The sequence below is a fragment of the Misgurnus anguillicaudatus genome, chromosome 18, assembly GCF_027580225.2.
Source record: "Misgurnus anguillicaudatus chromosome 18, ASM2758022v2, whole genome shotgun sequence".
NCBI lineage: Eukaryota > Metazoa > Chordata > Actinopteri > Cypriniformes > Cobitidae > Misgurnus > Misgurnus anguillicaudatus.
Genome location: NC_073354.2, coordinates 25390127 through 25534305, shown reverse-complemented (window position 1 = coordinate 25534305; position 144179 = coordinate 25390127). Strand labels below are relative to the sequence as shown.

The 144179-nt window shown below is 37.7% G+C and overlaps 9 protein-coding genes across 20 annotated transcripts in view; 5 read left to right on the top strand and 4 right to left on the bottom strand.

The window, feature by feature from the left end:
* Positions 1-7783, top strand: part of hmcn1 (hemicentin 1) — a 107825-nt gene extending 100042 nt beyond the window's left edge. Inside the window, exons 94-107 of one of the 2 annotated variants that reach the window (XM_055185786.2) lie at positions 1-112; positions 354-491; positions 579-700; positions 862-1099; positions 1245-1307; positions 1417-1536; positions 1947-2081; positions 2289-2402; positions 2483-2608; positions 2870-2998; positions 3734-4096; positions 5921-6040; positions 6472-6598; positions 6685-7783. The exon at positions 1-112 is cut by the window's left edge and continues 35 nt beyond it. In XM_055185786.2, coding sequence (XP_055041761.2) covers positions 1-112; positions 354-491; positions 579-700; positions 862-1099; positions 1245-1307; positions 1417-1536; positions 1947-2081; positions 2289-2402; positions 2483-2608; positions 2870-2998; positions 3734-4096; positions 5921-6040; positions 6472-6598; positions 6685-7051 — 2274 coding nt within the window. In that variant the 3' untranslated portion in view covers positions 7052-7783. The remainder of the gene's footprint in view (positions 113-353; positions 492-578; positions 701-861; positions 1100-1244; positions 1308-1416; positions 1537-1946; positions 2082-2288; positions 2403-2482; positions 2609-2869; positions 2999-3733; positions 4097-5920; positions 6041-6471; positions 6599-6684) is intronic. The other variant, XM_055185788.2, reaches the window with a different exon arrangement.
* Positions 7784-9844: 2061 nt separating this feature from the next.
* Positions 9845-12707, bottom strand: arpc5b (actin related protein 2/3 complex, subunit 5B). Its single transcript, XM_073856180.1, has 4 exons — positions 12394-12707; positions 11357-11441; positions 11075-11251; positions 9845-10955 (listed from the first exon to the last, which is right to left on the bottom strand). The coding sequence occupies exons 1-4, from the start codon at positions 12531-12533 to the stop codon at positions 10893-10895; spliced, it is 465 nt and encodes a 154-aa protein (XP_073712281.1). The 5' UTR covers positions 12534-12707; the 3' UTR covers positions 9845-10892.
* Positions 12708-15544: 2837 nt separating this feature from the next.
* On the bottom strand, positions 15545-41732 carry pla2g4ab (phospholipase A2, group IVAb (cytosolic, calcium-dependent)). Of its 3 annotated transcripts, XM_055187185.2 has the most exons (19): positions 41594-41732; positions 39654-39717; positions 37022-37138; positions 35531-35612; positions 35218-35366; positions 33779-33892; positions 33656-33693; positions 31250-31394; positions 28851-28987; positions 28547-28769; positions 28014-28128; positions 23716-23853; positions 20152-20241; positions 19399-19464; positions 19061-19258; positions 18794-18978; positions 18528-18717; positions 18167-18324; positions 15545-17280 (listed from the first exon to the last, which is right to left on the bottom strand). In XM_055187185.2, the coding sequence occupies exons 3-19, from the start codon at positions 37049-37051 to the stop codon at positions 17176-17178; spliced, it is 2163 nt and encodes a 720-aa protein (XP_055043160.2). In that variant the 5' UTR covers positions 37052-37138; positions 39654-39717; positions 41594-41732; the 3' UTR covers positions 15545-17175. The 3 variants fall into 3 exon arrangements, with proteins under 3 accessions (XP_055043160.2, XP_055043162.2, XP_055043163.2); XM_055187187.2 differs by lacking the exon at positions 39654-39717 and having other exon boundaries at positions 41594-41729; XM_055187188.2 differs by lacking the exons at positions 39654-39717; positions 41594-41732 and adding an exon at positions 38675-39143.
* On the top strand, positions 39586-44037 carry ptgs2b (prostaglandin-endoperoxide synthase 2b). Its single transcript, XM_055187194.2, has 10 exons — positions 39586-39806; positions 39983-40099; positions 40186-40329; positions 40456-40599; positions 41043-41224; positions 41331-41414; positions 41620-41866; positions 41972-42258; positions 42389-42536; positions 43163-44037. Exons 1-10 carry the CDS (start codon positions 39746-39748, stop codon positions 43570-43572), a joined length of 1824 nt encoding a protein of 607 aa, XP_055043169.2. The 5' UTR covers positions 39586-39745; the 3' UTR covers positions 43573-44037.
* A 19844-nt stretch (positions 44038-63881) lies between these two features.
* pdcb (phosducin b) lies at positions 63882-69792 on the top strand. Of its 3 annotated transcripts, XM_055187196.2 has the most exons (5): positions 63882-64018; positions 66868-66924; positions 67300-67366; positions 68590-68738; positions 68940-69792. In XM_055187196.2, exons 3-5 carry the CDS (start codon positions 67318-67320, stop codon positions 69444-69446), a joined length of 705 nt encoding a protein of 234 aa, XP_055043171.2. In that variant the 5' UTR covers positions 63882-64018; positions 66868-66924; positions 67300-67317; the 3' UTR covers positions 69447-69792. The 3 variants fall into 3 exon arrangements, with proteins under 3 accessions (XP_055043171.2, XP_055043172.2, XP_055043170.2); XM_055187197.2 differs by lacking the exon at positions 66868-66924 and having other exon boundaries at positions 68590-68717; XM_055187195.2 differs by lacking the exon at positions 66868-66924.
* A 7141-nt stretch (positions 69793-76933) lies between these two features.
* tprb (translocated promoter region b, nuclear basket protein) lies at positions 76934-96514 on the top strand. Of its 6 annotated transcripts, none has more exons than XM_055187184.2 (50): positions 76934-77124; positions 77360-77464; positions 77547-77620; positions 77743-77839; positions 77963-78066; positions 78232-78396; positions 79413-79505; positions 79594-79674; positions 79787-79874; positions 80012-80152; positions 80320-80417; positions 80500-80697; positions 80811-80918; positions 81020-81249; positions 81328-81491; positions 81576-81718; positions 82016-82164; positions 82251-82413; positions 82491-82625; positions 84067-84207; positions 84298-84454; positions 84598-84764; positions 85406-85558; positions 85663-85983; positions 86305-86492; positions 86573-86720; positions 86835-86972; positions 88388-88519; positions 88620-88750; positions 88850-89060; positions 89144-89290; positions 89376-89574; positions 89730-89926; positions 90006-90079; positions 90194-90390; positions 90466-90768; positions 90872-91014; positions 91176-91256; positions 92161-92358; positions 92444-92587; positions 92925-93018; positions 93130-93290; positions 93380-93448; positions 93534-93622; positions 93706-93809; positions 93909-94004; positions 94363-94522; positions 95087-95199; positions 96055-96141; positions 96355-96514. In XM_055187184.2, the coding sequence occupies exons 1-50, from the start codon at positions 76974-76976 to the stop codon at positions 96396-96398; spliced, it is 7074 nt and encodes a 2357-aa protein (XP_055043159.2). In that variant the 5' UTR covers positions 76934-76973; the 3' UTR covers positions 96399-96514. The 6 variants fall into 6 exon arrangements, with proteins under 6 accessions (XP_055043159.2, XP_055043155.2, XP_055043156.2 ...); XM_055187180.2 differs by having other exon boundaries at positions 95084-95199; XM_055187181.2 differs by having other exon boundaries at positions 93531-93622.
* A 22-nt stretch (positions 96515-96536) lies between these two features.
* prg4b (proteoglycan 4b) lies at positions 96537-106181 on the bottom strand. 2 transcript variants are annotated; one of them, XM_055187189.2, is made up of 12 exons: positions 106047-106181; positions 105744-105860; positions 105447-105569; positions 104951-104992; positions 103725-103772; positions 102585-103625; positions 100716-100799; positions 100326-100462; positions 100080-100233; positions 99892-99993; positions 97030-97155; positions 96537-96800 (listed from the first exon to the last, which is right to left on the bottom strand). In XM_055187189.2, the coding sequence occupies exons 1-12, from the start codon at positions 106108-106110 to the stop codon at positions 96682-96684; spliced, it is 2157 nt and encodes a 718-aa protein (XP_055043164.2). In that variant the 5' UTR covers positions 106111-106181; the 3' UTR covers positions 96537-96681. The 2 variants fall into 2 exon arrangements, with proteins under 2 accessions (XP_055043164.2, XP_073712280.1); XM_073856179.1 differs by having other exon boundaries at positions 103725-103774; positions 104959-104992.
* A 2088-nt stretch (positions 106182-108269) lies between these two features.
* Positions 108270-117125, top strand: scyl3 (SCY1-like, kinase-like 3). Its single transcript, XM_055186122.2, has 14 exons — positions 108270-108734; positions 109200-109390; positions 109664-109849; positions 109941-110054; positions 110343-110399; positions 110485-110587; positions 111066-111177; positions 112469-112546; positions 112796-112935; positions 113973-114160; positions 114916-115087; positions 115489-115650; positions 115731-116512; positions 116608-117125. The coding sequence occupies exons 2-14, from the start codon at positions 109226-109228 to the stop codon at positions 116665-116667; spliced, it is 2319 nt and encodes a 772-aa protein (XP_055042097.1). The 5' UTR covers positions 108270-108734; positions 109200-109225; the 3' UTR covers positions 116668-117125.
* A 1865-nt stretch (positions 117126-118990) lies between these two features.
* Positions 118991-143883, bottom strand: firrm (fignl1 interacting regulator of recombination and mitosis). Its single transcript, XM_073855379.1, is given in 25 exon segments — positions 118991-119197; positions 119298-119429; positions 119516-119596; positions 119727-119831; positions 119936-120049; positions 120832-120927; positions 125656-125775; positions 126331-126516; positions 126750-126839; positions 127039-127090; positions 127911-127993; positions 129651-129837; positions 130714-130840; positions 132612-132760; positions 133345-133409; positions 133495-133584; positions 136574-136708; positions 137591-137679; positions 138304-138466; positions 138640-138780; positions 138884-138988; positions 139106-139194; positions 143060-143099; positions 143237-143350; positions 143672-143883. Coding segments are annotated over 24 exon segments (2736 nt in total). The 5' UTR covers positions 143327-143350; positions 143672-143883.
* Positions 143884-144179: the final 296 nt, after the last annotated feature.

Below are 144179 nucleotides of genomic sequence, written 5' to 3'. Positions count from 1 at the left end.
AATATTAATGACATGGAGTTCGGCATCGCCATCCTCAACGCCACCATCTCTAGCAGTTCCACTGGAGGGAGAACTATACAAGCCACCATCACTAATATTCCTAGGAGTCTGGGTAAGTTTCTGCTCACTGCTATATTTAATAAGACAAAATGAATGTACAGCATTTATTAACATATCCATTGTTTAGTTGCCTAAAAGCTCCACCAACTAGACTTGCACAAACCAGCATGGAAATTTAAGCATTTTGTTTAGTAATATAGTATACCACAGTAAAAAATAAAGCTATAGAGTTTTTCTCCCTTAGGGCCTAATTCTAGTTTGTGCGTATGTATGTTCTGCTCTTCAACATCAAGGTCCTGCTATGAGGAAGTTGATCTCCATCCTTAACCCCATCTACTGGACTACAGCGCAGGAGCTGGGTGAGGCTGTCAATGGCTTCACTCTCACAGATGGTGTCTTCAGACGAGAGACTCAGGTGGAGTTTGCCACAGGTAAGAGGAATCACCCGACCCAAGTGTAGAAACCTTTTAAAACTAAATATGTTCCTCAGTGTCTTTGTTAAATTGTCTTGACTACAGGTGAGATTCTCAGAATGACCCATGTGGCGCGAGGACTGGACACGGATGGAGCTCTTCTGCTGGACATTGTAGTAAACGGACACATCCTGCAGCTGCCCCCCAATGCAGACATCAGCCTCAAGGTAGATGCTCAACAAGTAGTTTGCATACATATGTTATGAAAATATACTTGGAAATTTGATATAAAGTGCTTCTAGTGAACCTACATGGAATTGCGTATGTATATTAATTATTGTATTACACACTTTCAATCACAACAGTATATTTAATTATTTTACTCCAGGACTATACAGAAGACTACATCCAGACTGGTGCTGGACAGCTGTATGCTCTGTCCACACGTATGTTCAGTATAGACAGGGTGAGTGTGCCTTACTCCTGGAACCACACCATCACCTATAGCCCCTCCAGAGGTAAAATGCCCTACCTGGTGGAGACTCTTCACGCCTCAGCCATTAGCGCTCTGTACCACCCCCTAGAGGAGAGACTGGAGTTTTCCATCCATGCCACCATTACTAAAGGTACGATACACAAACAATAATTTTTCTATTTTAGCAATGCATGATTTATCAGTGAATATATTTTTGGCCAATTTTAAGTAAACTATATTATATAATCATCTAAATGCATGATTTTTTTCTAATTAAAACTAATTTTCTTCTTCAGGAGAGCGCAGTAATCAGTGTCCCAGTGGTTTTCAACTGGACCCAGCAGGTCCATACTGTGCAGGTACAGTCAGACATTATTGATTGCTTATTACAGATCTTTTTGTTTTAATGTACAGAGTTTATTAACCAATGAAATTCTGTGCTTCTGTTTTTTTATTTTACTGATGCAGATGAAAATGAGTGTGAGGAGGGAAATCCCTGCTCACACACCTGCCACAATGCTATAGGCACATACTACTGTTCCTGTCCCAGAGGACTCACCATATCGGCCGACGGCAAGACGTGCCAGGGTCCGACACACCGCAACACATGCAAGAATGATTTTAATATTATTAAAGGGACAGTTCACCCAAAAAAATTATTTTGTCATCATTTACTCACTCTCATGTTGTTACAAACCTGTATACATTTTTTTGATTTGATGAACATGGAAGGAAGATATTTCGAGGAATGTTTGTAAACAAACCAATCAGAGGCCCCATTGACTTCCATAGTAGGATAAAAGAATACTATGGAAGTCAATGGGGCTTCTGATCATTCCTCCAAATATCTTCCATTGTGGTCATCAGAACAAAGAAATCCATACAGGTTTGTAACAACATTAGAGTAAATAAATGATGACAGAATTTTCATTTTTGGGTGAACTATCCCTTTAACGTAAATTAAATTTCTGATCAACTCTTGCTATCTTTTATCATAGATATCGATGAGTGTTCACTGGGTGGGCACATGTGTCATGAAGGACAAGATTGTGAGAACACCATTGGCTCATATCGCTGTGTAATGCGTTGTGGGCGGGGCTTCAGGAGGACAGCAGATGGGCTAAGCTGCACAGGTTTACAATATTGTTGATATACTGTACTGTATGTATATATGCTTAACCAACCATTAAAGACGGGGTGCATTATTTTTTTAAAACACTTTGGAAAAGGGAGTCGGGCCGCATACCAAAACACACTTGTAGCCAGGTCCAGATTCTATTGGGGTAGGGGCCAGCACTGACATTTAAAGCATTTGTTGGTTGTTGTGATGTCTTTCACAGATGTAAATGAGTGTCAAGAATCCAACCCTTGCCATCAACACTGTCTAAACACCATTGGTAGCTTCCGCTGTGCTTGTGAGCCCGGCTACCAGCTCAGGAATCGACGCTGCTTTGGTACGTCACATAGCCGTCTCATAGCATTATGTTGTAGCAGTTACAGCTGGGTCGGTAACTCACCTTTTCTCTATTTATAGACATAAATGAATGCAGACAGAGAGTGTGTCGCTCAGATCAGCAGTGTAAAAACACACGTGGTGGATACACTTGCATTGACCTCTGCCCTGCTGGCATGACCAAAGGAGGCAATGGCACATGCATAGGTTTGTGTGTAGAGTTCTTCTATTTATTAGAAAATATTGCTTATGCTTTGATTGTCCTGCATCAAAAATAAAGGTAATTCATGTGGTATATATTAATGCAGCACATACAAAACACACATCAGGATAAAACATGCATTTGAAAAGTTTCATGGGTTTATTTTTATAGGCACTGGCTGCAAATGTTGAATAAATTTACATTTCTAGAAACTAGAAATCTAGAAATATATGGTTGAAATATTAATGATGCAAACTCCTTTTTAGACATTGATGAGTGTCAAGATGGCACACACCTGTGCAGATATAATCAAATCTGTGAGAACACCAGAGGAAGTTACCATTGCACCTGCCCCAGAGGATATCGTTCTCAGGGCGTGGGTCGCCCCTGCCTTGGTACGTAGCCCAATTCCCTACACCTGTAACTAATCCTCTCTTAGCAACTCTGCTGCCAAACGCAAACCTGCATCGCTCCCTTCATATTAACCTCTTTCATTCTTTCACTGCAGTTCATTTCTGTTATTCACCACTGCAAGCACCAATCAGCATTCAGAATCTATGATGTCACTTCCTTCCGCACAGCTTGCTTATGTTGCCACAGCTTTTAAACTAACCAAGCGATATTTTTAAGACGACAATGCCACTGATAACAAACCAGGCAGCTATTTGGAGATACATCAGATGTCACTGTCACTAAGATTAAGCACAGAGTTGGGCAAGTTGGTGATATGAGTATATGATGTACAGTGTTGCTACGGTAAGTAGTTCAACTCTCAAAGCAAAGCCAGCACGAATGTTATGACTCTTGTCTTTTCTTCCTCTGTATCTGTCGCCTTTGACCTGTAACCTTTAAACTCCTGCTTGAAATCCACCCTTGAAGTGCTATGCTTTGCAGAGGCATGTCCTGAATGTCCTCAAATGGCAATTTTGGTACCCACCCTAATAATGCCCCTCACTAAGCAATCACTAAATCCATCTAGTATTTGTTTTATCTCTTGTTGTTAAGGGATAGATACTCATCCCCAATATTTTTTTTCTCAACCCTTGATCTTCATCCCAACTCTCTTTTCTTCATTCCTATCCTCTTTCCCCCGTTTCTCTTTCTGTGTGTTGGGCTTGCTTTGAGAGCAGACATAAACGAGTGTGAGCTGGTACCAGTGCCCTGTGCCTTTCGGTGCGTGAACAACCCCGGCAGCTACAAGTGTCTTTGCCCTCCGGGGCTCCAACTGCTGGGTGATGGAAAGTCCTGTGCCGGACTGGAGCGCTTGCCTGGCTATGAGAGTTTCTCATTTGGGTACAGAACCTCCCAGTCGTCCCGTGATCGGAGCTCCTACCAGCAACGCTACCATAGCCTGGCCTCCCAGAGCTACAATTCTTATGTCCCTATCGGGGAGCATTACTCAGCCAGCAGACCACATAGTAACCTCTCACGTGGTCGTAGGGATGCTAATATCTGCCCCTATGGATTCCGGGCAATAAACGGCCGGTGTTTAGGTAACTACAAAAGCATAAACTGCACTGCAAAAAAATGACTTTCTTACTTGGTGTTGTCATCTTGTTTTAAGTACAAATATCGAACAATTCCTAAATCTAGATGCATTTTCTTGATAAGCGAAATGACCTACGAAAATAGGTTTAGTGTTTAGACAAAACATCATTTGTGCATAAGGAAAGAAAAAATTCTGCTTTTGGGATAAGAATTTTTTATTTATTTAAGGAAAACACCACCGTTTTCAATATTTTACTATTTTCTTACCTCAACTTAGACGAATTAATACACACCTATCTTTTTTCAATGCATGTACTTAATCTTTGTATAGCGCAACCAACGTGAATGTGTTAGCATTTAGCCTAGCCCCATTCATTCCTTAGGATCCAAACAGGGATGATTTTAGAAGCCACCAAACACTTCCATGTTTTCCCTATTTAAAGACTGTTACATGAGTAGTTGCACGAGTAAGTATGGGGGCACAAAATAAAACATTGAGATTTTTAAACGGATAAAAAATGAGAACTATATTGTATGGTGGAAAAGCCACTTGGTGGCTTCTAAATTCATCCCTGTTTGGATCCTAAGGAATGAATGGGGCTAGGCTAAATGCTAACACATTCACAACGTGCTGTACAAAGATTATGTGCACGCATTGAATAAAGATAAGTATTTATTAATTCATCTTTGTTGAGGTAAGAACATAGTATAATATTGAAAAACTGGTGTTTTCCTTTAATTCAAGAAAAATTCAAGAAAATTTAGTTTAACCCATTGGCAGATTTTTTGCTTGATTTATGCACAAATTCACTTAAATATGATATTTTTGTCTAAAAACTAATTTTGCTAAGAATTTTTAGATATTTTTACTAAAAACAAGACAAAAAAAGTAAAAAGTAATTTTTTGCAGTGTGGTCAATGTTAGGGCAGTCATACCCATTATGATATAGGCCTATAATTGTTGCATACATTGTATGGTATAGGCTTTGTCTGTTTTATCATTTACATTGTAAAAAATGCTTGGTTTTATCTTAATTGCTGTCCAATATTGACCTAGCCCTGGGTTTAAAACAACCCAGCACTTATAGAGGTCCGGACGTCACGTGACCCATTCTGTTTACACCACCATACTGGCAGGCAATATGAAATAAATAACACCCGCAGGAGTATATATATATATATCTCAAGGACTTTGCTGCTGTAACATGGCTGCAGGAGGCACAATATTATTACGCAGCAGCAGAAAATAGTCCCCTTAGTAACTTTCAATGGCAGGGGACTATTTTTGGCTGCTGCGTAATATCATTACTTCTCTTGCAGCCATGTTACGACAGCAAAGTCCTTGATTATTACGCCAGAATGAGAGTATAGTTCCTAGCCATATCTGCCTAGAAAATCGCAATTTTAATTTTTTTTTTGTTGGTTTTAGTACACGATGTAACTACAGAAGAGTGAAGTTTTACATAGGAAAAATATTAAAACTCTTTGGTTATTTTTTGGCACGATGGTCTAATCAGATTTAATGGATTATGCTAAGCTATGCTAAAAGTGGTACCGCCAGACTCGGAGATCAGCTGAATGGATTCCAAAAAGGTAAAAATCAAATGTTTAATTCTAGGGGAACTAGAAAAAGAACATATTTTCAAAAAAAGTTGAGTGTCCCTTATTTAAGCGGTTGCCTGCCAAAAGGGCTGAGTTTAGGCTGCGTGACGTCAACTGCAGACGCTCCATAGGGAATTTGTGCTATGATGCAAACAAAAACTATAACACCAAATATAAGTTATGTTATATAATATTATTTAGATAAATTTCTGATTTTGTGTGTGTAGATATAAACGAGTGTGAGCAAAGGGATACGTGTCAACATGAGTGTATGAACACACCAGGCAGCCATAGGTGCTTGTGTCCCAGTGGTTATCGCCTTATGGCCAATGGAAAAACCTGCCAAGGTAAGAAAAAGCCATCATACATTCACAATAAGATGGGTTCAGTTTTCTAAAAAGGGAATGGGTATAAAATTGTGTGTTTTTGGGGCATGTTAGCAGGTTTGGACCACAATACACAAATCATGTGCTAGTGCAATCCTAATTGTAAGATTATTTTAAACAAATACTGTATACGCATTTAAAATGCATTGCAATGATACGTCAAAGTTTATTATACTATTATATATATATTTATATATCCCTTAGCAAGACTTAAAACACAAGGAATAAAATAGCTTTCCTTAACACAAAAGTTTTGGCTCTTCAGTGGGTTTCCTCCATGTTTTAAATCAAATGAAAGATTTTAGTTTATGAGTACGACTCACAGTTGAATCCTTAAAGTTTTGTCAGGAAATTTGTATCACTTACTGTTGATATGCTCTTCATATGTACAGATGTAGATGAATGCTTGGAGCAGAATATTCAGTGTGGTGCCAACCGAATGTGTTTCAACATGAGAGGAAGTTACCAGTGCATCGACACACCTTGCCCTCCCAACTTCCAGAGAGATCCAACCACAGGGTGAGCCTTTCTGTCTTTCTATTGGCTGTTTTCTTAGCTTAGTATTGCTTTTATAAACTGTATGTAACCTCTACTCTTTACTCCAGGTTCTGCTTGAAGAATTGTCCTCCCAATGATCTGGAGTGTACCCTGAGTCCCTATGCACTGGAGTACAAGCTGCTGTCCCTGCCCTTTGGCATCGCCGCAAATCAGGACCTCATCCGGCTGGTCGCCTACACCCAGGATGGAGTCGTCCACCCCCGCACCTCCTTCTTAGTGGTCGACGAGGACACATCCCTGCCCTTCGCCCTGCGGGACGAGAACCTCAAAGGCGTTCTGTTCACCACCCGGCCGCTGCGTGAACCTCACACGTACCGCGTGAAGGTGCGAGCGCTTTCCTACAGCGCCGACGGAGGAATCGAGTACCAGACCACCTTCATCGTCTACATCGCCGTCTCAGCCTATCCCTACTGAGAGCACTTTATTACATCTAGCTCATGTTTGAGAACTTTGCAGGTTTTGTACATGCATGACTGAGGAGCGTGTGTCTTTGTGTGTGTGTATATGCAGGAGTGTGTAGCATCAGATCCGCCACTTGAAGAGATACTCACAGCTCACGTTGACGTGTAAGGTCATAGGATGGGTTGCAGGGTCCTGTAGAAAGACAGTGCCGCTCTTTGGGGTTCACTGGAGAGCTAAATAAATACAGGCTTCACGGATTTTTCTTTGGCTGCAGGAATCCTGTTTCAGATTGTACGGTAAGCTTTACAGAACTGTGGGTGGTGTAGGAATATGCAAATACAGGAATTTGCATATACTTCTGCCTATTAACTTATTGGAAATTTCTTGAATATACGAAAAGATCAATTTCATCTGATTGGTTGCTGATTTGATTCATGTGTTAACAAAAGTTTGGGGTTGAGCCACAAAAACATTCAGTAAAAATACAAGAAAAGTCCACCTCAGGTAAGCACTACCTTTAGACGAGAGTATTGTCAATCATTCAAAATGAACAAAACATAATAGCGATGCTCTCATTATCATTACAGGTTCATACATGTTTGGAGTATTTTTTTGTAACTTTATTTCATAATCAAGGTGTATTCTATTTTCATGATATGTATATAAGTATTTTGGGTTTTTTATTTGCAATACTTTGTAATATTCCCTTTTTTTTAAAAAATCAATAAAAATGTACAATCCATTCATTACAGCACATTCATTTTAGAGAAAATTGGTTGAATACAATAAGTTACTTCAATGCATTTAGGGGTGTGGTCCTGGTCAAGACAATCTCCTGAACTCCAAACTGAAGGTCAGAATGGGAAAGAAAGGTGATTTAAGCAATTTTGAGCGTGGCAGGGTTGTTGGTGCCAGAAGGGCCGATCTGATAATTTCACAATCTGCTCAGTTACTGGGATTTTCACACACAACCATTTCTAGGATTTACAAAGAATGGTGTGAAAAGGGAAAAACACCCATTATGTGGCAGTCCTGTGGGTGAAAATGCCTTGTTGATGCTAGAGGTCAGAGGAGAATGGGCCGACTGATTCAAGCTCATAGAAGAGCAACTTTGACTGAAATAAGCACTCGTTACAACCGAGGTATGCAGCAAAGCATTTGTGAAGCCACAACACGCACAACCTTGAGGCGGATGGGCTACAACAGCAGAAGACCCCACCGGGTACCACTCATCTCCACTACAAATAGGAAAAAGAGGCTACAATTTGCACAAGCTCACCAAAATTGGACAGTTGAAGACTGGAAATATGTTATCTGGTCTGATGAGTCTCGATTTCTGTTGAGACATTCAGATGGTACAGTCAGAATTTGGCGTAAACAGAATGAGAACATGGATCCATCATGCCTTGTTACCATTGTGCAGACTGGTGGTGGTGGTGTAATTGTGTGGGGGATGTTTTCTTGGCACACTTTAGGCCCCTTAGTGCCAATTGGGCATCGTTTAAATGCCACAACCTACCTGAGCATTGTTTCTGACCATGTCCATCCCTTTATGACCACCATGTACCCATCCTCTGATGGCTACTTCCAGCAGGATAATGCACCATGTCACAAAGCTCGAATCATTTCAAATTGGTTTCTTGAACATGATAATGAGTTCACTGAACTAAAATGGCCCCCCAGTCACCAGATCTCAACCCAATAGAGCATCTTTGGGATGTGGTGGAACGGGAGCTTCGTGCCCTGGATGTGCATCCCACAAATCACCATCAACTGCAAGATGCTATCTTATCAATATTGTCCAACATTTCTAAAGGCGGCGTTCAGTACCTTGTTGAATCAATGCCACATAGAATTAAGGCAGTTCTGAAGGCGAAAGGGGTCACAGTGATAGTATGGTGTTCCTAATAATCCTTTAGGTGAGTGTCTATATAATGAAGTAGTATCCTGTCTCTATTAAGGAATGTGTCTGTTTAGAGATTGAAAAGAGATGAAAGAGAATCTTGGAATGATTCATGCACAGGCACAGCATAATCTTGGCATAATCTCATCAATCTTATATCTATTTATTTGTACCCTTTGCTGCTAAGATTTTCCATTTAACAAAACAATTATTCTGCTTTTATATACTAACTACATCCATTACAAGTAAATGAACAATAAAAATAAATAAAAGCTTAAGCCTACCTAGTTGCTAAACTTTAATATGTTGTGCTTTCTTTGAAAATTTAGGGTTAGGGTTTCAGTGACTGAAAATAGTACACTTTTTTGCATAAATCTGTTAATCACTCTCAGTACTGATCAAAACTACCAAATGTTTACAAAAATTCCATGATTTTAACTCTTTAATTGGCAAGTTCATAAGTGATGTCACCGATTTGGGGAAAAAATACACAAATGACCGATTTTCAATAGTGATTGTGGACTGGACTTTTTTAACCATTTTTACAGATTAGTAAAAACATTGGCTTTGATGCATTTTAGTGATTAACAGATTTATGCAAAAAAAAAGAATTTAATTAAATTTTTACAGCCATTTTATTTAGTGGCCTTTTTGTACACAAACAACACAAAAGGGTAGTACATTTTCCCACGGTATATTGTTGAGGGTTTTTTTTTTATTTCAAAGCATTTTCGCAAAATATGTCTCAATAAAAGATTTGTCACAAAAAATATTCCATTTGCTGAAACACAGAGAAAGTTGTGGCCAAATTAAGACAACAAAATTAAAACAAAAATGCACAATTTTAATGCACTTTTTTCACCTGGTTGCTGTATTGAATGTTAATGAAAATACAATGGAGATATACAGGTATTTTTTATTAAATCACAAAAGCATAAACTTCAGAAAGGAATATTCTGTAAGGCAGTCATTATATTAGTTTGGTTTATTGAGCGTTTGCACTTTGCCATTGTTACTGCATTAGATACAAGGTCCCTGTGATCAAGTGTAATGTCTCAAATCAGACTGGAGCACAAGCGATCAGCTTTGTTGCATTCAACATGATTGGCTTAAAAACCTCCTGACACACGACAGGATACATACAAATCCTCTAACTCAGACGTACAATAACAATAGTCCATGGCCAACAAGTGCTTTGCAATGTTGCCATTTGAAATGCAGACACAGATACATTAAGACCATAGAGTTAATAAAATTAGTGAATTTTAAAGAAATGTCTTAATTTGCCAAGTAAATGTCAGATGGGAGAAACCGCTGTTTCAAGGATGAGACTCGCAGAATGTGTGTGAGGTTTAATCAGACTTCAGTATAATGTGTGATGGTCAGTTAATACTGTGGGATAAAGTCCAGTGAAATGTGGAGATCCATTATGAAAAGTTGTAATGCATCAGAAATGATTCATCTATATCCAACACAGACAATGTGAAGAAAACACACAGGTCCATCCCATCTTCAATCATTTCAGGCCATTACAACACATGCAGAGTAGTACAATAAGTATATTAACATTAATACTTAAAACATACATTAAAACAGATGTATAATACAAGTAAGCAACTTTTGATAAACTTTAAAAGTCACAAGAGTATATAAAAGTATTCCTGAGAGAAGCTACCGGTAGTCTAATAGATCTGCTATGTGGTTTTGTAAAGGAAGTAAGAGTATAAAGAGTGATATAAAGCTATGTGCAGTCATGTGGACTAAATGCTAAAGTAAATGAAGGGCGATACCGTATGAAAGACAAGAAAAGCAGCCGGTGATTAATATAGAAATCAGTTAAGTCCTCTATAGCACCCTGTAGAAGGTCATCGCTTTGTTTTGAGGGTCTCAGCAAGATATCCTGCCACTGGGTTTTTATTTCTTTGTTCACTGTGGTAATTGCCTTGCAGTTTACACAGTTTTTCTGGCTGTTAGGACCCTCACGATGGAGCCCACTCCACCTGCAGAGAGAGCCTGAGGAAGCATTTACATTCATGCATTTATCCAATACAACAGTTAAGGTATATATAGAAGTATTGCTTTTATATTATCATGAAACCAAACTCAAATCAATATTTAGAAAAGAGTGTCACCTTTTCATGCCACTGCAGCAGGACTGCACTGCTGTTCTCAGATGGTTTCTCGAACCCTTTATAAATGTATTTCATCAGCAAGTCCACTCCATTCTTATCCAGAGACTGAACTCCTTTCTCTATATCACTGCTTTTGAAGGAACTGAGCACCTTTAGTACCAGACCTTCAGCACGATCCTACAATACATGACCAGGAAAAACATTTCTGCATAAAGTAAGTAGTACAAATAAGAAGTACGATTCAAATAAAAGTCAAATCTGTATGATTGTGCCATGACTTACCTTGACATTTTGATTCTTTGTGTTGATTGGTGGGTTTTTTAACACTGCCTGCAGTGCACCCATGAGGTTCCCTTTGCAGAGTGAAGTTAAGGAAATGCACAGGAATAACACTATTTATAAAGTGCAAACATCTAACTATACAGTATTAAGAGTGCTTTAAAGTATTCACAGTGGGCTATGGACATGCTTTATAAGCAAACGTGATTGAAAAAGAGATCAGAGATAAAAAATATCATTAGTTAGAAACAGGAAACGGGCTGTAAGTGCTCCAGAATTGACATATAAGGACATGAAATCAACTTCCTTATACTAAATAAAGTTATAGTATATAACCAGAGTGGCAACCATGTTTGCAAAAAAAATATTAACAAACATCTGAACAACCTAAACCAACATGTTTTATACTAAAGCAACATCTTTTCGCAGAAAAAATGTCTGGAATGTTAAGACATGTCTAAACATTTGCAGGCATCTGAACATGAATGTAGATATTGCGATTGTTTATTTGTACTGTAAATACAACATTAGACAACCTTGGTTAACACAATAAGGCAGGATTATTATATAACTGTGATCATATATTATTTAAATCATATTACATGTATTATATTTAATTAATTAGTTGACAATTGCATGCAATTGAATGTGTTTGTCATTAGATGTACGGAATCAAGAAGTTAAAACAATTAGTAAAAAAAGTCGCGTTTTCCATTGTCTGGCTTGCGCTGAAGTCCGTTTGTGTAGCCTATCAGGCAACTGCTATGACTGATAAATCAGTGCATGTGATATCGATTCAATATTAGCTGTGAACAAAATAAAAGAATTTTCTCTATACTGTCTAAAAGCAATTATTTATAATGCATTTCTGCAATGAATCATTTCTTTCGTTAAAACAAAAAAATACACGTTTATATTCACTCAGCTTTCAAGAAAATATAAATCACACGTGGCTTCCTTACGTTTGTAAATCATGGCTCTGGAAATGAAAGATTATTTGAGGTTATGCACAACATACGGGTGAATAAATTAGAGGATATTGTCTGATGAGAGAATCCACTTCTGCCTCATCTGGACCCAGCTGATTTTCTCCTCCCTCTTCTTCGTCTACAAACTTGTTCTCGTCGTATTCGTCCACGTCCACTTTCCGGAAACGATCGGAAATGGTGTTTTTCGACATGACGAAGCTGATCTATAACGCTTACGATGCTTAATATGATATGTTGTTGATAAGATAATAGTCCTCTGTGATAAAGCAGTCTGACGGCTCCTGCAGAATCCAGTGGGCGCTTCTTCAATCACTTCCGCGTAGCGCGCCCTCTAGCTCTACAACAATGAACTGCAACTTCTGTCGGCTGCTCTGACGGTAGTGTTTAATGAATAAAATACCGACACATACTATCTGAATAAATGACTCAATCCAAGGAACAGAAAAAAACAACAATATACAAAAACAGTACAGAAAACCACATAGTCAATATTTCCTATTTATACGTTGTATATGTAAATGAGTTTATTAGAGTATAGATTTTTATTTACTATACCTTCAAGCTATAATTTTTTTTAGAAGTATGTGTGTTACCTGTGCTATATTAATTAATTAATTAATTACTTATATTCTTCATTCTCTTTCTTTTGATCATATTATTTTACAATTTTATTATTGTGCGACGATTCTCTCAATATTAATCCTCTTTATCTTACGTTATTTATGTATGTATTTTATTGCATACACTCATATGCTAGTGCATGTTAGCGCCACTAGGGGGCGGTCTAAGATTGTGTTTGTGGAATGTTGTTGTTACTTTTTTGTGTGGTCACAAGAAGCTGCGTGTAGTTCAGTATTAAACAAAAGGATCCGTGCATGAACAGAAACACTACAATTTATGTTTTTATATTTGATACAGTTTTATTGTATTCTGTGCAGAGAGTCCTACCAAAAATTCCACTACATGCAGTACTGTGTGTGGTTGTGGATGTGAATAATGTAACCTAAAAAGTAATACAGATAATATTAATTATTTTTTCAATAAGTGTTGTCTGTCTGTTCAGTGCATGAAGCTGTGATTGATGTATTAAACAATCAAAAATGTAATGTCAAATACTTTAAATGCTACTGAAATACAGTTTAGGACGTTATTGTCTATTAGTGTACAGTACATCCAACCGTTACAAATTGGGTGAAATGTGGCCTTAATTCTAAGTAAATTTTTGTAAGGGAAAAATAAGAAGACCTTTAACTAACTACCATTATAAAAATTGACATTTTATTTTAATGTTAAATGGCCGTTAGTTGACGGTAGAGGGCGACAGAAGACTTTCTGACCGACCGTTGTTAATGACATCAGAACACCGCGTGAGCGATTGATACTTTGCAGCGCCGAATGAAGTGGACAACGCATATTGTTATAAAAGTTTTACTGTTTAAGAAACAATGTAATTATATTTTCTTTTAATAACTGGTCATTTGAGCAAGGTATATCGAACAGATTAACAGATTTATTGGCTTTAACAAGTTTAATTACTTTTTATTTCACAACCAGGGGGTAAAACACACTGAAGAGTGTATAGAGTGTTAATTCCTCTCTATCTAGTCCATACGAAAATAATATAAAAGAAATGTAATTAAGCGTATTGTTGTCTGTTATTAACAATCTGTTATATATTTAGAGCAGGCGTCACAAAGATGATGACAATGGTGTGGGCAGCAAAACATACACAGTATAGTGATGACGTTTGTTACCTTTCACCTTCTTTTGTCACATGCACATGCAGAGAGTTTCTTCGACAGAAAACATGCTGAAAACATTCTATAAGTTTTTTTTAAAAAGAGTAACCTTAAAACTCCATAATTATAGATACACAGCATCTTCAGTGTTGTCCATATCACATAAGTAGGCTATATTATGTCTGTAATGCATTTTCTCTTGCAGTGACCTCAGAATGATTTATGCTTTTTGTCCATTGACTCATATAGTGCAAATCAAAATGAGAGTGCAGATTTTATTTCTCCAATTGTAAAATTTGTTAAATTTCGGTAGTTGACTGGATCAGTGGATCTTACGCATGGGGCATTGTCATCTGTGTAAAAATTCTCTCTATGAGATCCAGAATTTTTTTTGGCCAACTTATGATGTTATCACTTGTAACAATATGTCAAGGTTTTGGGTGTAATGCCCATTTGTCCAATGAGTAGGCTATGCTGTAAGGACCTTAATGGACCCCATTTATGACCTGAGATGACATTCCTGATTATTCAACTAATGTTTTCACAATACTAAAAAGTTGAGAGTTGAGCAATTATAATGAGTTATGCACGTGTTTTTTGCCAAAACCACTCATGCATTTAATCGGAAAATGACCACAGCATAGTTTAACCCTTTAACAAAACACAGCCATTTGTTACAATATAGATTTTTATTTACTGTATGCAGTTGGCAGACGCATTTATCCAAAGACATTTACAGTACCTTCAAGCTATAATTTTTTAGCAGTATGTTTGTTCCCTGGGATTCAAACACACAACCTTAGCGTTGCTGACACTACAGTATAGGGAATGGCCATGTTATAATAAACGTAATCACAGTAAGACATGACTAATGCACTCATATACAACAATTAATGATTTAATTGTATTTAATGGGAAAATAATGATATATAGGGTACAAGCTTCGACAAGTAAAGACAATAATTGGTCTTAATCTGACACACCTATCTGTTCATAGACCAAAGTTTAACGAGTTTAGGACAACCTGTGCCATTGTTTACTCGTATTTATAATAGATCCGGTCACTTGTTTTGGCTCCCATGCATTACCCAAATAGCTTTAGGATTACTAATGTTTCTAAAAAATCATTATTTCCTTAAAACCTTTGAAGAAAATTGTTCATAATGCTTTAATCACGTCTACTAAAATGGCCAAAATTTTTAGTTACGATTTGTTTTCTTACCCTTTAACTCAAAATATAACCAATGGGGAGAATGTGCATCTGCTAGCAGCTAAAGTATTTTTAACCATTCAACTAAAAGCACATCCACATGTAGGTCAGGATTTCCCAAGACTTAAGAAGCACATCCTCTCAAAACCTCAAGTAGCATGAGAAAAAGAAGCTATATAAAGGACAGTAACTCAGTTTGATATATTTAGCTCAACTTAAGTCTGATGTGTAAACACTACTTACAAATGCTGAATTAATTTAAATAAAATGTAATACTTTATTAACATAATGGTTAGTAATAAATATTTAATTCTAAGTACGTAAACACAAATTACAAATAGCTTTGCTCACAAAATAATTTCAAAATCTGATTCAGGTCCTAACAGGATTCATTATCTTAACATTTTGTTAGTTTATACGCACACAAAATTGTGAGGCAAACAAAAATGTTGGAAGTCAGTTATGCTTAGGGATCCCAAATATGAGACATTCAAATCAGATACATAAACCTGGAAGAAAAGATTAATTTGATTCTGCCTTCAAAAAGCTGCTTTAGAATTACTTAGCTAATATTTCTTTGCACCCCTACACCTTTAATAAAAAAAAAAAATACTGATTAAAACATTGTATTTATGACTCATTATGACTATTTGCAAAATTGTATTTATGCAAATATCTCAGTGAGAAATAACTAAAGCGTAACAGAGGTGTGTGGGGGGAACCTGTTTAAATGTGAGAAATGTGTGTAAGAGTTTGGGGTTGTCAAGGTTTCATCTCGTGTTTTATCCCTCAGGATGTTGTCTTTTTGTTGAGCCACTCCCTTATTTCGTAAGCTTCAATCAAATGTTTGATGGGGACCAGGGGATTCCTACAATGTGGTTTTGGTAGTTGCCATTTAACAAACACACCAAAAGCCCAAAGGTGCTTTCGATAACATTCTTAGGATTGTTAAAATTACTATAATGGAGAAGAAATTTCCATGTACATTACAAGTCTTTAAGATGAAAAGAAACATACTAGACCATACTGTGTATATGCAACTTAAAAACATATGATGTACAGTACTGTGCGAAAGTCTTAGGCCACCATGCCAGAATTAGATTTGTTGTTTTTGCAATTGTATATTGATCATATATAATTGTTTCTCAGTCTCTTTAATAGAATACATCCAGAAAATACAGAAAATGTGTATGTAGTATTAAAAACTGTATAAAAGTGTCAAGTATTTAGGGTAAACTCCCCTTCCACTTGAGCAATAGCAGGAAACTGCAGGATCTCTTAAACCTAAATAAAATTAAATCCTAATTTCTAATTTTAAATAAATGTTTACTTCATTCTGCTCAAAAACGCTCTCAAGATGTGTTTAGTGCCAAGAGAGGTCACACTAAACACAGATGATGCCTAAAGAAGACATTTAGTCCTGAAAATATATATTTTTTGTACATATTTCCTGTATTTTTAGTTTGTATCTTAATAAAATAGATTGAAATATAAATATGGATGGACATTAAAACTTCTAAAAAAACAAGTCTGGTGGTGGTGGCCTAAGACTTTTGCACAGTACTGTATGTTTTGAACGTAACAAATGATCAACTTTGAAATTTTGGCACCTTACACACCCTAAAGAGTTACTTCAACAACCCCACAACTCACTGAGAACAATTAGACTGTGAAATCTTTAAGCCTTTTTGTCAGCAAACAAGTAAAATAGAGCATTCTTTATCTTCAAAAGAGCTACATGGAGACTCTCCTTAAGACCAAACCAGATCTTCTGGTATTTTTAGTTTAAAAAGTGTTTTCCATGATGAGTGTAAACTTCCTGTAGCTGGAACAGCATCAAATTCCACCCCCGTACTGGCACGCTTGTCCCGTGGACTCCCACTTTTAGAGTTTTTTGTTTTGAACTTTACCGAGGGGAAGCGCGACAGAGCAACGAGATGAAGTCTCCTTCCTGTACAAGATACTGTCGATTATTGCTTCTTTAATGACCTGAAGTGTGATAGAGGATGTAAAACATGGAACTTCAGTTAAACTGTTTTATACAAGCGCATAATATCAGCCACAACTAAGCAATGTGAACATGATAGTTTATAGTGAGCAAAACTTTACTGACAAACTATGACGATTCAGAATGGTCCATACTGTATAACTTGAGCAATATATTCAAAGTCTTTTAAAAGCATACAATAGTCTTAATATGAGGAATCTGTTTATATTCAATGGATTAAAAAATAACCAAAGAGTTTTATATTTGCTATTTAATTGCTATATTTGCTATTTAATATTTTTCCTATTTAAAACTTGACTCTTCTGTAGTTAAATCATGTACTAAGACAGACGGAAAATTAAAAGTTGCGATTTTCTAGGCAGATATGGTTAGGACTATACTCTCAAACCGGCGTAATAATCAAGGACTTTGCTGATATAACATGGCTGCAGAAGGTGTAGTGATATTACGCACTGCCTGATATTACGCACTAGTTCCCTTGGTTACTTTCAATGGTAGGGGACTATTTTCGAGCGTGGAATAATATTACTACGCCTGCTGCACCTATGTTACAGCAGCAAAGTTGTTACACCAGAATGAGAGTATAGTTTCTAGCCATGCAAGCTGTAATTTATGCCTCTCTATCGCCATCTCTGTTTAAAACATGAAATTGCAGATAACTTACACTTATGCGTATTGAAAAACAACTTACCGGCAAACCTACCTGACGGTTTAACATTATTGTAAGCTTACCACTAAATTGTGTTTTGGTGCATTTGCTCAATAATGGATTTTTGTTTATTTTCACCCCCCCTCCAAAAAAAAGAAGGATTGCAGCTTACAGTGGCAAATTTAAAGAAAAATGAATGTATAGTACACTATAATGACCTCTATATTGTTAAGCGTGTTGAATTCCATAAGATCATGTAGTTGGGTGAAGGCTTGGTTTGAATACTGGAAGTTGAAAGTGGAGAAGGGCGACTCTGGATCATCAAAAATATCAAAATCTGCTAATTCTCTCTCTTTGTCCGTCTCACGTGGAACTCCTACAAAAAACCACAATATCCGCAATGTTAAACACTAGATGTGTTTCTCAGAATAAGGCATAGGTACATAGAAACATATCCACTTTCACTAAATAAACCAGGTCATGAAAAACATAAACACAGACCTCCATACACAAACACTTGTAAATAGTGTAAATAGGAAGAGCGATGTACAGGAAAGAGATTTTTAAAAATGAACACACCTGGAGCTTTGAACGTCCTAAAGTCGATATTGACCAGGACAAAATGGATGACAGTAGGGCAGTTCCTTTCTCCTTTGTTGGGTTTGAAGACATAACACTCTTTCAGACCCTCCCGATCAAACACCTTAGGATCGATCTTAGGAAACGGTAGATTATTCATTCGTGCCCATTTCTCAGCCAGCAGGAGTTCCTACAAAGAACAGATAATTTACAAAAGTGCACATGCAGGTGTAATACGCATGTAAAGGGGCATCGTGCACATTCACCTTAAATGGAGGACTAGAGTCACTTGGCCGAGCAGAGAAGTCAAAGGAGATGATGAGGTCGATGCCCCTTTGAGGTCTCAAGATCAACGGAAAAGGGAGGTTAAAGGTCAAGCCACTGTCCACCACATGGATTTTTCTGCTCTTCACGTCTAACGGCTCGTAGATGCGATCAAACTCAAAGGGGTCTAAAAACATCCAAAATTCGTGAAAGGATGATAAGTAAATGATGTGACATGGAAATAACCACAGGATAGCGTAAACTCTGACCTGTGACAGCGTCAATCTCATCATCCATATAGCTAAAATGATCACTGAATGGGGAAAATGGCACGTCGTTGTTGAGGCTCAAGCCCAGCATAAAGTTGTGAACTTTCCCCGCTCTTCCTTCTCGGGTTTTAAAAAGAACAGAGTCGCTGAAGAAAGAACTCACCATACGCTGCATCCAGCTGGCCTGTTGCTCTTCTTCTGCAAGTGCAAAAGGAAGTCATTGTTTTTGTTGTGTTTGCATTGACATTCATGTTATTTGGTTATCACTTACCCTCATGTTCCAAACCTGTATGTTTAGATTGCCCTTTATGTATAATTCTGTTTATGAAAAATCTTACCTTTACGTGGGTCCTCATCATTGTCTAGACTGTCCTCCCCTAAAATGTGTTCTGGTCTGATCTGTTCTGTAATCCAAACATGCAGAAGTCAAAAGCAACACTTTTACCCAACTGCAAAAGATGTGTGCCTGAGGTGACAATACTAAATTCTGTGAACTTCCTTTTATGTCCATAAAGAGCACTTTAAACAGCAAAAATAATTGTGTGAGGGTTAAGTTTAGGGTGGTGGATGGAAAATGGGCAGGGTGCGTTTGCGCGCTGCTTATGTGCGCCGAGCGCCTTGCGGTTTTTTGCACGCGTTTTTGAAGGAGCGCTGAGAGCGGAGAAGCGCCCGACTTCATTCGCGTCTTTCCATTGTCCAATCGAATGAGGGGAGAGGCGGGCCTTACGTTGTGGTAAGGGAAGTTTACAGTTGCTTTGAAGAACCAGCCTCCACTCGCTCACTCTCTCTTGCGTGTTTGTGCACCTCTCACCCTCAAACAAGGTCAGAGCAAGCGCCCTCTTTTTAAAGTTTCTGCTAATATGACAGTTAACAGCAAAAGAGTGCTCACGCTTCAATATTTGATTGACAAGACAGCTGACTCGGTGGTTGCTTAGCAATATGAAAAGCCGCGTCGCACTGCTCTTTTTTAAAAAAGGCAGTGCGTCGCGCCTTGCGTCTGCAAGCGTTTAAAGCGCTTTTGGTGTGACTGGCCCCTAATAGTGTTGAATAACTAGACTCAAGCAAAATCTGAAACTTTAATGTGAACTTACCTAGTTCTTCCTCCATGGTGCATCCTTTTGTCACATCATTCATTCCAAGAACTCTATTGAAGAGAATGGAAAAGGCGCTGCCCCACACACCTGTCCAACATATGCATACATAAAACACAACGCATGAGATTCTGTGTCCCATCTACTGAAACAGAATGTTCTAGAACTCAGCAGAAAATCTCATTTCCAGGTCACATTTCACACACACACACACGTCTTATCCTATTACAACAACTACAACCAGAGGTATTTGTAGGCCGTATTTTACAATTTAAATAAGATTTAAATGTTTAAGAATTATTTTTCTTCTTTAATAAAGAAATGTACTGTATGTATAGTTATTGTTATGTTATGGTATAATGTACTGTGTCGTATGGTATGTTATGGAAACGTATGGTATGTTATGTTATGATAACATACGGTGTGTTACGTTATGGAAACGTATGGTATGTTACGTTATGATAACGTTTGGTATGTTACATTATGGAAAGTACAGTATGTCACGTTATGGCAACATATGGTATGTTACAATATGGTAACGTATGGTATGTATGTTATGATAATGTATGGTATGTTACATTATAATAATGTATGGTATGTTACTTTATGGAAAGTACAGTATGTTATGTTATGGAAACGTATGGTATGTTACGTTATGATAATGTATGGTATGTTACAATATGGTAATGTATGGTAAGTTACATTATGATAATATATGGTATGTTACGTTATCGCAACGTATGGTATGTTACGTTATGATAATGTATGGTATGTTACGTTATGGCAACGTATGGTATGTTACGTTATGGCAACGTATGATAAGTTACGTTATGATAATGTATGGTATGTTACGTTATGATAATGTATGTATGTTACGTTATGGCAACGTATGGTATGTTACGTTATGGCAACGTATGATAAGTTACGTTATGATAATGTATGGTATGTTACATTATGATAATGTATGTATGTTACGTTATGGAAAGTACAGTATGTTACGTTATGGCAACGTATGGTATGTTACAATATGGTAATGTATGGTAAGTTACGTTATGATAATGTATGGTATGGTATGTTACGTTATGGCAATGTATGATATGTTACAATATGGTAATGTATGGTAAGTTACGTTATGATAATGTATGGTATGTTACGTTATGATAATGTATGGTATGTTACAATATGGTAACGTATGGTAAGTTACGTTATGATAATGAATGGTATGTTACGTTATGGCAACATATGGTATGTTACGTTATGGCAACGTATGGTAAGTTACGTTATGATAATTTATGGTATGTTACGTTATGAAAATGTATGGTATGTTACATTATGATAATGTATGTATGTTACGTTTTGGAAAGTACAGTATGTTACGTTATGGCAACGTATGGTATGTTACAATATGGTAATGTATGGTAAGTTACGTTATGATAATGTATGGTATGTTACGTTATGGAAAGTACAGTATGTTCTGTTATCGCAATGTATGTATGTTAGGCTATGGAAACATGGTATGTTACGTGATGATAACGTATGGTATGTTATGTTATGGCAATGTATGGTATGTTACAATATGGAAACGTATGGTATGTTATGGCAATGTATGGTATGTTACAATATGGAAACGTATGGTATGCTGTTATGTTATGGCAATGTATAGTATGTTACATTATGATAATGTATGGTATGTTATGGCAACATACAGTATGTTCTGTTATGACAACGTATGTATGTTAGGCTATGGGAATGTATGGTATTTTACCTGATGATAACATATGGTATGTTACGCTATGGAAAGTACGTATGCTACGTCATGGCAGCATATGGTATGTTACGTTATGGCAATGTATGATATGTTACAATATGGTAACGTATGGTAAGTTACGTTATGATAATGTATGGTATGTTACGTTATGATAATGTATGGTATGTTACAATATGGTAACGTATGGTAAGTTACGTTATGATAATGTATGGTATGTTACAATATGGTAACGTATGGTAAGTTACGTTATGATAATGTATGGTATGTTACGTTATGGCAACGTATGGTATGTTACGTTATGGCAACGTATGGTATGTTACGTTATGGCAACATATGGTAAGTTATGTTATGATAATGTATGGTATGTTACGTTATGATAATGTATGGTATGTTACATGATGATAATGTATGTATGTTACGTTATGGAAAGTACAGTATGTTACGTTATGGCAACGTATGGTATGTTACAATATGGTAATGTATGGTAAGTTACGTTATGATAATGTATGGTATGTTACGTTATGGAAAGTACAGTATGTTCTGTTATCGCAACGTATGTATGTTAGGCTATGAAAACGTATGGTATGTTACGTGATATAACATATGGTATGTTATGTTATGGCAATGTATGGTATGTTACAATATGGAAACGTATGGTATGCTGTTATGTTATGGCAACGTATGGTATGTTACATTATGATAATGTATGGTATGTTATGGCAACATATAGTATGTTCTGTTATGACAACGTATGTATGTTAGGCTATGGTAACGTATAGTATTTTACCTGATGATAACACATGGTATGTTACGCTATGGAAAGTACGGTGTGCTACGTTTTGGCAACATATGGTATGTTACGTTATGGCAATGTATGGTATGTTAGGCCAGTGGTTCTCAAGCTTTTTCTGCATGCAGCCCCCCTTGTGTACAGTACGTTCCTTTGTGGCCCCCCAAAGAAAATGTATGTCAAAAAACTGTTCTAAAATTAAAAAAAAAAAAATAATTAAACAAAACATATTAGGTTATCCTAAAATGGTATTATAAAACATTGATAATTTTGACCCATACAATGTATTTTTGGCTACTGCTACAAATATACCCATGCTACTTATGACTTGTTTTGTGGTCTAGGGTCATATATACTCACATACAGCTGTAATATGCTTACTATATTTACTATGCACTTACATCTTATGTAAATTACTTATTGTATCTTACATTTATCTTAATTAATTTTTCTATTTATCTTACATTTTTTAATTCTATGCATTTTTCATTTTTTTATGTATAGATTGTATTTTAAGAACTTTCAGCTCCTAAAACCACAACAAATTTATTACGTGTGTGCAAAAAAGCTCATTCTGATTCTATAAATAAATTCTATAAATAAAAAAATTATATTAAAGGAAATTTCTTGACAATTCTTTAGATTCCTTAGGATTTCCGGGAAAGGTGATGCACAACAGTCTGTGAAATTTAAAACACTAGTAAACAAATACCTTGACGTAATTTACATCATTGTATTTAGCTTTAAAAATAAACAGCAAATCTATAGTGAAACTTTATCCCGGGATACACCCTGTGAGGAATTTTCCTTTACGCTTAAGGCAACAGGTTATGAGTGTGTCAGTGAATTACAACCCTACTTCAACACAGTAAGCAGTTTATTGTAAACCACTGAACCAACACCCCAAATTAAATGCCATTCAGTTCTTCAGATTATACTGTATACAGTGTCATTTATTGTCTTCTCATGGTTCTCCATTACCAACAATATAACAAACAACCCTCACCCATAAGGAAGTGAAGAGGGTTCTCGTTGTGCTTCTTGACCACATGTCCTCTAAAAAACTTGCTTCCAAACAGGTCAGGTGTCATGAAGGTGCCATATTTAGCCATTCCGATCTCATACGGACTGAACTCCACCCAATCTGTTCATTAAATCACATCAATCAACACAACAGCAGCTTTAATATAAGTGTATCCACAACCAAAACAACTCTACCTTGGCAACAAATAAACAGCAATGATTACCATAATGACAGACCTTCAAATTATATTAGAAATTACTTTAGAAACCAGGGGATAATTACTGTACGTTCAATGAACTTCAAATGACGAAACACATATTTTAAATATGTTTTGAAGGTGGGAAATCCACACGCTTCAGATTTCGGTTTCCAGACAACCGTAAAAATACATGTCAAGTATTGATTACACATGTGACTTTTGACAAAGGTAAAAGTATGAATCAACTACAAACAAAAACTTTAATGCGTGAAGACCTGCAGAAAATTGAGAACACAGGTTAGAACATACGACTGATGGGTGTTGTAGACCAAACGATTAATGACAGTCTGAGATATTATAGAGGAGGGAGTGGCTCCTCTACCAACCAAATGGTACCCAGCCTTTCTCAATTTTGAAAAAAATTGTTTTTCCAGCCATCATAGCTACCACCAAACCGTCACATATGCATAAGAATTTTAATCATACATACATTACATTATTATAAAATGACCCTTTTTAGGTGAATAGGTGAAAGGTCAATAGCAAATCCATCATTTCTTTACTATAAAGAGCAGCGATCAGTTCATGTGACATGAGATCAGTCTGCTTCTCCTTATAGACTTCAGAACAATGCATCACCTGACGTCATGTTTACACCAGCTGGTACACAAATACAATAGAATAACAAGCATGACTGTAATCCCCATATTTTACACACTGACATACAGGCTTTGACACCAAGCGTGCACTTGGATAACAATGAAGTCCTCTTTGAACTAAAATAAAACATATTTTCATATTGGCATGCATGCTTTCACTAATCTGCTGACGTAACCGGGTTCTCCCTTTGCAGTTCAGCAGGTCAGACTACTATAAATGGCATCCCTTAGTATTCATTTACATAATGAATTTATACAGGTTATTTTATTGGATTCTAGTTCAAAAACATGGATGGAATCTTGTAAAATATTTAATTTTTGCATATTTCAAAGGTGAATATGTTACTTAACTGAATGAGTTAAATTACGTATATATACAAAAAGACTCTTTATAATAAACAGGTTTGGCTAGGTTACCTAACTCCCTTAATTTACATTACATCACATTACTTTTATGCATTCGGCAGATGCTTTTATCCAAAGCAATTAACAGTGCGCATTCAAGGTTTACATTTTATCAATATGTGTGTTCCCTAGGAATCGATCCCACAATTCATTACGTTACTAACTTCTAATGCAAATACTAATAATACAAATATTGTGGGTTTTTTTTTTCAGATTTGTGGCAATGAATTGGCAAACACAGGTTACTGTTAGATCACAACAATGTGTTTCTAGACGTTCACCAACTCTCTTTTAATGTCTATGGTTTTGCAGAAGGGAAAGCGCGTATGGGTGTGGTGTTTGGGTGTCTAAAAACTTTTGGTCATATTGTGTATGAATGTTATTGTAGTCATTGACATTCTGACGCAAATGTTATATAGAAGTTTACTATACTATTGAGGAGGACACCCCTTAGATTTCCATTGTTTACCAAACCAGACAGATTTTTTCTATCCCCCACACCTAAACCTTACACTGGTTGTTGGCTCTGTTGATAGTGCATTGCGTTAGCAACACAAATATTGTGGGTTTGATTGCTAGAGAACACACACATATGAATATTGAATGCATTGTAAGTCACTTTGGATAAAAGTGGATAAATGACCTTTTTGCACAAGTTCGCCTGCCCATTCAATTTTCTTAAAAAAATCCAGATAATTTACTCACCACCATGTCATCCAAAATGTTGATGTCTTTCTTTGTTCAGTCGAGAAGAAATTATGTTTTTTGAGGAAAAAATTCCAGCATTTTTCTCATTTTAATGGACTTTAACCACTTGAAAAGCAACCCCACTCCAGTCCAAACCATGAAAAGACCTACTTTTACTAAAATGGTTGTTTTTACTAGACCATTTATAGTATAAGCATAACTAATGATCCCAAAGCCACAAGTCTAAATAAGTTATGTTACATGTTTGAGGTCAATAAGCCCAAAAATGAGGTTTTTGTAAGACTAGTGCCTTTTTCTAAGTGCCAGTCAGCCCCAAAATAAAAGTCTTTGTTTACATGCATACACGTTCATTCTTATTATTATTTATCCTTATGTTAGAATATAAAATGCAGTTTACACACCAGGAAATAAAACGTCACACAACGATCGTTGGATTCATTATCTAATTGGCTACACATTCTGTCTATCAATATTTTCTATGAAGTCATTGGAGGAGCGAGCGAGTCAGATGACGTCACAATATTTGACAGCGCTGTTTAGATATTATGTATTATACTCCTGCCTACTTTTAGAAACAAAGTTTGACCGTGGGTTTATGTGTTTAACGAAACCTAAAGCGCAAGCTCATATACAGTGTAACGACGCAAATAGTCTGCGGATTGTATATTACATTCTATTACAAGATGTGCATGTGAAATCTGATGTAAACAACAGACTATATATCTATATTTCATGAATCATACGCATTTGTGGACAAAAATGGTAATTGGATGTATTATATTAGACCGTTTTCATGGGTTATTCACACATCTGAAACAGACTGGATTCAACTTGCGATCGTTATATCTAGGGATGCACCGATAGGATTTTTTGGGCCGATACCGATTTCGATTTAAACAGACAACTTCTGGCCGATACCGATGCCGATACCGATGTTAAACACTTGTGTATATAATACTATACAGTTGGTCTATTAGCTAGTTTATTTCTGCATCAAATTATTTTTACTGAACATGGATTGGATCTAATTAACATTCAACTGACCAACATAATAAGAGAGGCACAAATTAAAACAAATATAATAAGACAGCATGACAACCTTTAAAGGTGGTTTTTCCTATTCAGCATTTATTTTATTAACAACATTAACAAATTTTTTACATATAATGGATTTCTTTATGCAGTTAATTAATAAACAATCGGTATCGGCCTGTCTGGTGCTATTGCCGATATTCCGATGGTTTCAAATTCATCAAAAATCGGCCAATAAATATCGGTGGCCGATACATCGGTGCATCACTAGTTATATCAACACAAAAGTAAGAAGTCACGTTCATATTTTGCATGTTGTCATCTGGACTTCTGTCACAAACTACTACATTTATGATGCTAGAGCATCTGTATCTCAAAACAGAGACCATACACTGCTGCTAAATCCGTAGACCTTTTAAATGATGTAAAGTAATGTTAATATTATTAATGTTTGTAGACAGTAGGCTATATAGATATTGTTAGCAGCGTTAAAAAAACTGACGTCATCCCACACACGAACTAGTACGCGTCGAGAGGTTAATGGACCCCAACACTTAAGAGTTTTAATGCAGTTTAAAATGGCAGTTTAAAAGGACTCGAAACTGACTCTAAACAATACCAAACGAGGTATGAGGGTCTTATCTAGCGAAACGATTATCATTATTGAATTGAATTTCTGGCCAGAAAAATTAAAAATATGCAGACTGCTAAATGTTGGGGTCCATTAAAATTAGAAAAATACTGGAATGTTTTCCTCAAAAAACAAAGAAAGACATCAACAGTCTGGATGACATGGCGGTGAGTAAATTATCTGGATTTTTTTTTTAAGAAAATGGACTAATCCTTTAATAGTAAATAAACTTGGCTTGCTGTCCTTTTGGGAGCTTGAACCCGAAGCTCGAGCCCCAAGTTCAACAACCCAACAAAACTGCACATAGGAAGACAAAAGCAATCAAGGTGGAGATGGGGAGGAGGAGGGATGCCATAAGAATTGTCACTAGAAAGGCATTGAGACTGCCGCCTATATATGCTCTTAATGAAGATTGACAAGACTGAATGTTTAGGTTCCCCCAAACCTACGTTTAGAACTTAATTTTTAAAATATTTTTGTTTGGGACATGTTTTACTATTTTTGTTATGACACTTTCAAAAATGTGTCACTCAAAGCCAGGTACAGTAGTTAGACCTGCACAGTAAATTCATACATATTGTAAGTGAAAATTTGCCCAAAAGGTTGAATCACATACAATACAAAAGACATAAATATAAATACGCACCTGCAAACTTAAGCTCAGACACATCTGGTTTAACATGCAGGCATGTGAACAAGGGCAGAGGAGCCTGGCCTTCATTGATCTTCTCCTGAAAATCACTCAACTTGTTGTCCATTCTCTGTGGAGATGAACATTGGGATTTCAACAGGTTACAATAACATGGTATAGTTTATTTCTGAATACATAATAGCAAGAGAGTGCATACTGAAAAAATGTATATTGTAGGTTGTCTACAAATGGGAAGGTTGATGGTTCCATCCCTGGTTCCACCTGACCAAATGTCGAGGCGTCCTTGAGCAAGACAGCCAACCCAAACTGCTCCCGACGAGCGGGATGGCACCTTGCATGGCTGACACTGCCATCGGTGTATGAATGTGTGAATGTGATGCAATATATGTAAAGGCCTTTGGATGGCCATGGGTCTATGAAAGCACTATATAAATGCAGTCCATTTACCATTTATATCTTAAATGCACTGTAAGTCACTTTAGATAAAAGGGTCAGTAAAAAGCTAAGCATAAATGTAAAATACCCACAGCAGGAATAAGCGTCTCTCCGATCAACATCCCAAAGATATCTGTGAAGGTAACCGGCTGTCCTGTGGACTTCTTGCTCCACAGAGCATGTACGTAGTTAGTGATGTGTTGGGGAAGAAGCAGTTTGAGAGGATTACTGTTGACACGATTCATCAGCTCACTGTTGATCTGCTCCGGCCCTTTGGTGGGGAATTCTGGGTGGGAGTACAGTGTGGACATGTACCTGTGAGACAAACAACAAATGCAGGTTTGGTTGGTTGGTGTTGATGAATACAAAGCCCTGGTAAAGGGTCAAGTCTCATACCAAGTGGATCCAGAAAGACCAGCAACATAGGTGACGCAGTCCAGAACTCCAGACTCGTACAAAGCCTTCATAACCCCTGAGAATCCAACCATGGCCCTGAAACCTCCTCCAGACCCAAGTACAGCTATAACTGGAACCTGAAGAAAAAACAGATATTCTCAATAAAACCGAATACTAGATTCCTCAACATTATAATAATTTATGCTTATGCAAGATGCTTTTTTTCAAAGTGCCCCACAGTACATTCAATTTATACTGTACATTTTATCAGTATGTGTTTTCGCTGGAAATAAACCTATGACGTTTTGCACTTCAAACACAATGCTATACCAAAGGAGCTACAGGAACACTCAGTAAAAGGAAAACAACTTACCATTTGAACAACAATTCAGAACAATGATTTACTGTATAATAAGTGCATAAAGTGCATCGCTCAAATAACAGGAAAATAACTGAAAAATTAAAGGGGCAATGTCACAAGACTTTAAGATGTTAAATAAATCTTTGGTGTCCCCAGAGCACATATGTGAAGTTTAGCTCAAAATACAATATAAATAATTTATTACAGCATGTTAAAATTGCCACTTTGTAGGTGTGTGCAAAAATGTGCCGTTTTGGGTGTGTCCTTTAAAATGCAAATGAGCGGATGAAATTTAAACACTGATCACAATGATGGTGGTTTGTTGAAACAGAAACTCAGTTGTGCTGTCAATTATTTTCTCTGTCTCTCCCTCTTTGCACAGTGCTGTGGTTGGATAGTGCAGATTAAGGGGTTTATTATAATAAGAACTCCTTATGACATCACAAGGGGAGCCACATTTCAACAACCTATTTTTTCATGTGCTTGCAGAGAATGGTTTACCAAAACTAAGTTACTGGGTTGATCTTTTTCACATTTTCTAGGTTGATAGAAGCACTGGGGACCCAATCATAGCACTTAAACATGGAAAAAGTCAGATTTTAATTCCATGGCCCATTTAAAGTCTTTAAATTATTTGACAAGTTTTATACAATTTACAGCACAAGACATACACAAAAACGGTTCAGCCTGTGTAATTTCCTAAGTTTTGCTATTTGAGACCTCCAGGGCAATGTTTTTCTTTTCAATTTTGCTTATAAATCCATCCAGTAAAACACACAAGGCCTGTGCTGTGCATTCTCACAGGTCTCAGCTAACATTTCCTTCTCACAGTTGGATTTCGTCTATTTCTAATATTGACTAGGGGCCAAGACTGAACCAGCAAAGGCAGAAGGAACACACTACACACAAAGAAGTTCTTTTCTTTACACATTTTTTTGTGTGTTATACTTTTAACACATAATGTGTCATTTTGTGTTCAAATAAAACACAAGTTGTGTTAAAAGTAACAGAAATTGTGTTGTTCCAATAATAACACAGAGATGTGTGGATTTTGGGACAATGCATTTAGTGTGTTGTCCCTGAACGAACACTGATGTGTTGTTTTTAACACATACGTTCTGAGGGTGTAGTTGGTTTCTGTAACTCACAGGGAAACTAAACTTTAAACATTCCCTATTATTAAAGTGCTCAGTAATGAACTGTTTAATGGGTAAATGTTCTGATATTCAGTCATGCATGGGTCATCACATGTGTGATGTGGTCATTTCTTCTATTACGACTTAACTATCAATGTAGAAAACGTATTTGTTCCAGAAATTTGTATAGTATAACTATATAATACTAATATTACATATTTTCTGTATAATATGAACTTCTTTAGCTGCCTGGATGACAGCTGGTAACATCTGTATCAAAATGCGCAGTACCATTTGTCACGCAACTGCACACCCCGGATCTCCTCATAGAGACATATCTACTGTACAATGCTTACATTGTAGATTGACTAATATTTTATAATAATGTAATTGTAAATGTTTATCTGTAAAAAACACACCGATCCTGAAGTTTCTTTTTTGAAACCAGCATTTTGCAATAGGGCTGCACAATATATTGCATCGACATTGACATTGTGTCAGCATCGACATCGCAATGCCTGCATCTGCAATAGTCACAACGCAGAACATACAGAGCTTTTTTTCCGCAAAAGAAACATTATTTGGACCCCTTTGCAAATGGTACTACTATATAAAAAGGTTTCAGATGGCAGAAGGAAATCACAGATGACTGCAATGTTAGTTCCCCCAATGTCGTGCAAGGCCCAATTTGCAATGTGTAACTTTACATACAGTATGTGAAATCAAGGCTAATATGCAGGCTAAATTTCAAACTTTTACATGACCATGCCAAGTCAGTATTAAGGATATCAAGGGTATATTTATTTTCACAAAATATTCTTTACAGTATGTAGGATGATTTTATGTAGGAAAAAGTATATCACAAAAAACTATTGTTTTTTCAGACATGAGATGGGTGGTACCTCATGGGCAGAAGAAGGGAGTAAGGAAGGTTTCTCCATGTGTAGCAGTTTCTTGATACTCAGCATGACTCTGTCACACCGTTGTTGTCTGTACAGTTTTTCTTTATGGCACAGATCCAGACTAAATCGAAGGTCCATTGCTGAGCTAATAAATGAGAAAACATTTTAGACAAGAACGTTATAAAACACTTTACATCCTTAGTTGTGCAATAAGATTTCAGAAAATGGGAAGCGGTTTCAGTGAACCGACACAAATTTATGCAACAAGCTATCTGTAGCTTTAAAACAAGTATTTAATCCATAACATTTGGGTGATTCTCATGAAATCTAGATTTAGAAGCCCTTGAAGCCAAATTTTTGCACATATAAGATTAAGGTCTGAACTTACTATAAGCATTATTTTTAGAGGATTTAAAAAATATTAAATTTTTTAGATTATCATTATAAAAAATTATCATTACCGCAACATGATATTGCATTAAATATATGCATTTACAAACTCATGTTTCGGTAATGAGAACTAAAAAGTTGTCTAAGTACTATGCAGACAAAATTTCAACTTTTATCGAGAGAGAAAAAATAAGAACTGCTTACCTGGTAGCCATCTTAAAGGAATAATCCATTTTCCTAAATAAAAAATCCAGATAATTTACTCACCACCATGTCATCCGGGGTGTTGATGTCTTTCTTTGTTCGGTCGAGAGGAAGTTGTGTTTTTTGGGGAAAGCATTGCAGGATTTTTCTCATTTTAATGGACTTTAATGGACACCAACACTTAACACTAATTCAACACATAACAGTTTTTTTCGGCGGAGTTTCAAAGGACTCTAAACGATCCCAAACAAGGCATAAGGGTCTTATCTAGCGAAACGATTGTCATTTTTGACAATAAAAATAATAAATATGCACTTTTGAACCACGGCTTTTCGTCTAGGTCCGGTCCAGCGCGACCTAACGTAAATGCGTAGTGGCATAGGGAGGTCACGTGTTACATATATAAAACACACATTTGCGGACCATTGTAAACAATAAAATGACACAAAGACATTAATTAGTATCATTACACATACAACAACGTCGGAACGGTCCTCTTTCTCCTCACTAGTAAACACTGGGGCGTAGTTTCGCGTTCGTCCTCTGTGATCTCTTGACGTCATGACGTATTGCGTGAGGTCACGCTGACGCTTTCAGGACCGGACCTAGACGAGAAATTGTGGTTTAAAAGTGTATATTTGTTCTTTTTATTGTCAAAAATGACAATCGTTTCGCTAGATAAGACCCTTATGCCTCATTTAGGATCGTTTAGAGTCCTTTGAAACTCCGTTGAAAAAAACTGTTACGTGTTGAGTTAAGTGTTAAGTGTTGGTGTCCATTAAAGTCCATTAAAATTAGAAAAATCCTGCAATTTTTTCCTCAAAAAACATAATTTCTTCTGGACTGAACAAAGAAAGACATCAACATTTTGGATGACATGGTGGTGAGTAAATTATCTGGATTTTTCTATAAGAAATTGACTATTCCTTTAAGTGTCACAGTCAATTATGTCCTTTCCAACAATTAAAAAAAATTGTTCCTTGAGGGCTTAAACAATGATTGAAAATTGTTGAGGAGGATGAGAAAATTGGTCTTGGACACATTTATATTCCTTATTATTATTATTATATGATCACCAACTATCACATGTTTCTTTACTGTAAATGTTTATAGTATAACATGCACTGAAGCTTTTTATTTTTTAGATTTTTAATTACAAATATTTCCATATCAAAGAACCCAAATCCAGTCATGGACACGTTGCGGTAATGAAAATTTTTCCCTTAAATGTAGAAAAAACAACAAAATTGGTTTGTATGATGTCATTTGAAAATCAAGTGCAAAATAGTACATGAAGAGATGTTTGTAACTGTATGCTTCTTATTTTGATACTCTTACTTTGCATTTACTTTTTTTATCAAAATGTTTCATGACACATCATAAGTCTAATTTTGCCTGAATCACCCATTTGAGTTTTCCAAAGACATCTTATTCCCACGGTTTCAAATTGCCTTTGTTTGCTACGTCACACACACGTAACCAATCACATCATTACATTTGAACTCACGTGCAGTGTGTAATAGTCTAACCTGTTAACATCAGTGCTAAAACATTGAATGCTGCAAACACGTAATTCCCGTAGGCTATGCATTGTGAAACCAGACTTGGCAGTTATGTGTCTGAAACTACCGAAGTTAGGATCTATTTACACGTACAAAAGAATGGAGGCGTAGACTAATTTGCATATTCACCGATGAGTTTTAACTGTGATAAAATGATCAATGACTTTAGGATTGTGAAAATACCACAAATAACAATTAAGAACAGGTTCAGACAATAGAAGAATAATACCTAGTTAACTATAATACGTACCACTCCTCCAAAGAAAGCTGACAGTACACATTGGTCGTCTATAAGAAACAATAGTGAACAGTTAAAATAATGCAGATCATGCACATTGATTTTAAAAATCAAGCAAGAATCAAACCAACTTACTTTTCCTATAAGGAATGATACCACTTCTGTTTGTCCAACTTTGAGTTTAGAGATGGCATATGAGGCTATACCCAATGTTTCATCCACAACATAGTTGGCATCCATTAATGTCAGCTGGAAACAAAACAGCACCCATACCATTGACTGTAGGTATGCTTTTTATGACTAGTACATTTCAAAAGCCAGATCACCAGGAGCACAGGGCCATGTCTTATAAATAGGAATGTGAATATACAACCAGGAAGTGTCTCTGATTTTGTTCAATGTTAAAACACTATTATAGGCCTACAGAGACTAATGTAAGGAAGCTATTTATAGTAGTGTGCTAGACTTTAAAATACTATAGAGGCTATGCACATGACGTCACCTTCGGGCGAAAGTGCCTGCGGTTACGCCCACTGAGTGGCAAAAGAAAGCGCGGCAGCATTTGAGTACAGTGTGAAGTCAGCGAAAACATGGGGAAAACACATCTAAATGGGAAAAAGCTGTTGTGCGATAGACTGTACTAACAAATTAAAAAGAATTCAGAGCTATTGTTTTACAGACTGCCAAAAAACACCAAAAGGAGAAGTAAATAGATTGTTAATTTCAACGTCCACAGACCACAGTTGGGTTGACAAGTTGCTAGGGTCACGATCAAGCAGAGGTTATACTTTCTACTTAAAAGTATTTTTTCAAGTATTTGTATTTTATCCGTGTTTTTCTTTGAAAAACACATTCCAAAGCATATTATCATAATTTTTACTTTATTTTATAAATACAAGTTTTTGTTTTACATTTAATATTTAAGTACATTAACATACTTTTACTCAAGTAAAAGTACATAATTTTAATGTAATTAGGTATTTAATACATTTTAATATGCAATATTAAAGAATACACAGTATGATTCTATGCTTTAGAATGTAGTGAAGTACAGATTTTCCTAATACAAACACCCTAACAAAGCACAGATGCTTGGAAAATGTAACTAATGTAACTAAGTATTGTCCACCTCTGCTATCAAGTACAACTAAATTCAACTTAAGCTGATAATAGTCAGTTTTACTGGCATTTTCGCAGGCGCTGCTATGAAAACCAGCCGTTTTGTTGAACGTTTGCCACTCGACAGGGCAAGTTCCGGCGTGGTCATGTGGAAAAGTGACGTCAATGCATATCCTCTTTATAAAACTTTGGCCAAACAAGTATAAAAAATAACAGGAAGTGATACTGTAAAGCTCATTGGTAGCACATTGCATTATCACTGCAGAAGGTTTAGGGTTCGAACTCAGGCAACATGCACATTCATAAAAAATGTGTATCTTATAAAGTCGCTTTAAATAAAGAGTATGCCAAAAGCATAAATGTAAATAGGAGGCTTTGGGAAACCTGTTTGATAATAGCATTACTTTTGCAATTCTTATTGTGTGTGGGCCTTTCCGTGTGGACTTTCTGTTTACCTCCAGCACATTTTCTTGGTTGGGGTCCAGGATGAATTCAAAGGTCTCATTCCACTCTGGATTGATGTCATTGTCGATATGTTTTGTTTTCTTCCTGCTCTCAGGGGAGGTGGGGATGAACAGCTCCACATATGGATCTGGAGTGTCCACTGAAAGCATGTTTAGTTTGTGATTTAGTTATGCTTTATTCGGTAAGATGCCGAAATTAAACCTCTGATGACATTGTATCAATGAATGATACTGTATACAGTATAATGTTGTGTTCTGATGAAGCTATAAGTATAACAATATGAAAAGTATGACACAAACTTACACAGATCTCCGAAAGGTCCTTTTGTTACATTTTCAGCTCTCAGCACTTTCACTTTGAATTTGTGTGACATTTGCTGTTCAACCTGAGAAATAAACAGAACAGACCTTGATGCTTATACTATCACAACTAATAGTGAAAAGAAACATCATCATTTTAGCTACACAAATAAATCTGTAGGAATTTGAATGAACTAACTTAAAGTCTTGATATTATAAATTGTACAATTTCTATTTAGACATCTAAGTGTATGTGGGTTGTTATAAATAACATATATTTCCACCCCGTTAAAGGGACACTACACTTTTTATATATGCTCATTTTCCAGTTCCCCTAGAGTTAAACATTTTATTTTTACCATTTTGAAATTCATTCAGCTGATCTCTGGGTCTGGCGGTATCACTTTTTGCATAGCTTTGCACAATCAATTAAATCTGACTAGACCATTTGCATCACGCTCAAAAATAACCAAAGAGTTGGGATACTTTTCCTATTTAAAACTTGACTCTTCTGTAGTTACATTGTGTACTAAAACCGGCGGAAAATTCAAAGTTGCGATTTTCTAGGCAGATATGGCTAGGAACTATACTCTCACTCTGGAGTAATAATCAAGGACTTTGCTGCTGTAACATGGCTGCAGCAGGCGCAATGATATTATGCAGTGTCCGAAAATAGTCCCCTTGGTAACCTTTAATAGCAGCGGACTATTTTCGAGCGCCACGTAATATCATAGTATAGCAGCAAAGTCCTTGATTATTATGCCAGAATGAGAGTATAGTTCCTAGCCATATCGGCCTAGAAAATCGCAACTTTAAATTTCAAGTTTTAAATAAGAAAAATATTAAAACTCTTTGGTTTTTTTTAGCTAAGGATGCTAATGGTCTAACCAGATTCAATGGATTATGCTAAGCTATGCTAAAAGTGGTACCGCCAGACCCGGAGATCAGCTGAATGGATTCCAAAACGGTAAGAACCAAATGTTTAACTTTAAGGGAGCTGGAAAATGAGCTTATTTTCAAAAAAAGTGGAATGTCCCTTTAACATTAGCATGTCTGCCTTACAGAAGCCTTACATATGTTTGCTTTATGTATAAATATAGCTGGAAGCTTATACAGTCATTTCTCTTTTTCTGTTTATATACAGTAAAGCTGCTTACAGTATATCAAATAGAGGCCATGCTGCCCCCATTAGTTCTGTACTTGCACTAGAAGAACTAGAACTATAAGAACTAGCCTATGTACTTTAAAAGTTTTTATTCAAAAAGCTAAAGTGCATGTACAAAGAATAGAAAAGCAGTTGCTTTACATTAACTGCATTGTATTGCATTGATTACATCTAGACTGTAATTTGTTTTTTACTTTCCAGAAAGTCCAAGAAAAACCTTTTCCTGAAACCTTTATCTGGTGAGAAACGGCCTCATGCTTTGGCTTAACACCTTTGAAGTTTTTTTTAAATTATTCCTAGAAGTAAATCTAAGAGTTTAATTTTACTTACAAAAATCTTACGATGATCTGAGAGTGACATGCTGGGTTACTGCTTATCCCAAGAACTCTTCAAAGAAATTTGCTCAGAAAGAAGTCCTCTGGTGGTCCTTCTGGACATCCAAATACACTAAAAAGAAAAAAAAATATTATAAGAAACTCTGCTGACATTGTATCCTAGACAAAATATTGGTTTTATTTCTGCATTTATTTGAGATCAAAATATTTGAAACATTATTGTCAATGTGTGTAAGACCAGTCGTAAAGAACAAAAACAGCTTTATCCTCCAAAACCAACCTGTGTTCTTATTTAAAAAAAAGATTACTTTAAGTGGGGACTAAACTAAAACTAATGATGAGACTGAATGTGATATATTGAGTTTATTGCAAATGGCATTTGTGCCCTTAAAGGACGCATTTAGGAACTGTCAAATTAAATCAGCAAAATGCCAAACAAAAATGGGCATAAGCTACAGTACTGTACCTTACCCTATACTGAGAACCAAATCAACACATATGTATGCATGCAGTATGTCTGTGTTGTGTATATAAATCAAGGGTAGGAACAGGCTTTACTTGCAGAAAAATGTGTCTAGGCCTAATGTAAAGTGGAAGTATGTAGTCAGAAAACCAAAAACTTCAAGTCTCACTTCCATGGACTGAATAGAAATTCCACCTCAGCACTTTCTGAAACTTTTCTGAATGGTACTTCAGTTCATACAATCAGGCACTACATGCATTCATGCACTACAAAAGTTAAAGATTTATGTCAATAATAACCCCTTAAACTAGCACACATCATAGTTAACTTTTTAAAACCACGTACATAATAAACATTACATTTTTAAAGTGGTTGTTTTTTATTTATATTTATTTAAAAAACGCCATTATAGTCGTAAAACGTAGTAAAAAAGACCTTACATTAAAAACTGTTTTAAATATACAAAATATTGACTATAAGAATAAGATGTATTCTTATGTTACGACATACACTTTGGCTATTAGGTCAATGTTTTACAAAAAAGAAAAGTTCAAAATATCCAAATTTTTCGTTGCTCAATTGTGATTAAATTGAACTGCGTCATCCGGGGTTTTAGACGCGCAGTGTGTGAAACATTCAGGTTGCAGGTTCACTGCGCATGGAATTGATGTGGTCACGTAAACACGAAAGCAGGTAACATTTTAACCGTGGCATTTTAATTCAGTATACTACTTTATGTCATACAGTAGTATGCTGTGCTACAGTATACTGAATTAACAGTCATTTAAACTTTAACAAACAAGACGAAACCAAGTAAGTATAACACAAGTAATGTAGCCTATTTGTGGAATTTGAATTATATTTAAAACATATTTATATATTCGAATACATTAACTTAACGAATTTATTAGTCAAAGGAAATGTTTAGTAGACTACCAAACATTTTTACGTGTAGCCAGTTTACTTTCTCCAATACGTCAATGAATTTAATAAATATATTTAGACTTAAATCAACAGTATAGGGTCTAATTTACTTATTACTGGTTTTAGCAATAAATGGAAAACAAATGGAAATCATTTTGCATTGCACGTCGCGATGCTATCGCCTATATCCGCAGATAAACTGACTTTTTACCTAGTTTAAATTTGCACCGCTATTTTACATGATATACTGTAACAGCTTACCTGCCATAAACCATTTACAGTCTGTGTAACCAACTCTGCAGTATATATCCTGCTCTGAAATGCATACTAAGTCAGAAATCCGGTAAAAATATAAATAATTGTATTTCCTCTATGCAGAGAGCTCTCCTCGCTCGGACCATCATAGTAAGAGAAAAGGGGAGGAGGTGCAAAAAACAGCTTCCTATTAATGAGTAAATCTGTTACGATTGTAAAATTAAATGTTATTCGGGCGTACTGTAAATTACCCTTAAAAATGCATCGTAAGTTGAAAATGATCAAGACATTCAGCAATGTGTTATCTAAAAACAGTCACTTGTAATTTTGTGTAAAATTAACATAAAGTGTGATGCGAAGCTGATGATATCTAACGGACCTGCTGTGCGACTGTGTCGTTTCATGACTGTCCACAAGGGGGCGCAGCATTACCTCTAACAAGTTTCTTAATATAAACGTGTGATGCCAGAGGAAAATACGCAATTGATGTGTGATTGTAAAATAGTTGAGCGCGTGTTAATCTATCCCATGTCCTTTTCTTTGTAAACATATTTAGTTCAATTCGGCCTAATTTTTGTTACAGTTTTTTTTTGTTTTTGTTTCAGTAGGCCCATAAATAGTTTTATAGTTTTCCCGCTGTAAAGAACTGAATCATTGACTTTTCTGGAATAAGGTGAAGATGTTGTGGTCAATTTCATATGTATTTTGTGTATTTTCAAAATACAAAATACTGTATTTGTATTCAAATACAATTTTCACGCATTATTTTGTATTTGTAATTTATTTCATGTATTTATGCCCATCTCTGTAGTAATCATAAAGTGCCTATCACCCCAAAATACCCTGGAGGGGTGTGTGGTTAGTTTTGGGCATCCGATAGTCAGTAGGCAGGCCTACTATATACCAACAAATCATTATATCATTTTTTGTATTCCAGTGCGCTTCCCATGAGTCACGCGCATGCAGTGTGGGTTGCGTCACTTACCTCTACAGTACATATAACTGCACCTCTCTCGCCAGATAGTTAATTCAAACACTGATTTCAAGCGCTGAGGAAACACAAGACAAACCACTGGAATGAGAAGCATCGTGTCGTTAATTCTTCTTATGCACATGGGGTTCATGGTTTGCCAAGGAGGTAAGAACAAACTTTTTATGTCTGAAATAGTCTAGAATATTTTAGTGCTATGAATATATATTTAAATCAGAATACATTATTTACAAATTCATATAAATTTAGCTTCCTATATAATGTTAAATAATAAATTGTTAAAAAGTTATTTAAAACAATACTTTATTTATTTTGTGATGCAGCCAACCCCTGCTGCTCAGAGCCATGTCAGAATCGAGGTGTCTGTACGGCGCTTGGTTCAGACTCTTATGAATGTGATTGTACGCGCACTGGACATTACGGCCAGAACTGCTCGACACGTAAGTGTACATCGCATACTTATACACCTGTTAAAGTATATGATCCATATATGTCCATCTAACTTCACTCTGGGTTTGTTTTACAGCTGAGTTTCTCACAAGGGTAAAAGTGTCTTTGAAGCCTTCTCCCAACACTGTGCATTACATTCTGACGCATTTCAAAAGCTTGTGGAATATTATCAACAGCGTGACGTTTCTGCGTAACGCCATAATGCGTTATGTACTCACGTGTAAGTTTAACCCTTCATTTTTTTTTGTCGAAAATGAAACTAAATACCATTTGAAATATCATAGAAAAACTGTAACTTTTTATTAAAGAAGTTTCCCTCTCTCTCTCTCTCTCTCTCCTGAATCAGCACGCTCCCATCTGATTGACAGCCCCCCTATATACAACGCTGACTATGGCTACAAAAGCTGGGAAGCTTATTCCAATCTCTCTTACTACACCCGCACATTGCCTCCTGTTCATCATGATTGCCCAACACCGATGGGAGTCGTAGGTAAGTCATTTTCTCCACAGACCTGTTTTCTCACATTTCTTAGCATTTACCTTATTGCGTCATTACATCACACTTAGACGTAGTGGAAGCTTGAGGACGCGACCTACACGTCTGCGTGCCTTGGGTGTGTGGATCATACGAAAGCTTGATATGATAAAAATGTGCTTACGACTACAATCCTGAAATATTTATGGTCATTATAATTAAAACTGCTGAGGTCAATGAAATTATTGCTGTAAGGATTGGTTTCTGATCTATCCTCATTCTAGTCAGGTTGATTTGATCGTATTAAGTCATATTAAAACCTGCTGCCCATTTTTTGAGAAGGGTAGAATGTAAGCCTATAAGCAACTATACTGACATTTTTTGGGTGTAAGCCATCAGATGTATATAAAATGTAAATGTTGGATGTCCTTTTCTAATTATTTCTTTATTCTTGGTAGGTAAGAAAGTTCTGCCAAATGTTACTGTGTTGGCTGAGAAACTTCTAGTGAGAAGAAAGTTCATCCCAGACCCTCAACGCACAAGTCTCATGTTTGCTTTCTTTGCTCAACATTTCACACATCAGTTTTTCAAAACCGACCAAAAGAAAGGTCCAGCTTTCACAACAGCCAAGAATCATGGGGTAACTAGCTTACAAATAAAAAAAATTAATTCACATTTATAATTTTTTCATTTTTTATAGCACAAAGCACCTAAAGTACTAAAACACTTTTGTTTGATGTCTTCAGGTTGACTTGGCTCACATATATGGACAGGATCTTGATCGGCAACACAAGCTGAGACTTTTCAAAGACGGCAAGCTAAGATATCAGGTATGTCTCCACCCAAGAATTGTCTAAAATACCTTTTTTTTTGGTTCGCACGCCTTCGCCCCGCAGTATGCATTACCGTTTTTTGGCTATTTTAATGCTTTTAATTGCTTTCTTCATTCATATGGGAGGCAAGCATGCTTGTTAAAAACATAGCAATATTTGAAAATCTTTCAGGTTACTTATTTAAAGTTGTTGTCTCTCCCAGATTCTGGATGGTGAGGTGTATCCTCCAACAGTCAGTGAGGTTGGAGTGGCCATGCACTACCCTCCACATGTACCCGAGTCACGTCGCTTCGCTGTTGGTCATGAGGCCTTCGGATTGGTTCCCGGACTCATGATGTACGCCACCATCTGGCTGCGCGAACACAACCGTGTGTGCGATGTCATGAAACAGGAACATCCAGACTGGGACGATGAGAGGCTTTTTCAGACCTCACGGCTCATCCTGATTGGTTAGTGTCCTGTAAAAAGCAAATTAAAGAGTCTTGTTCAAGATTTTTAGACTTCAATGTGTACATTTTTAATTCTCACTATTATTCTCCTTTCTGTCGTTACAGGCGAGACCATTAAAATTGTAATCGAAGATTACGTCCAGCATCTTAGTGGCTACCATTTAAAGCTCAAGTTTGATCCTGAACTTCTCTTCAATGAGCAATTTCAGTACCAAAACAGGATCGCTGCTGAATTCAACACCCTTTACCATTGGCACCCTCTTATGCCGGATGAGTTTCATGTCCAAGACGAAGTCTACAATTACAATCAGTTTCTCTTTAACACGTCTATGCTGACTGACTATGGCGTCAACAGCTTGGTTGAGTCCTTCACTAAACAGATAGCTGGACGGGTAAGCCATGATAGGGTTTATGTATTTTGCAATGAGAATAAAAAGTTTAGTCTAACTTGTTTTTTTTTTATGAGTCTCTGACCTGAGGTGAGGGTTTGGCTAATCTCAAACTTTTCTTTTTTTACTACAGGTTGCTGGGGGGCGTAATGTATCACCAGCTGTTTTAAGGGTGGCCATAAAATCAATTGAAGACAGCAGGAAAATGCGCTATCAGTCGATCAACGCCTACAGGAAACGATTCAACATGAAGCCATATAAATCCTTTGAGGAAATGACAGGTAAGAGATTATATTTAGGCTATGATTGTGATTGGGAAATGGGTATTTAATTCAATTCAAACTGCTCGATTTTCGAATTACAAAGTTGAATCCTCTTTGCTAGCTTAATTCAAATTCATATCTGAATGCTTTATGAGCATGTTCTAGGAATGATAAACATTTACACAAATAAACATATACACTCTTCAGGAAACATTTTTAGTATAGAGGATTCAGGATGTTTATAAACAGTTTACATTTACGGATTTGGCAGACACTTTTATCCAAAGCCACTTACGGTGTATTCAAGGTAAAGTTTTATCATGATGACCTTTGCGCTGCAACACAATGCTTTACCAAATGAGCAACAGGAACTTAAAAAAATGCTGATCAAAAGATTATCTGTAACTAATGGATTTGGAGGAAATGAGCAGTTTTAGTTCCTACATGCATATTTTATCTCTGTACAACAATAAACACGAAACTATAGTCAAGTCAAAATTATAGCCAGCTTTAATAAGTATAGCAGAAACTCTCCTCAAGCATTCCAGACCAAAATGAACATCACAGATAACCATTGGAATACCGTAAAATTAGCAGTATATTAGAGGACAAGTTGAATTGACTGAACCTGTTTTATGTTGTAGGAGAGAAGGAGATGGCCGCAGAACTGGAGGAGATGTATGGAGATGTAGATGCTGTGGAGCTATACGCTGGTTTACTGATTGAAAAGCCCAGGCCTAATTCCATCTTTGGAGAGACCATGGTGGAGATGGGTGCCCCCTACTCCCTCAAAGGACTTATGGGAAACCCCATCTGCTCCCCAGAATACTGGAAACCCAGCACCTTTGGTGGGAAAGTGGGCTTTGATATCATCAACACAGCTTCTCTGCAGAAGCTGGTTTGTAATAATGTCAACGGGCCGTGTCCTATGGCCTCATTCTCAGTACCTGATGTAAAAGATTCAGTACCTGCTACTATAAATGTGAGTACATCTCACTCGGATCAAAAAGTCAACCCAACAGTTTTACTTAAAGAACGGACGTCTGAGCTTTGATAAATGTCTGTGAATAAAGAACATTATTTATTATTTATTTATTTATAGGATATTTATTTGTATTTATTCCACCGCGATATCTACCTTTTTTAATGAAATGTTTTGTACAAATGTTATATTTTGTCTTGAACTATTTATTAAATATGTATGCTGTATGTATTGTAAAAAAAGAATGTTTACAGTAGGCCATGAGATATTAGTGATGAATGTTCCAGTGTCATATTTTTTGTTGATTGTACTTGAATCAGATGACTTTAGTTGTTTACAATGTTTTTTTTTTGTATTTAATATTTGTTGTTTTGTTTTCTCAAAATCTTTGTAATTGAACATATAGATCATAAGAGAATAATAACAATTTTCCATACTGACAAAATATGTTTTTATACTGACAAAATAGTACCATTTTACACAGCTATTTTAAAATGTCATTCCTTTTAAACTTGAATTTCTGACTTTATAAATTAATGAATTGCAATAAAATATAATACTTTAACCTTATGTTTTATTTGCTTTTTTGGGGGGAATACTTTCACTGCCTATTTTTGCACCACTGCAACTTCATGCATAAGGATAAATGTTATTATTGTATCGTTAAAATGTTTTGATCAATATAGGAAAAATAAATGTAAATGTAACAAATGAATCATTACATTGACACTGTAATTCTAAAAACATTTTTTTTAATTAGTTCATTAAAGGTGTAGTGTGTAATTTTTAAATGGATCTCTTGACCGAAATGCAAAATAATATACAAAACTATATTATCAGTGGTGTATAAAAATCTTATATAATGAACCGTTATGTGTTTATTACCTTAGAATGAGAAGTTTTGTATTTACATATACCAATGGTCCACTTACATGGAAGCCGCCATTTTGTACCGCCCTGTTTCTACAGAATCCCTTAATGGACAAACTTTTTTTACTAAGTTGTCTCCAGTTTGTCCAGTGGGGGCTACCGTAGCTTCTCTATGTGATTAAAAAATGAGAGGTAAGCAGTAGACTGAGCCATTGGTTGCAAATCACCAGCACCTCACCACAAGATGCCTCTAAAATTTACACATTGCACATTTAAATTATTCAGTTCATTAAATTATAAAAGACCTTTTGATTAATGTCTGAAATTAGTTTTAAAAAAGTATATAAAATTTTGTGCCAGTATTAATGTCTTTTATTACAAAACAAAGATAAAAAATTATAATTTGGACCAAAAAAAAATTGTAAAAAGCAGCCATTTATATCCCATAATAGATGAGCTGTCTACTGGTTTAAAAGCTTCCCATGATGTTTGATAAAATGCCAAGAATATATTTTTAGACAAAGAGTGACTGGTTTGAAAGAGTATTCATATATTTATTTTAAATAAGTCCCATAGTTCCCCTATAGTTACTATAGTTATACCATTTGTGTCATAGTTTTGATGAGTTTACTATTAGTCTGAATATGTATAAAAATGAGTATGGCACCCTAAACTTTAAAAATGTGGTGTATAAAATATTTAGCTAATTCTTTATGACGGTTAATAATGCCATGTCTATAGAGAATGCAAACATAGAAATCAAAAAATGTGGAAACAAAATGTAGAAATGGCATACAAAATACAGCAGAAACAGAATTCAAAGTGATTCATGATTTGTAAGGCAATACCAGAAATAACAGTTCACATATGCAGCTTTGTCAATGAACATCTGCAACTGTTACGATTACAAATGCCAGCTCATTAAACTCACAAAAATTATATTTTTCCAAAACAATCCTAATATGTCTGACCTCTCATTATACAATTGCTTCTTATTGGGTAAAAACATAAGTAAATAAATGCACCCTGATTTTAAGTTTTAAATAATACAACTTTTCAAAGACATTTAACATGAAAGGTGATAGGTCAGGTCTAATAGAAAAACTGAATCACTGACTCATCAAAGAGATACATGGTTTTGATCACGGCATGACATAAAAGCTCTAATTCGGGCCTGTAATGGAGCAAGTAATTAGGACTTTGGCCTAACGCTTCCGGTCGGTCATCAATGTGTTACTACAATTTCCCAAAGCTACTGTATGAGGTCCAACTCCCTTTTGTAGCAGGATGTAAGGACAGTCTCTCATTCTCTGTGATAAATTAGCGTAAAATGATTATAGCGGGGCAAAGAGAAAGACTGTGGCAAATGTTTCCACTGCCTCATCACAGACTGAAGGGCTTCTGGGAAAGACCATACTGGCATGAACCTCGAGAGAAGATACGTGCAATTTCACAGGCAATGAAAATGAGAGGCATTTGATCTCTCAGTCCATGGTCACTTTACAGTGTGAGAACTTGGCAGAATGAAATAGATTCAGAAAGAGAAAAATACTGTCCAACGCTCAAAGTAATAAGGAAAGCTCATCTTTTTCTCAGAATGAAACCCACTTAAATCTGTCATGAGTCACAACATATTTATTGTACTATTACTAACTACAAGCTTAAAAAACAATGTAATGATTTGGAAATACACCTAAAAATTCGTCCGAAACAGAATGTATGCGCATATTTGGATTATTTGGAAAACACTAAACCTGTCATCATTTGCCCTTACTGTATATTACATGACTGCATTTATGGTATGAGGTAATGATTTCAAAGTCACTTTCAGTCAGGTCCTAGCAGTATGAGAAAGACTTAACTCATCAATGAAACTGCCTTACATTCTCAGACCATACAAGGAGAGTAAAATGTTAAGCATGCTCAGCAGATGTGTTAATTCCTCTAGTATACCTCATCAGAACAAACGGCATTAGCTCTTACCGTTGCCTGTTGTTTTCAGGTGTGCCTGTGTACATGCACTTCCTCTAATCTCAATGATTTAAATTTTTTTAACTATTTCCAGTTCCCAGGCCCACAAGCTGATCTGTGTCTTAAAGAGCAATGTAGTGGTAGAACATTGCATTAGCAACGCAGAAAGTCACAAACACACAAATCTGCCAAATGCATAAATGCAAAGAAAACGTTACTTATATATATATATATATATATATATATATATATATATATATATATATATATATATATATTGATATAGATATTTGTTTTAAGCAAGACAGAGCTTTCATATTTCCTGCAGCTTCACTTGCAGAGCACAGCACTAGCAACACCAAGATCATGGGTTTGATTCAGAGAAAACACATATATATATATGCAAGGGTGGCTTGTAGCAGCAAATGAACTAAAAAATGGTACCAGCAGCACAGCACGTTAAAACATAAAAATATTAAAAGTTGACATTTGATACTTAAAGGGGTCATAGCATGAAAATCAGACTTTTTCCATGTTTAAGTGCTATAATTGGGTCCCCAGTGCTTCTATCAACCTAAAAAATGTAATAAAGATCAACCCAGTAACTTTGTTTGGGTAAACCATTCTCTGCAAACATGTGAAAAATGCACTTCAGATTTCAGTTCAGATTTTGCCTGTTTTATGAGGTAGGCAGCAAGGCGAATTACAATAATACCACTCCCTTTATCTGCAATATCCAACCACAGCACTGACATAGTGCAGAGAGAAACAGAGAAAGAAAAAAGTACTTGAAAGCACAATTGAGTTTCAATTACAACAAACCACCAACATTGTGATCAATGCATTTCATCAGCTCATTTGCATTTTAAACGACACACCCAAAAAGGCACACCTTTGCTCAGGCCTACAAATTAGCAATTTTAACATGCTATAATAAATTATCTGTGGAGTATTTTGAGCTAAAACTTCCCATACACACTTTGGGGACACCAAAGATTTCTTTTACATCTTAAAACATTTTGAAAATATGACCCCTTTAAGACAATTGCTCTACAATAAAAACTTTGTGTCATGACATTCAAGAGTCAAATTGACCACCTTGATTTTCCAAAGACTTCATTATCTCAAACAAAATTCCAGACCTTGTTATCTGTGTGTTCCCCTGTACCGAAGATAGCATATGAACATAAAATAGTACACTTGACCTAAAAACCCTCCCAGCTATAGTCGGCCTCTTCTATCTGTGTGTAACTTTGTATCAACGTGAGATTTACATTTTGCATTAAGGCAATAAGTAGAACGCTATTTTGGTGTATTTGTTTATGTGGAGATATACCTATTATTCATGTAGCTATGCTTATAAGGTTTCCATGTTTCAACATCCCCATACCTAGCACAACACTCTTGGTTTTACCCCAACCTATTGATGGTCCTCTCTATTCAATATTCACAGACAATGTATGAGTACAGTCCAGACAGTCCTTGCGAAACATGAGCAGATGAACCAGTTTAACCAACCAGTAAGTGTCAACTTCCTCTAACAGAAATAAAGGTACAAAAGCTGTAACTGAGGTCATATATGTACCATTTAAGTACAGATATGTATATATATATATTTTAAGGTACATATATGTATCCTTTAGTTACAAATATGTACTTTTTGAAAGGGTACCGCCATAGTGACAGCTTTATTTCTGAGTGCATGTCATACTATTGCCTTAACAGAGATCAATACTTTCTGATCTTTGGCTAATATGAAACTAGACAATGTGTAGCATTATACATGCTTGTAATATTAGAAATATTTAACCAATGTGACAAATAACAAATGTGCGGGTTAATTGGTGACAGGTGCTAAGAATTTTGTTTAAGAAAGACCAGATTTCCCATTAAGCCTGATTCATACATGTTAGCAAGGTATTTTAGTGAATTGGATGCTTCTGAGACCGCACCACTCCTAGGGCCAATGCTGTAACCTGTTAATATGAGTGCTGAAATTAAAACATGCTGCAAGCATTGTAATTATACGGTATGTGTGAATCAGACTTTATGATATAATACAAGCATTGACTTTTTGATCGAAAAGACCAAGCCTTTAAAGCAACTTGGCAAGTGAATTAAATTACTCGTAAGTTACTCATAAATACCTACCTGTATAACCATTACTACTTCCTAACAACTGACCAAAGGATATGTCATGTATTAAAACATCTTAACAGCATTTTTGCCAAGTATTTGACTATATGGTCACAAAACAAAGACTTACAAGAAACACAAAGACTTTCTGAAACAAGTATAAAACTATTTCTAAAAATAACCAAAAATAAATATTTTTAATGTCAAATGGGCTCTTGATGTCAAAATCACCCGCAGGCATGTAACACTACCTGCTAAAATAGTTCCTGTGTGACTAAGTGTTTTATGGTGTAATTTGTATCAGTATGTGTGTGTGGGGCAAGAAGTAAAGCATTCCTTTACAAACAGGTACACACGAATATGCTTGACTTGACTTGACAGTTTCTGTCTACCTTCTTTTGCAATTAGTGATAACATTGTTTGACACACCTTTTCCTCATACTCTCCTATCTCTAAATTGTGTTTCTTTGTTGACAAAAACAGTTAGTAAGAATTTAAAAGGTACAAATATAAAATACAAGAATCTGCTGCATACTTTTGTAAGGCCGCAACCTTATTTATATAGATGTTAGGATCAACAGAGGTACTTAGGCCCTGTTTACATGAGAATGCTCGAGGATGAAAACGTAAAAATATTTTATCGGATGTGCCTTTCGTTTACACGGCGATGGTATTTTTGGGGCTTAAAAACACGAAAAAGTGAAACCACCCTCCAGAGTGAAAAATCTTAAAAACGCTCTACCGGCACGTTCCCGTCTAAAGAGTAAAAACGCAAAAGTCTGCTAACCGTGGCTCTCGTCACATACTCGTTTATGTCACAGGCATGCGCCAGTTCAGGAAAATAACAACAAGATATGTCGGATTATATCCACACGTCGGACCTTCAAGTTGCCATAGTAGCTCTGATAAATATACAAGAGTCCAGCAGTTGTATGAAATAATCACAGCTAGTATTACTAGGTTGCTTCTAGGGAGAGAAGTAGAAGAAAGGTTGTATGCGCACGGCCTTGGTGTTGTTGTGTGTCAGTGCTTAACATTAGCATTTACATTGTTTTCATTTCATTATCATTGTATACCAACCTGAGGCTTAATTGTAACACTGTGTTACAACCAACTAACCCTGCTGTGTAAAAATATTTTCAATCCCAGCTATCAGTTACTAGGAGTTGCTGATGTTGTTTCAAAATGGTGTTATGTTTTAGGTAGGCAGTGATTAAAATAATAAAGGGTTGGATTTGGTGATTTACACACCCAACTGAGAAATAAAAAAAACATTAGATGAAGAAATTGACTTTCATGCCTCCGAAACACTCTTTGTTTAATATCTTAACCAAAACACATCAAAACTTTTCAAAACTTCATAGGAGATCATCTTCAGAGTTCAGACAGTAAAAGAAAAAGACCAAAAGCATTGTTTTCTCATCGTTGTGTAACTATTATGCAAAGAAGCCATGTTACAATTAATCCTATGTTACATTGCGCCCTGCTTTCCCCTATATGTACCTTTGGATTTAAATATTTGTAATTCCTGTAAATCTAACATGGAAAGTCTTCATTGCTCATTGTAAATTTTAAGCCCTATTGCTGTATGTACATCACATAACAATACTTAAACAAATTTGGCTGTTAGTTAGTAGCACTCTGTTATTTTGGCATGCATGAACAGGTCCAGAATTATAGATGAGTCTGCACAGAAAATCACTGTTAATTAGGATTAATAATGTTCATGTAACTGCTGGGTTTTTCATAGATACACACACACACAAACAAACAAACACAAACACACACACATACTCAGATCTTTAATTGCTGATGGTTGGCTTGCTTCCCTTATTTATACAATACTTTGGAGAAAAAAACAAGCAATGGGAAAAGCAATCAGTTTTAAGTAAACACATATGTTTTATTCAAGCCCATAACAAAGTACACTTGAGTCCAGATTTTGATTAATCTGTAAACCAAATTGATTTCCATAATGATCAAAAATGTGACACAGTCTGTAAAAAACCCAGCTAATGTCATTTTTGTTGTGATTTACTGTTTTAACATAAAGTCATCCTACTTTACATAATGTAAAATCATTGTGTGAAAGTATAACCTTTAATATTGACTGTGTAAGGTCATGCCCAAAAATTTAAATGAATGTGAATTTACATTTTGACAGATTTCACCACAAATGTGATCATTATAACAAACAGATGCTAGATGGCTATACAAAAATAATCTAGTGGTGCACTTAAAACCCTAATAAGTTGCGGCCGGTGACTTTTTTTTCGAGGGCGCACGATGCAAAGTGCATCACAACATGTATGTAGCCCATCATGTATGTGGTTCGTAATTTTAAAATATGTGTTGCACGTCAAATGAACCTATGTGCATCACGTGTCTTGTCAAAATAAGTGCCTACTGCAGACGCGTCTAAAGGGTTTATGATAAAAGAGATGCTCGCGTTTGCCAGATACTTACATAATCTCATGCGTAATCAGAGTTTACTTTAAAGTGAGTGTCTTACGTGTATTTTGTGAACGTGAGCGTCTCTTTTATCATGAATGGTTTTGACCGGTGTGCAGCAGGTGCTTATTTTGACAAAACACGTGATGCACATGGTTCACATGATGCAACAAACACATTTTTTGAAAACATGAGAGCAACACACATATTTTGAATTTGCGCCCCTCGGAAGAGTAGTCACAAGCCGCCACTGATAAGTTGACTGAACTCATTTGATTGAGTAAACTCGTTGCCTCAATTCAATTAAGTAATCGGTCTACCAAAAACTTATATATTTAAGTTTTCTTAACTTGGTGGCCACATAGACTGAACTTAAATTGTTAAGTTCACCAAAATTGATGAGTTTGTACAGTGCACTTAAGCAATTAAGTTCACTTGGTGTTCATAAAGATTGTCATTTAACTTTATATAACAATGTGTAATGAGAGGTATTCAGGACTGACTTTGTGTTAATAAACGAATTAACTTAATTCTCCAAAGAAGCACACAACAAACTGCATTGTTCACATGTATCTTCATTATAGTGGAAAGAAATACAATGAGTTAAATGTGGTGCATGCATACCAATGAAAACACTGATCATCTGAACAGTGACTTCACAAAAAAACTATAAATTACAAAAAAAAAAATTTTTACAAAGAGCGTAAAAGAAATTTTATTATCAACTGGTTTATATGTCCCATCCAACCTATTCTCACCAAAAAGCGTACAAATGACACGCAGATGCTGTAAGGAATACCCATAAGCCCTTGCGCCTTTAGTCCAAGAATAACAACTGATGGGACCTACCCGTTCTCACCAAGATGCGTACAAATGACACGCAGTGTCATTATCGTGCAATAGATACGCCAAATTCCGATTTTGCGTGCATATGATACGCCAGTCCTTCCCATTCACTTATATGGCGAATCGTTTCGTGACGTTTTATTTATTGTTTTCTCATTTGTTTTCTGTTTTTTTACCATTTTCGCTTGGGTTTAGGGTTAGAACAACTTTTTGTTATATAAAAATTACTTCCTAACCCAAACCCCAACTCTAACCCCAACTCCAAGCGACCATGGCTTAAATATAGATAAAAACATAGAGAAACCTGTATATTAAATAACCTCATTAGGCAAATCTAAAATCTAACCCTAAACCCAAGCGAAAATGGTTTAAAAAACAGAAAACAAATGAGAAAACAATAAATAAAATGTCACGAAACGATTCGCCATATAAGTGAATGGGAAGGACTGGCGTATCATATGCACGCAAAATCGGAATTTGGCGTATCTATTGCACGATAATGACACTGCGTGTCATTTGTACGCATCTTGGTGAGAACGGGTAGGTCCCATCAGTTGTTATTCTTGGACTAAAGGCGCAAGGGCTTATGGGTATTCCTTACAGCATTTTGAACTAATAATCTGAAGTTAACGGCAGGGTCCATGATCTCTGAAAACCTATGTTGACATTTGAAATCACCTAAACAAACACGCCCCCACCCCAATATAATCTAGACCTTCTTTTGATAGACCCGCCCCACACATACACAATCTAGACAACAATGTCGGTTAGTAGACATGCCCCTTACTGCTGATTGGCTACAAGTTTGATTTGGTTGTCGGCCCGACTCTCTTTTCCATTTTTTTTTTAAGAAATCCGCCTTTAACTGCACTAAAATTTTTTTGAAAGTTTATAGTTTATGTAAGTTAATAAGTTAAATGAACAAAGATAGGTAAGTTATGGATCTAAAATGCAACATTTAAGTCATAATTGCTGTACAAACAGCATAAGGGCTTTCAGTGTGACCTATCAACTCATAAATAACCTTATCTCTGGTAGTTTTTCATGACTGCGTCTTAGATATAATTTAAATATTATTAGTTACATGGGAAAAGTCCTAAAACAGGGTGTGCTTGTTTGCACCATAGTTTGCACCATTCTTGTTTAAAACTTCCTGCACTTTAAAAGGAAATGTTTCCATAACATTGAGAGATACAACATACCATGATGACATAGTCATAGCTTAATCTACCACATAAAATGCATGTTAATGCGACAGACGGAAACATAAATGTGGGTAGAATAAAGCTATTGTTTTCTCACCATCCTTCAAATGTTTTAAATTATCAGTGAGATGCAAATTTCCACAAATATAACTAAATTTTCTAAGTTTAAACTCACAGAAAAGTAAAAAAAGATCTTCATGGAGAATAAAAAGGGATAACACTTAAAGCTGAGTTTATTTGGTGAATTTATGGGGAAAATGTTTACTTGTATTCAAATGTTTGTCATTTTTGCATAAACAAAGCAGATCCTTTGCAATGTAAAAATGTTGCTACTGAAAAGTTTAAATCAAACTGGCTGTGCAAGTCGTTTTAACTTATTATTTCAAATTAATTAAACTCATTTGATAAGTTAAAGTAAAATAAAAACATATGAAGAGCTCAGATGCAAAACTCTCTAAGTGTGTCCAGCATGTTAACTTGTAAATTACCCATTTTTTTATCAGAGACACTAAAGTGGTATTTCTAAATGACCTGAGGCCGGGATTAAGCGGATGAAAAGCAAAGCTATTTGATGAACGTAGGCTATAATACGTGCCAAAAGCATTTAGTTAATATCATTATCTCATTTTTGATGGAGGTTTCGTTTGCATCTGAGCTCCTCATATGTTTATATGACACGTTAAAACTTACAGTGTTGCACAAAACTGTTTTGAATTTGCATGGCTGTGAAACTAAACTATGTTACACTAAACAAAGCTTGGTTTACAGTTTAACTAAACTGATTTAGTGTATATTTATACATTTGAAGTTTACAGAAGGTGGATAGCTCATATCCGCATTTCCACCAGCTGGTTTAAAAGTGAAGACCGCATGGCCACAAATGGCTTGCTTTTGCTAGACTGAATCTGATTGATTTGGTTTATTTATCATCACAAACAACCAGATAAGTGTATTAAACATTCAAATGACTGTAAGGTGGCTTTCTAAAGGTCAACACAGAACACACACACATACAGTATACTCATGTTAACATGTATACACATAGACAAGAGCTATGGACATAGTACTAGTTTCTATAGGAGGCTAATAACTGATAAAACAACTCACATCCAGGCATGTCATATTTGGTCATTTGCTGTTGTAAAGTCACTATAGGTGTGGTTGTGTGATAACTCATGCTAAACTCATCCCAATACCAAATCCCATTCAAATTTTTTAATCATTAGTTAAAGGGATAGTTCACCCAAAAATGAAACTTCTGTAATCATTTACTCACCTTCATGTTGTTACAAACCTGTATAAATTGCTTTGTTCTGATGAACATAAATGAAGATATGTTGAGAAATGTTTGTAACCAAACCGTGCACCCCATTTACTTCCATAGTATTCTTTTTTTTCCTACTATAGACTAGTTGCTAAACCGAACTCTTGAACAAATACCTTGTCCAAAATAACAAAGTTTTGGTGTCCTAGCTAATCTACGTGTTGTTTATTTTGCTTGTTATATAAATAAACTACTTTAAAAGGACTTTGTTGTTACTATTCTTAGCATAGTTTTCCGGAAGTTACGTGTTGACCACAAAAGCCGCTTGTTACTACTGCGTCTATAGAAGTGAATGGGGTCCTCAAACTTTTCTCAAAATATCTTCCTTTGTGTTCATCAGAACAAAGAAATGTATGCGGGTTTGTAAAAACATGAGAGTGAGTAAATGATGACCGAATTTTCATTTTTGGGTGAACTATCTCTTTAATATTAATTATTCCATATCAGCATAAGCAAAATCTAAATCTAACCTACCTGCTCCCATACAAAGGAGAGGTTTGACATGTTTAACTACTCTAGATGGGCAGGTAATGACTTTCAAAATGCTGTTTTGTCACGTTCCCCCTAAAGGAATGGGGCGGTGAAGGACACTGCAAAGGACAACTGGTTTACTCTGATAATGTTGTCCCCCTTTCATAAATGTCACACCGAGGTGGACTAAAAATCTGCGCTAATATTCAAAGGTTGAACCATAAGCTGTCATCACAGTCTCTTATTGTAAACCAACTGGTCCATACGCTGCACCTTTAAACGGTTTGTTCCTCTCTGTCAATAATTTAGCAACAAACCAGAACGTATTTCATATTCAGGGTTCCCACACCTTAGTTAACTTCAAATTCAAGGACGTGAGAGCAAGGTTACATCGAGTTACCTTTTAAGATACATTGTTACAGTTCCCTTTTGAGGGAACTCGTGCTGCGTCACTGTGGTGACACTTTGGGGACGCCTCCAGGGGTAAGTGCGTCTGAATGTGTCTCTTGAATCTCAAATTCAACCAATGGTGAGGCTTAACAACAAAGACAGGGTGACACAGGAGCCAGGTAGTACAGTATATCGCTATCAAGGGCGATGCAGCGTCTTGTTCCCTTCTCAGAGAACAACAGTTACATACGTAACCCAAGACGTTTTCATGTGTCAAACACAACTATGCAAAAAAGCATTTTGGTATGAATCAACATTCACATACAGAATAAATAAGCATTTAAAGCAAACAGTTTAGCACGTGTGCTTACAAAGTCTAGAATTTTTATGATATTATCCTACACTACACAGGGAATAGTATGGATTTTTTTCCAGAAAACGTCTTGCATAAAATAGACTCAAGCACTTCGATGACCTGTATCTATGTATGTTTATTTTCAAAAACTCCCAGGGCCTGGAATTTTTCCTCCCCAGATTCACAAACTTTCAAGGATTTCAAGGACCTGTGGGAACCCTGCATATTATTGTGGCCATATTTTTACATGCACTTCCGGAGAGCTCACTGACAAATAGCTAGTAGGTTTTGTCCTCTCTGTGCATCTAATGCCACCTGGTGGCTGGATGAAGAACATGCATTAATCATTTATTAAAACGGTGGGAGCAAGAGGAACCCAGTCAAAAAACAAAAGAAGCATGAGTAAAACACGTGAGTAAATGAGAATGGGATGTGGAGCGATGGAGCAAATCTACTGTAACTTCCCTTGCGTGAGCACAGTCCTGCTAAAACAACTGACCACTAAGTCACTGGATTCCAAAATACACACGCACATGAACACATCCTCCCAGATGAGTATTAGTAGACTCAGACATAATATCAGCAGACATATTGTTGTATGAGGTTTTCATTGGATTATATTGTAGTGAATAAAAAGCTCAGTGCCGTGACTCTGTTAAGCCCATGTGGGTTTGCATATTTTCCCAAATCTAGCAACACCAAGGGATTGCTGTTAATAGTGTAGCTTGCGGTTTGCTTAAACTCTAAAAAATCCCTCACTGCTATTTACTGGCATTGTCATTCTGTGTTACATGAACACTTAATGTGTCATATGCTGTAGTATCATTCTAATGAATTTCTTTTTAAACTTCTTCCTTGTGTTGCGCATACTAATGGACAAAAATAAAAAGGTACTGGCTGTCTTTAAGCCAACATAAACACTGTACTTGGTATGACCAAAACAGAGCTGAAGTCCTCAATACACAAAAAATACTGGGTTATTTTGTTGTACTTTAACCTATACTGCACAAAATGCTGGAATGTTTTAACCCTTTATTGGGTCAAATATAAACATTTTCTTTTAATCCAGCAGCAGAAATTTTACCTTTTTGAAGCCTTATAGAAAGTCATTAAAATGATACTACAGTATATGATATATTATGTGTTTATATAATTGAACACAGAACAGAATGACAATGACTACAGTATACACTCACCTAAAAGATTATAAGGAACACCTGTTCAATTTCTCATTAATGCAATTATCTAATCAACCAATCACATGGCAGTTGCTTCAATGCATTTAGGGGTGTGGTCCTGGTCAAGAAAATCTCCTGAACTCCAAACTGAATGTCAGAATGGGAAAGGTGATTTAAGCAATTTTGAGCGTGGCATGGTTGTTGGTGTCAGATGGGCGGTCTGAGTATTTCACAATGCATTTCTAGGTTTTACAAAGAATGATGTGAAAAGGGAAAAACATCCAGTATGCGGCAGTCCTGTGGGCGAAAATGCCTTGTTGATGCTAGAGGTCAGAGGAGAATGGGCCGACTGATTCAAGCTGATAGAAGAGCAACTTTGTCTGAAATAACCACTCGTTACAACCGAGGTATGCAGCAAAGCATTTGTGAAGCCACAACACGCACAACCTTGAGGCGGATGGGATACAACAGCAGAAGACCCCATTGGGTACCACGCATCTACACTACAAATAGGAAAAAGAAGCTACAATTTGCACGAGCTCAACAAAATTGGACAGTTGAAGACTGGAAAAATGTTGCGTGGTCTGATCAGTCTCCATTTCTGTTGAGACATTCAGATGTTAGGGTCAGAATTTGGCATAAACAGAATGAGAACATGGATCCATCATGCCTTGTTACCACTGTGCAGGCTGGTGGTGGTGATGTAATGGTGTGGGGGATGTTTTCTTGGCACACTTTAGGCCCCTTAGTGCCACTTGGGCATTGTTTAAATGCCACGGCCTACCTGAGCATTGTTTCAGCACCTTGTTGAATCAATGCCACGTAGAATTAAGGCAGTTCTAAAGGCAAAAGGAGGTCAAACACAGTATAAGTATGGTGTTCCTAATAATCCTTTAGGTGAGTGAGGGAAATTGCATTATTTGTATTTTACTACACAGAAGCTACACAAGATTTTGTTTTTGGAAAATTATAATTAACTGAATTAAAAAGGTAACAGAGATGCTGCAAAAACAGCATTTCTTATAAAGAGATGAGAAAGATTTGTACAATAAACTATAGCCCCATGCAGTGACGCATATACATGACGCATGCAGACAAACACTGGCGTTCATAAGTTCAAACAAATGACCTCCCGATCGAGCCAAAGGTAATAAAAAGTCCTCTGGAATCACTGACTGTTCGCTTTACTGTAAAACAATTTTTGACTTTCAGACAGGTCAGCCAGCAGCTTCCTGTTCTCCTTAAATGGAGAGGTAAATGTGTACAGTATGGCTATACAGAGAGGTTTAACCAAGGGTTTTGTGGGCCATTGTGGTTCTGCCTTATTCATTTGAAAAGGTAAAAAAAAATAGAAACTCCAGTGTGGTCATCACATAGTCTGAGTCAGTTGCTTTCATCGAGTGCATCATAGAAAATGGGAAACGCCAAAGACTACGTTTTGAAGTTCACGTACGAGCTTTCGTTTGACGTGTAGATACATGTACAGTATAAAGACATTTGGGAGGGTATCTTTCGGCCATTATGGTAAATAGGCCCACCCCGTCATTATATAATATATTAGTACTGTTTCGTTACAATATCATTACAAACATGAGTATCTAAAAATCTTTTTAACATCCTAAATTTTCAAATAAAGTTAGCATTTGTGTTGGAAATCAGCAAGTTATCATGTATGTGGAAGGTGGTGTCTAAGATATGTAGCTACTTTGGGTTGTGATGTTGTTTGTCAATGTTGTATAGACAGTTTCAGCAGTAACAACATAAACAAGCGGCTTTCGTGGTCAACACATAACTTCCAGTAAACTCCGCTAAGAATAAATAACAACAAAGTACTTTAAACCTAGTTTATTTATATAACAAGCTAAATAAACAACACATAAATTACCTTTAGGAAACCAAAACATTTGTTATTTTTGATGAGGTATTTGTTCAAGAGTTCCGTTTAGTAACTAGTCAGACCATTAAAAAAATTGAATATATATATATATATATTTAGCATATTTATAGCTTCAAGCTATGGTTAGAATATTATAATACTCAAATATAATAATGAACTTTATAATAATTTATTGTAAACAGTAATAATTTACTGTAATTCGAATCGAAGAGTCTAATCGGAGCTGTTTACATCATATTTGAAAATATTCGTTTGTATGGCATGCTCTAAACACTTAAAGAGCACCTATTGTCCAATTCACGATTTTACATGTCCTTTAGTGTGAAGGTGTGTATTAGTACATGCTAACAATATGCAAAAGGTACAAACCCCAAAGTAAACAATGACGTGAGTTATCGTCTCCAACATGAATCTCTTTTCTTGGACTACAACAAACAAACAGATTGTAGGCAACCATTTAATTCCTGGTATTGGTGATGTAGAAAAGACCGACATTATCATAATTCCTCCCGCTTCGGACTCAGCCTGTAAGTTAACTCCTGTTAGCATTGCATTGTGAGCGAATCTTTCAAACATGGTAAGGAGCGTCTCATTTCCGGCTGACGCAGAAGGTATTCAGGCGAATCACAACGTACAGATAAGCTGGCCAATCAGGGACACACAATCAAATGAGTTTTGTACATGAATCAGGAAGAGAGGGAAATCTGGAGCTACAAAAATGTACAGTATGTGAAAAATAATGTGTTTTTTAATAATAAACCACGGCAACACATTGTATTATACCAAAAACACAAAATAACATTGTTTTTTAGCAATGAAATATGTCCACTTTAAAATGAAGCTATATGATGTAAAACGTTTATTAAATTGATTTTTTTTTTTTATGATAGCAAAATATTTTACAAAAAAGAAAGCATAGTCAACAGTGGCTTGTTTTTATCTGTTGATAACATACATGACATCACTACGGGCAAGACAGGGGTTTATCAAATTTCATCAATTTTATGCAAATTGATCAAGATGTAATAGCTTTTACAAGTAAAAAAACACATTTTTACAGCAATTCCGACATGGCATGAACCTTTTTACAGTTACGTTTTTATTCAGCTAATATTACCATTGTGTCACCTTTATTTACAAACAGATGTCATGCATGTTTGTAATATACCTATGGTCACACTTCACAAAGGTCTTCACAAATGACTCTGAATAGTTTTTTCCACACAAGTCAACAACTAACTGAACAACCAGCAAAAATGAAAAGGATAACTATATGAGGCAACATAACCCAGGCATATCCGACACAAATAACAGAGTCGTGCACTTTTGACATCATAATGACCGCAAGCTAAAACTGAAAACAAAACAAAAACGAAGGCCTAGACGAGCTTGCAAATAATGTAAATACAGAAACCTGTGGTCACAGGATCCCTGCTGTTATGATGATGCCATGGCAACACTGATAGGAATTTTGATGGGGTTTACCTTTGAGCTGCACCCAGTTACAATAAAGTGACAAAACATTTGAAGTATTGAGAAGTGTGGGGGGGTTACCTACACACATGCACGCACCTGGCGGTGATCCCCATATGGGTGTGCCATATGTCTCTGTTTCATTTTCTTGCAATACCTCTTTAGTCATTGTGATACAGATACAAAGCAAGGATGTTTAATGCTGAATGCATATCTGAATAATATTACCACTGATTCGGGCACATCTGTGTGATTTAAAGCAGAATCACAGTTGCTGTTGACTTAGTGCTATACACTCATACTGCCAATAAGAGACATTGCAAAAGTCCTATACCTCCATGGAAAATAAGAAATTCAGTGCAATTACATTAAGGCATAAAGGAAACTGTTACTGTAGTTCCAGTAAGGCTTAAAAAAATGTGTTGAAATAGCATCCAAGGTTTTCTGACTGAAATGAAAACCAGAGCTTTGCAGTCATGTCTACATGGATAGAGTCATCAGCCTGTCATTTCACACACCATTATAAAAAAATATAAACACAACTTTTACTTTTGACTCCCTATATCTCAGCATCTGGTGCACAAGTGTTGTGCAGTTCGTCCTATCCCACCTAAACTTTATCATAGTTTCAATCATAAAGTGTCAGACAGAAGAAAATGCCTATTTATAATTCATTTCACTAACCATACTCAAGAATATGACTCTGATATGAATTAAACTCTTATGATTAAGTATTTTTGTTTGTTTGTAATACTAGATATTCTCTATACCAGAAGAAGTGTAGCAAAGTTAAACGGTTGATCTGAGAAGATGAGGGTGTTTTAACATTATTGAGGTCAATCCTATTTGCAGGCCATCTGTGCTTTTACACTCACTGAGCCCGAACTATCCGAGCTGCGATATCATCTTTCTTCCTCTTTCTATATGTCTCATTTTTACCACAATTTAAAATCTATGTCTATAGATCTCTCCAAACTGTAAAAACATTAATCTGTTTGTTAAATTATCCATTATTTAAATGCTGAAAACCACACAAGCACAAAATAATTTTATTCTATTTGTTTAATTAATAGTGCATTCATTTCTGTTTCACAGTGATGTATGTCATTTGAAATGTGAAAAGATACGATTAGTCAGAGATGCCTTTTGCCCACTTCTGCCAAAAGCAAGTGAGACACTATTAGTATGTGCAAAGATAACAAAATAAGCCACTTGAGAAATTAAAGAGTAGTTTAGACTGACTAGACAGTTTCCACTATGTTTTACCAATTTTGCTGCAGCGATCTGCCTGACATCTCTGCTTTGCCTATTGTTAATTTACAAAAAAATACTCCCTCCACCCTCATGGAAACTCGTTCCTTTAATCTGTTCAGCCCATAAATGGCCAGAAATAGCAACAAGATATGAGAGTGACTTTGATGTAGAAAGTGTTTATCTCTCGAAAGCATATATGCAAACTTTCATGAAATGTGCATTCTGCTTAATTAAACAAGATATATTTAGCCCTTAAAAACTTTATAAAAGAGTAAAGGTGAAAAAGTAACCATCAGGTCCTGAACAAGTCATGAACAAAGCTGTAAAGATATTGCGTTCCAGTTTCATATCAGGCCCGTATCAAAACTCGAGCAACATACAGTTTTGATGGGTCTTTCATGCTTGGGTCTTTCATGTGGAAGACCTTCGCTTCACATTCCTGCAAATTTGCTTTTCGTGTGAAGCAGATGCATTCCAGGACTTTCAAGATTTTGAAGATAAAAGTTACATTTTTGGGATATAATGAACATTTGAAAATGTTTCATATATGGTGCATATTTATACCATCTACAGAAAATGAACCAATGTTGATACAAGCATGGTACTATGCACTTTACTTCTTTATAGAAGTACTTCTGAATGTTTCACATACTTCTGATGTGGTTTTTAAAGGGCATGTCATAAATGGCCCAGACCTCAAATTAACTAAGCATGCTTAGCAACAAATTTCACATAACAAAATATTTAATATTGTTGCTCATGATTTCATAGTTACATTGTTGCATCTTGACATTAGAAACATTGAACTTATTATTTAGAGACATAATACATATTAATCTGTTCAGATAGATTTTTGATTTGCACATAGGGCTGTCACAATAATTAAATAATCGTCTCATCCCGATTGTTTGACCCATAGACCGTAAAAAAAGATGGATGACGCAGCGTCGCCTCCCACCATTGTAATGAATTGAAGCAAAAAATGTCCAACCACGGTCGCCGCCATGTTACGTAAAAACGTCAGTTTGGAGCCAAGGCATGCGCAGAAGGAATTGTCCGTGGAGCCAGAGGCGGAGCCGCGGTATCAAACTTACGCCCAAACGCTCGCGCAACCAATTCAACTACGCCAATCATAACGACTTTTCCCATTTCTATAGCATCAAATTACAAGCTAATATAAAACTTACCACAATAATGAACACTTGAACATATATCAGCGTGATAACAACTACTTGAAAGGACCAAAACCGTCTTTCGAAAACTTTTATTGGGAGTGTAAATATTTTTTATTTAGAGCAGAGTCCCATTCGTCTGAATGGAGAGGGCGGGGTTTATGACTTGTACTGCAGACAGCCACCAGGGGGCGATTAAAGAGCCAGAGGCTTCACTTTTCAAGGCTTATGAGGCACACCCGGTTTGACCTCATTGCGAGGATTTTAGATCACCGCAATGATTGCACATCTCATTAAAAAACACAAGGGGGAGCTGCAGCGCCTGTATAAATAAGACAGTATCAGATTACTTTTAAATATGTGTTATGTGTTTAATATTAATATTTACTTCCAGGTAAACCTTTGCAAAAGATTTAATTTAAATAATCACAACAATGTGTGAAAATTTTTTCATGAACAAACAAAAAAATGTATGAGAATTAAATGCCAAAGCACTAAAACAGGCAATTAATCGCCATAATCGTCACAATTTATTAGACAATTAACCGTCAGCCAAATTTCGTAATCGTGACAGCCCTATTTGCACAAAAATGTGACCTCCTCTCTTAGTATGTATGACTTGGAAGACATAGATGTATGCCACAAATATATGCAGTCTGATTCAAAATGTCAGAAACCCGAGACAAACCTGTCAGACGCAAATCATATGTAACTATCGATAATACAAATAAACACATGTACCATTAAATTATATGAAGTAAAGCTATTGGTTTTGTTGTTTAGAATTTCAAAATGTCCACTCTATACAAAACATCTTGAAAAAGTTATTTTAAAATTTAAACTAATATTCAAAATATAGCAGTATGTTTTCTGATAAAACTGATTAACCAAGTAAGTCTTGTTAAGCTAATAAAAAATCTCAACACAGGATATGCTGCTGTTTTTCAGCATGGTCCTATTGTTTATTCTCCTGAGTATGCAGTGCACTTATTAGTGATTTTAATGTTTTCACTGTTAACATTGATTGTATTTTAACCCAAATAAATAAGTACACTTAACACAAATTATTCAATATTCTTTCCATTACTCAAGGGTTTCAAGTTTAGTGCACAATTTGCTTGTTTTGTGTTATTCTTCCTTTTTTAAAAAATATATAACTTAAGAAAACATAAACATGCATATTCACATATTGTAAGATCACCATGAAGCAGTAGTCCAAAAAGATTATTGTTCTCAATATCTCAACATCCTCTTGTCGTCCTCCTATTCCACTCTCCTCTTAACTACATTATCTTTGTCATTGGTTGTGTTCTGACCAGTGTCTAATTCCTGCACTTAAATCCTCTTATGAACCCTGTGCTATTTCTACATAGGAGCACAGTGTTGTCCGACGTCTCTTGATTTAAGAAAGCTTCTTTGGGCCCTCCCCATGCACACTGTAAAAGCATGAAGGACATGGGGATAGTGACCACACAACTACTCACAGAAGGCTAGCGCACGGCAAGGACATACTCATTGCAAACAGGTGAGCAAGCAACTCTTGCTTTTAATTGATAGGACCTAAACCGATGAAGAATAGGTTGGATCTCAACTGATTGTACGCATTTACAGTTTTTGGGGATCAAAATTAGTTTCGTTTTACACACAAGGCAGTGTTTTTGATCAATCGGACCATATATATTCATAAAAGCATATGTCTATATAGCAGGGGTCCCCAACCTTTTTGAGAGCAAGGGCTACCAAAACCAATCTGGAGGGCTACTTTATAGTCTACTCGAAACTTTTACATAATTTAATTTGATTTTACTTGTTGATGTTTTTATCATTGTTTAAAATGTTAACATACATAAAAGAAGCCAAGCTAATATAAAAACATGTAATAAATATTGAAATTAAGGCTATTAGTATACATGTGCTTTGGCGGATGACCACTGCCATATACTATATATGAGGTTTTTTATCAGTCACAGTGTTAATTTGACTTTATCTTCAGCCCATTATAGGTCTGAACATAACTTTGACAAGATATAAAGTAATTGCCAAGAGTATTCAAACTTGGAGAGGAGCACCTATTCATCTAATTATATTGAATCTACAGCAAGACTTGTCAATGCAAGATGGGCTGACAACATTTTCAATTCTCAACGTTTTAGCTTACAGTAAATTTATCTGTGAAAAAGTATGCATACCTTGATGTACTATTATGACTATGAAGACTTAAAGATTCTGATTAGACTTTGAAAAAAGGTTGTTGAAGAACTGTATAGCTTAACCTTATTTTAATCATCAGGCATATTTGAGTGGTATTGAAAAAACAAGTAGCCTACACTACTGGGTCTCCAACCCTGCTCCTGGATAGCCACTCTCCTGCAGACTTCAGTTCTAACCCTGCTTTAACATAGCTGTAATTATTAAAGGGGGCCTTTCACAAGACTTTTTTAAGATGTCAAATAAATCTTTGGGGTCCCCAGAGTACATATGTGAAGTTCTAGCTCAAAATATCATATAGAGGATTTATTACAGCATGTTAAAATGGCCACTTTGTAGGTGTGAGCAAAAATGTTCCATTTTTGGGTGTGTCCTTAAAAATGCAAGTGAATTTTCCACTAAATGGCAGTGCCGTGGTTTGATAGTGCAGAATGCGGATTAAGGGGGGTTATTTTTCCCTTTCTGACATCACAAGGGGAGCCAAATTTCAATTACCTAATTTTCACATCCTTGCAGAAAATGGTTTACCAAAACTAAGTTACTGGGTTGATCTCTTTTACATTTTCTATGTTGAAAGAAGCACTGGGGACCCAATTATAGCATTTAAACATGAAAAAAGTCAAATATTCATAATATGTCACCTTTAAGCAACCATGAACACCTTGATTTACCTGCTTTAGCTGTGTTTGATTGGGGTTGCAGCTAAAATCTGCTGGATGATAGCTCTCCATGAGCAGAAATGGAGACCCCTGGTTTAGGATCACTTGACTATAATGTTTTTATGGTCTTAAAACACTTTGATCTGAAGCCTTCAGCACAGCCTGTAGAGTTGGTTAATAAAATGTCAAGAATAGGCCTACATTTTTGCAAATTCTAGGCAGGGTGGCTACACTGAAAAGAGTAAAATATAACTTTTTTTTTTACTATTTAGCGACAGCATAATTCCCATAGTTACATTTATGTCATATTATTAAACTAATATTCCAAACTTTTATTCTTAAACATGGAAAAATATCAACAAGTAATAAGAAAGTCACTCTAAACGTTTGACCAATAGTCAAATCAGTAGATGATATCATCTTTCTTTTAAAATAGTATTGCAATCCACTGCAAAGCTTAGTCAGTGGGAAACTAACCAATAAAGCTTTAAAGAGATCATTAAAAAAACTGAAGCAACCTCTTGAGCTGTCACATGACTAACTGATGCGTCTGCACTTAGGTATTGCATCATTGTTTTAATCTCAATTAGTGATGAGTGATTACTGAACCTAATGAAAGGCACGCAGATAAAGGAAGTCTCTGATCTCTAATATCAAATAGGGAGTTCCTAGTTCAAATGAAAATTCTGTCATCATTTATTGTGTTTAACAGAATTAAGAAACTCATTCAGGTTTAGAACAGCATGAGGGTGAGTAAATGATGACAGAATTTTTATTTTTGGGTCAACTATCCCTGCGAATGTATAGTGATGTCCATGTATTGATGCATGAGGTGTGTGTGATCTCTGTCTCTACCACATAGATAGAACAAAGTAGGGCTACATAACGATTGATCGCGACTAATCGTTGGCAGAATAAGTTTTTTGTTTACATTATATAAGTGTGTGTACTGTGTACAATAATTATGTATATATAAATACAAACACATGCATGTATATATTTAAGAAATATTTACATGTGTATATACATTTTTATATTTATATATAATTCATATTATATATAAATATAAATGCCTTACAAATAAATATATATTTTTCTTAAAGTTAGGGTTAGGTTATTTAAGTATTATTCGCGATTAATCGTTATGCAGCACTAGAACAAAGTACTGCAATAATGAGAAAACACTACTAAAGCTGTTTTACAGTTCTGAATTATACAGTTGGCATTAAATTCCGTCATCATTTACACACTATCATGTTGTTACAAACCTGTAAAAATGTATATTAAAATATTTTGAGAAATGTTTGAAGCCAAACCGATCATGAGCCCCATTCACTTCCATAGTATTCTTTTTTCCTACTATGAAAGTCAATGTGGCTCATGATGGCCTTTGTTTCAAACATATCTCAAAATATCTTCCTTTGTGGTCATCAGAACAAAGAAATTTATACGGGTTTATAACTAAATCTGAGTGAGTAATGATTTTTCCGTGAACTATCCCTTTAAGGTGCCGTCTAATGAGTTGTTTCCACTTGAAGCATGCGTGGCTTACCAACAGAAAACAGTAAAAGACAGTTCCATTAATAAGTAAATATTTCCTAGAGTTTAGTAACCAAATTTAATTTAGCCTAAATCATCTGATTTGAGATGGTAGTAATGTTACTTGAATTCATTAGACTTGGGGCAGTTCGGTTTACTTGCCATTCCATGACATCATAATAGCACACCCATCCGTCCAAACGAAATCAACAAATTGGATCAAGAAACAACTTAATCTTCTTATTCCGGATAAACCTTCCAAGAATAAGTGATTGGATCTACGGACACACACTGACACACATTGTCCACGTGGCAACAAATTGCTAAATCTTAGTTGATATTTGCTTGAAGAATTGTTGTTTACTTTAATATATGGATGTAATTTGATCTTTTTCCACAGATTAACCACAGTTAAAATATGTCAGACAGAATCGTCGACGAAGAACCAGTTAGCGTGACTCACACAGGTCAGTATTTATTTATTATGAGATACTAAATTGAATTACCACTGTTTGGTATACCTGTTACAGGAGGACGCAAGTGATCTAATGAATAAAGAGCTTTTGGAATTAGAACGATCAAAAAATAACCACAACACCAATGAGTGCCAACTTCCTGCCATGACCAACATACTGTATCTCATACATAGAAGAAAAATCACTTCTATTTGAATGCTTTTCACAAAACAGTCCCTCCAGAAAACGGCCATAATCAGCCAAATTCTGCATATTTAGGCGGGGGCCAAATTTTTTCAAATATGCCCTTTTGCGGCATAAATTTCAGATTTCCGCACGCAAAATATGCAGGGCTTGCATGATTTCATGATTCCCACATTTTCCTAGCAAAAAGTCACAAAAAGTCATAGTTTAAAAATTGTGCATTTACTTCACACAAGCGCAGCCATGTCCCCTGTTGCTATGGGAACGTTTTATGAAGTGACGTAATTACGCGACATGAACATCATTAAAAAGCTGCAAACCCTAACTGCAGTTTTTGCAAGTTCCCGCAGTTTTTGCAAGTTCCTGCAGTTTTTGCAAGTTCCCGCAATTTTTGCAAGTTCCTGCAATTTCATTCTTTAAAATTGCATAAATATCCCCGATATACCATCGCATTTTTTAAAAAAACATGCTGCAAGATCAAGGATTTTTGCCTGCAACAATCACAAAAAAAACAAGTATTTTTCTGGAAGGACTGCAAAGCAGCTTGACAGTAAATACTGCCTAACTGCCAGTGTCCATTATAAGGTATTAAGAAAGAAAACGGGCCTCATTTATGAAACACGAGCACACAATTTTGAGACTAAATCGTTCGTAAAATCATTCTGACGTAAATGTTCAGATATATGAAAATGTTCGGTTTTTTAAAAAATTTTAGTTGCTACGAAAGAAATGTACAAGTTAAAAGAACCAATCATGAATCAATAAAGACTGACATTTTCTAGGGGAGGGGCTCTATACCGAGCCGTGTGAGGCGCTGTTTTACAACCATAAAAACATGTCAGGTTTAATTGTTGGTTAGAAATATGTTGTTTAATTGTTAATACAATTTAAGAGATATCTGTTTTTCTTTATCTGTTTTTTTCTTTAGGACTTTAGTCTTGCAATGTAAATAACATAGCTTGTCTGCATAAATTCGTCATCTATCCATTCATTCATTCATTCATGATATTTTCTTCTCCAACCATATCTAGGACCAAAGGGTGTCATCAATGACTGGCGTAAATTTAAACTGGAGAGCATGGACCAGGAGGCTTTACCTCCTAGCAAACGAGAGCTGCTGAGACAGATGTCTTCTCCCCAGAAACCTAAAGACACTTCAGTGGGTGGCTTGAATCGCAAGGTCTTTTGTCTATATTTGCAAAAGAATTTGGGGAAAATTATGTTATTTCATTATACTATATAACATTCATACTTATACAGTAATGCTGTACTAATTATCACGGCTGTTATCACCTACAATCGAATCATAGCTATTCTCATTCTGTACAATAGTACTGCTGCTTAGGTGACATTGCATGTGACCTTTAATTTAATCTTTTAGATGAGCGCCCAGGAGTATGAACTGATAAAAGAGGATGATGAAAAGAGCCTACGTAAGTACCGTAAGCAGTGCATGCAAGAGATGCATGAACGCCTGAGCTTCGGGCCTAAATTCGAGGGTGTGCATGAGCTTGACGATGGCGAGGCCTTTCTGGAGGTGATCGAGAAGGAGCACCGTGTCACCGTGGTTGTGGTGCACATCTATAAGGATGGAGTTCGGGGGTGTGATGCGCTCAACAGTTGCCTGGATTGTCTGGCCAGCGAATACACTAGTGTTAAATTTTGCCGCATTAATGCAGTCTCTACGGGCGCTGGCGAGCGTTTCTCAGATGAGGTGCTGCCAGCCTTGTTGGTGTACAAAGCAGGAGAGCTTCTGGGAAACTTCCTGGCTATCACGCAGCATTTTAATGAGGAATTTTTCGCTACTGACGTAGAGGCTTTCCTCAACGAGTATGGACTGCTTCCAGAGAAGGAGTTAAACCCTGGTGATGAAGCAGATGTGGAGTGATGAAGGATGGCAGAGATTCGAAAGGGATGACATGAAGAGAATAAGTTGCTTTACAACTCCAGATCAATCACACATATAGGTCAATAGGCGGAGTATAGGCTGTGTTTTGTGGCTGCTTGAACACATTCGACCACCTGAAATACCACACTACCACAAAAGCAATCCGGCCGAATGCTTTTCCGACTACCTCTGCATGAGGTTGAAAGGGGATGAGCTCAAAACAGTTCACATCTCGTTTACAGCTATATTTAGCGTTGTCCACCTGTGATCCGATCGACTAAACCACATTTTGCTCACGGGTGTAAACAGCCTCTTATATCAATTATTAAAATATATTTAAATACAAGTCCTGTTTCACATGTAAACAAATAGACAGGATAATACATGTAAAATAGATAATGAATTAGATGTTTGGTGCAATACTTATGTACATACTGTAAATGTGTGTTTGCATGTAGCCAAAAATTATAATATTGGGGTTAAAGGGACACTCCACTTTTTTGAAAATAGGCTAATTTTCCAGCTCCCCTAGAGTTAAAAAATTTATTTTTACCATTTTGAAATCCATTCAGCCAATCTCCAGGTCTTGCGGTACCACTTTTGGCATGGCTTGGCATGGTCCATTGAGTCTGATCGGACCATTGGCATAGCGGTCAGGGATGACCAAGGAGTTTTAAAAAAAATTTCCTATTTAAAAAATTACTCTTCGGAAAATTAAAAGTGGCGATTTTCTACTTATTATTATAGTAATAAAATAGTCCCCTTGGTAACTTTCAATAGCAGGGGACTATTTTCCGGCACTGCGTAATATCATTGCGCCTGCTGGACCCATGGTACGGCAGCAAAATCCTTGATTATTACGCCAGAATGAGAGTATAGTTCATAGCCATATCTGCCAAGGAAATCGCAACTTTTAATTTTCCCTCGGTCTTAGTACATGATGTAACTACAGAAGAGTCAAGTTTTAAATGGGAAAAAAAATATTGAAGCTCTTTGGTCATTTTTGAGCGCGTTGCTGGTGGTCTGGTCAGATTTAGTGGATTGTGCTAAGCTATGCTAAAAGTGGTTAGCCTGGCTGCGCCTTCCTACGCACTTCCGTTCAATTTCATTTTCCTACAGTACTTCGTCTGGGATTTCGGTCTATTCTAGCATTTCGAAAAATCTAATTTTGTAGGACCAATCAGCGAACAGAGGGATTGGCTGAGAACAATGACGTTGATGTTGTGTGTCGTTGTGCGTCAATGACCGGAGCCGCGTTTTGTTAATGATTAGACCCAGCTTCAACAGTTGATTGAATACATCATTGTCCTGAGTGTAAATTCGATGAACAAAACCTGCATCTCTCGTTGACAGACATCTTTTTCTTAACAATCCTCTGATCATTCGGACTTCTTGTTTCCGGCGGGTTTTGGTGCATGATATACGTAAAACCACACGTTAGCGATTGGCTATGGCAGATCCTGAGCGACTCTGGACAGATCCAATAGTGTTGAAATTTAACAGAGAACCCACCTACAAGGAAGTAAACGTATCTCAATGGAGAGAGGCCAGACTCTGGCCATTTCTCAATGTCAAGGATACTTCCTTGGCAGGACTAGTCCTTACAAGTCACTTCCTTCAGAGGCTAGGCGAGGCTCCTCTTAAGCATTCGAAGAACACGTAAATGGAACAGGCTTGCAAGTGCACGTCATTGCATCAACGAAAGGTGTGCTTTCGGCGCTGCGCACATAGGATTGTGGGTGATTTCAGCGCGCGAAGAGCACGAAGGATACACATATGCATCCTTTCCTGTATATGGGATATTCCTCGAACGAAGGACTTAGTCCTTGGCTGAAATTCCGAGGATCCTCGACATTGGAACAATCCTGACGGACGTCGATGACGTCCAATCCTCGAAATTCTGGCTTCCGAGAATCCTTCCTTGACATTGAGAAACGGCTAGTCTGTACAAATGAAATGTATGAGAGTCTGGTAGAACCAGGCTAAAAAGTGGTACCGCCAGACCTGGAGATCAGCAAACTGGGGGAGGAATAAATTCAAATATAAGAAATTTCGCCTTCCTTTAATGTGGTTTGAGAAGCAGGTCTTAAATTGCAGGTTCAGAAGACCAGTATATAAAAGATCAATTTTGTAGATTTACACATTTTGTTGTAATTGTCCTGTAATTTTTAAATATAGGAGAAACAATCCCTTTTGTTAGGATTAACATTTTATGTGTGTCATAAAGATTTGTGTTTTAAAAAGATCAAATTATGCACTAAATCCACAATTGTTTTTAAACGTATGGTTGTGTAATATATGGACAAACCTAACTGTTGGATTTAAAATAACCTATGTTGGTTTGCTTTAACCCAAAATGTTAATTTGATTTAGCCCATAGTTTGGTAAAAGATATATAGATCTTCTAGGTAACAACTTTAACACAACATTTCAAAACATACTCTATACAAGAAGTATTTTAAGAGATATCCTATTTGAAGTGGGTATAAATTGACTCTTAAACTATTGGGGTAGTATAAGATATAAAAGCTATGTCCCAAATGAAAGGCTGGAAGGCAAAGGATCCATCCTTTGAAGGCGAGGATTTGATTTCTGAAGGTCGCAGCCTTCGAAGTCCACGAAGAGAATTGAATGAGACTTCAGAGGATCCATCACCTGCTGTACACACCCACCACGACTGTCAGCCGGACACATCAGAGACATTTCTGACTTATTTAAATAAATATGGAACCAGAAAATTGTATTATCATTTTATATATTTTTTACCAGAATCATTTTATTTTACAAAATATGGCAGGTTGATGTAGATTAAACTAACCAACCAAAGGTTTTAAATGTTTATGCGCGCAGTAAATCTCGGAATAACCTGAAGGATCCATTTGCTCTGTCCTTCGCAGCCCGGACAAAGAAGGACACATTCTAAGGTCAAATTTTAAGCAGCCTTTGAATTGGGACGGACTTACTAGCGCTACTGTGATGCAAGCGGTCTCAGAATGCAGCCTTCGGAGGTCGCAGCCTTCAAATTGGGATACAGCTAAAATATAAACAGTGTTTAAAATACCACTATAATTTTATCAGCAATGTAATTAATGCTGTAAGTGGCAATACACCCATATTGTCAAGCTTTCATGAGCAGCGTCTGTCATAGTAGATCTTTGATGATCAGCTTAGCCTGAAATCGTCTTAGTGGGCTTACATTTAAGCTCTTGTTTTGATTAGTATCAAAACATGGACTGATGGGACTAGTGCTATTGTCTTCATCCAAGCTTGGGTTTTATATGTATAAAAATATTTGTGATTTGTAATTATTGCCAGTATTTACTTTAAATCTTAATGATCTAACAATAAATGTTTGTGAACATTTCCTATATTAAATATTTTGATTCAACTTCATAACAGCACAAAGGATTTTACAGAACGCTTGAATCCTATATTAAGTCCTATGCAACACATCTTAATCAAGAGCGACTGTAGCAAAATTACATCAGCATGTGGAGTCATGATGAAGCAATTTTTTATCTGTCCTTATCTGATAAAGACATGCAAACCAATTAGAAACTAACACATTTTCTCTAAAGGGCCAAGCCATTCAGATACACCCACTCGGGGCCTCCGGGCTTCTGTATTTATGTGGTAAGGTTTTGCGTGTCTCACCTAGAGTTCTCGCTATATATCGTGCGACGAGGTCGTCTGCGCTCCACGCGAACATGTTCTGACAGCATTTACACCTGACACCACATCTGCGGCATCCCCTTCGCATGTGTGAAGGAGTAGCCCAAATATCCAAGCCCTCTTCTGGACTTAATTCCATAGACATGTTGTCACGCGTTGACGCCTCAAACACCCTCTTAGATCAAAAGCTCCATACTGTAAAACACAACAGTAATTCATCTTTACAAAATTTTTTTATCCTCTTCAAAACGTCATTTTGTTTAATAATAATAATTAAGTAATAAAGCAAACAGAACTGACAATGCTGAAATAATTAATAAAGTAACACTTAAATCAGACAAATAATAAGACAACAAGGTGGTTCAATTTGTTAATATTAATAATGCAATTAAATTAAAATACACATTCTTTTTCATCATTTATTAATATCGATTAATACTTTTTACAATTACATTTTAGTATAGTTTTTATAGTTTTAGTATTTTTTTTACAATTAAACAGATCATATGTAAATCAAGCATAAAATACTTGTATAATGTATAACGTTTACAATATCGTGTATGAGTAAGTGGCTTTCATTGGCGAACAGTGAGCAAGCTGTTACTGGATGAGTTCACGGTTCAGTGCTGTTTGTTTTCTCTGTTTTCGGATTGATAATAATCCGAAATCAACCATCTGTGATGCTCTGTTTCTCCCACACAAAGACTTGTTAGTTTAACTTGGAGAGAAGATGCATGAATCTACATTTACCAATTTTATAGCAGTATTCTGGTTCAGCTCCTGAAGTAAGCAATAATACAACCCGAACAAACCCACAGGAGTTTCTCTGGTGATCAGAATCATACATGCAAGGCACGTGAATTTAAGTAAACATAAAAAACCTAGAATCAGGCCGAGTAGAAAAGAAGTGAGTCATGCATCGTTGAAATCCTCAAAAGAGGTAAAGAAAGTAGCATACTCATACTTTCTCAAACAAGACAAAAAGTCAAAAAGACACCAATGTAAACATTATGTGCAATAAAGCCTTATATGTAATGGTGGCAAAGTTCTTCTGGAAGTGATGTAGGTGTTGAAATAAGGGGATGTGAGGTCACACGGCTAAAAAAACACCACCTTGTGTTAAAATTACAGCAGCATTCACCCACCCACACACAAACACATACTTCCTGCCCTCTTCTCCCTAACATCTTGTGTAGTTTTGTCACGCAAGGAGAAACTGTAGTTTATTTTCGCCATAATGTTACTATAGAAACCAGTATGGGGAATAGAGCAAATATACAATTACACACACACAACCCTTCTATTAGGATTAGATACACACATGCATGCCCAGTGTCAATTACAGGTATAACCTTTTTGGATATTGAAAACAGGAAGCTCTCTCTTAAACCCATCTAAGATTCCGAAACACAAAAAAGGCATCATGGACATAGATTCTTGCGAGCACCATCAACACATTTGCCTTGATATTACCGTAATACAGACAAAGCAAACAACAAGACAGACAAAGCCTTCTCATATAGAAACAAGGTGTGTGAGACCTTGAAACATTCACATGGGTCACATGGGTGAAAGAGAGATCGCCGCTGGCTTACTCAAGGTTGAGGCTGCATAGCGAAGAGAGGCGTGGTTATACTATCTCTTACTGTAAATAATATCCACCGCCTGAGGGTCCATGCGCTGCCTTAACAACCTTTTATTATTTGCATTTATGGCTTTATTTAAAAATTCCATATTGATAAATCATTTGTGGTCACAATGATATGTGCTATGACAGGTCTTTGATTGAGAGGGAATGGAAATTGCATGATATTGAGTATGACATGGAAAGAAAGAGAAAGAAAGAAGGTGAACATGAAAGAGAGACTAAAGTGATGCCATTAAATAAGGGAAACAGCTGTAGGGGAGTGGGGTAAGATGAGCCAATGAGAATTTAGACGGGTAAATCTGACTCTAATTCAGTTGTCCCTTATAATCTAATATTTTAGGATTACATAAATAATAAAAAGCGACTGAAATCTGAGGGTCTTCAGTTGTTTAACTTGTTCTATTTAAATGTAAATTAAGCAATAGTGGTAAGAAGTGAAATCTGGGCTAAATAAAGCAATTAGTCAACCCTGTATCACAAAATTATGTTCTACCTCTAGACGGTTTCATCGGACGCACGTGATACACGTCTGGATCCGAACTTTACTTCGTTTTTTTAATGGTCTGAATGGTTTTTTTAATTGCTAAACTGATCTCTTGAACAAATGCCTCATCGAAAATAACAAAATTTTTGGATTCCTAGGTAATCTATGTGTTGTTTTTTGCTTGTTATATAAATAAACTACATTTAAAGTACTTTGTGGTTATTTATTATTAGCGGAGTTTACCGGAAGTTACGTGCGAACCGCGACAGCCGCTTGTTTATGTTTTTACTGCTGAAACCATCTATAGTCATGTAATTTTGTGTGTGTTTTTCGTGGCGCTGACATGTTTTTCCGCCTTTTTGCGTGGGCGTGTCGCGTATTTCTGTGAACGTGTCACTGCCACGTATTTGTTACTCAACTGTTTCGCTTCGGTTTAGGGTTAGATTTGGTGTTTGCGTTAGGATATCACTTTAAGTATTGGTTTATACCTTTTTTCATGATTTATTTTTTATAATTTATGATTTTTAAACCATTGTCGCCAGGCATTATGTTAGAGTTGGGTTTGGGTAAGATTGTAATTTTATGTAAATCTAACCCTAGGCGACAATGGTAAGAAAATAGGACGAAACAGTTGAGTAACACGTTCACAGAAATACGCGACATGTTCACGCAAAAAGGCCGAAAAACGTGTCAGTGTCACGGAAAACACTCACGAAATTACGTACCTAGTCTATATTGTAAAAATTAAAAATAGATTACCCTATGTGCTTTCATGGAACTTATTTTTTCTTAAAGATATCAAGATACAAAAACAGAGATAAAAACACACAGAATGCAGTTTGCATGTTGTGAAGCATTTCTGTGAAGTTGATTTATAGAAATTTAAGAAGGGACAAGTAACTTGTTTTGGGGAGGAAACAAGGAAATGTGAGATTATTCAACCTGCACGTCAGACCGTTTCGTGTACGGCCGTTGCATAAAATCTCAATCCGAAGGATGCAGCCTGCGGAGGTCGCATATGCAGGCTGCATATGTCATCAAGCCTGGTTTATTAAGTTTACTAAGCATTACATTCGCAAGTCATAAGCATATTACAACAACTTACAATTAACTAAGAATAATAGTCAAATGTATAATTGTTAATAGTCTGAAATGAGACAGTCTTGATGACGTATGCGGCCTGCGGGTGCGGCCTACTGGGGCTGCAGCCTTCGGATTGAGAAACAGCCATATATCATCGTGTGTCTGTTCACTACAATGCATCTGTACGACCATAAGTACAATTTTTAACATACCGTATATGAACTGCACTAACATAAACATACTTACATGTGACTCCTCGACACTGGTACCAGCACAAACACGGACGAACAAATTTACCAGTTAACACACACACTTCAGTTTTCGTCTGTCTTCGTGACACGTGATTCTTTTCTCCGCGCTTTTCATGATGGGCCAATCACAGCCGTTTGCGACATCTCGAACGGAGTTTTATTTAATAACCATTTTATGTCAGTTTCTGGATCATTTGTATGGCTAAGACTTACTTTTGGAATTCACGTATTTTAACGATTATAATTTTGTGTATAAATGTTTCAAGAAATATCCTGAAACGTTTGGCTCCTCATTGTTAGCAGCGCAGCGCCCCCCTCAGGAACAGCAAAGATAACAGCTGCTTTGCTACTGCATTTCGGCGGAAGAGGAGGAGCCGGAGACACGAAAAATGGCGGCTGTGTTGCAGCAAATATTGGAGCGGTCTGAGGTATCGAAACTCCAAAAACCTGTCCTGACTAAACTGGAGAAGTACATTTCGGATCAGCAATGTGAAATTGATTCTCTGAAGGCACAACAGGAGCAATATCGAGTGGACAGTGGTAAGGTTTTGTGGTTATAGCAATGGTTGAATTTTGCAAACGGGGCCTGAGCTCAAGTCATGCCGAAATAAAACTAAATATCGTTTCAACGCAGGTTAAACGCTATTTTTCATGTAGTAATTTAATGCTTGATTTAATGATTCGTTTCGTTTGCTTGTTACAGCATGTTTCAGTCTCTGTTTATAAGGGTAAGTTTATAGTGTTGATTGGTAGTCCATGTGTTTGTTTCTTACAGAACAACAGTATTTTGACATCGAGAAAAAGTTCGGAGAGAGCCAAGCTCAGTTTGTGTCCCAAACTCAAGAGCACCAGATACTAAAAGAGGACTACATCAAACTAGGTAAGCAAGCACGTGGGAAATGTATCATTCTTGTAACTAAATAACATTGAACTTGACGGCATTTGTACATTTTTTTTTATAGAGAATGATTTGAAGCTTTTACAAGAGAAAAGTAAGGAACAAGCGTCTTCCTACGCTAAACTCGAATCTCAACAGGTATTGAATGATCTGTTTATTTGTATCTTACCTTTCTGATTGAGGGAGAAGCTTTTGCATTATCTCGAATAGTGAGATCATGTCCAAGGAAAGAGTTAATATAAAGTTTTTTTTTTTTGCAGAATGAACTGTCCAAAGCCAAAGATGAGCTTGAGGCGGAGAAGAGGGAGCTCGTGCGGACCTTGGAAAGAAGATCTCAGGAGATGGAACACCAAAGCGGTATTTATTTAGCTCTTGTGTAACCATCAAAATCTACATTAAATAATTTGGGCGTAAAAGTTGTACGTCAGGTGCTAGTTTTCCTTTGAGGAAACTTGCTAAAAGAATTACTGCAATTTTTAGAGGACCTGAAGCGTCTTAATGAAAGACTGATGGAGGTCAGTGGAGAGAAGATGCAGTTTCAGCTCAAATTGGATGAATCTGAAGCATCTGAAGTTTCGATCAAGGTACGATGGGGTCCACGATGTATTTATTACACTAGCAGGAGTCCTGATCACCCACAGCCCAAATTTGCCAAAATAAACACTTTACTTGCAATGTAACAAATGCGCATTTTTACACCAGAACCTTAAAGGTGTATTTACTACGTTGACACTGTGTTTATCATTTAGTATAAAGAGAAACGAATGGAGCAGGAAAAAGATCTACTTCAAGGTCAAGTCACCTGGCTAAACACTGAGCTCAAAGCCAAGAGTGAGGAGCTGCTGTCTCTCTCACGGCAGAAAGGCGGTGAGATCCTGGAGCTCCAATGCAACCTTAACAACAAGGAGGATAAGGTACTGCACAATCGTGCGGATTTCATACTTTTTTATATTTAACATCATTGTATGCCATCAGTAATGTTAACGTGTATATGGGTGATTCTCACGAAAACTTGGTTTTAAAAATGTCAAGCATTAAAATGTAGAAATTGCTTAAATTTACTTTTTTTCCCACCAGACATTGAAAAACAAAGTCTGGAGTAAATGGGAACATTAATTTAAAAACTTTTACTTATCATTTAACACATTTTGTAACATAATTTAAAAAATTAGTCCTAAAAAAATCTCATTACCGCAACAGTCAGAAAACATCAACACTGACATATTTTCAAAATGACATGACAAACCTGAAAGAACATAATTTGGAGATTCTGCACATGCATTTAAAATCAAAGTATTATGCTTCTATTAATTAAATTAACATTTAATAAGCATCTGTTGTGGTAATGATAATCAAAACGTCGTGTAAGCATTCTGACAAGACAATATTTCAAATTAACTGTGAAAAAATGATCTTACCTGGTATCCATCTTGAAGGAACTGGTTCATGTGCTTGGTCACTCAAAATCAAACTGTCTGTGTGCTTAAACTGTTCTCAAAAAGTGTTGCGGAGGATGAGAACATCAGGCATGGACACATCATTTTCCTAATTTTTCTTCATTATTATTATACATGAATATTCAGTAAATATTTTTTCTGTCATCTAAACATCCATTTATTTTTTTTTCTTAATATTTTTGTGTTAATTTGATTAAATTACAACATAACGCATGTTCAAACACAGCCGGACACATTCCGGTAATGAGAATTTCAGCAGAAAATGAGATAAAATTTACAATTATAAATTCTTATGTTGAAATCACACATTGTGCAAGGTAGAACATATTGTGTTAATTCTGATGCTTTTTAATGTTACTATATTACACATTTTAAAGCTAAAATCATTAGTGCCGTGGTGTTTCAATGGTTTCGTGAGAATCACCCAAATATAAGTTGTTAGTCAAGTGTTAATCCTTTTTATTCCCATCTAGATTGCCCAACTTCAAGATCAGGTGAACAGTCTAAAGGTGTCCAATGAGAACCTTCAGAGGCAAGCCGAGGAAATGAACTCCAAACTAAAAGAGGTTAATACAGTTTGCAACAAAAACAGAGGATTTGTGAAATGATTTAAATTTGTTTTATAAATTCTCATAATCTTTTGGACTTTTTTAGGCAAAGGAGCACCAAGCCAGTTTGGAAGAGAAGTTCAGCAGTGAAATCAATGCAAATATCAAACTTTCCAATTTGTATAAGGTAAACTTGCCTGTCTTGGTGAGAGAAATGAAAGGATATGCATAGAAGTTTACTTTAAAAAATTTTGGATAGCTTGTATAACATATTAGTAATAAAATGTGTTGATTGACAGGGAGCAGCGGCTGATGCTGAGGCCAAGAGTGAGGAGCTCAGCAAAGCTGTGGAGGAACTTCACAAGCTGCTCAAAGAGGCTGGAGAAGGTAAGAAACCTGTGCTTAAAATGTTTTAAACATTTACCTGGAATCAAACAGGACTTCCTACTGCAGTAGATGCAAGGATGCTAGTTAATTCATTGGGATGTTTGCATTTTTTTACATGTCCTTTCTGCTGTGGACAGCACATAAAGCTCTGGAGATGAAGATGGTGGAGCTGGAGGGTTGTAAAGACAAGGAAATTGCTGAACTAAAAGAAAAAATCAGCAGCCAGGAAAAGGAACTGGACAATGCTAATGCATTGCTGTCTGATGCCAAACACAGAGGTAAGCATCACCACTTAATCTTCTGACTGTCTTTGTTGTTTAATTTTTTTGCAGTCGAAAACTGCACATTTCGTAATCTTTATTGATTTCAGATTGTTCGCATTTAAAATTAGCAGTGATTTGTGACCCTTTTTATTCTTAATGTGATTTCTGTGTGGTTGTTGCAGTACCCTCTTCACGTCTCACAGAAGAGCTGGTGACCACCATGTCCCCCACAGCATCTGCAGTAGCTAAAATCATCAAACCAGGCATGAAACTCACAGAGGTACTGAGTTATCCTATATGTGGAAATGATGTATTTCAGTCAGTAAGGATTTCAACTACAGCATTTCTTTTTGCTTTTGTAGATATATACAGCATATGTAGAGGCCCAAGAGCAGCTGCAACGGGAAAAGCTCGAGAACAAACGTCTGCACAAATACCTGGATGACATCGTTCAGGAGATGGAAGCCAAGGCGCCCATCCTCAAGAGGCAGAGAGAGGAACATGAGCGCTTGCAGAAGTCTGTCTCCAGTCTTTCTGCTAAACTAGAGCAAGCTGTTGCGGTGAGGAAGAAATAGCCCTGCTACATGCTATATCGTCGTACTTTGCATCATAGCAAATAGATGACCGTATTGCAAAGTAGTCCTATTGGTCTGATTGTACTTGGATTTTTCAGGAGGTCCACCGCTTGCAAAAGGAGGCAGATGAAGCCAACAAAGGTTCTTCTGTGCTGACAAGAGAAAACCAAAGGCTTGAAGTTCAGCTTGCTGATATGGCTCAACAGGTGAGGGTTTTTATACTTTTAGCTCAGTTTAGAGATCCAACTTTTAAAACTTTTATGTTTTTATATCTAAAAAAAACATTATTTTCACAATGCCGTCTCAGGTCCGTGTCCTCCTGATTGAACTGGAGGAGGCACGTGGTAATCATGTGATGCGTGATGAGGAAGATGGTTGTTCGGCTGATGTGAGCAGCACTTCCGAGGTGATCTCTCAGCATCTGGTCACCTTCCGCAGCATCGAAGAGCTCCAGCAGCAGAACCAGCGTCTCTTGGTGGCCCTCAGAGACCTCAGTGAGGCAAAAGAGAAGGATGAGTTGGAGGGAGACACCATGAGGTAAGGAACGAAAGGGTTAGATGAAGTTTGGGAATGGTTACGTGAGCATTACGTTAAGGGATGTGTTTGTGTGTTTAGACGCAGTGAGGTGGAGAAATACCTAGAGGAGCTTCAGCACGAGTTGGAGCAGTTAAAGGAAAAGAGAGCTCAAGACTTGCAAAAAGTTGATGCGGTTGCGCGACAGAGAGACATGTTCCGCATGCTGCTTGCCCAGACCACTGGCGTCACCTTCCCACAGCTAGGTGGGACATTGCACGGCACTTCAGTCTCTATGTCCTATGAGATGTCTTTGTGAGAATGTTTATTAGCTAAATGTTTGTTAACAGGTGCTGTCACGGAGGACCTGATGCTTACTTCCACCCCACGCCGATCTCCAGCCATCACACCCACTACAAGCACCCCTACAGGACTGGTTGCCACGGCAATAGAGTCTACGGAGTCCGTAGAAGCCAAGGCTGCCTTGAAACAGGTTGGCAGCTCATAGCAGGATATCCATTGATAGCATTTTTCACTGCTTTTGAATTTCACTTTAATAACTTTTTGTATAATCAGCAAATATTGAATCATTTTTTTTTTAAGTTGAGGAGAATGTTCTTGGACTCAACTTTGTATTAAATGTAAATGGATTCACTAACAGACTAAAGGGCAGAATATATAACTGTCGCAGTAGTAATTACTGATTCGTTGAGATTTTAAAGATAAATAATGCAAGGTTGTGTCTCTGGAAAATATAACATTTAATCAAAACTGTTTTATCTCTATGCAGTTGCAAGAAGTCTTCATGTCTTACAAGAAGGAAAAAAACGAGTCTGAGAAGTCTTTGGCTGAGCAAAGTGATAAACTTCAGGTTCAAGTGACTGAATTGCGCTCTGAAAACACCAAGATCTCTACGCAGCTCGAGTTTACGTCCAAACGGTTTGTCATTGAACGTCATACTGCTTTTGTGGTCTTCACATGTAGAATCTTGATTTCATTTGTGATTAATGTTGTATGCGTTGCAGGTACGAAATGCTCCAGGATAACGTTGAGGGATACCGTAAGGAGATCGCTTCTCTAAATGAGAAGACCCAAAAACAGGCTGCAACGATCCAGCAGAATGAACAGACCATACACACGCTCACCCACGACCTGCGAGCAGCATCTGAGAAACGTGCACTTGCTGAGGTGTGCAACTTGTGCATCAATGTTTTTTCTTCTAATGTTATACACATTTAATCTAAATTTGATTTTGTGTGTCTCAGTCTGAAGCCGAGAACTTGCGTAAAGAGAGAGACATGTTGAAAATGGTGGAGGCACGGCTGACCCAGGAGAAAGAGTCTATTCAGGCCCAACAGCTTGGCCAGAGTTTGCTGCTGACCAACCTCAAATCAATACAGGTGATGAGTGCTATTATATAGAATCGTGACACCCTTATTATGAAGTAACTCAAATTGTGGTGCATGTGATCTTAAAGTAGTAGTCAATTTTCTTTAAAAAATCCAGATAATTTACTCACCACCATGTCACCCAAAATGTTGATGTCTTTCTTTGTTCAGTTGAGAAGAAATCATGTTTTTTGAGGACAACATTCCAGAATTTTTCTCATTTTAATGGACTTTAACGGCGCATTTACATGGGGCGTAAGCGTTAACGCTTAACGGAAGGCTTGTCCAACAGCCAATGACAGTGGCCGCTACACATATTCCGTTCTTCCATAAACGTAATTGGCTGGCTCTACCTAGGTTACTTGCATAAGGCGATCTGATTGGCTGACGCACGCGTTGCCGCTTGAAAAGTTGAGAAATGTTCAACTGACACGGCGCTGACGGATCCCCAATTCTGTTCGGCAACGCATGACGTCACCCATTAAAAGTGAATGGGAAGCGTTAACGCTGAAGCCCCATGTGAATGCGCCGTTATGGATCCCCAACACTTAACTCAACACTTAACAATCCCAACTCTAAACAATCCCAAATGAGGCATAAGGGTCTTATCTAGCGAAATGATTGTCATTTTTGACAATAAATAAATAAAAATATGCACTTTTAAACTTCTCATCTTCCTCCGGTCCTGTGACGCGCCAGCGCGACTTCACACAATACGTCAAGAGGTCATGGATGACGAATGCGAAACTGCCCCAGTGTATACAAGTGTGGAGAAAGAGGACCGTTCTGACGTTGTTGTATGTCGAATAATACTAATGTCTTTGTGTACACAAATGTGCGTTTCATATATGTAACATGTCACCTTTCTATGTCACTACGCAATTACGTGAGGTTGCGCTGGCGCTTCACAGGACCGGAGATAGACGAGAAGTTGTGTTTTAAAAGTGCATATTTTTAATTTTTCTTGTCAAAAATGACAATCATTTTGCTAGATAAGACCCTTATGCCTTTTTTTGGGATCGTTTAGAGTCTTTACAACTCAGTTGAAAAAAACTGTTAAGTGTTGGGGTCCATCAAAGTCCATTAAAATGAGAAAAATCCTAGAATGTTTTCCTCAAACATAATTTCTTCTTGACTGAACGAAGAAAGAAAGAAAGACATCAACATTTTGGATGACATGGTGGTGAGTAAAATATCTGGATTTTTTTTTTTTTAGAAAATGGACTAATCCTTTAATCTGACCTGGTTTGACTTTTTTTTTTTTTTTTTTTTTTAAGTTTAGTTAAGGTTACTATAACTAGTAAATAGCTTTTTTAAATCTCAGCGGCACAACCCTAAATCTCACCACTGTTGCTTGAGCTGTCACAGCACCTAAAAATATTTGAGCAGCATAAACCCCACAGAGTTGAAAACCTCTGAGGATCCTTTTTGAAGAGTTGTGTTTGCATTAAAGGCAACTTTGGAGCGCTCCGAGACTGAGGTCAGGCAGCGTATGACTGCTCAGATCGAGAAGCAGGAGAGAGAGATCACTCAGCTGCAGAAGAGACTGGAGAACGAAGTAGAGCAAAAACACCTGTTGGCACGCAATCAAGATGTAAGCACTCCTTTTCTCCTCTTATATCCTAATTCTCCATGTTGCTTACCTCATACGTCCCTTCTCTTTCCCTCTCTCTCTTCCACACAGATGCAGCTGATGGATGCTAAGAAGCAGCTGGAAGCACAAGCAGCTCAGCACCAGAGGACCAGAGAACAACTTGGTGCTGCCCAGCTGGAGCTTGACAAACTGAGGTTGCAGATGAGTAGCGGTGAGAGTCGTCTGGTGTCCCCAACAGCGCACACAGGTGAGATAATAAGCCTACGTGGAATCGGCCCACTTGCTTCACAGTTGTTGATGTGGAAAACCTGAAACGTGTAAAAAAAACAGCCGTACGATGTAGGGAATGCATGTAATTTTTGAATAATGGTTGTTTTGTCACTCCTCCAGGACTGCAAAGCGGTGAGGGTGAAGTGGAGACTCTGCGTGCCCAGCTGAATCAGGCAGGAAAATGGGCGGATGAGCTAGCCGAGCGCCTGAAAAGCACCACTGCAAGTATGGAGCAGTACAAATCCATGTGTCTGAACCTGGAGGAATCTCTGGATAAAGAGAAACAGGTGAGAAGAAAAGCTTTATTTTGGGCTCAAATTAGGGTATTGACTTGATGTCAGTGTTTTTATTTAATAACATGAAATTGTATTTATAATGCATTTGTTTTTGATTAAAATAAACATGCAATATTTAGCTTTTATAGGAAAACACCACCGTTGTTCAATATTTTACTATATTCTTACCTCAGCTTAGATAAATTAATACATGCCTATCTTTTTAAATGCGTGCACTTTTAATATTTGTATAGCGCTTCTTGAATGTGTTAGCATTTAGCCTAGCCCCATTCATTCCTATGGCTCCAAACAAAAGTTTTGTTTTGTGCCACCATACTTACTCATGTAACACTCTTTAAATAGGGAAAACATGAAATTGTTTGGTGGCTTCTAAATTCATCCCTGTTTGGATCCTAAGAAATGAATGGGGCTAGGCTAAATGCTAACACATTTATGAAGCACTGTACAAAGATTAAAAGTGCATGCATTGAAAAAAGAGGCATGTGTTAATTAGTCTAAGTTGGGGTAAGAATATAGTAAAATATTGAAAAACGGTGGTGTTTTCCTTTAAGTATATAGGATGGATTCAGGTCATTGAGATGCCTGTCAAAAAGTGTCTGAATTAACCCCATCTATGTTTGCCCCATTTATAGGTGACAGAGCAGGTGCGCAAATCTGTGGAAAACCAGGTGGAGGCAGTTCAGGAGCAGTACAAGCAGCTGGAGCAGAAACTTCAAGAGGTGGACAAAGAAAATCAGAGCTTGCAGGAGGAGAAAAACAAAGCAGTTGCTGCCGTAGAGCAGGAGGTAACTTACTAAATCGCTTTAATGTTTCAGGTTTAAAAGGACTGCGTTTCATGTATGTGATTTAATTCACGGCTGTGGCTGTATATATCGGTTCTTTATTCCAGCTGAGCACGCTGAGAAAGTCACTGAGCAGCCTCCAGGCGGAGTACCAGAGTGCCTTAGAGAGAGCCTCCGTTGCTGTAGCCCAGGAACAACAGGCCATCTCGGATGGTCAGGAGCAGGCCAGGTTGGCGGCCGAGGCGCAGGATAAGTACGAGAGGGAGATGTTGCTGCATGCAGCCGATGTGGAGGCCCTCCAGGCTGCCAAAGCTCAGACTCAGCAGGCTTGTCTTCTCAAACAACAGCTTGAGGAGAAGATCCAGAGCACCAGTGCACAGCTGCTGGAGGCTCGCATCTCTTGGGAGGAACAGGAAAAGATTCTTAAGGTAAATGCACTGTAATGTTCATACATATGTGACATGGACCACAAAACCAGGGGCAACTTTTTAAAATTAAGATTTATACATTATCTGATAGCTAAATAAATGAGCTTTCAATATTGATATATGGTTTGTTAGGATATGATAATATTTTGGCTGTTTGAAAAACGCTTTGATAAAGGGAGTTAGGCCGACAACCAAAACACACTTGTAGCCAATCAGCAGTGTCCCTGTAACATTTCAAGTTTTCATGTTGCGATTTCATATTGAATACTAATGGTGGATGAATTTAATGTTTTATTTTGTATCTACCCCTCTCCCTATCAGGAGGAGCAGTGCAAGTTAGAGTCTCGCTGTGAGGATCTGCAGAAACAGAACACCCTCCTCCATGAGCAGATTCAGACTTTGAGTGGAAAGATGGCCAGTCAGCTGCAGCGTGCGACCACTGAGAGTCCACTAAACATCTCACTGACTGAGGAGGGCAAGTCTCAGGAGCAACTTCTAGAGATCCTCAGGTGAGCGTTTGTCCTTTGCACTTCAACTCCGTATCCTCTCAGATTTATCCTCTCAACTACTTTCCCTCTGTTGTCTCCAGGTTTGTGCGGCGAGAGAAGGAGATCGCAGAGTCTCGCTTCGAGGTTGCTCAGGGCGAGAGTCTGAGGCACAGGCTTAGAGTGGAGCATCTGGAGAGAGAGCTAAAGGACCTACAGGAGAACCTGAATTCTGAGAGAGAGAAGATGCAGGTCAGAATGAAGGACCAGAATGAAGTTGAATCCAATAAGAAATCATTACTAGTGCTCCACAACAACTTTGATTACTCTGAGAGATTTTCCTTTTTAATTGTAATTTGTCTAAAGGTCACTGCAAAGACGCTGGCCCAGCATGATGAGCTCATGAAGAAGACCGAGACCATGAATGTCCTCATGGAAACCAATAAGATGCTGAGAGAGGAGAGGGAAAAGCTGGTGCAAGAGCTGGAGGAGACTCAAGCTAAGGCAAGCCTCAGCTGATCAATATATAAAGAGGCTAATTCATGTTACCATATTTTCCGGACTACAAGTCACTCTTTTTTTCATAGTTTGGCTGGTCCTGCGACTTCTAGTCAGGTGCGACTTAGTCTCGCGTAGCCAGACCTTCAATACTGAAGGTCTGGTGTTTTTCGCTGCTTTTTCTGGACAAAGCCCGTCCACAAGCTGTTTGAACAACATGTCAAACAACCAATCACAGTTTGTTTCGTGTAGCGTCACGTTTCGGACTCCCCACAATAACGAGCCGGCTGGCAACAAGTCAGTTATTGAAATAACCAGCCGCAACCGAATGGCATCTAAATAAACAACATTACTCACCATAGAACAACGTTGTTCACTTCATCAACAACCACACCAATGAGACGCTCTCGTTAAACATCTGTTTGTAGCATATCTCCACTTTTTAACACATACAAGCAATTCAGGAGAACCAAACTTTTTGACTCCACTAACTGCCTCAAGCAAAACTCTTGGACGGCTTTTAGAGAGTCTATGCTGCGAACTTTGCATATTTTTGAGAATCCAATGTTCAGCTGATCATGATAACTCGTTATTATCCACGTAAACACGACTGATTCTCTTCCTCAATGGAACATCAGAGCTTTGTTTTCCAGGGACCGAAACTAATCGCGACACTCGCGTCTCCTGGAAATCCGGTTTATTTCAACCAATCAAAAGACGACTTTAGACATTCTCACAGGGTTTCCAGAAAAGTGTACAAAAAACATCAGACGTTCAGCCAACAGTCTGTGGGCGTGACGTCTGAGGCTGAGACTAGGTGCGACTTGTATGTCCAAATTAATTCATATGAACCAATAGAAACCATTACAGTCTACAGCCGCGAGAGTCCGCTCTATGCTGCTCCTATATTTATGCAATTCAATGGATTCAGTGATGTGGAATGACTTGGGGATCTTTTTGAAGTGGATTTGGCTTGTCGTGTTAATTTAACCTATTCAGCCTCCCAGGTATGTTCGATATGTTGTTGCGTTTGGTGAATAAATGCTAATGTTACGTTAACGTATGCAAACATATTTAGCATGCTGTTTTGTGTGCCTTTGTTTAGTTGAATAACTTCTTTCCAAATTAAATGTCTGTTCTTGGGCTTGGATTTTATGAAATAATTTTCTATATAAACATGACGTATGGTGTTTAGTGCGACTTATACATGTTTTTTCCTCTTCAAAGCACATTTTTGGCTGATGCGACTGGAAAATATGGTATACAAGTTGTATGTTTTATCAGTATGTGTGTATGTTTTTGTAATGCTCTCTACCAAGAACTTGATCAGATGAGTTTTAAATGTGAAGTACTCACCTTGCCTGCTTTAGGCAGATTTGCATATTTTTTCATAAATGATAATTTTGTGTTTTGGTTCACAGGTACGCAAACTGGAGTCAGACCTCTCACCCATGCAAGAGTCCATCACAGAGCTGAGCGAGAAGAGCGGCGTCTTACAGTCAGAGAAGAAGCTTCTGGAAGACGACATCAAACGCTGGAAAGCCCGCACTCAGGTCAGAACTGTTTATGTACCTTGAAAGGTTTTGCTTGTGTTGGAAAACCAATATAAGTGCTAGTTGATAGATCCTGACGATTTTTTCGTATGGTTTCCAGCATCTGGTAAGCCAGCAGAAAGACACTGACCCAGAGGAGTACAAGCGCATGCACTCCGAGAGGGAGGTGCATGTCAAACGTATCCAGCAGCTCACTGAGGAGACAAGTCGGCTTAAAGCTGAGGCTAGCAGGTTGGAGTGGTTGTTCTGCTTTTCCTTCCCCTGTTGACACCACTATATTTTCAGAAGTGTAAAAGGCTAATTTTTCTCTCTTGTTGTTGCTCTCTGCAGGAATAGTGGCTCTTTGACCACACTGCAGTCTCAGGTACAGAACCTGAGGGAGAACCTTGGGAAGGTGATGGTGGAGAGAGACAATCTAAGAAAGGACCAAGAGGCCAAAGTTCTGGATATCCAAGAAAAAGTCAAAACCATCACGCAGGTCAAGAAGATTGGCCGGCGGTATAAAACTCAGTATGAAGAGCTCAAGGTCGAATATGACAAGGTAGGTTTGCTTTTGTATGACTAAATCACACTCCACACTTGTTGCGAACAATTTTAGAGTTGATTTGGTCTGGTTTTGTACAGCTGGTTGCTGCAGCAGCTTCTGCACCAATGCAGGATCAAGAGGCCCAGCAGGCATCCGCTCAAGAACTTCAGGGCCTGAGAGAGTCCCTCAGCCAGTCAGAGAACAGAGCAAGGGAACTTGATGGTCAGCTGGAGAACCTTAACAGAGTAAGCACCTGGATCTACATCACTTGAGATCTTTTTCCTAATTCGTATCTTCCGAGTTCCTCATTTTTGGTTGTGTCCTGTGCAGGTTGTGGGTGAGCGGGAAGCGGAGTCACGCAGCGCACAGGAACAGGCCTCTCGCCTGCAGGGGGAACTAACACGCCTCAGACAGGAGCTTCAAGAGAAATCTTCTCAAGAGGAGCGACTCAAACAGCAGCTAGGTGAAAAGGAGGAGAGGACCAAGAAGGCTATAGTTGTGGCAAAGCAGAGGATCAGCCAGCTTACAAGTAAGAATCCAGACAGGAAAAAATATGAGAACCAACTGGTTCCAATGTGGTCTTAGATTGTCATCCTTTTGTTAGCAGTTAGTTGGATGCTAAGGTTCAGGTTACGTTCTTTATCAGTTTGTGATACTTGACTCTGCCCACTTTTATTCCTCAAGACATTAAGAATCAGCTCCAGTTGGAAAATGAGGAGCTTAAGCAACAAAAAGAAGAACTGGATGTACGTGTGAGCGCGCTAAAGTCCCAGTACGAGGGACGTCTGAGCAGACAGGAGAGGGAGCTGCGAGACCTCCGCGAGCAGCAGGAAAGACATGGAGAACAGAGAGATGAGACTCCAGAGCAGGGCTCCAACAAGGTAACGTCATATGATCTTTCATTTACGAACATATAGCTGAACAGATACTGTAGTGTTTATTGATTTCCTTTGTCTACAGACCCAGGAACAGCAACGAACAACAGAACAGCGACAGATCTCTCTGAAGACCACCCCAGTGGCTGAAAGAGGAAGGTACATTATTTTAAGGGGATTTCTTGGTGTTTGTGTGCTTTATAAGGAAATCAAAATTGTCACACCTCTCCAAAACTGCACCTCTTTACAAGACTCTCATTCTAACTTCTACAGTGCAAGCACTTCAGAACCTCCAACCGCCAACATAAAGCCCACACCACTGGCAGCAACCCCCAGCAAGCCTCCTGCCATCCCAGGGAACAAGTCCACCCCAAGGGCCAGCATCAAACCCATGATCACACCTGCCCCAGTGCCCACCCCTACACCCACGGCCACAGTCATGCCCACGACACAGGTGGAGAGCCAAGAAGGTAAGCTTTTGACTATCAAAAACATTAACCTGTCAAATCGAGAGCAAATGTTAATCATTTTATCTCGCCCTATAGCCATGCAGTCATCCGAGGGCCCGTTGGAGCATGTGACCGTGTACGGCAGTGCTAGCGGTTCAGTGCGCTCAACCAGCCCTAACGTTCAGCCCACGCTTTCTCAACCTTTGTCGAACGTTCAACAGCAGAACCAAGCCACTGCTTTCATCCAGCCCACCCAGCAACAATCCCAGCCCCTCGCTGAACCATCCAATCAAGAGTCGACGGCTGCTGTTTTGATGCCGGTCTCACAGTTAGAGAGGCCTCTTTCCACATCCACGGGACTCTGGGGTGCCACTGCTAGCACAAGCAGTGGTAGTGCAGGTAATATCAGATTAAGTCAATACAAGTTGCACTGCTACACCAAAGCACAATGTATCATGTAATGTAGTCTATAGCTGAACCAAGATTATTCTCTTGTATACAGTGACAGCTTCTCCTAGTAATCCCTTGACCAAACGTCCCCGTGAAGAGGAGCAGGAGAGTATGTCTGCTGACACACAGTCCCAGGATGAGCCAAACGAGACCCCGATTTGCAAAAGGGTCCGCATCTATAGAGTGGAGCTGGATGTAAGCCATGCACACATTTTAATAGTCCAAATTTATTGCATACATTCATGTTTTCTGAATTTTAGGGTTTTACAGTTGTAATTTGAGGGTACATGAGGGTACATCACAGGGTACATTGTATATGTGATGTGCTTTTAATGTTGTGTATGTACTGTTTTTAGGAAGAGGGTTTGGCTGAGGAGAGCACTGAGGCTGAGAGCGTGGTACCAGGGGAGAGCCAAGATGCCCCAGATGCTGGACTGGTGTGTGAACTTCCTATTTCTTAAAGTATACAGACACAGTAGATGACCAGCTAAATGTGAAACTAAAAGATTTGTTTGCAGGGGTTTGAGTGCTATACTTTAGGGCTGCAACAACTAACCGATAAAATTGTTAACACATTTCATTTTCGAATTTCATTATCGATTAGTTGTTCTGTGACGTCACTTGCTCCTGGACAGCGCAGACACACGTCTGTTTCATACAGCGTGAACTGTGTGCTTATAAAGTCATGTGCAAAATTTCCTCACCAGCACATATCTCATGCTGCGTTCACACCAAACGCGAATAGAGCATCTGGTGCGAATGATTCAATGTTAAGTCAATGTAAAGACTGTTTACGCGCATCTGGAGGTCTTGCGGCGCGAATAAGGCGTTTAGCGTGGCGTGGTAGACGCGAATCCACGTCATTTGCGCATCTAGTTTGCGCGAATGACGCAAGTTAAGCGTTGCCACAGGAAACGAGCGAGTTGAAAAATCTGAACTTTGGCGGAAAATCGCTTCGCGTTAACAATCAGGAGCTTGTTCTAGTAGTGATGTGATTACAGGAAACAAGCAGAGTCGCAGAAGCCCCTCCCATTACGCGAATTTCCGAGTGAACGTCTCGAATGACTAGAATTTCACACGCGAATGAAGCCAGTAAACTCAAAATGTTCAAGTGTTCAACTACGCGCGAATAGCACATTTTTGCTGCCTCTACCGCATCTGGTGTGAACGCACAGTAAAGACTCAATTCGTTTTGTTTGTTTGTTTTACTATTTAAAAAGCTACACAAACATGGCTTAAAATAAGTTAAAATAGAAATTAATAATATTTGTTTTTATCCGATTAGTCGATTAATCAGAAAAAACAATCGCCTGATTAATCGATTATGAAAATAATCGTTAGTTTCAGACCACCTATACTTTGGAGATGATGGATGAGATGCCAGGACCATCTCAGTCTGTTCCTGGAGATCAGCTTCTGCCGCATCCCTCTGAGAGCCATCGAAGCCCGGAGGGACCTGAGCATAACGTCATAGTCATTGGTAGTGACACAGACTCTGAGGAAGATCGTGAAGAAACCGACGAGGAGGAAGAAGAGCCGGTATAGTCACACTTGAATGATGTTTAAGCACAAAATGTATTTCTCTCTTGTCGAAGAAGGTTAACATTTTTTCCTCCAATCTTAGGATTATGGAGAGGAGGATGAGGAAGAGGATGATGAAGATGACGACGAAGACGAGGATGGTGGCATTGGAGAAGAGGGAGAGGACAGCAATGAAGGAAGTGGCAGCAGAGATGGCGATGAGGCGTACGAAGGCGACGACACCGAGGTACACACACACACACACACACATCCCAACACCTTCCATGGGATAAGAGTTCAGCATAAACTCCTACATTGGGATGAAACATGCGTTTCTCATGGCAGCTGTTTTTTAGTGATCTAAGCTTGGCTTGCTGTTATGCAGTTTTTTTGTGAATACCTGCTGCTGCTCAGTTTGACTGCCAATAGCGGCATGCTTTGCTTTGTTTGGCAAGATCTCTTTTCCTCTTTCCACAGAACACATGGGTCATTCATATACATTGCTCTTAATCTTATGGGACACTAAAAAAGAAATGAACTTGCTTCAAACTGTGCCTGTTTTCCATCCACCTCTGTTTCATCAGGGTCCAGATCCCACAGATCCAGGCACAGAGACAGAAGAAAGTCTCGGAGCTACAGACTCCACCCAACGTTTGGCAGATTCTCAGAGCACCAGCTGTAAGTCAACTTAACCTAACCGTCTGCTGTCTGAAAGCGCGTTTAATAATGTCATGCTAACAAATTTTATTTTATAGTCGACTTACGGTAGAATACCACTTTTTTTCTCAGTTGAAATAGACACATTTGAGGCCTTTGGAGCTGACCCACCTGTCACCAGCTCCGCCCCCCGACCGCCACAATCACCCAGGAGGCCGCAGCACTCTCTTCCAACTCGACTAAATGTCTCCGTCTCATCTGCTCAAGAGTTTGGACAACCTGCTCAAGTCCAGGTATGTGCGGAGTTCTTGGTGCCACTGTTTGAATGTGTTAAACATTGCATGGTGTGAACACTAAAACATAACTCTGCACGTGTCTGCAGCGTCTCCCAGCTCGACGTCAGTCAGTAGGCAGAGGCCTTCAGCCTATTACCGGAATGTCTAGTAGTGCAGTGAGTCTTTCTTTTTTTTGTTGTCAAGTGTTTGTGCCGTACCACAGCTTCTTGTCTTTTAATCTGGGATCTTGTCTCTCAGCAGCAACTTCTCTTCGAGGATGATGACAGGATGGTGCCCAGCACCCCTACGCTACTTCCTCCTCGTTCAGAGGGATATGCTGAAGCAATGCAGTATGTGTCTGTTTCTATCTTTACATACAATAGCAGTAATCTTAAGTTGGTCTTGATCGGTCATTGGGTTCTTTGGTCTTAAGTTATCAACAGGTCGCAGGTGTAACGCGGTTCCGCTTTGGCTCTTCAGATGACGTCCCGCAGACCAGCTCCTCCCATTCAGACCTTGGCCAAATGCCTTCACAAGGTAACCTTTACCTGCTACCTCTTTACATTGTTCTGCAGAAAAACTGTGTCTCTTTGGGTCACTGGTTGGTTATTATTAATGATTGTGCATCTTCTGCAGGTTTAGGCATGTATGAAAGTTCTGTTTTTCTTCATGAGGAAGAATCAGGGGGCCGCAGTGTGCCCACAATGCCACTACTACAGATTGCCAGTACAGGTATACGTGTATAGAATGGCAGCATTGTGACTCGTGCTAATAGGCTTTATGCCCAGCTGCACCACCTCCCGAACCCCAGCCAGCCACCCGCCTCCTGTCTGCCATCACCGGACAAACTGATCAATCCAGGTGTGTCTGATTATTGTTGTTGTGACTACTGAGGTCAGGCATACCTGGATTAATCAGTTTGTCCAATAATGGCAGATAAGTTCAGGAAGTAGTGCAGCTGGGCATAAAGTCTATTGTTTGGCTTTGGATAAGAAACAAGCATAAAAACAAAAATGGATAAAAGCGGTCTTATGCCTTGTTTGAAGACTAACACTGTTTTTCGTTTTTTTTCTTGGGTTCAAATGTGCAGAACCAACACTTGTGCCTATTTTTACCATATCTTCTGAAGTGACCGAACATGCATCTCAGTCTGTGCCCATGGTGAGCACATCCACTCCAGGGCTTAGCGCTCCGGCAGGCCCTAGTGGAGTGGAGGACAGAGATGATATCTTTCTGGATGCAGGAGACAGGTGAGCCCTCAGATCTCAGTGGCGGACGGTGACTTCTTTTTCGAGGGTGCAGATTGCGTAGCTCGTTAAAACGTATTTAGCCCATCATGCGTGTGGCTAGTCATGTCAAAATATGTGTTCGCCGCATCATATGCAAACTTATGTGCATCACGTGTCATGTCAAAATATGTGCTGCAGATGATTCGAAGGGGTTTATGATAAGAGACGCTCACGTTTGCCAGATAATTGCATAATCTCATGTGTAATCAGAGTTTATTGTTAGGTTAGTACCTTGCGAGTATTTTGTGAACGTGAGCGTTTCTCTTATCATAAACCCTTTCGACGCATGTGCCACAGGCACGTATTTTGACGCATGATGCACATGGTTCACATGATGCTTCAAACTCATTTTGAATTCTTGCCACTCGGAGGAGAAGTCACCAAACTGCATGTTACAGTTAATCTGTCTTGTGCCATAAGCATTTTTTTTGGGGGGGGGGTTTAAAGATCATTAGGTTTATAATAGAGCTGATGGAAGATGATTGTATTTTAAGTGGACCCTATGTCTTATGTATGATTTAGCAGTGCTGAAGCTTCACTTGAGCCTGTGTCTCAGACTGAGGGAGAGGAAGCTGCCCAGCCTTCAGATGAGGCCAGCCTACCCTCCACTAGCCAGGAACCTTCTTCTAGCTCTGCAGGTATGTATGCGCACACCTACTAATTTTTTAACAAAGCTAATGGGTGATTCTCACAAAATCCAGATTTAGAAGGTGTCCAGCATCAGAATTTTTTAAACTAAAATTACTATAACCATTTATTTTCAGAGGATTTAAAAAAAAATTTTTTTAGAATTTACTTTTTACTTTTTTTAGATTATCATTATCAAAAATCATTACCGCAACATATTACATTAAATATATGAATTTACATACTCATGTTTCGGTAATGAGAACTAAAACATTTTTAACTTTTATCTGGAGAGAAAAAATAAGAACTGCTTACCTGGTAGCCATCTTGAGTGTCACCAGTAAATTATGTCCCTTCCACCTTTTTTTTTTAAATGTTAGTTCCTTGAGGGCTTAAAAATGATTGAAAATTGTTGCAGAGAATGAGAAAATTGGTCTTGGACACATTTATATTCCTTATTATTGTCTCTACATTTACTAATGATCACCAAATACCACATGTTTCTTTACTGTAAATGTTTATAGTATTACATGCACTGAAGCTTTTTATTTTTTAGATTTTTAAATTATAAATATTTCCATATCAAAGAACCCAATTCCAGTCATGGACACGTTGCGGTAATAAAAAAATGTGTCATTTGAAATCATTTGCAAAATAGTACATGAAGAGATGTTTGTAACTGTATGCTTATTTTGATCGCATTTACTTTTATTATCGAAATGTTTCATGACACCTCATAAGTCTAATTTCGCGAGAATCACTCTAATATGAAAGATGTGATGTATGGTTGCACTACATCCTGTAAATAATATAGTGTGGTGTTCCTTGGATATTTTTTTCTCATAAGTCATCTCTGTTTTTCACAGACACAAGCAGCTCTTCCAAAGCCAGAACGGGGTCCGGCAGACAGTGGACTGGTGGTCGTGGTACCCGGAGTTTCGTAAAGAGGAGGGGTAAGATCATGATTAGATCATGATCTTTTTAGCCATTACTCAGTCTGGCAAATAAATCTGGGTAATACTATCTGTTTTATTAATTGAACTGAATTGGTCAAGCTGAACTGTGATATATGGAGCATTTAGCCATCGGCAGGCATCACGTTTATCGTGTGAAATTACAAGGAACCTCAGAATTGAGTTATCTTTCTCTTTATTTTTATGCTGTAGATGGACCAGGTGTCATGGGTGTGAGGGGACGTTTTGCCCGCTGAAGCATCTCTTTATTATTCCAGTCATTGCAGCATCACCTTGTTGAACTGAGAGTTTCAGACATCATTGCATTGTTCTGTTTAAAGGCTTAAGTCAATAAATTATAGTAGTTTTTGTCGGTTGTGACCAACCCTTTTATTTGAATAATTTTACAATAAATGTTTTTTGAAAAAAATGGTGGCGTGAATCCAGTCTCTGAATTCCAGTATTATGAGAAAAGCTTTTTTTCACACAAAATATCAAAATCTTTTAATAGAAATCATGTTTTCTGTACATCGCATAAGATCAATTGTTGTCGGACTTTGGACAATTGAAGAAACTGTTTGCCGTGTTGTCCTTTTGGCTGTTGGCAGGTTTTAGGATCACCGGTTTATCTCTTTCCATTTTTATGCTGTTGGACTGACCTGTAAAAGATTGTAATTTTAGTAAGCTGCCTCACTTAAAGAGTCACATTAGCCAGACATTCATCTGTCCTTGGCAATATTTAGTAAAACAGGCTGAATATTTTCCCATGTACCATCTTACAAGCACACTGCTTGTCAAACATGCTCCACCCTGACTGAGAAATTTATTAGATGGCTGCAAATGGTGCCAGGATTTTTTACCAGCTTTAATGACCGATACAACACTCACCTTGAGAGAACACATAGTATTTGTACCCTTCTTTTACCCTAGACGGCACAGACACAGCTGAGGTCACAGTGGTTGGAAATCCTCTCCAGCTTTTTGAGATGGTAATTACTGCCCCAAGAGCTGAATCTGTAAAAGAATATTAAAAATGAAGTCTTACACAGGGTTCCCACGGGTCCTTGAAAGATTGTGAATCTGGGGGGAAAATGTAAGGCCCCGTCACCCTGTCTTTGTCGTTAAGCCTCTCCATTGGTTGAATTTGATATACACATTCAAACGCACTTACCCCTGGAGGCGTCCCCAAAGTGTCACTGCAGTAACGCAGCGCAAGTTCCCTCGAAAGGGAACTGTAATAATGTATCTTAAAAGGTAACACGATGTAACCTTGCTCTCACTTGAAATGTGTCCCCACATTTAGCCCTTGAATTTGAGGGTATTGGACCTGGAAAGTCCTTGAAAGGTCCTTGAATTTAAGGTTAACTAAGGTGTTGGAACCCTGCTTACATTCTCGGTTTCTTTAAAAAAAAATAAAAACTGTATTCTTAGCTCACCCTAATTTGCAACTGTAAGTAAGCTAATAAAATGAATGTTATTCAAGCTGTCAGGTACGATTTTATGTGTAGTGATAGTTTGACACCTCGTTTGATTTCTCAAATCGCTCTCTTGCTGTACTTTAATCAGAGTTCCCACACCTTAGTTAACTTCAAATTCAAGGACTTTCCAGGTACAATACCCTCAAATTCGAGGACAAATGTGGGGACACATTTCAAGTGATAGCAAGGTTACATGATGTTACATTTTATGATACATTGTTACAGTTCCCTTTTGAGGGAACTCGCGCTGCGTCACTGTGGTGACACTTTGGGGACGACTTCATGGGTAAGTGCGTCTGAATGTGTATATCAAATTCAACCAATGATGAGGCTTAACAACAAGGACAGGGTAACGCGGGAGCCAGGAAGTATATCGCTATCTGAAATATTGCCAAAGACGGTGTTACAGGGACGCAGGAAGTATGGCAAGGGAGACGCAGCGCCTCGTTCCCTTCTCAGGGAACAACATTTACATGCGTAACCCGGAGACGTTTTCATGTGTCAAACACAACTAGGCAAAAAAGCATTTTGGTATGAATCAACATTCGCATACAGAAGATATAAGCATTTAAAGCGACCAGTTTAGCACGTGTACTTAAAAAGTCTAGAATTTTTTTATGATATCATCCTACACTACACAGGGAATAATGATTTTTTTTTCCAGAAAACTTCTTGCATAAAATAGATTCATGCACTTTCAATGACCTGTATTTATGTATGTACTGTATATTTTCAACAACTTCCCAGGGCCTTGAATTTTTTCCCCCGGATTCACAAACTTTCAAGGACCTGTGGGAACCCTGTTTAAGTTCTGGCTAGATGGGATACAGCTACAGCCAAATCTCACAAGATGTTGCTGAAAACAGCATTTTTGGCTAAATGGGATACAGCTACGGCCTGAATCCCATGAAATGTTGGGTCTGGGGTAGGATTAGGATAAAAACAGCACACATCCAGTGAGATTTCACAAGATTTTTGCCGTGGCTGTATACCTTCTAACCACAACCTTCTTTCTGCGCTGAATTGAACACACCCAGTTTTGGGGAAAGTTACTTTTAAAAATAATGCATTACTTTTAAAAATAATGCATTACAATATTAATTTACTCCCCAAAAAAGTAACTAATTGCGTTACTTTTAATGGAAAGTAATACTTGCGTAACTTTTAAGTTACTTTTGTGTTACTTTTTCTTACTTGGCTGAGGCTTGATCTCTTTCAGGCCTTGCAGGTGTTTTTTTATGACTGAGAAGTTCTGCATTCAGAAATCGCATATTTTCATCGCACAAATGTCAAGCTCTGGCCTGCCATAAACTGTTTCCACTCACTGTAAAAAAAATCAGTAGAAATTGCAGCTGAGTTGCCGGTAATTTACCGTAGATTTAAATTTATGTTATTTACTGGCAACATTTTGTTCAAAGTTAAACATTTACAAGTCTTTGTCTTTACAGAGTAAAACTAAAAAACAGCATCAAGCAAAACATTCTGGGAAACAAAATCTGAAGCAAAAAACAGAAAAAGGTTGATGATGATTTCTGGTTCCCAGAATGCTTTGCATGAGGCTGTTATTGTATAGTTTTATTCTGTAAAGACAAAGACCTGTCAATATTCAAAATTCATTTAACTTTGAACAAACTCCTGCCAGTAAACAACACAAATGTAAATCCACGACCAATTACCGGCAACCCAGCTGCAATAACATTGAAATTTTTACGGACTTTTTTTTACAGTGAAGGCGTGCACACATAAGAGTGCGTAATTCTACGTTCAATTTTAAATTTAGTAAAAAATGTTATCAAATTAATTAAACTAAAAAGTAACTCGCATTACTTTTAAAAAAAATTATGAATATTAATATGTACATTTATAAAGTAATGCTTTACTTGTTACTTCAGAAAAGTAATATTATTACATAATGCACATTACTTGTAATGCATTACCACCAACACTGAGCACACCTCTAGCTTTGCAAGTACCGTGCAGTTTACTTTTCAAACAGAGATTGTGATTAAGATGCGAAAGTTACAGCTGTCATATTTTAAAGCGGTTTACATAGGAGAGGTTTAAACTTTAAAATAATGGTGAAACATCTGTTCCAAGTACGACACAGTGTCACTTCCTTACAAAACATGTTTACACAAACTCTTATCTACACAAACCTTGCAAACTTAACAAACATTATCATTTCCTAGTATTTTCTGACGGAATGTGACTCATCTGCAGGTTGCCATGTGGACCTAAATAGTATTTTATAATCATATTTGCGAATTCTTACCAGTCCCTCTTCTGTATCTATTTCTTAAACTGATCACTGGAGTCATTGGCCTTTTCCCACAATCTGGAGTAACTTGGTAGGTGTACGTTTGAGCTTTCCCGCCTGCGGAAATCGATACAACAGTCAACAATGGCCTTTGGTCATGTTTTTGGGGTTAAAATGACCAATTCTGTGCTTTTGTCTCAAACCTCTTCTGAAGAAGATCACGGACTCCCTTCTGCTTCTGTACTGAGGCATAGATAAAGCAGCTGTGATATGACTGATTCGCCCAAAGCCCTCGCTGATGGGTTTAGGGAAGTCAGGATCCATTATATCATTCTCAAATCTCCAGTAGTTATTCCCCTGTGAAATATTGCATCAAATCACAGTCAGTCAACACCATGGGTTGTGACTTTTAGCATAGTACATTATTGTAGTGATGGAAGTGTATAAACCTTGAAAAAATAGGTTTTTCCCAGACAGTTGCAACGAGTGTACACGGTGTCAATAGGAGATGGGATTCCCCACACATTTGTAATCAACCTTGGAGGATCAGGGTTTCTGTTTCTATCCAGTGTCCAAAAATAATGTCCTGCATGGGAAAGTAAAGCGACATGATGAAAAACAATTATGCATGTCTGCATGGGTTACACTTTACAATAAGGTTGTATTTGTTAACATTAGTTAATGCATTAGCGAACATGAATATGTTCATTTCAGCATTTACTAATACATTTAAATCAAAACTTGTAACTGTTTGCATCAGAGTAAGGAGTTGTCATAAAGATGTCAAATGATTCAGGACTGGTTGTAAAATGTAAAGAAAAATACTAAATATCTGACACCTCTGAACACCACGATGGTCCCATTTCTGAGTGTTGTCAGACCACTGACTGGACGCCCACTACACAGATTAGTGTCATAGTCATCTGAAAAAAAAAGTTTTTTAGAATATATGCTATAAATAAAATGTCCAGTGTTTAGTTAGGTAGCAGGAAAGAACTGGCATGGCTTTTCACAATTGTTTAATTGTTCTAAAGAAACTTTACATTAATAAAAATAAGAAAAAACTGTAAGACAACAAAAAGCTAAAATTAATCCATAGTGAGCGGAGTAATAAAGGAAAGTCCCTGGTAGAAAAAAACTCTTGAAGGAGAGATAGACATAGCTGATCCTATAGTATAGAAGATACTACGCTCTAAAAATGGCTGGGTTGTTTTTGACCCGTAATGGGTAAATATTGGATAGATCACATGCTGGGTTAAAAATTACCCAATGTTTTGTTGTTGTTATGCAACCATGGGGTATGATAGCCCAGTATTGGATCAATTTTTGGCCCGGCACGTGTTCTGTCCGATGTTTGCCCATTGTGGGTCAACGGGGACCCGGCCATTTTTGGAGTGTGTATACACTCACCTAAGGGATTATTAGGAACACCATACTAAAACTGTGTTTGACCACCTTTCACCTTCAGAACTGCCTTAATTCTACGTGGCATTGATTCAACAAGGTGCTGAAAGCATTCTTTAGAAATGTTGGCCCATATTGATAGGATAGCATCTTGAAGATGATGGATATTTGTGTGATGCACATTTAGGGCACGAAGTAACCGTTCCACCACATCCCAAAGATGCTCTATTGGGTTGAGGTCTGGTGACTGTGGGGGCCATTTTAGTACAGTGAACTCATTGTCCTGTTCAAGAAACCAATTTGAAATGATTCGAGCTTTGTGACATGGTACATTATGCTGCTGGAAGTAGCCATCAGATGATGGGTACATGGTGGTCATAAAGGGATGGACATGGTCAGAAACAATGCTCAGGTAAGCCATGGCATTTAAACAATGCCCAATTGGCATTAAGGGGCCTAAAGTGTGCCAAGAAAACATCCCCCACACCATTACACCACCATCACCAGCCTGCACAGTGGTAACAAGGCATGATGGATCCATGTTCTCAATCTGTTTACGCCAAATTCTCACTCTACCATCTGAATGTCTCAACAGAAATCGAGGCTCATCAAACCAGGCAACATTTTTCCAGTCTTCAACTGTCAAATTTTGGTGAGCTAGTGCAAATTGTAGCCTCTTTTTCCTATTTGTAGTGGAGATGAGTGGTACTCTGTGGGGTCTTCTGCTGTTGTAGACCATCCGCCTCAACGTTGTGTGTGTTGTGGCTTCACAAATGCTTTGCTGCATACCTCGGTTGTAACAAGTGGTTATTTCAGTCAAAGTTGCTCTTCTATCAGCTTGAATCAGTCGCCCATTCTCCTCTGACCTCTAGCATCAACAAGGCATTTTCGCCCACAGGACTGCCGCATACTGAATGTTTTTCCCATTCTTTGTAAACCCTAGAAATGTTTGTACGTGAAACTCCCAGTAACTGAGCAGATTGTGAAATACTCAGACGTCTGGCACTAACAACCATGCCACGCTCAAAATTGCTTAAATCACCTTTCATTCCCATTCTGACATTCAGTTTTGGAGTTCAGAAGATTGTTTTGACCAGGACCACACCCCTAAATGCATTGAAGCAACTGCCATGTGATTGGTTGATTAGATAATTGCATTAATGAGAAATTTACCATGTGTTCCTAATAATCCTTTAGGTGAGTGTATATTGAGTAATACATTGTAAAAAATGTATGTGAATTAAAAGTTTTAATAATTTAAATTAAAAGTTAAAGGAAGCGGTTAGTTTGTATGACAATCTTACCAGCTTGGTACAGCTCGCTGTCTGTATCTTTTTTGTCATTGTTGTGTAAAGTTGGTTTAAAAGGTTTTGGGACTGGCTTGTTTGTTGGACCCTTTTCTGGAACCTCTTTTGGATTTGTAGTTGTGGGACCCTCTGTTGGTGTTGTGGTCATCAGACTCTCTGTTTGTGTTGGCGAACCCTCCTTTGGTGTTTTGGTCGGCAGACCCTCTGTTGGTATTGTGGTCGTCGGACCCTCGGTTGGTATTGTGGTCGACGGACCCTCGGCCGGTAGTGTGGTCGGCGGACCCTCGGCTGGCATGGTGGTCGGCGGACCCTCGGTTGGTATTGTGGTCGGCGAACCCTCCGTCTGTATTGTGCTCGGCAGACCCTCGGTTGGTATTGTGGTCGGCGGACCCTCCGTCGGTATTGTGGTCGACGGACCCTCCGTCGGTATTGTGGTCGGCGGACCCTCCGTCGGTATTGTGGTCGGCGGACCCTCCGTCGGTATTGTGGTCGGCGGACCCTCCGTCGGTATTGTGGTCGGCGGACCCTCCGTCGGTATTGTGGTCGGCGGACCCTCCGTCGGTATTGTGGTCGGCGGACCCTCCGTCGGTGTTGTGGTCGGCGGACCCTCCGCCGGTGTTGTGGTCGGCGGACCCTCGGTCGGTGTTGTGGTCGGCGGACCCTCGGTCGGTATTGTGGTCGGCGTACCCTCTGTCTGTATTGTGGTCGGCGGACCCTCCGTCGGTATTGTGGTCGGCGGACCCTCGGTCGGTGTTGTGGTCGGCGGACCCTCCGTCGGTATTGCGGTCGGCGGACCCTCCGTCGGTATTGTGGTCGGCGGACCCTCCGTCGGTATTGTGGTCGGCGGACCCTCCGTCGGTATTGTGGTCGGCGGACCCTCCGTCGGTATTGTGGTCGGTGGACCCTCCGTCGGCATTGTGGTCGGTGGACCCTCCGTCGGCATTGTGGTCAGTGGACCCTCCGTCGGCATTGTGGTCAGCGGACCCTCTGTTGGTTTTATGGTCGCTGGACCCTCTGCTTCAGATGGAGTTGCCTCAGCTGGTGCATCAGTTAAAAAAGTAATTAAAAATGGTTTTAAGCAATTATTTATATAACTATTAACACATATTTGTTAGTGTCCTGTTGGAAATTGCTCACCAGGCAAAAATGCACTTGCGCTCTCATCCACAGGGGTCTCTAAATCCTCTGTTTAAAAAGAAAGAATCATACTTAGAAATGGTGTTAAATTACAATCTCACTGGAGCGGTACCCTTTCAAAAAGTAGGCCTACATAAAAAGTACAAAAAGAACATAGTACCTCAAAGGTATACATATAAGGTCCCAGTTTTCCTGATCCCATTTTTCAAACTTTAGTTGCTGTTACAGTGGGTTCACACCAACTGCGTTTGAGGCGTCAAATATGCGTCTACCGCGCATAGTTTGCCGCTTGGGCATTTTGAGTTTACTCACTTCATTTGCGTGTGAAATTCTAGTCTTTGAGACATTCACGTGGAAATTTGCGTCATGGGAGGGGCTTCTGTTACTCTGCTCGCCTGTAATCACGTCACTACTAGAGCAAGCTCCTAATTGGTTAACGCGGCACGTTTTTCGCCAATTTTTTCAACTCGCGCGTTTCCCGCGGCACCGCTCAATTCGCGCCATTCGCACAAACTAGTCTACACTAAAATCACTTGCGCTTGACGGCTCTACCGCAGCTGGTGTGAACACAGCATTAGAGCATAAACATTACGTATAAAATGATAAAGCTCAAAGTTCACTGCCAGACGATATATTTTCTTTAACAGAATTCCCCTTTCAAAGCCTACAGCGAACGGCCAGTTTGGACTACAGCCATCTACTTCCCGGTTGAATAACATCAAAGCAACTCCGCCCACATGAATCCTTCAGTCACCAGCTAAGCTCAAACGGCTAAGCTAAGCTGCTGTCGAATCACAACACATTAAACAAACTACACAATAAGTACTCGTTATGTAGGCTTTCTGAAGGAGGGACTTCATAGAACAAGGAAGACATCAGTCTGATTTTAGGACACTGAAAACAGTGGTACACAGATAAAGCCAATACATTTCAATAATAGTAAATAACCAAAATAATCTCTGGCACATGTAAAGTGGGTGTAGGTCGTCCAAAATGGAATTCTGAAAATGAAAACTTCAAGTTGTCAAAGTTAAACGGGTTTGGAATAACAAATAATTACGCCAAATTACGATTCTAGGTTAACTTTTCCTTTAAGGTATGCAGTATGCTTATGTAATTCACCACACTCAGTTTATACTGTCATAACTGATCAAGTCTGACCTTTAATGCAATTACATTGAGTCATTTCTAAAAAAAAAATTTAAGAAAGGAAGAAAACGATTTACCTTTAACTCCTTCATAGTTGGTCATATCTTCATTGGAGGATTCTACAAAAAAATTAGGGGTCTCAACTGTGTGTTAGGTGTACTAAAAACAGTTACACGGAGCAATAGTACAATCACTTTAAGTTGGTTATTTGTGAGTTATGGCAAAGCTACAGTAATTCTAGGTTTTATATGTTTAGGCATAAGTAGAGATGATCTTTCTGTTATGGCTGTGTAAGTGTGGAGAGATGTTATATGCATTACAATACCTAAATACAGAAATCACATAGTTGTTAATTATATTAAATATTAATATTATTATTATTATTATTATTATTATTATTGATTGCTTTTGATAAACAGTCCATTCATGACATTGCCACACTGTTAATCACACATGTGCTTGAAGGATTATCAAGAATTATTATGTATGAATCATGCTCAAAGACATAAACATGCATTGGTTGCTTTACTTTAGTTATGACATTACTGCATATGTTTTGGTTTAGATTCTTACCTTCCACCAAACACAAGCTTTCATAATCTGGGCAGCATTGATTGTATGTGATACAGTCATTATCACAGTGACATGTATTGCCTCTTTCAAAAGGCTCCCCACAGCGTCCTTTACATGAGTTCTCTGATAGAAAAAAAAATCTTAGCGCAGAGCAAATAGTACATTTAACTGTAGTCTGTTACAAAAACCTATACCATAAGTCCCAGAGTGACATAGCGACTAAGTATTGATTAAATGTTAAAGCTGTACATAACATAACAATAAACAGCCCTAGAGGAGAGTTTATAAGAGTCTTACTTGTGGTACAGAGGCTTTTAAAGTCTGTACAGCATTCATTAAGTCCTAGACACTCATAATCACACTGGCATAAACTTCCTTTGTAGTAGCCTTGTCCACAACGGCCATTACAGCTTTCTGGACAGAAAATATTTCAGGTATATTAAGACTATATGCACAGTTACTTAAGTAAATACATTTTAGGGTAAATTATTTACAGTGTCAACATAATCCAATGAGAAAACTAACTCTCTTTCAACAGTGCTTACATATATATTTATAAAAATATGTCATAAATATTAATAATGGTAAATCGATACTTACTCGAATCTGAATGGCTCAAGGACGCACATGCAAACAGTAGAAAAAAGAACAAATATTTGTCCATCTCAGTTGTTTACTGCTGGACACATAACAAATAAAAAAATGCTGATGCAGTAGCAGTTAATATTCTACAGAATGAATGAAGAAACAATCTGCTTCGCTCCCTTTTCATTCTCTTGCTGTGAAAAGACCTCACTTTTATATACAGGCAAAATGTTTTGGTATTCCTCTTTTGGGAAGGGTCCAAATATACAGCAAGTGCTGAATTACTAATCGTCTAGTGTGCAAGGGTGCGGTGATTCAGTGAGGTAGACAGACAAACTTGAACTTTCACAGTGTGTACTGGCTGCATCAGAGAACATACTAAAAACTTTGGTTATCATTGAATCGTCATTGAAGACTGACACTTATTCATTACTTACAATGGCAATATACTTAATTTGTTTGGTCTTGAGAATAGAAATAATTTCCTTTGTGAAGTCTTATAGACTGGACCAGGTTGACTGGCATGTGTCTATTAAGTGACTATTTTGAAACGTAACTAGACAAAATGTCATAATACCACATCTGTGTGAGGACAAATTTTGGCTGCTGAACAGTCAGCCTTCACCAGACTGTTTATTTTCATAGTCATCACAGAAGATGGTTGCATCGGCCGATATCAGTCAGAATAATCGTATATATATATATATATATATATATATATACACACACAACCATAAATTAAATTAGGAAAATAATTATAAAATAAATATTGTATTTTACATAAAAGACACTGGTTAAATTTTAATATGGGAACATTTACTTTAGATCATTGGTGCAATCTTAAAAATAACTTCATTTTGATCTTTTAATTTAATTTAAAAAAATAATAATAATTTATTATACGATTTTTTTATTATACATACGATTATTCAGACTGATATCGACCAATGGCGATACTCTGGTGGTTATATTACCTTGCATTAACTCAATTCTGAGGATTAACTTTTCTAAAAGTTCTTAAATTAATATAATGACCATGAATTTTAAACATAAAACTAATGATGTTTCTTTACATTTTCTATACATACATGTATATATATATATATCAACCCGTTAGACACACACACACACACACACACACACACTACATAACAGCAAATCTGTTCCATTAAATGATATTTAAATAATTATATTACTTATATAAATTAATTTATAATAATTTTTTAAATAAACTAAGAGATCAAAATTAAGTTATTTTTAGGACTGCATCAATGATCTAAACCAGTATTTCTCAAAGTGTGGTCCGCCAAACCCCCCCAGTGGTCCGCCAAAAGATGACCTAAACTAGTCACTAAGTAGATTTTTTATGCACTTGCGAAACTGTGATATCAGTTATTGCCTTTCTTTTAATAACGTAAAAATGGATCGGTCGGCTAAACCAAAGAGGGTCAAAATTAAAAGAGCTAAAATCCACAAGATCTAGTTTTTGTTTCATGTGTAAAATCCCTGTAATTTCAGTGATTTTGGACATTAAGGGGAAATTTTTTTTTCAGTATTTTATTGTTACCATAGTTACAACCATAGAGCACCCTGAGTTTTAAACTAATGGCTTTTTGGAATGACATTAAGTGGGACCTAGGCTGTTATAGTATGTTTAATTGCATTTTTTTCACACGTGCAGTTTGTTGTTCATATTAAGCTGCAACTCATTTCACATTTACTTTTTCAAATGAAATAAAATTCATATAATAATTTCTGAACATAGCATTGTATTTGTTTTTTAAAAAATTACTTTTTGACTTGAAACAGTTGCATATTAATCTTAAACTTAGCTTATCCTTCCTATTTTGTTGTTTTTTCGGGGAGTGTTAGAGTGGGATTCTGTTAGGTGGTCCTCAGTTAAAAATTGGAAGATAAAGTGGTCCTTGGGCTGAAAACGTTTGAGAAACACTGATCTAAACTAAATGTGCTCTTATTAAAATGTAACCAGGGTCTTTTATGTAAAATACGATATTTATTTTATCATTATTTACTTAAAACTTGAAAAGGTTTTTTTTAATACACAAAAAAGATTTAAAAAAAATAGCTAAAGAAAAAAATAGACATTTTCCTTATAACCACAATCAACATTTAACATTTAAAATGAATAAATCCTGTCAGTCAATCTGCGTGGTCTCACACCACCGACGGCTAAACCAATACCGACATGTTGGTGGATAAGAAACAATTCAAAGCGTACAGTTTACCTAAAACATCATAAGTTGCTAGCGTTTGAAGCTAAACCAATATTTTAATTGTAATTAACTCTTAAATTGTTCATTTAAAATGCCATTTTAATCTATATATCGACATTTGTTTTTACGTGACGTTGTTACCCCTGCACAGCAAAATCATTTGGCCATGGTTCGGTCCAAAATGTATAACCGGAAGAGCCGGTGTTTACTGTTTGCAAACAGGAAGTCGTGCATTTCGCAGGTTAAAAAATACAAATCTGTCAAAACAAGCGATTTGTAGTTGAGAAAATGTATTTGAAGCGTTTGTCCACCACGAAACAGACTTATTAAAACGAAGTTTACGAAAGCAAACGGTGGCGCTGATAAGGTGTGTTGCAATAATGGTTTGTGCTGGAAAGGAAAACTGGTTTTCCTAGTCGATTCGCTACCTACAACCCCTGCGAGGAGACACCGGCACCGACACACACAGGTAGTCTGAGCTTCACGGCGATACATATCCATACACAGGAGAAAGATGAGTGTCAAATAATATCTATCAAAGCGATGTATTGACGAGTGTATAATTTGATCATAACGCTGACGAATCATTAGAAACATTGTCTGTCATTGCAAAAAAAACTTGAACACGTGGCTGTATTTATTATATGTACCCTGGAGACTAATATACCAATATACATTTGCAACCATATTGAGAATGTCATATTATTTTTAGATTGTCCTTGAAACTAAGATCAGGAGCACTATGTACACTACACTATGTATACAATTACTATCAGTATGTGCGTTCCTTGGGATTAAACCCACAACCTTTGCACAGCTAATGCGACATTGTAACAGTTAAGCTACAGGAACAACAAGAATACAGATGAATACAGAAATATTTGAAATGCCATATTGAATACCTGTATTGGTCAAGTTTTTATTTGTTTGACAGGCAGACAACCACACCTCAGTGTAAAGATGGGAGCTGAGAGCAGTACTCTACCAAGCTGCGTGCTGGAGGAGCCATTGCTGACACTACCGTCTGGTCTTACTATGTACAGTGCGATCCTCAGAGATGGCAAACCCGCCTCTGTCTTCGTGCACAAGAAAGACAATGAAGATAAAGTCAGTAAAGCTGCCAAGGTATAAGTGAACAGTTGACATGTAACCTGATTATATACAGTACACTATCAGGAAAAATATTAGTCATGTTTTTTAGAACTAGGGGAAAACACAAATTGAGACCTTATGTAGGATAATATTACCAGCTGGGTTTTCACTGACAGAGACACATTTATATAATTTAAGCATACACCTTATAATAAAATTATAATTAACAATCCAAAGAGTATTTAAACTTTTGATTGGAAGACATCTTTTAAATCCTTTTTTTAATTGAATGCATCTTCATTACAGCACCTGAAGACGCTCCGGCATCCGTGTCTCATTCGCTTCCTTTCGTGTTCAGTTCAGGATGGAGGTATACATTTAGTGACTGAGCCTGTTCAGCCTTTAAAACGGGTGTTAGAGAGTCTAACTCCAGAAGAGATCTGCTCAGGCCTGTACGATCTCCTGCAGGCACTAGTGTTTCTGCATGATAGGGTATGAATCCATTCACTAAAGTTTTTATTTAGATTTCATGCACTTAAGTTTTCTTTTTGTCAATACATTGATGTTTCTTTTTGTCTCTTAGGGCAAATCAAGCCACAACAACGTGTGCATGTCCTCAGTGTTTGTCAGTGAAGATGGCCACTGGAAGCTTGGTGGGATGGAAACGGTCTGCAAGTTTACAGAGGCCACCCCCGAGGTGACATCTTTAACTCAATAATTTGTCCAGTCCTACATTATTTAAAGAGGACAATCATTTGTGACCCTGCCTAAAAAATCATCCTACATAATGTAAAGAACATCTGTAAAAAATAACCTGGATATCTTTAATATTGACTTTAGCCTGAATTTCACAGATGGGTTAAATATATTTTTAAGCATTTATTTCATTGAGGTCCAGTTAATGTTACAGTATCACATGTGTTTTTACCTTTAAATTGGTTATATTTTTTTTACTGATTACTATTTGTTTGTGTAACATTTTCAGTTTCTCACAAGCATCCAGAATGCAAGGGAAAATGGCGCAATTCCTCCTGAGGAGAAGGTCGGAAAACGTAACATTTAATCAATCTGACCGTAAACGTTTTGTCACGGTGACTTGGTAATTATGTGTTGTTTTCATTTTTCAGCTCGAAGGATTCAAAACTCTTCCCGACAAGCACGCCCACTCTCGAGACGCTTTTTCATTTGGGGTGATGGTAGAGGATCTTCTTCCATCACTGACGGGACATGGTCAGTAGCTCTTTTAAATTAGCAGACACTTGTTAAGTAGACGGAGCGTTCATCTGTCTAGCATTCATCCTGTTGTGGAAGTTGCTAAGACTTTAATGCTTTTCAATTATGACTCTTGAATTATTAGACATTGTGACTGATTTGTTATTACCGGTAGTCTGACAACAGCATACAAGACGATGTTTCGCATCAGAGGCGGTGCTAAAGAAAAGTTTTCCATTCAGGGTTATGATGTCTTCATGTTCACAGAACAGAACGATCCATTGGAGCCCACTGATGTTGATGCATTTGGCTTTCCCAATGTTGTTTTTCCTTACTGAAACCATATGTGCTGGCATCTGTGCCATCATAAGTCTCACTGTCTCTTAATTCAAGTGCTGTTTGTTTTTCCATTCCTTGTTTTTTTCCACAAGCAACATTTTATTTTTCCATGTCTGCTCCCCAAGTTTGTAACCTCCACCCAAACTTTCTGTCTTAGTCTCAGATGACTTGTTGGAGGGTCTAAAGAACACGCTGCAGGTCAGCCTCTTGACCCCTGACGCCACGTCTCGACCATCTCTCAGCAGTTTGCTGACTCACAAGTTTTTCAGGTTCACATTTAATATCTTTTGACAATTATGGGTGATTCTCACGAAATCCAGATTTAGAAGGTGTCCAGCATCAGAATTTTTAAAAAGCCCTTGAAGCCATTTTTTTGCACATATAAGATTAAGGTCTGAACTTACTATAACCATTCTTTTTAGAGGATTTAAAAAATATTTCCTATAGAATTATTTACATTTTTTTTTAGATTATTATCAAAAATTATCATTACCGCAACATGATATTACATTAATTATGCATTTACAAACTCATGTTTCGGTAATGAGTATGAGTACTTAAAAGTTTTAACTTTTATCTGGAGAGAAAAAATAAGAACTGCTTACCTGGTAGCCATCTTGAGTGTCACAGTCAATTATGTCCCTTCCAACTATTTTTTTGTTTGTTGAAAATGTTAGTACTTGAGGGCTTAAACAATGATTGAAAATTGTTGCGGATGATGAGAAAATTGGTCTTGGACACATTTATATTCCCTATTATTTCTCTACATTTGCCAATGATCACCAAATACCACATGTTTCTTTACTGTACATTTTTATAGTATAACATGCACTGAAGTTTTTTTTTTTAAGATTTTTTAATTATAAATATTTCCATGTCAAAGAACCCAAATCATTGACACGTTGCGGTAATGAAATTTTCCCCCAACTAATTTGGTTTGTATGATGTCATTTGAAATCATGTGCAAAATAGTACATGAAGAAATGTTTGTAACTGTATGCTTCTTATTTTGATATCATTTACTTTATCAAAATGTTTCATGACGCCTCATAAGTCTAATTTCGCGAGAATCACCCTCCATATCATTAAGCTATTTTTCTGGCTAAGCTATTAATTCGGGTTAAAGGTAAAGTTTACACAAAAATTAAAATTTTTGTCATTTACTCATCCTCATGTTGTTTTAAACCTGTATAAGTTTCTTTATTCTACTGAACACAAAAGAAGATATTCTGAAAAATTATGTAATCACACAGTTGATGGTATCCATTGACTTCAATAGTGGAAAAAAAATACTACGGAAGTCACAGGGTACAGTCACAATTGTGTGCTTACCATCATTTATCAAAATATCTCTTTTGTGTTTAACAGAATAAAGAAACTCATACAGGTATAAAACAACATGAGAGTGAGGACATCGAATTAAAATTTTTGGGTGAATTTTCCCTTAAAGAGTATCTTCTTGAAATCAGATTGATTTAACAAAAGTTAATTTAGCCTATATTCAATATTTGATAAAAAGTTAAATTAACCTAAACTTTACAATATTTAATTTGTTTTTAGAAACGACTTTTTAGATATTGTGAATTTTCTGAAGAGCTTGACCCTAAAAACTGAAGAGGAGAAGAATGAATTCTTCAAGTAAGTTTTACATTGATCACACTGAATGTTCATTATGTAGGATAATTTTATGTAGAAAACAGTAAATCACAAAAATGACTATAGCTGGGTTTTCACAGACTAATAAGTCACAAATCAAAACCGCTTCTCTCTAAAAGTCACTCTGAAAAACCATAAGCAGTTATTAACAAATAATTTAAGTGATGCGTTATTCTGTTACTACATTATAGAGTGATGTCTGGTGGTTTAAATATCCATATGTGTACACAGGTTTCTCTTAGATCAAGTTCAGAACCTCCCTGAGGAGTTAATCGCTGCACGTTTGGCTCCTAAGCTGTTAAATACTCTGGTGTTCGCAGAGCCTATGGCTGTTAAAAGCTTCCTTCCTCACCTCTTACGGCCAAAGCAAGGTAAAGACATTCAGTAAACAACAGAACAGGGTGTCAAACTCATGGGCCAAATCTGGCCCGCCCCCTCATTTTATGTGGCCTACGAGAGCTTGCAAATAATGTTATTGTTAGTATAAGTTTTATTTTTTGCAGGGTATTTTCGGCATTTATTTTGTTTTGGTGTCCAGTAATTTTTGGCCCACCAAAGTCTTTTTTGATCATTTAATGTAATTAAAGAGTGATAATGTTGATGATTCCAAAAGAGAGAATGAGGAAAGAGAACAAGCATAGAGCCTCAGGCCGCACGCATGCACTCTCTAAACTAAGCACAGTTTCTGCTTTTTCTCGCTCATCAAATCAGATACAGACCAAATCCTATCAAGCAAGGAAATGTTTTCAGTCTCGTTTACTCGTTTTTGATGTCCAGCTAGAAATAGCCCACAATGCGTCTATTTCCGCTAATGTCTGATTCACAAACTAATGACTCATTTAAACCGGTTAAGTCTAAAGAACGATCTAAAACTACTGATCTGTACGACACTGAACTCGTGAGACATCTGTCAATCAAGGCAAGTAAACAAATTGCAGCTTTTTGCAAAGAGGGCAATTTATCTGTGTCTGATAAATGCATGGCCTATATATAATGTTGTGGAGGTTGTAAAACTCTTTATTGGTATCCAAAAATGCCTCTCATTTTATTACCTGGACAATCAGGATGACAGAGAAATCGGAGAGTGTGCTCAAACACAGCATGTGTTTTTGTTACCACTATTTTTTTTAATAAATCTGAATACACCTTGCACTTGAATGCACCTTGTCATTATTTGTCCTGGGCTTAGCTAGGCATTAATTGAGTTATTAACAAAACCAGTAGTAAACAAATGCAGAGGTTATTGTGGAATGTAATAAGAGTTAATTGAAAGCAACCGTAATGCTGATGTGGCCCGGAATGAAATTGAGTTTGACACCCCTGATTTATAAGCAGCTCACAATACACAAACCCTGTGGAGTAACCATTTATTTTGAGTGGTGATATAGTTTGTGTTTTTGCTACACAGACCCCAGTGCGGGCACCAGTGAGGAGTGTCTGTTATCAGTGTCTCTGTATCGGAGATATGTTGTTCCTCATCTCCTTAAGCTCTTTAAGGTCAACGAGGAGCACGTCAGAATCGTCCTCCTCTCACACATTCACATCTACGCAGAATTCTTTCCTCACGAAGAACTCAAAAACCAGGTTCTTCCTCAGGTACTTATAATTTTTTTAGCTTTTTAAAATAATGCTTAAGTCTTAGAACAAATATGTGACCATGGACCACGGGTATATTTGCAACCATTGCCACCAATGCATTTTACGGGTCAAAATTGACCAAAGAGTTTCAATATTTTTCCTATTTAAAACTTGACTCTTCTATAGTTACATTGTGTACTAAGACTGAAAGAAAATTAAAAAGTGCGATTTTCTAGGCCGATATGGCTAATAACTATACTCTCATTCTGGCGTAATAATCAAGGACTTTGCTGCTGTAACATGGCTGCCTGCAGCAGGCGTAGCGATATTGCGCAGCACCCGAAAATAGTCCCCTTAGTTGCTTTCAATAGCTGGGGACTATTTTCGGGCACAGCGTAGTATTATTGTGCATGCTGCAATTTTTCATTTTCCGTTGGTACACGATGTGGCTACAAAGAGTCAAGAATTAAATGGGTAAAATATCAAAACTCTTGAGCACAATGGGGTCTAATCGGATTCAATGGATTGTGCTAAGCTATGCTAAAAGTGGTACCGCCAGACCTGGACATCAGCTGAATGGATTTCAAAACGGTAAAAATCAAATATTTAACTTTGGGGAGCTGGAAAATAAGCAATTTTCAAAAAAAGTAAAGTGTCTCTTTAAAAATAGACACTTACGATTTTGTGGTCCAGAGTCACGTATGTAATTGTGAGGAAATTCAGAATGTTAAAGTTAATATTATTCTGTGTGTTTTAAATGCTCTATCATGCAGGTTTTGCTGGGAATGAGGGATACAAATGACTCACTTGTCGCCATGACACTACAGAGTCTGGCTGTGCTTGTTCCTTTGCTGGGTGCCCAGGTAGTTGTTGGTGGGGAGAGGACCAAAGTCTTTAAACGCACTACACCCAACTTTACCAAGTCCACCGAGGTCACCCCAGAGAGTAAGACACCGTTAATACATCTTGTTTTATTTCTTTTCCCAGAATTTATGTGTTTTAGGCGAACTATGTATTTATAAATTAATTTGTGGGTTAACAAAGCGATGGGCACATTTTAAGTTTGTATATAGTAGTATAGTTATCATTAAAGCTTGAGAAATATAAAAATGTCATTGGAGTAAAACACTTTAATTGGTGATGCTATTGACCAGTGTTGGCCACTGGAGGATGCTGCAGCATCAAATAAATGTTAATACATTTTTATATATTTCATTTCAATTTATGAGTTCTCTACAGTTTGAGACAATAAATTATATATTTAGTGACGAATGTAACAACAAAAATCATGACATTATTAGTTTAATCTACTTATAAATATATACACTTTACTTTCTCCTATGCAGCATCACCTGTGCATATTGTTGGGCCATCATATCCCCATATCTCACAACCTCCTAAAGTCCTGAATCTGTTGCCTAATGCCAAAAATGTGGTATTAGAAAATGTGTACTCACTACAAGCAACTGACAAGACGACTCGGCAGCACACTATAGCAGAGAGGGCAGGTATGACACAGCCGACACTCTTTTGGATAATAAAGGTAGAAAAAAATTCTCTATTCTTAGTATATTTGTGCTTTTTTCAGCATTTTACAAGGAAATGACGCTCCCTATGAACGGGTTCAGAACGGGCACACAAGCTGTGGAGAGCACACGAAGCATCAAAACGGTGAGATCTGATGAAGACTGGCCTAACTGGAGTGACACCGAAGATGCAGAAAAAGATAAGAGTCAATCAATCCAAATCAGCATTCGGTCGGCGAGTATCCCAGACCAGAGTGACTCTGCTAAATCACCCAATGCTAAGAATGACAGTGAGGAACCTTGGGATGATTTTGAGGACTCTGAAGTAACCTTCGACCAATCACCCTCAACCACTCTACCCCTATCTATACCAAATACATCAACAAAAACAACTCCGTCATCTAGATCTGAACCCAGCGCTGGAAGGCTGTCTAAAGCACTTAAGCTGAACACTAGCGTGAGAAAGTCTCCAGACCATAACAATATCTCATGGGACACAGGTTGGGAGCAGGAAACCGATAATAACCAAGAACCCAGCATAACAAGTTTAACATCAGAGCCCTGGCCAAATACAACAATCAAAAGCCATGGAGCCGGGGGTCTCGGAGAGGAGTTCACCATTGTGGTGAAGAAGAAACCAGTGCGAGATCCAGAGCTGGAGTTTTTCGCAGACATGGTTCCAGATATAAAGCTGTCTTCCCCGTCTCTTCTGCCTTCAGCGGAGAGCTCAGTCAGTGAACCCTTCACAGCTACATTGACGGGACACAAAGCATCAGACGATGCAGACTCATCAATAGATGTACTGAACCTCACAGCTAAGTTTGCAGCAGCTGACTCGACTGAGGTAAGTTCATGGGTTCAACCCAAAATTATTAACAATAGGACTCAATATTAATTCACTTGATATAGGATGAGCAACTTTTCTTTTGGTTTTGGCAGACAGAGGCAGCAGGTTGGGGTGATGATGACCTCAACTGGGAAGACGAGAACACCTGGTGATTTCTAGGAGGAATAAAACCACATATGCCACCTTCATGACATAATTGCTCAAGAAGATCACACCTGATGTACCAATTTCATAATTTTAATGAACTACTATTTAAAATGGTGTTTTATGGTTCTCCATTCAATATGATAATCAACTTGCTGTTGCCGTTGCAATTGATCTATGGTGAAAAGTGAAGTTTCTCGAACTAATCATGCCAAATCCTAATAAGAAACTTTCAATCCTGTTGTACTGAGAAGATGTGTAAGCTAGAAGTACATCTGCTCAGTTCATGTTTATCAAACTGTTTTTTTTGTGCCATAGAGCTTTTGTTCTGTTTAGTGAGCCTTACAGGACAGACCGGCTCAACCGGAGATGAAATGTATAATTTTTGTTTACTAGATTTGGGTGAGAGCCTGACATTATTTATTTGTATTATCAGCTGCTAATGAAATAAAAAGATTTTATGGTATTTGGTTTAATTTTATTCTTAAAGCCAAAATATTCACAAAAACAAATACTTCATTCAAACTTACACTGGAATTGAGAAGCTCATATGCAAATCTGCTAAATGCCCCCCGTCAAAAATGAGATGATGATACTAACAAATGCTCTTAATATGGAAGATGAATTTGAAGAATGACGGTTTATGGATCACATTCAAACTCGAGACCCTTGTGATTACTTAGACCTAAATACAACCTGAATGCAGATCACAGCGCCCCCTAACATGTAGTTTAGTTTCTTCATTTTTACATTCTGATTTTCGTTATTTGCAAAGTTTCTAATTGCATCTTTAGTAATTTTGCACCCATTTACCGCCTTGTCTGACGAAGTGGATTTTGTTTTAAAAGTGAAGGGTTTTTAAAAAAAAAAAAGCTTACATGGACTTACTGTGGATTCACACCAGCCGCGTTTGAGGTGTCAAATTTGCGTCTACCGACTCTAGTTTGCCGCCTGAACATTTTGAGTTTACTCGCTTCATTTGCACGTGAAATTTTAGTCATCGAGACATTCATGCTACGTACACACCAAATGCGAGGCTCACGGGATTTAACTTCGTGTCATGCAAATTTTTCGCTCAAGTTTCGAGCTTCATATTTCCAATTTGGGCGAAGACGCGTTTGAGGCGAATAGCTCGTTTTTGCAACAAACGCGGCGCCCATATCGCGTCATTCGCATCGCCCCACGCAAGAACTGTCTGATCGCATCTTTGCACTGACTTCGTATGTAATCTACTCGCAAATCATTGAACCCGCGTTTGGTGTGAACCCACAGTCATGCAGAAATTCGCGTCATGGGAGGGGCTTTTGCGACTCCGCTTGCTTCCTGTAATCACGTCACTACTAGAGCAGGCCCCTGATTGGTTAACGCAGCACGTTTTCCGCCAAAGTTCACATTTTTCAAATTGCGCCTTTTCCCGTGGCAACGCTCAATGTGCACAAACTAGATGCACAAATGAGGTGGAATCGCATGTAACAATTTCAATTCAATAATTTAACTAAATTAACACAAATTCACTAAAATCAAATAATTTACATTGCTTTCTGCTAGAGTTTGAATGAATAACACTTTTCAATGTCACTGTAAATGCATACCGAATTACGATTGGTCAACGACACCGTAGCAAATAGCATTCTTTAGCTACAACCCAATTAGCCTACTTATACTATGCTCTAATAGTATGTACTGTTTTTGTGTTGTAAAAGTACATGCATTAATATGTCCCAATCCACACATTGTGACATATTAATGCAAAACGGAAGTGATGACTCCTGCCTGGACGACACTGTGATCTTTAAGAAATTCAAACATCAGAATACAACTCATCCTTGCATTTATAGTAAGCATTTCTTCATTCATGTATTTGTCATGTAATGTTTACTCAGAAGTTTAATTTATTGATTCAGCGATGCATTATTTAATTTGTTAATTCTGTGCAGCACAACTAAACCCCGCCCTCTCGTGGTGAGTTGTGGGTAATATCAGCCGTTTGAGTGTCCATGATCTACACTTCCGGGAACTTTATGGATACTCATTTTAACATACTAGGATGATTTAGGACACACTAATTCTAATTGAAATACTACTTAGGATGGTTAGTATGCAGACTGGAATGCCACCACTTGTAAAATGTACACAACGTCAATAATTACGCAGGAATGGGCTTTTAATGTGAGTTTAATAAACACTTAAGAGTCTTCAGTGTGACATTTGTCCATTCAAGCTTAAAAAAAAACTTTACACAGTGATTTTAATTTCAGTAAGTTTGGTGATTTAGAACAGAGTACTTGTTTGTTAAAAGTAGTTGGAGGTAGAGGTGGTGCTGTGGTTGATTCAGGATTGCTAATCTGTAGTGGTGTTGATCTGAGTAATCAGAGTCTGCAGAGCCTCGAGTCTTAGCCTCACCCACTGCGGAGGTGACGGGCTACAGCCAGGACCTTCTATTGACTGCAGTGCTTTTAAAGCGCTTTCTGCCGTCTGAAGATATCGCTCATACTCCTCTTCTGCTTTGGTCTCGTGTCTTGCCTTTTTTGGACATGGCTGGCGAAGTGAAAAAGAAAAGCAATAATAGAATAACTAAAACTTCAATAATTAGATGTTGCACAGGCACAATATGTTATCTCATATGGATGTCACTTACTTCCTCAGCAGAGTCTATGTTTACAGGTGAGCTGCTCTCTCTCTCTAGTTGTTTACAGTGATTGTCTATGATGCTCGTCCCCTCCTTCAGACGTTCTAATCTTGCATCTGCAGACTCTTGCTGTGAAACTGTCTGTAAAGTGCAGGGTAATACATTGGTCTATATAAACTGCAGTAAGATATAATTATACCTTTAACTACGTACCTCTCCATACTTACCTTACTGAGAAAGTTTATCACTTTGGTTTTGACTTCCTCTGACGTCAAGGTTTGGGAAATCACTTCCTCATGATTGGTTATCTTAAGTTAAAAATAAGAGCTGAATTATAACATTCGATCTTAAAATTATATATTTAGTTTCCATTTGTGTGCATTATGTTCTGATTTACTAAATTGCTATTTTAACAACTGATAATATTGAAATTCTGACCTCTGCAAAGAGACCAAAGGCCTCCAGAACATGCTGGAATATTAGCCAGGATGGGTGAGTCAGAAGATCATTAAATAGTGCACTGATTTTTGGCAAAACCTGGCCCTGTGATCACAAAAACACAACTTTGTATTTAGAAACAATAAATGGAGATGGATTAGACTCATTTCCTACCCTAGGCAAAACACATTAACTCATTTCACTCATACCTGAATATTGGGAGGAAAAAACACTTTCCCCATGGAGGCAAGAAACTCCAAAGCAGCCAAGATGACGTCATCTGGGCATTTCCGCATAGTCAAACCACTCAAACAGGAAACAGCCTGTGACACACCAAAAACTTTTGAAAGTGAGCATAACTGTACATGAGAATTATTTAAACTACGTAATAACTGTATATAAACAAGACAAATGAACTTATTTAACTCGTTCCCCGCCATTGACGAGTTATCTTCCGCAACTTATAAAACCCGGAAGTATCACCTAAGGCAAACAGCTGTATGTCTGTTTAAAGCAACACTATGTAGTTTCCATGTAAAAATGACTTACAGCTCCCCCATGTGGTTGAAAAGCGCAACAGTGCCTGGTATCAGACACTCTTCTGCAGGCAGGGAGAGGGGCGGGGCTGTGTGCTCTACCCTCCACTGCCACTTTCAGAGTGTGCTTGTAGCAGCTAGGAGGCTGCTCAGGTTGGAGCAACAGTACAATTTGTCCAGTTAAAAGTTGTTCTATCACTGAAATTATTTTAGAGACATTATTTAAAGGTAAAAAAACTACATAGTGTTGCTTTAAAGTTTTGAGGATCTGATCTCTATCAAAAGTCCTTCACAAAAATGGAATTATCTCAGCTTTTTGCTCATAAATGTGTGTTTTTGAAGAGACATATACATATATTTGAGAGGTGATAAAAAGAGAACTAATGAAGGTAGGATGAAACATTTTTTTTGTTCTTTGAAAGCATATGGTCTCTTCTTTAATTTAATGTGTGTTTAAAGAAGAGCATTTTCTGAGAGGCATTAAACTTTTGTGAAAATCATGAAAACTGCTGGCGGGGAAAAAGTTAAATGTACAACTGAATGCATTGTAATATGTTAATGGTGGTCACCTGTATGATAACATGTGGCTCTATACTTTTGATTACAGCAGCTGATATTGACAAGAGTAACTTCACAGTGCACTGGAGAGGAGGATAAATCTGAACCTGACAACAAAAATAAACACCAAAGTAAAAACCATAAACATACATTCACTACTTATTGGTAAAAGATATACATTTTTCGAGAAATATCATCAGTGGTTCTTAAACTGGGGGGGGTGAGATGGTGCATTTCTGGCATTTTATAATAACATTAATTTATCATAAATCCTGTAATTGAACCTCAGAATAGGGCTGTCACAATGATTAAATAATCGTCTCATAGTGATTGTTTGACCTCATCGTGATGATTTCAGATCACTGCAATGATTGGGGAGCTGCAGCGCCCATAGATATCATATAGAAGACTAGATGCCCTATTGGCCGCTGGGGACTGAGAAATACGGCGGCCACCTTAAACCGGTCGTACTCCTAGTTTCGTTGTATGGCAGCAGATAAGATGCCAGAGCACTGTGGAGCATTTTCCTGTTCTAATCGGCAGACCATCGCAAATAGAGCCAGGAGGATTATTTTCACAAGTACTTTTTAACATTGCGGTACTATTGGTTGTATTTTGTGAATAGAATATTATCAGAAAATTGAGAAAGAGCCAGGATTATTGATTTTACTGTATTGAAATCGTAGCCAGCTAACGTTCGCTAGGCTATGTTTACTGCAGCAGCCGCTGTTCACCCTGCAAGGAGAGGTGGAGTAAAGTAAAGTAATAATTACAAGAGTTTCTCTGTTGTGAGTATTGTGTAAGGCGCTATATGAATGTGTATTATTATTATTATTATTATTATTATTATAAGGTGCTGTAAGCTGCGTGATCCGCCGAGCTTTAAAAAGCTAAGATGTCAACAGTCATCCACGTTGTGCGGGAGGATCTGGAACAGAGGATGTTTTCCTTCGTAGGGATCACATTGAGGAGACTCGATTTGGAATCGACAACTATCAGTCTGACTCGTTGTCATTGGTTGTGTCTGTGTTTTTAAAGATAATGCTCCACCATGTTGCCAAACTCACCTCTCTTGAACTACAGAAAGGGAGCACGGGAAAGAAGCTCTGCAAAACAGTCCTCTTGCGTGCGTGCGTGTGTGCGTGGAGGGGGGGGGGTTACAAATAATTTTAAAATGTTTCTTCACCTTATTAAAAAGTCTTATTTTACTGCAACTATCTGTTTCTGGTTCTTTGTCATATTTATAGTGTGTGATTTATAAAATATCTTATATCCTACATCACATATTTTGATTTTGGACTTTATATCTTATATCAGATTCAGACAATTTTATTACTGTTTAGGGAATATTCATTCATTCCTACAGTGAACATTAAGTGGCGCTGTCCACATTAGTGTTTGTAACACTAATATTCTAAACATAAATCTTGACAAATATATATTGTTGGAAAGCTCAAAGAGTATAATTTTCATATTTCATTACCATTTGGGGAAAATTATGACATAGTGAGAGTCAGTTTCTAAAATGTTACGGGCTCACAGGTAGGCCAAATTTGTTTTTGCATATAACACTAAAACCCTACTCTAAACCTAAAAAAATCATGACAAGCTATATATCATCGGAAAGCTCTCAGAATGTAGTTTTAATATTTCAAAACCTTTTTGCATGAATAATAATGCGGTGACAGTAATTTATTAGTTTGTGAGTATACAAGAGTACAAGCGTATGTGGCAAAATCTAGTGGCAGTTGTTGGTAAAACCATTACAATTGTGACACAAACATCATTTTTTGTGATTTTAACTTGAAATTTGGATCACAACTACTTGAGACATATTGCTTCATGTTAACATTATTTATTGTGTGAAACATTAACTTTTATGTAATTTTATTTATAAATGAATATGTTACTGCATTATTTTATATATTAAAATAAAGGTAAACGACTATAAAAATATTTTTGTTTAATATTTTTACTTTCTAACTCATTTGTGAAAAACCCTAAATTGTCTTCTTTAAAACAAGACCAAGATTAGGTTTCTAGCCCAAAGAATCCCAGAGAAATATTCATTGAAAGATGTACATCACATTGTCACCCTCCACTCAAACGGGATTTGCAGCACATAAGGGGTTAAAATACGCTGAACCATGTGTCCTGTATCATAGCTCCATGAATGACCTTTGCAGCAAAAAAAAACCCGCGTGGAAATCTGTTCAGTATTCACTGAGATATGATTAATTAAATGCGCTGATAGCTCAATCCACCAGTCATCCAGATTACACTGAGTGGAGCAGGTCACCGATCTAAGATGGCGGCCCCATGTCTCGCCGCGCAAGTAGGCAGTAGCGGTCGATAGGGCGTCTACCTATATGATGTCTATGGCAGCGCCTGTATAAATGAGACTGTATCAGATGGCGCTCCTTAACTGATACATTGCAAAGCCTTTCAATACAGTGGAAAAGAAACAGCATTTAAAGAAATGCTGCAAAACTTTGATAAGTAGTATAAACTGCCAGGTAAAACATTTTTACATTTTCAGCAATTCCAAATTTAGGGAAGTGAAAGATGCTATTCTTAAGGATCTGTGAGGAATTGATTTTTTTGCAGCTACTACAGACAAAAGGCCAGGGAACTACACTAACCTTTTCCACTGGTGGCACTTGCGCTACCAAATTTTTCAGTTACTGGCGCAAAATAAGATTTGGTCGCACATATTTTTTCAAGTTATATTAAGGCGCTCTGGATAATAAGTAAGGGATAATGTAGAGGCAGCCGGTAGTTATTGGGAAATAAGCCCCGACAGTGTGATCAGGACCCGACGCGAATCGGAGGGTCTTGTATCACACTGAAGGGGCTTATTTCCCAATAACTACCGGCTGCCTCTACATTATCCCGCTTATTACACGGCTACTTGCCACATAAGAAAAAAAACTGAACATGAATATGAATTTGAAACATTTTATTGGCATATTTGTTTTAAATTAACATTTTTATCCTTCCGCGAAACTTTGCACAGATGCATAAAATGATCGTAATACCTTATTAAGATCCGCTGCTTCATACTTGTCTGTCTCCATTTTTTCTCTTTTAGCCAGTCTTTGAAAAGTTTTAATCCCCATTCTGTATTTTTGTGTGTGTTGGCTTCGTAGCTGTCATGCTCTATTTTGTCAAGTTCAGTCTCAGTAAGCTGTCTGTGTCTTGTGGTGGTTGTCCAGTGTTTGTCACAAGATGGCGCCAAGCAGACAGTAATCTTTATTGATCTTTATTGGCGCGGAGCGATTTTACTTGTGCAAGTAGTCCGGCTATGCGTTATTAATTTGGAGCGGTTATTATTTGAAAAGAACGAACCTGCAAATGTCTCAACTGACCAATCAGAATCAAGCATTCCAGAGAGCCGTGTAATAATGAACAATAATGAAACTGTATTGCATACAGATATGCTTTTTATCTTACTTGCCATCTTTTAAACCACATGCCTTCTTGTTTTCTTAAACGTTGCAGTGTTTCCCAAAGATCTGAAATTTACTTGTGGTGGTAGCCGGTCATTACCCACTGACAAATAATGGTCTACTATACATGTGACGAAGAACTAATAATGTGTGACACAACACGATACTTTGATTTATTAAAAATTAATATTAATTTCACATTATATTTCATTAATCTAACCACCCCAAACTTTCTTTGCCATTAACAAAGCTGACACTGTTTGTCAGAGCACCACGAAACCACTTACTGTTTTTGCACTGATATATGAAGCAATTAGACCCCTTTTATCAAACTCAATATAATACAATACTATGTATAATATATTAATAGACAGTGCAGGTCTATAGATTATAAATGTGACTGATGTTATAATGGTTATAATTTCTATTAGATAGGCACTTTAACTGCTTATGTTCTATCTTTCTATTTCTCCCTTGCCGATTAAAAAAGCTTAATCCACTCATTATTTCAGATTTAAAAGACTACTTGCTGTCCCGATAACAGACTTTACATTGCTTTGCATTTTTTTTATCCCGGGTCAGCTTATGCTTTGCTAGTTCAGTGCAATGGGCTTGACATTAGCACTGCTTTTTTGCTACAATCTCTATGCAAACTTTTTAAATATGGATATGGTTTAAGAAAATATATGGTTTATTAATAATAAGATTATTAAAAAATGTGAGAAAGAATATGCAGCGCGTGGACATAACAAGAACCATCGCCATAGTAACCGGAGGCACACTGAAACTGCACTCGAGCTTTAGCGCGGTAGCGCTCATGGCCGTTTTCTGATGACACACCAAAAAGTTTAAAGAACAATATCCTCTCATGCATAACTAGCGTAGCTTAAAGGGCTCGTTTTAGTCGTGTGTTGGTCCTACGGCGTAGCCGAGACGGCGTCGGTTCTTCGTCGGTTTTCATTTATACTTTTGCGTCGTCGTCTGCGTCGACGTGCAAACACGCACGCAGGCCGCTGGTGGGCAGCAACCACGTGTGTAACCACAGTAGCAGCGCGAACACCAAAGAAGAAGCTGCTTTTCAAGTTAAGCCACAAACGAAGAAGAAACAGCAACTTGTTGTGTATAATTTGGGAAGACCAGCAATGATGGATGTAAATAAACAGCGACATTTGTTGCAGTTTCACTCCTCAACTTGGCCATTCTTTGTTTTCACCATTGCAGGGGTTCTGGTGGACCAATCACAGCGCTTGCGGTCCGCGTAGAACTGACGCGCTGTTAAAAATTTTGCGAGGTGCGCGTCAGGCTACGCAGAGCTACGCACAGGCTACGCATAGCCTACGGCGTAGAACCTACGCACGACTATAAATCGCCCTTAACTCAACCCACCTGGCTGCTACACATGCGACTCCAGATCATTGAAATTATCTTCACAGAAGATACCACCACAGATTCTGCCTGCAGGTTGCTTCCACCCATCACCACCAACACACACCCCAGCGTCTTATTCTGAACCACAGAGAAAAACAAAGAAGTCAAAGGGTTCGGTTTTAAATGTCACTTAAGGATATGTATCATGAAAGCAAGGCTGTTTTTAAGGGCAGATAAGAGCAGATGTGTTATTTTTAAAACAATCAAAACATAAGTGCTGAAAACACAATACAAGTTTTAGTTCATATCGAAACTTTTCAGGGTCAGGACATTGAATTAAGCAAATTTATAGTCTTTGACCTTAAATCTGAGCTTATCCGTTTCCCATTCTAACAACTGACTGACTGACTGACAATGGGTATCCTGGGTAAAGCTACAAAGAAGGTTTAAGGTCATTATGATGAACTGTTACATGCACACAGAATGAAAACTGCTGAGTCCTCATAATCACACGTGTTTCTTCTCATGTCTTTATTGGCAGGTCATATCGCATATTATCATATGGCTCTTATCTTTACCAAGCTCGATCTTTCGGTGGTCAGCTTGTTTTAATGTCAAATGTTGAGGTTAATGACAAAGCTCCTGTAAAATATCTACAGTTTGATGTAGTTGGTGTCACTGCCAATCTCTTACCAGTCTTGATAGATTTCCCAGTCTGAAGCCGCTGTCCTGCCAATCCTGGAGAACAGCAGAGGCTTTGGAGAGCACCTCTTCCTCCACCTGTGCGCGTGCCTCCGAACACAGACACCTAAGCAGAGTGTGACGCCACACACACAGGTTCTCCTCCTGAGAGGGAGGAAAAAGCTCCACAAACTCCATCTGTAAACACATCACAAAACACACTTTATTACAAATCAAAGAAATACTCTTTTTGAGAGACAGAGCAGGTGTGGAAATAGAAACAAACAATATTAGGACACTGAAGATAACACACACAAACTCATCAATGTTCTTAAAAACATGGCAAAGGTGTTGTACTTTAAAGACTTAGTGGTTCAGACATGCTTCAGTGATATATCTGAAAACCATAGAGAGAGAAACAGAAAGTAAACCTGGTGTTTTGGAGTCATGAGAAAAAGTAGACGTCTTAGTAGCAGGGCCAAGTGAACCAGCTGATAACCTTCACTGGGACATGACCTTATCTGCAAAGAACACAGGTCACAGAAAAACTAGTTCACTCCTAAAGACATCAAATTATATCGAAAAAGCAAAAAAAAAGAATGTTGCTAGATACAAGTTGTTTTTTCCCCATTTTCATTTAGTGCCAACTCATTCAATTCATTTGGGGTGTACTCTCTCAGACAAACATGATAAGGTCACTTTCCCAGCTCAACAACTCACCAGATGAGCAATGAGGTGAACATAATGAAAACACAAGTCAGCCGAGCCATACCTAAAAAGTGAAAAAATTGACGTCATTACATACCACTGGCATAGCTTTTAACGCACGTAACATTATAGAGCAAATCTAAACCACGTTTGCCGTCATCTTTATTCAATCTTTATCTCAACGCAGTGACAGATTGATGTCACAGACAGGTGGTTGTCCAGTACAGCTCTGTTCACACAAAAAAAGCCTCTCTGTAAATGTGGTTGTGAGTCCCGAAAATTTACATGAATGAGTTTGTTTATAGAATGCGGTTGTCAATCCTATAAGTAACCGAACTGCATATAAATGCACTCGGACGCAAATACGGAAGTGATGATGATATCTGGATGCTGTGTGAACATAGACTTGGGTTATCAAGTCTACTGGAATTTTCAGATTCAAAATTAGCGAGTGTGATCGCTCTGTACCACGCCCGGGCGTGGTTTGGTTAATCATGCCCTGGCTGGCTTGCAGAGGTGGGCTGAAGCGCGCTTTATGTGCCCTTAGATTTTTGCCTGGCTGCCACATCCACACGTCAGTAATCCATGCTCACTATTTCCACTCGTCTTTTGGAAACCGAAACATTTATATTTTCCAACATTTGTTCCAAAGGTCAGTTTAAGTCACTAGCAAGAAAAATAAACAAGCACAGACCGGAAATTTAGGGCAGAGGCGTAACCACAGCAAAACACGTGCGTCTGATAAAACTACTATATCTATAACGAATTCAATACAGGAGGAAAGTCCTTTAATTGTTTATATTGGCCGTCTCTAAAGCTGTGAACTTTGGAAATGTGTCACAGAAGCCATGGTTTTTATCTAATGTGTGTAAGTCTACAATCACCTTGCCAGGAAGCACCACAAATCTGTGGCCAAAACAGCCGTCTGCATGTCTGCCTGCAGCACAGCTGCTAACAGTGATCGCTCCTAAAAGAAGAAAACAAAGACAGCAGTAAAATCATATGCAGTTTTCTTTTTAGTCTTGAAGGAAAACACCACCGTTTTTAAATATTTTACTAGGTTCTTACCTCAACTTAGACAAATTAATACAAATGCAGTAACATCATCACTCCTGACTACTCCCCCTCTCGGTCAAACTTCCATCAATGTTATTCCACCTAACGTCGAAGTGCTGTAAACTAAGTGCTCTTTGGCCATACATTATAGTTTTCATTTTTTTATGCTTAAAAAAAGGCCACGTTTTATTTTGTGCCACCATACTTACTCGTGTAACTACTCATGTAACAGTCTTTAAATCGGGAAAACATGGAAGTGTTTGGTGGCTCTAAATTCCTCCCTGTTTGGATCCTAAGGAATGAATGGGGTTAGGCTAAATGCTAACACATCCACGACGCGGATGCGCTGTGCAAAGATGAAGTGCACGCATTGAAAAAAGATAAGTTTGTATTAATTCACCTAAGTTGACGTAAGAACATAGTAAAATATTGAAAAACAGTGTTGTTTTCCTTTAATGAGTACTAGCTATTTGTCACCTTGTCTTTTTAGGTATAAAGTGTATTTTTAGCATTTTCCCCGGTTTCACAGACAAGGCTTAAGATTAGTCCTAGACTAAAACACTTTTGAGCTGTCTCAACTGAAAATAACTCACAGATCTTAAAATATGCCAGTGTCATTGATTGGTCTTAAGATACACACCAGTGATGTCTTTTTCTAAGGCATGTTCATAAAAGATGCTTTAACATCTTAATTTAACTAAAGTCGAGTCTTGGCTTTAACTAAGCATTGTCTGTGAAACAAGGCCTTAATGTTTCAATTGAAATAGGAAATATTTTATAATTAACATCGATTTTTTTTACAAAAAAATCCTTGTTAATGAGAAGTACACTCACCTAAAGGATTATTAGGAACACCATACCAATACTGTGTTTGACCCCCTTTCACCTTCAGAACTGCCTTAATTCTATGTGGCATTGGTTCAACAAAATGCAGAAAGCATTCTTTAGAAATGTTGGCCCATATTAATAGGATAGCATCTTGCAATTGATGGAGATTTGTGGGATACACATCCAGGGCACGAAGCTCCCATTCCACCACATCCCAAAGATGCTCTATTGGGTTGAGATCTGGTGACTGTGGGGGGCATTTTAGTACAGTGAACTCATGGTCATGTTCAAGAAACCAATTTGAAATGATTTGAGCTTTGTGACATGGTGCATTATGCTGCTGGAAATCAGAGGATGGGTATATGGTGGTCATAAAGGGATGGACATGCTCAGAAACAATGCTCAGGTAGGCCGTGGCATTTAAACGTACCCATTTTGCACCAAGGGGCCTAAAGTGTGCCAAGAAAACATCCACCACACCATTACACCATTGCATTAATGAGAAATTGAACAGGTGTTCCTAATAATCCTTTAGGTGAGTATATAAGTTAACTATATAAATACTATACAGAAAAAAACATTTAACATTGTTTAATAAATGCACTATTACATTACATGCACTAAATCAATTTGTCTCTAATAAAGGTTTTAATATCAGCTCTCTTACTACACTAATCAACATCAATTTATCGAAGGAAGTAAACATCTAAGCAGACAGTTTTGTAAGATTAATCACTGACCAGTGGAGCAAAGTGTTGATGGGGTAGCGCAGCCACATAGGCACACAGATGAACACACACATGCTGATGCAGGCTGACTGTACCCTGAGCCTGCCCTCGCAGCATCACCCCCGGCAACCACACCGGAACCGCACGCTCCAACATACACCGCCTGAAACTCTGCAACACTGCCTCAAAAATTGACCATCTGCAGAAAAAAGACAACGTCGTTGCTACAAAATAACCTTAAATGTCATTTTCCATCGGTGATCATACCCGAATTTGCGAGTTCTCGTGTTATCTGGGCTGGTCCAGCAAAACATCATAATTTAACGTCATAATGGGCGGAGACAGAACTAGATATCACGCGATCATCACGTGAGTTTGCGAGACCTTATGGGTCCTCGTCACTTCAGCACGCAGCCGCTCTGCAACAAATACGGAATCCGATCTGCAGCCGCTCCGCAGTTGGTGGAAATCCGGGGTAAGGAATATTGCTATAAGCAAATCAGCATAGAGACAGAGCACAATTATGCTAATTTGAAAACCACGCCCACCGGGGGGAAACAATCCAACAGTCTCCCTTGACTTTGTACTGCGAGAGGCCGCCTCCTTGTCATTTCTGCCTTATAACAAAAACAGTATAATGCCTAAAAGCTGAAAGAAGTTTTTATAAGCTGTCGAGCCGTAAAACTCAGCCTTTAAGGAGAAAAAAAGTGGACCGCCAGCTACGTTTCCCTCTAGTGGGCGCAGTTCTACTATGAAAAGTTGCCTGTTTTTTTGGGGGGTTGACAGCTTATAAAAACTTATTTCTGGGTTTTTTAGCTTGTTAGCTGTACATCCTGTCACACAGCAGGTTTTAGGCATTATTCTGTTTTTTGTTATAAGCCAGAAATGACAAGGAGGCGGCCTCTTGCAACACAAAGCCAACGGAGACGGATGGATTGTCCCCCCAATGGGCGTGGCCTTCAGGTTATGACGCGTTGCACTCTATTGTACAGACATCAATTTTATGTGGCTCTAGAAAAAGGGATTTTAATTAGGGTGAATGTTAATGGGTTTTCTCCAGTTGCTACATATCTACCTAGGATTTTCCTCTGAGAACTGGCTGCCATCACTCCACAGCCGCAGTGCCTCCTCTGACTGAGAGATTTTACCCAGTACATTGACCAGTAGCAGACACTGTGGTAGGCAAAGCTCTGTACTAGAGTCTGCAAAACACAATAAAACAGAAAAGTACATAAAATGCAAAACAAATCTGCTAATGTCATCTGGGCCTGATGGTTACTGAATAAAACCAAACCAAACAAATTGCAACCCCACACATTGGAACTTATTTGCAACAAAAGGCCACGAGCACTAGTTCACTTAAGGTGACTGGGCAGAGCACAGGATGTACACCCAACAATGTGTTTGTGCTGCCAAAGGACAGTAAATCTCTCTGAACCCATTATGTCTCTGATATATATAACAAATCCATCACCCATGTTTCACTCTTCAGTGACTGATTCGTTTAAATGTGCAATATTGCAGACAGTGACCCATCACTTACATAACAAAGAGCACAACAGACTTGACTAGGTTATATCTATTAGCCAGATAAGGACAAGCCAGAACTTTAGAAAATGTTAATGTCAGGTCAAGAGTGGGTGTTAAGTCAGCTAAGGGAAGCAATGTCCAAGTTAAAAGTTTATGTGAGGCCAATATTAAATTCAGACAAAGAAGAGTTTAAATAACTTAGAAAAAACAATAAATATTTACAATATATTTCAATTAACGTAGCAATTAACAAATACCTTAAGCTTAATAAATAATTTAAATATTTAACACTTGTGTTGATAGCCATGAATCTATTAAATTAATATTGATTAAACAATATTTTAAAGTTATATTAGTCACAACGGGTAGAAAACGTCAAACAAATCACTGAATTGAATTTTCCGTTTTACAGCTAAAGCATGTTATAAGAATTATATCATAGCTATATAGTTTGTTATAATATAGCTATATCACTTCTACTTGTTTTGGTAAAAAAAATATTTTTCTTTCCTCAATTGGTAGTGCGTAAGCAGCACAAAAGTCAGTGGACCTTCATAAACACACATACCCAAAAAATGAAATACCTTGAATGCACTATAAATTGCTTTGAATAAAAGGAATGTGTCAAATGCATCAAGCATAAATTATCTAAAAATGAAATTAATTTTTTCAAATGGTGCCAGGAAAAAAAGAAAAAAAATCAATGAACTGTGCCTACTGCTAAACATTATGGGGCGGTTTCCCGGACAGGGAATTGACTAATCCTAGACTAAAACATTTTTAAGAGCTGTCTAAACTGAAAACAACTTGCACTGACATATCTTAAAATACATCAGGGGCCTTTGTTTTGCCTCATAATGCATACAGGTAATGTTTTTAGTAAGGCATGTTAGTTAAAACTAGTTATATTTCCTAATTAAACTAAGGCCTAGTTCTGGATTAAGCTAATCCCTGTCCGGGAAACCACCCCATAATTGTTAAGCCTGTTAAAACAGACTAGCTCAATAAAGTCATAACAAATAGTAGTAACACTTTACAATAAGGCTGTATTTGTTAACAAATAGTTAATGCATTAGCTACCGTGAACTAACGATGAACAATACTTCTACAGCATAATCTAAGTCCCTGTTAATTTCGACATTTATTAATACATTTATAAAAATAAAAAAAATTCTGAGTTGCATTATGAACTAACATGAATAACTGTATTGACATTATCTAACATTAACAAGAATTAATACATGCTGAAAAACTATATTGTTCATTATTTGTTCATGTTAGTTAATGCATTTACTAATGTTAAATAATACAACCTTATTGTAAAGTGTTACCAAAGCAGTTAGTTATAATTCAAGCCTACAGCCTAGAGTGTTTCAATACATTGCGTGTGTGCAGAGGTGACAGCGAGCAGAAAGTAATAATATTTAACAAAATGACGCTCACTATTTTCTGGGTCCAGGACTGATTCAGCAAAAGGATGGAAGGCCAACAGCTGTGTCAGCATGGCATCCATTGGAACCAGAACTGCTACTCTCAAGTCCTCGACGAGGGCAGGGGGCACAGACAGGGCAAACACAGAGGGTGGGAACTTACTGAGGGGAGAAAAGAAATCAGACTTGACAATAGCAAAACACGAACAGGCGAAACTTTAAAAATTTAATTTTTACACAATTTTAAAGTCAGTGTTGGTATAGACGGTTTCAGCAGTAACAACATAAACAAACGGCTTTCGTAGAACACACGTAACTTCCGGTAAACTCCGCTAAGAATCCATTACAACAAAGTCCCTTTAAAGTAGTTTATTTCTGATAACAAGCAAAATAAACAGTAGATTATCTTAGTTCATATTTCATAGCTAAAGTGTATAAAAAACTACACCGAGCTAACGTTGTTGTGTAAAATGTGTACTACACATTTGTGTACTACTGCCAAACATCCCTTCACATATGATCGCCGTCTCCCCCTGTCTTTAGGAAACCAAATTTTTTTTTAATTTTTGACTAGGTATATGTTCCAGAGTTCGCTTTAGCCACTAGTCAGACCATTAAATAAACAGAAACTGAAAGTAAAGTTCAGACCAGGCGCGTAACTGCGACAACGCACATGCATCCGATGAAACCATCTATAGAAACACTGGCTGTCAGTGCTTACATCATAAAAAAATACTGTTCACTACCTGTGGATTTGAAGATACAACTGGTGAAAACGGTGGCACGATTTGGCAAGGAATGCTTTAAATTCCTATTGTGTGATAAGGACACTTTCATTATTACAGTCTATCAATACTGTGCGTGAGAAAAAATACTTTCGTTTTCACCTTAATTACCTTTGTGTAGTGGACTAATGTGTTGGCAAAAAACCTACACATCTTTGTTGCTTTTTGGAAAAGCTTGTATTCTGGACAGTGTACAACATCCTGTGGGAAACCAAAGGAGGAAGGCAGATATGAAGTCCAAATAATGATAATTACAGAAAAAAAACAGTCTTTACTAGGTTTGGTATCATTTTAATTTAGCGATTCCAATGCCAATTTTGCTTATCGAATCCGGTTCATATCTATTCCTGATACCAATTTTTTTCACCCAAAAAGGAAAATAAATGTCATTAATGAGTCACACTCATGTCGTTCAAAACTTGTAAGATCTCCCGTTCATCTTCGGGAAAACAGATGTTTTAGATTTAGTCCGAGAGCTTTCTGACCCTCCATTGAAAATCTATGTACCATATACTGTCCATGTCCAGAAAGGTAATAAAATCATCAACAAAGTAGTCCATGTGACATCAGTGGGTCAGATAGAATGTGTTGAAGCTTTGAAAATACATTTTGGTCCAAAAATAACAAAAATTAAGACTTTTTTAGCATTGTCTTCTCTTCCGTGTCTGTTGTGAAGCACATGCGCGAGACTAAAGTCACGTGACTGCAGTGATGTGGATGGCGTACGATGCGGTTAACATGTTATCTGGTGCCCCCCAGCTGTTGTTGTTTTTTTTGTGCACCCGGGCTTCCTTTACAGTCTTAGGGAAACGCACGCTGTAAGTTTGAGAAAAAAATTTCTCAAACATTTCTGAGGATAACACGTCATCCGTGTCACTGCAGTCACGTGACTTTAGTCTCGTGCATGTACTTCACACATTCTAACTGACGCACTGATGTCACATGGACGACTTTGATGATGTTTTTATTACCTTTCTGGACATGGACAGTATACCGTACGTAGATTTTCAACGAAGGGTCAACAAGCTCTCAGACTAAATATAAAACATCTTAAAATGTGTTCCGAAGATGAATGGAGGTCTTATGCTGCGTTTACACCAGCCACTGTAGAGGCGTCAAGTGTGAGTGATTGCAATGTTAAGTCAATGTGAAGACACGTTGACATGTGTCTGAAGGTCTTGTGGCGAGAATGAGACGTTTGGTGCAGTAGACACGATTCCGCCTCATTTGTGTGTCTAGTTCGCGCGTGCATTCCAGTTTGACGCAAATTTGCGGCTGACGCCCGAGTTGAAAATTTTTAACTTTGGCGGATTTTCACTCTGCGTTAACCAATCAGGAGTATGCTTGCTGCTGTGGCAGCAGCCCTGCCCGGAGTCATTCATTCATCATGGAGGAACGTTTGATATTGTCCGTGAGCAGTCACCCGGAGCTATACTACACAAGTTCTTATTTCTATAGAGACAGGAATAAAAAGGACCTCGTTTGGAAGAGGGTCAGTGAGGACATTGGGCAACCTGGTAAGTTGTAAATACACATTTTACATTTGAGTCACATGATGTTTAGCGACCCGCGCCATTCCCGCCGGTTTTTAAACTATTTTCCCCCTATAGTAAGGTTACTAAATACAAACCGGTAACTCTCTCGATAAATGCACAATCAACATCAGCCATCTTGCAAACAGACAACCGCATAGCACTTGCCCCTCCCACAAGAAGCGGATTTCGCCTTTGATGTGCGTCAAATGTTTGCTTTTTCCGTGTGTCTACTTCGCTCTAGACACGCGAATGCATTCAAAATGTTCAAGTGGCAAACTAGACACGGTAGACGCATTTTGACGCCTCAAACGCGGCTGGTGTGAACCCACGGTTACAAGTTTGGAACGACATAAGGGTGAGTCATTAATAAGGGTGCAACGGATCACAAAACTCACGGTTCGGATCACATTACGGTTTTTGAGGCACGGATCGGATCATTTTTCGGATCAGCAAAAAAAAGTATGGGAAAATTCTAATAACAAATCAAGAAATTACAAACATTTATAAAAAATAATAAAGTTGCACATTAGGTAAGGTCGAAAATTATTAGGTACAGAAATCAAATTAATAATAACACTGCATTTATTGTATTAATTAAATGTAATTATTATTTTTTTAAAGCTTCAGAAGTGATTTTCTCTTTGTCTTGGGTTGTTTGATTAACATTAATGACACAGACTTAAGTAGGTCAATTGAGCTTACTGTCTCTTTAGGAAATATGCACAGACTGCATATCTCTCCGTGTGTGCACTACTGAGTCCCCTTTAATGAGCGCACACACACACACACAAAGACAGAGGGCGAATTACAAACGGCGCAGCATCACAGTCTTCCCACATAAAACCTTACTTTGTTTTTCATTGCTCTATTAGCCAAATGTATTTTAATACACTACAGTATGAGAGAGAGTAGCGCAACACTCTGAAGTTTACACATCAAGAGTTCTGATCTTTGAAGGATGATTAACGTCTGACTCGAGCTGGACTGGACGCATTCATCCGCACATGCGTTTGTGCATAAAGTAAACTGCTCACTTTAGCGCCTTTTGCAGTTAAACTGTTTAAAATCACTTGAATGTTAACATTTGCAAACCTTAGAAACACTTACAAATAATAAACTTTCCCTATTTAAATTTGCGTATTAATCCACGAATCACATGCGAGCCGAACCGTGGGTCGTGATCTGTACGGATCTGTTACACCACTAGTCATTTATGACAATATTTTCATTTTTGGGTGAACTATCCCTTTAACTCCCTGTTTAAGCAAATGTTGTATCATATTAGAGGTATTGCCTACCTTACACAAAATATATTTTTTTCAAACAGTTCAACCAAAATTTGAACATTTGCTGCGGTCAGTCATAGTGCCAAGTGAAATGTACTGCGCATGTGCTTAATGAGAGAAGGTTTGTCGCAGGTCCTGGCAGATAGATAAACTGTAAAATGCTTTCTGCTGTTTGTGTTCGCCATATGAGAATGACTTAAAAAGTCAGGAATGGATAAACAGAACTGAAATGCGCATGTCATATCGATTCCCTGGTTGTTGTTGTTCTTTTTGGACCCGCTTCTAAAATGGAACCGGTTCTCGATACCCAACCCTAGTCATTAGACACACTTTTCAACAGATTAATGTCTTAGTCAAATTCTCCTGTACCTGCAGGCCAGACTGCTGGATCTGTTGAGCCATCACGAAACAGTTCTGGACAGACGTACATAGATCTTCACACAATGAGAAGGCTATGTCAGTGTGGTTGAGATGATCTTCCACTAAAGACTGGTGCTTCACGCTCTGTTTGAAATTAGACAACTTTTAAATGGACTTCAGTGTTCTAGGAAATAGTGCACTTAACTATTGGCGCTTTTCCATTGCATAGTACCCCACGGTTTGGTTTAGTTTGGGTCGGGTCAGCTTACTTTTGGGAGCCTTTCCATTAGGTGCAGTACGTGGTACCAGATACTTTTTTCGTACCATCTCGGTTGGGGTTCCAAGTGACCCAAGCTGATACCAAACGTGACGCAAAAACACTGTAGATCACTGATTGGTCTGAAAGAAACGTCACTAACAGCGTCATTCTGTTAGCTTTACCTTTAGTGCTAGCTTGCGCTGTCTCGAGCAAACATGTTGTCATCTGTGCTCTGCTATAAGTTCCCAAACTCCCTTTTAGCGATAAAAAACCTCCACATGTTGAGAATCAGCGACACCATAACCGTTTTTTCCAGACTTGCAGTTTGTTGCGGAACATTCGCGACGAGCACGTCGGCATTATATGCTTAAATGCAACTTCAGTGAGGCTCGGCGGAGCGCCGTCGACTGACGCCACGGGTGTTTGAACAGAAACTGTCATGTGATACAGAGGTAGTGATAAACGCGATGTGCAAACATCTATTTGTGGTGGGCAATTTTCATTTTGTAGCTTACTGAGAAATAAATAAACGTATGGAAATATTACAACTTGTATGATGTCACAGCTGTAGGCAGCGCAAATATAACAACACGCCTATAATCCTTCCCACTGCAAAGTGATACTAAACTCAATGGAAAAGCTAACCACGCCAAAGTGAGGTGAGCTGACCCGACACAAACTAAACTAAACCGTGGGATACTATGCAATGGAAAAGCGCCATATCACACATGTATTTATCTAGGCTTCAAAATGCACACGGTTTATACTCACTTGATGATAAATTTCCATGTGTTGGCATGTAGAGCAATATCCAAACTGGATATGACTGCACACATGTCCAGCAAACTGTGAATCACTTCAGGTCAAAACACAAAATTGTAAATTACTAAAAAAAGCATGATAAACTTTTCAACAAAAAGTGCATGCAACAAATAAAACGTTTACTCATTAAACAACTTTTGAGACATGAAATTGTTAACACAAGACAAAACATTTTCAGGTTCATCCATTTACTTCCAAAAAGCACAGTAATTTGATAAGGTCAAGTAATTTATTTTGAGTTGTGTGTTGCTAAACAACTGCCCGATATACTACTGGCACCAAAATGCAGGGTTTATCCCACAAAGTGATTTTTATAACTCAAGGTTAAAAACGGCACTATCCCCTTTTAAAATTAAACCTGGGGTATAAAATGATAATCCATAAAATAAGCCGATTTCCCAGACAGGGCCTAAGCCTAGTCCCAGACTAACTTAAAAGTTAGAGTTGTCTTAACCCAAAACAACTTGCTCTGTCATATCTTAAAATATATCAGTGCGAGTGTTGTGTTTGAAGATGCAAACCATTAATGTTTATTTACAAATTATGCTTGCCTAGTCCTGGCTTAAGCTAATCCCTGTCCGGGAAACCGCCCCAAGTGACTAAAAATCAAGTTTAAAAAAGATTAACTAATCGATAATCTTCTGCACAAACCACACACCTGTGACAATGTCTGAAACCTCCTCCTCAGATGAGGTGTCATCCAAATGAATTTTTTCCAAGAGCTCCATCAGGCCCTTCTGCAAAGAGTAGGCCTCTTTAAATAAACCCTGAAGGAGATCTCCCACCAATGACAGCCTTCCACTGTACATGACCTCACTGTCCTATAAACATAAGCATCATATTGAAATGTAAAGCCATTTTAATTTCCCACACATCAGACAAGGCAATGCACAAATGCACAAAAACAGGCAACAGTCTTCCGGCAAACTTTGTCTATTTTCAAACCATGTTTGTATTAAACCAAAATAGCATTTTACAGGAAACACTGCTTTACCTTGCAGTGCTGAAAGGTGTCCTTCAGGATTCTGAGGACACAAGACGGCAGAGAGCGGATGGCGTCCAAGGAGACAGACTCTTCAAAAGAACCAGCGTGACGTACACAGCCAGAGAGGCACTCCAAGGTGTGGACCATCATCTGGGCACATCAGCAAAAACATAATCAAGGTCAAACAAAGCAATATTGTGTAGAGTTGTAAGTTATCCTAAAATATTGCAGTTAAATTATGGGAAAAACACACCTTTAGAATATTCCTCAAGTGTGCATGCAACTCTGTGTTCTGACTGGAGAGGCCGTCAATTTGCTTGCCAATTTCTTCCAGGAAACTTGCAAACATTTTTACCACCTGTGGATAAAAGTACATTGACAACATATGAAAAACATATTTGTTTTTAATATGCAGTATTACAATCTTCAGCACAGATTTCATTAAAAGTAACTGGAGAACTTAAATATATCACACCTTGGGTAAAACAATGGAAAAGCATTCCACCTCTAACTCGGGTAAAGAAAGATGTGGGAGGAACTGGTTTGTGATAATCTGCAGAATATCTGTGGAGGTAAAAATAAATACATTATTTATTATCAATAAACCAATCCTTAAAGGGATAGTTCACCCAAAAAAATTAATCATTTACTCCACCTCAAATTGTTCCAAACCTGTACCAATTTCTTTGTTCTGCTGAACACAAATTAGGATATTACAAATGAAAAATGTTAATAAATCTGGGGCACCATTAACTTCCATAGTATTTTTTCCAACTATAGAGAAGTCAATGGTGCCCCAGATCTGCTTGTTTACAAACAATCTTTAAAATATCTCCATTGTGTTCAGCAGAACAATGAAATGTATACATATTAGAGCCCGACCGATTTATCGTTTTGCCGATTTTATCGGCCGATATGAGCATGTCGCAGATATATCTGTATCGGCGTATAAGCCGCAGATATGAAGCCGATATGAACGTCCCTTTCAAAAAACATTAAATGCTTTTGAAAGATGTAAGTACTAATTTTGGCCAGCAGAGCGCGCCCTATTGGTTGCTAATGGCGACCCAGGTCACTCACTGGAGTGACACCAGCCAATCCCCCACCCCTTTCACTTCAGTCAGTTCAGGTGGCGGCAGTCACGCGGTCTCTTTACAACATTATACACCTGGTATTAAGATGCACTTTGGTCGATTGGATTATAAGTGTGCGAGAGAGACACATTCCTGTTTACATTTGGTGTTTTTAATCCGTCGCTTTTGTCCACTTGCGAGTTGTTTAAAACGCAAGCGGAAGAAATGACGCGAGGCGGAGAAAGGACGCGCTTAAACTGACGCGCAGTCTGTGGCAGTACAGCTGCTTGTGTTGTTACTGAACGTGCAATTGATTAAATAAGCTCGCGCAACTTTGCTCTCCGCCTCGTTTATTTAGCGAGGGTGTAGACGCTTTAGTTTTATAAAAGTTTAAAGTCCCGACAGAACACTGTGGGTTCGTGTTATAAAAACGTTGTGCAGTACATTAAACATAAGCCTCAAGCCCGTAGGCAGGGGGGGTTCGGGTGGTTCGATCGAACCCCCCCTCACTGCCAAAAGGTCCAGAATTTAAGTCGGTTTTTTTCGCTTGATTATTGTCATCATTGTTTTAATCAATGCTTGTGACAAATATTCTGGGTTCCTGTTTCAAATTTATATGATACATTATTGAAGCTGGACGCATGATTTCTGTCATTTTCTGTTGCTCGTTTTATTTGACAACGCTCAGCGCTCGTTTGACTTCTGGCTGCGCTGCGCAGACTGATCGGAATGTGACGTCTTAGCACCGCGAGACCGATTCAATAGTAAATAACTCACTATGCTTTTAAATAGATCTCGCGGTAGTGTGGTGTCACAAGTAAGATAAGTAAGATAAAGTCCACATTATTCCGAGATGACCAATAAAATCAGACTGAGGTGCAACACAGGGGTCAGATGCGCAGTTAGTGGAAGTGCAAGAAAGATGTAAGTAATCAAACGCTGACTAATATACAGTAGTTTAATGATGTGAGATATGAAACGCAGTGATTGTCAAGGTGACAAGACAAGAAACATTAGAGCACATGGGTGTCCAAATTTAATGCGCTGCTTTAACTCCCTCCAGTAATTCACTTCCCATTATTCAGCGTGTTTATTAACAAAATTCAACGCCACTCTTTAATTCTTTAAGATATCTTTTTTACTGTATGATTAGATTCACTGTGTTGTACTGAACTGCTGCGCTGCGAATCTTGAAATTGAAAACGCGCCGCATCACGTGCGCCCACCGGTAATGCGCGTGCACAGAGTTTAGAGCCAATATTCATCTTTTGGCTTAAACATTTTATTGCATTCGGTCTTAAAGCCCAATAAACAGTACCTGTTGAAGTCATTAAAGTTAATTAAACAACAAAAGAAGAGAAAGTCACTCACTGGTCCTGACTGTAAGTGTTGAGCTGCTATTAAAAGTAAGTTTAAGGTTTATCGTGGAATTTTGATTTTCTGAACAACTTTTAATGTGGGGTAATGTGAAGTAATCGTAGATTCATTTATGCTTTTTTAATAATTACAGTTTTCTTTCATGGGATATGGAAAGTAGCATCTGCCAACCCATTTATACAATTCTAGTTCTCTGCATTATTGATGTTGTATTTAAGCATATTAAGTGTATAATAAGTGTGTGCATATTTTGAATTAATTTAATAAACTAATTATTGATGGCCTTTAGTTAATTCACTAAAATGATCCTATATTCAGTAAGCCTATGTTTACTTTACTGACAGCCCATTGTGCCCAGGATGGTAAAATAATTATTACAATGCATTCCTATAATGACCAACACAAATCTCCTGCATACTGACATGGTTTGAAATCTATAGTTATTTGATTCTTTGGTTTTCTGATGTTTTTTGAAATTCATATATGTAGAGCAGAGAAAAAAAATTCCTGGGGTGCATGCCCTAGAAAAATACATATATGGACCTCTGTATTTATTAAATCTTGCGTATAGCCCTGCTCATAATTAAATACAAAAGGAGGAGAAAAACTGCAAAAAGGTCCACTTTTTGAAAAAAAAAACCCTTTCAATAGGCTGGCTACGGACCTGAGCCTACATCATTATATTGTCAGTAAGTCAAGCATTGTCGTCTGAACGGTAAGTTTCTATTTAATTTGTGAAGTATAACTTACTGTAAAGCTAATAAACAATGACTTTATAAGTTTCTATTTTTTAAAATAAGCCCAATATAACATTATTCTCGTCAAAACTGACAATGATTTAAGTTATATGTATTTTGTTTTGTTTGTGTTTTAAAGTTATTTATAATAAGTCAAGTTTACTGTTTTGTGCACTTATATCAGAATCATTTTGGATAATATAGTTTATTGTTAACTTGTAAAACACACCTGCCTATATTACATATCTTTATCACGTCATTTTAAGTGTTTGTTCACCACATTTGTGAGTGATGTGATCATTACAAAAAAGTATTTATACATAGTATATTCTGTTAATGTATAGTGTATTCTATGTACAGTACTGTAGTAGTATAATATACTGTAGTATATGTGTACTGTACTATAATTTGCACATAAAGAATATCGGCCGATATATCGTTATCGGTCTTTTTTTACTCCCTAATATCTGTATCGGCATCGGCCCCAAAAAATGCATATCGGTCGGGCTCTAATACATATATACTATATTTAAATGAATACATTTTTTTTACATTTTATTTTATATCTTAATCTTTCTTAAAGAATTGTTATTTTAGCTGTGAATGTATTGAACTCAGGGCTCCAGACTAACTTTTTTCACTAGGAGCACAGTGGCCCCCAACTGAAAATTTTAGGGGTGCAACCAGAAAATTTAGGGGCACAAACTGTTAATCAACATGCTATCCAAATATTTACATTTCTGCTCATTTCCACTGTATTACTAATAAATACTTTAATGATAGATACAGAAAGTACAATGTGCTGTTTTCAAATTCAGTTTTACATCACAAAAAAGGTCAAATTTACTGGTCGCACATGTGCAACTGGGTGTAAAATTCAGTGGCACACTCTCCAATTTTGGTGGCAGTCTGGAGCTCTGGAACTGTGTATGTGTGTATCTTTTGTGTGTGAAATGTTAGATGCACTGTGAAGCACTTTGGTCAGCCATGTGGCTGTTAAGAAAGGTGCTATATAAATAAAGTTGAACTTGAACTCTTTCTTTAATGAAAGCAATGCAAAGTGTCCACATATTACCTTAAAAAAATAAATAAGCCACTAACAAACACTGGCAACTCTGCTTCTTTATTATCTTACTAGTATTGATGTGTCCTAAAGACATAAGCTAACTTATAACATACAACATATAATGATCATTTTTGCAGGCCCTTAAAAAGATACAGATGCAAGATTTTCTGACTTACTTGTGCGCTCTTCCCAGCTGTCAGTGTCATGATGCATAGCGTAAAAAGTGTCAAGGCCAATCTGAATCATTTACTATTGACAAGGCAACACTAAACAATTCGATGCATGTGTAACACCAAGATAGAAACATTGATATCAACTACTTGAAAGCGAAATATACAGTCAGTAAAGGATATAACTAGTTTGGGCAAGACGGATTTGAGCTCTTGTTGACAGGTTTCCTGGTTCCATTGAGAAACCTCATCCAAAAGTGTCACTTGGGACATTGCGGTCACTTTTCCAAAACAAACCTGCGTTAAAATAACGTTACATTTGCAGCTCAAACGATAGATATTGCACAACCAAGAGACATGATACAGAGGTATACACTCCAATAACCGGCTTCTAAGCAGATAGCAATATAAAAAAGGTTTGTTCGCTATCGTGGTAAACAGTAATTCGTTTACTTGTCAGACTACGTTAATTTATCAAACTAATATTTGCTACGAACTTGCCGACTTAAATCGTATGGAAAAATAACGTTAAAATAAATCCGTTCGGAGTTATTAGATAATTAGGAAACATAATAAACTCCTAAACTAAACACATGTTTAGCTCTGTTTTGAATTTACCTCATTTCACTTTCTGTTGGACGAGTTCACTCGCCTTCAGTGAATAGGGTGAGAAAACGAAACCTGTTGGAAGACGGATTCATGTGGTTGGCAGACAGAACATATTTATGTACAAATTAAATATCGTCTCTACGACTATATTCATTTACGGGTGTAGTTTAATATCAGTTAGTTCTTACGAACTTCCCTTTTAAACTTCAGATGGTACAGCTCAAATTTTCGCGCCGTATTAGGAGAGGTGTGTTTTATTTCAGCTCCGTCAAATCGCTCTTTACGATGATTGGTCAACAAATGCAACATGTTTACTACAGACCAATCAGAATTTAAGACGGTGGCAATCGCTGTACAACTCGAGACGTTTAAAGGAAAACACCACCGTTTTTCAATATTTTACTATGGTCTTACCTCAAATCAATTAATACATACCTATCTTTTTTCAATGCGCGCACTTTTAATCTTTGTACAGCGCTTCTTGAATGTGTTAGTGTTTAGCCTAGCCCCATTCATT

What these genes read in the sequence shown, in the direction of transcription:
- arpc5b (XM_073856180.1), bottom strand. Translation starts at nt 12,533, where the DNA reads ATGTCGAAAAACACCATTTCCGATCGTTTCCGGAAAGTGGACGTGGAC. An exon ending in CAAAGAATCAAAATGTCAAG is followed by an intron (nt 11,252 to 11,356) that starts GTAAGTCATGGC and finishes CATGTATTGTAG; the next exon opens with GATCGTGCTGAAGGTCTGGT. An exon ending in TGCTGCAGTGGCATGAAAAG is followed by an intron (nt 10,956 to 11,074) that starts GTGACACTCTTT and finishes ATGCTTCCTCAG; the next exon opens with GCTCTCTCTGCAGGTGGAGT.
- pla2g4ab (XM_055187185.2), bottom strand. Translation starts at nt 37,051, where the DNA reads ATGTCACTCTCAGATCATCGTAAGATTTTT. An exon ending in GTCTGAGCTTAAGTTTGCAG is followed by an intron (nt 23,854 to 28,013) that starts GTGCGTATTTAT and finishes TTTAATGAACAG; the next exon opens with ATTGGGTGGAGTTCAGTCCG. An exon ending in ACACGCTTAACAATATAGAG is followed by an intron (nt 17,281 to 18,166) that starts GTCATTATAGTG and finishes ATCACACTTCAG; the next exon opens with GTCATTAAAGAAGCAATAAT.
- ptgs2b (XM_055187194.2), top strand. Translation starts at nt 39,746, where the DNA reads ATGAGAAGCATCGTGTCGTTAATTCTTCTTATGCACATGGGGTTCATG. An exon ending in CTCACGGCTCATCCTGATTG is followed by an intron (nt 41,867 to 41,971) that starts GTTAGTGTCCTG and finishes CTGTCGTTACAG; the next exon opens with GCGAGACCATTAAAATTGTA. An exon ending in ATCCTTTGAGGAAATGACAG is followed by an intron (nt 42,537 to 43,162) that starts GTAAGAGATTAT and finishes TTTATGTTGTAG; the next exon opens with GAGAGAAGGAGATGGCCGCA.
- pdcb (XM_055187195.2), top strand. Translation starts at nt 67,318, where the DNA reads ATGTCAGACAGAATCGTCGACGAAGAACCAGTTAGCGTGACTCACACA. An exon ending in AGTTAGCGTGACTCACACAG is followed by an intron (nt 67,367 to 68,589) that starts GTCAGTATTTAT and finishes AACCATATCTAG; the next exon opens with GACCAAAGGGTGTCATCAAT. An exon ending in TGGGTGGCTTGAATCGCAAG is followed by an intron (nt 68,739 to 68,939) that starts GTCTTTTGTCTA and finishes TTAATCTTTTAG; the next exon opens with ATGAGCGCCCAGGAGTATGA.
- tprb (XM_055187179.2), top strand. Translation starts at nt 76,974, where the DNA reads ATGGCGGCTGTGTTGCAGCAAATATTGGAGCGGTCTGAGGTATCGAAA. An exon ending in AGAAACGTGCACTTGCTGAG is followed by an intron (nt 82,414 to 82,490) that starts GTGTGCAACTTG and finishes TGTGTGTCTCAG; the next exon opens with TCTGAAGCCGAGAACTTGCG. An exon ending in TTGCTGCCGTAGAGCAGGAG is followed by an intron (nt 85,559 to 85,662) that starts GTAACTTACTAA and finishes TCTTTATTCCAG; the next exon opens with CTGAGCACGCTGAGAAAGTC.
- prg4b (XM_055187189.2), bottom strand. Translation starts at nt 106,110, where the DNA reads ATGGACAAATATTTGTTCTTTTTTCTACTGTTTGCATGTGCGTCCTTG. An exon ending in TAAAAGCCTCTGTACCACAA is followed by an intron (nt 105,570 to 105,743) that starts GTAAGACTCTTA and finishes TTTTTCTATCAG; the next exon opens with AGAACTCATGTAAAGGACGC. An exon ending in TAGATACAGAAGAGGGACTG is followed by an intron (nt 97,156 to 99,891) that starts GTAAGAATTCGC and finishes ATTCTTTTACAG; the next exon opens with ATTCAGCTCTTGGGGCAGTA.
- scyl3 (XM_055186122.2), top strand. Translation starts at nt 109,226, where the DNA reads ATGGGAGCTGAGAGCAGTACTCTACCAAGCTGCGTGCTGGAGGAGCCA. An exon ending in AAGTCAGTAAAGCTGCCAAG is followed by an intron (nt 109,391 to 109,663) that starts GTATAAGTGAAC and finishes TCTTCATTACAG; the next exon opens with CACCTGAAGACGCTCCGGCA. An exon ending in CAATTCCTCCTGAGGAGAAG is followed by an intron (nt 110,400 to 110,484) that starts GTCGGAAAACGT and finishes TTCATTTTTCAG; the next exon opens with CTCGAAGGATTCAAAACTCT.